General features: G+C 40.9%; 1 protein-coding gene and 1 long non-coding RNA gene across 3 annotated transcripts; one reads left to right on the forward strand and one right to left on the reverse strand.

Moving 5' to 3' along the window:
* Positions 1–3,349: 3,349 nt before the first annotated feature.
* On the reverse strand, positions 3,350–53,322 carry LOC132405362 (uncharacterized). Its single transcript, XR_009515832.1, has 3 exons — positions 53,266–53,322; positions 24,507–24,606; positions 3,350–6,674 (listed from the first exon to the last, which is right to left on the reverse strand). It is a non-coding gene; the product is annotated as an uncharacterized LOC132405362 (long non-coding RNA).
* LOC132405361 (zinc finger matrin-type protein 4-like) lies at positions 53,094–89,225 on the forward strand. Of its 2 annotated transcripts, XM_059990110.1 has the most exons (7): positions 53,094–53,523; positions 59,867–59,970; positions 61,046–61,135; positions 65,889–66,048; positions 68,530–68,745; positions 72,693–72,792; positions 87,540–89,225. In XM_059990110.1, exons 1-7 carry the CDS (start codon positions 53,109–53,111, stop codon positions 87,613–87,615), a joined length of 1,161 nt encoding a protein of 386 aa, XP_059846093.1. In that variant the 5' UTR covers positions 53,094–53,108; the 3' UTR covers positions 87,616–89,225. The 2 variants fall into 2 exon arrangements, with proteins under 2 accessions (XP_059846093.1, XP_059846094.1); XM_059990111.1 differs by lacking the exon at positions 72,693–72,792.
* Positions 89,226–121,742: the final 32,517 nt, after the last annotated feature.

Below are 121,742 nucleotides of genomic sequence, written 5' to 3' on the forward strand. Positions count from 1 at the left end.
TTTTTATGAAGTCCTTAACTTGCTTTGTCAGCCACGATTGGATTGCCTACCCATGCCAATTGACAACTTCTTCCTCTGTGGGACATATCTATTTTGCGTCTTGTGAACTATTCCCAGAAACTTCAGCCATCTCTGCTCTGCCTTCATCCCCACAAGGATCCACCTGGGCAAGCTCCTCTCTCATGCATCTGTAATTCCCTTTATTCTGTTGTGATACTGATACATGTGAGTTATGCTTCTCTCTCAAATTGCAGTATGAATTCAAACATATTATGATCGCTATTTCCTTAGGGCTTTTACGTTAAGCTCCCTAATAAGATCTGGGTTATTATACAACGCCCAATCTAAGATGGCCTTTCCCCAAGTAGGCTCGAGCACAAGCTGCTCTAAAGAACCATCTTGTAGGCATTCCCTTGAAGGGTGAAGTGACATTTGCAACTTTCAGTATTCCAGAACCAATGCAGAATCTAGTGGTTCTTGAAAGATCATTATGAACGCTTCCATGACCTCTTCTGCCACCTCCTTCAGAACTCTGGGGTGTATGCCATCTGGTCTGGCTGACTTATCTACCTTCAGACTTTTCAGTTTTCGAGGAACCTACTCTCTAGTCATGGTAACTTCTCACACTACATGCCCCCTCTCACTTGGAACTTACACCATACTGCTGGTGTCTTACACATTGAAGGCTGATGCAAAATACTTATTCAGTTCATCTGTCATTTCATTTCCCCCATTACTATCTCTTCAGCATCATTTTCCAGTAGTCTGATATCCATGCTCGCCTCTCTTTTACACTTTATATATGAACAAACTTTTGATATCCTCTTTTATTGGCTAGCTTACTTTCATATTCCATCCTGACCTTCTTAATGACTTTTTAGTTGGCTTCTGTTGGTTTTCGAAAGCTTCCTATCTTCTAACCTCCTACTAATTTTTACTCTGTTATGTGCTTTCTCTTTGGCTTTTATGTTGGCTTTGACTTTTCTTGTTAGCTATTGTTGTGTCATCTTTCCTTTAGAATACATCTTCCTCTTTGGGATGTATATTTCTTGTGCCTTCTGAATTGCTTCCAGAAATTCCAGCCATTGCTGCTCTGCCATCATCCCTGCCCGTGTTCTTTTCCAATCAATTCTGGCCAGCTCCTCTCTCGTGGCTCTGTAATTTCCTTTACTCCACTGTAATGCTGATACATCTGACTTCAGCTTCTCCTTCTCAAATTTCAGGGTGAACTTGATCATATTATGATCACTTTCCCTTAGGGTTTTTTTTCTTTAAGGTCTCTCATCAATTCTGGTTCATTGCTCAAAACCCAATCCAGAATAGCTGATCCTCTAGTGGGCTCAATCATGAGCTGCTCTAAAATGCCATCTCATAGGCACTCTAGAAATTCCCCCTTCTGGAATCCAGCTCCAACCTAATTTTCCAAACCTACCTGTACATTGAAGTTGATGCATATTGATCCATGACAATTTTAACATTGCCCTTTTGGCATGCATTTTCTATCTCCTGTTGTAATTTGTAGGCCACCCACATCCTTAGTACAGTTTGGGGGTCAGTATAAAACTCCCATTAGGGTCTTTTTACCCTTGCAATTCCTTTGCTGTATCCACAATGATTCAACACCTTCTGACCCTGTGTCACTTCTTTCTAATGACTTGATTTCATTTTTTACCAACAGAGCAATAACAACGCCCCCTCTGCCTTCATGCCTGTTCTTTCCCAGCTATAATCTTTTCTCAGCCATGATTCAGAAATGCCTACAACATCATACCTGCCAATCTGCAACTGTGCAGGGTGCAAGTTCATCTACCTTATTCCATATACTGTGCACATTCAAATACACCGTTAGTGCTGTATTCATCCTTTTTGATTTTGTTTGCCTTTATGTTGGAACTCATCCTGTTGACTGCAATTTTGCCCCATCAACAGCCTTTCCTCACTACACATTGCCTTTCTTTGTAAACGAGCTACCTCATCTGCAATGAGGTATCCGCCTTTCCAATGATACTTCTTGCGTATACACAGTTCAGGACACTATTTGCACCCTGCTCAACCTTTTCATTCCTAACTTTGTCTGAGGACTTACCAACATCTGCCTCCACAACCTCTCCACAAATGTTTTTGCACTGTTTCCCATCCCCCTGCAACTCTAACTTAAACCCCACTGTGCAGCATTAACAAACCTTTCACTAGGATATTAATCCCCCTCCAGTTCATGTGCAAACTGTCCTTCCTGTGTGGGTCCCACCTTCCCTGAAAGAGAACCCAATGATCCAAAAATCTTATGCCCTCCCTCCTACACCAACTCCTTAGTTATGTATTAAACTGTATAATTTTCCTAGTTCTGGCCTCACTAGCAAGTAGTATGGGTAACAGTCATGAGATCACAATCCTGAAGGTCCTGCCTTTTAACTTAGCACCTAACTCCCTACTCTTCCTATGCAGAACCTCATTACTTATCCTACCCATGTTATTGGTGCCTGCATGGACCACAACTTTTGGCTATTCACCCTCCCACTTAAGAATGCTGAGGTCTCGACCTGAGATATCCTGGACACTGGCACCCTGGAGGCAACATATCATCCTCACCCACAGAACCTCTTGTCCATTCCCCTAACTAATAAAACTACTATCACACAGCATGTCTCTCCTCCCCCTGCCTTCCTTTCTGAGTCACAGAGACCTGACCACTGTGACATTCCTCTGTTTGGTCATCCACCACCCCTCTCCAGACAGTATTCAAAGTGATATACCTGTTGTTGAGGGCACAGGGTACTCTGCATAGGCTCTTTAACCCTTTTCCCCCTTCTTGACTGTCATCCAGTTTCCTGTGTCCTGCAACTTGGGTGTAACTACCTCTCTATATGTCCTATCTATCACTCCCTCAATCTCTCGAATAACCCGGTAACCAAGGGTAGTATTGGAATCAGGCAGTCTGTGGAGTTTAAGAGCTTACAGATAGACACATGAATATGAAAGGAATGAAGGGATATGGATGATGCAGAGGTGGAAGACATTTGGTATAAATTGGTATCGAGGTCCACAAAACATCATGAGCTAAATGGCCTGTCCAGTGATGTACTATTCAACATTCTGTGTTCTATTTTTGTACCATAACTAGACACACTTTTAATTGAACATAGATTCATTTAATACATTTCATGACCTCCAGACGGAACAAAGGTCATAGGTATGATGTAATCCATTCAATTTGCCTTCATAGAATTCACTTTGTTATTTAGCAAGTAATGTTCAAGGAATGGTCTTTAAAGTTCAAAGAACATTTATTATCAAAGTATGTATGCATTATACAACCATGAGATTTGTCTCCTAACAGGGAGCCATGAAACACAAAGAAACCTATTTAAAAAAATCATCAGACTCTCAATGTGTAGAAAAAAAGTCATGCAGACATAAATGCAAGCAAATAACACGTTAGCTTAGATTTCTTTATACAAGAGTTCAGTATTACAGAGTACTTGGAAATGCTTTCATATCTAACTTCAAATAAGAGTGGGGCATATGTGAATTGTAATTGTGGTACCTTATCGACAGCCTTATTCTGGTCACTATATGACCCAACATTCTCTGAGACTTTCCACAAACTACAATAAATTCAGTTTTCCAATTTTACACATCTGCTGAAAGTAAATTTTACTCTATCAAATATGAATTCAAAAGCATAATCTCCACACTATTGATAAGATTATTATCCAGAAAATCTTAAGATTGGTATATACCAGTGCACAAAAGATTCTTTATGGAAGAGCAAAACCTAAGTTCTAAGATGCTCAAAACAAAGTAATCTGTTAAATCAATCATAATTTAATACAGCAATTTTTGCTTAGGATATCTTCTCAAGGGCTTCTGAAGAGAAGAAATACTTTTGAATAGTCCATCATGCTCAAATCTTCCATAAAGGACATTACATATTTTTGTGGCTTTTTTGACTAAACACAAAATGTGGTGGCATAAATTAAATTGAGCTCTGATATTATTTACCAAAAATATTATTGTTCGTATAAAGTAATTATGGTAAAAACGATAACCAGTCCATCTTCACAAAAATTTGAAGTATTTATATGTTTTTAAAGCAGCATTATTGTAATTCCTTTTTCCATTTGCTTGCTGTCCAGCTGAGTTATCATCCACTTAATATATTTTCAGTATCTTACTGTTGTTCAATTCTGAAGCTAGTTGCTCAAATATATGTCAGTGCTTTCATTACAGACATAAATTTCTTCCCCTATACCAGCTCAAGTTCAGTCTGCAGCTAAGTTTCAAGTCTCAGGTTAGTTGTAATAAAACTAACCTACTTTATCATTCTCCTACTCTATCACTGCCTATGTCCTTATCTAGTTTCAATATCTGTCTTTTCAAATGCCCCCTGTAACTTCAAAACATTAAACTGTTCAAAGGAGGACACGGGAGACCAAAATGTGATTCTAACTACAAGTTTTACATGTACATGCCAGCGCATGTATATATCATATGGTACTGTGATAACACATGCAATCAATATAATTTCATAGTTAACCCATAATGAATTATTTAAATAAACAAGAATGTTTCACCAACCAATATATATGTACAAGATTACTCAAATATTATTGAAATATTAAATACACATCACACTCAATTCTTTTAAAATGCCAATACATTCAAAATGCAACTGTCAGTATCCTGCTCCACAAGAAGATCTGTTCTCTCTTTAACCTGATACAGGCTGATCTATAGTTTTGACAAACACAATAAATACAAAATCAAAATCCACGCCTTCTTCAAGTTCTTCTGTGGCCTCATATCATTAACTATTCCTTAGCTCTCAGACACTGCCCTCTTGTGGCTTGTCCTCTATTTTAACCCACCACTACTAAATTGACAGAATCAGAATCAGGTTACTATCATCAGCACGAGTCGAAACTTGTTAACTTTGTGGCAGTAGTAGAATGCAATAAATGATAACACGGAAAAAAACAGTGAATTACATGTAGTATATCAAATAGTTATGCAGTGCCAAAAATGAAATTTAAAAGTAGCAAGGTATTGTTCATGGGTTCAATGTTCATTCAGAATTCAGATGGCAAAGGGAAGGAAGCTGTTTTTGAATTGCTGAGTGGGTGCCTTCAGGCTTCTGTACCTCCTTCCTGATGGTAGCAACGTGAAGAGGGCATGTCCTGGGTGGTGGGGATCCTTAATGATGGAGACTGTATTTTTGAAGATGTCTTAGATACTATGGAGGCTAGTGCCCATGATGGAGCTGACCAATTTTTACAATTCTCTGCAGCTTACTCCTGTGCAGAGGGGTCTATCCCTCCCCACTGCTCCATAGTAGACAGTGATGCAGCCAGTCAGAATGCTCTCCATGGTACATTTGTAGAAATTTTTGAGTGTCTCAGGGTGACATTCCAAGTGTCAAACAAACTCTTAATGAAATATAGCCATTGTCTTGCCTCCTTTATAGCTGCGTCAATATGTTGGGGCCAGATTAGGTCCTCAGAGATATTAATATCCAGGAACTTGAAATTACTCACTCTTTCCACTTCTGATCACTCTAAAACAATTGGTTTGTGTTCCTTCATCTTACCGTTTCTGAAATCTAATATCCATTCTTTGGATTTGCTGATGTTGAGTGCAAGGTTGTTGCTGTGACACCGCTCAACCAGCTGGTATATTTCACTCTTGTATGCCCTCATGTCACCATCTGAGATTCTGCCAGCGATAGTTGTATCGTCAGCAAATTTATATACGGCATTTGAGCTATGCCTAGCCACACATTCATGGGGATAGACAGAATAGATCAGTGGGCTAAGCACACATCCCTGAGGTACACCAGCATTGTTCATCAGCAAGCAGGAGATATTACCAGACCATACAGTTTGTGATCTTCCAGTTAGAAATTGAGGATCCAGCGCAGAGGGTGGGACAGAGGCCCAAGTTTTGTAGATTTTCAATCAGGACTGTAGGAACGATAGTGTTAAATTCTGAGTTATAGTCAATAAACAGAATCCTCACATTGGTATTGTCCAGCAGATCCAAGTCTGCATGAAGAGCAAATAAGATCGCATCTGCCGTAGATCTATTGTGATAGGCAAACTGCAATGGGTCCAGGTCCTTGCAGAGGCAGGAGCTGATTCTAGCCATGACCAACCTCTCAAAGCACTTCATCACCATAGACATGAGTGTTTCAGGATGATAGTCATTAAGGCAGCTCACACTATTCTTCTTGGGCACTGGTGTAATTGTTGTTCTTTTGAAGCACATAGGAACTTCCAAGTGTCTTTGAAAATGTCTTTGAACACTCGTGCCAACTGGTCGGCACAAATTTTCAGAGCCTTATCAAGTACTCCATCAGGACCTGCCACCTTGTGAGGGTTTACCCTCCTGAAAGACAGCTTGATGTTGGCCTCTGAGACAGAGATCACAGGGTCACCAGATACTACAGGGATCCTCCTAGCTGTAGTTTTATTCTCCCTTTGAAAGTGTACATAAATGGTGTTGTGCTTGTCAAAGGGTGAAGCATCACTGCCATTCATGATGGTGGGTTTCACTTTGTAGGAAGTAGTAGCCTGTAAACCCTGCCAGAGTTGATGTGCGTACGATGTCACCTCCAACCTCGCTCTGAATTGTCTCTTCACTCTTGAGATAGGCCTCTGCAAGTCATACCTGGTTTTCTTATACAGACAGGAGAAAATCAGCAGATGCTAGAAATCCGAGCCCGAAATGTTGACTGTGCTTTTTTCTATAGATGCTGTCTGGCCTACTGAGTTCCTCCAGCATTTTGTGTGTGTTTCTCGTACAGACCTGGGTCAGTAGACTTAAATGCCACAGATCTAGCCCTCAGCAGATGACGAACCTTATGGTTCATCCACGGCTTTTGGTTTCAGAATGTACAAGAAGTTTTTATTGACACACACTCATCCTCACAGATTTTAATGAAGTCTATGACAGCTGTGGCATACTCATCCAGATTTGAAGATGAATCAAACCAGTCCAGTAAGATCTCCTATCCCTCCCTTGTCCATACCTTCTTGGTCCTCACGACTGGAACTGCAGTCCTCAGTCTCTGCCTATGCTCAGGGAGTAGGGCTTTCCATTGATTCCACTCCCTGTTATCCTATCAACCTTAAACTTCTCCACATCTTTAAAACTACCTCAATATTCATCTTTTCAGCCAGATTTAGATTGCCTCTCATAAATCATTAAATATGATTTTATTCTTTGCAGCTGCAAATAGGGCTGTTTAACATATTGATATTTTTTGTTGTGATATATATTGGAATTTTTGAGTTTCTGTCTCATTTTTGCTCCCTCATTGAGGGAAAGAACACTGTTAAGTAGTTACTCCATAGAATGAAAATGACAACCTAGTAAAGTGAGAGATAAAATCTGTGTTTGTTGTTATTTTGGTTGTTTAGGTAAGTGTGCAAATATGCACTTCTACACAAGCAGAAAATATTCCATTAGCCATGTGGATTTGGCCAACCAAACTCTATAAAAATACAATTGGCTGTTAGAAATACATCTCAGTCATCATCACATAGCATCCAAAACATCGGAAACAGGGCATCTCCGGAAATAATTCATTTCAAGACATTCAACTAAAGAACTGCCATTTATAAAACCAAACCATATACTATGTGACATTAATTTTATAATCAATAGTTAGTCTATTGTTGGAAGAAGAAAAGTTAATTAAAGACTAGCAACCTACTTTTAAATTACGCTTTAAACAGAGAAAAATCATTATACATTAGAGCTTCTAAATACTTACAGGAGGAACTCAGCTGGTTTGGCAGCATCTGTAAGGGAAAAGGAATTGTAGATGTTCTAAGCCAAAAGCCCTGCATTATTTTTAATCCCTTTTCTTTTCACAGTAAATTGGTGATCCATTTCATTCACTTTTAATGAATCCTTTATTTATTTATCTGGAGTGAACAGGGAAACTACTTTGATTAGATATACAACAGGTCTGGAATTCCCAAACTGGATAAGCACAAAAAGATGACCAGCATGGGCGGTAGAATTAATAAATAATTAATAAAGTACTTATTGGTGATTCTCCTCATGAGTATGTTTGCCAGCTGTGCTGTGTAGCACTCATGGTCAGAGAATATTACATTTGTGAATACAAAATCCCTTATTCCAGATAGCACAGCTGCAGTTATAATTCTCTCATCGCTCCAATGATAAATACACTGAAATAGAATGAAAGATGTTTGGAGCCAAAAAGTAAGCTTTACTTTTAGGAATTTTATTTTTGAAGCAAAAATACTGTATAATCGTCATAGATTAATCTGTTTATCTTACAGTTCTTTCTCAATCAGGAACCTCAAATCCATTTTTTTAAACTTTTGAAGTGTTTTAGTTTTTTATTGTGAACAAGAAAACAGTTGTTTATTTGTTCATTCTTTGCAGACAATGTTTTTCTATTTAACCCTCAGTAGTTGATCGCTCAGTAATGCCTGTTTTTATAATGTCTTCCCCTTTGTTTGGTGGTGGGATGGAGATATGTCACTACCAAAGGAGGTGTAAGGTGCTTCTTCTCTCTGCTTGCCTGCAGGTCACCTTTGGGCAAGGTGTAGTACCTACTTAGTCCCCTGAACAGGGTTATGTGAAATCATGGGAGCAGGTGGTGGATGGTTGTATGAGCAGCTGGTGCATATCACAAGCCCTGGTTATGCGCTCTCTGACACCAGGCAGACAACCTCTGTTATTGATAATAGCTGGCGTTACCATCTTGTAAAGACACTGCCCAGAAGAAGGCAATGGCAAACCACTTCTGTAGAAAAATTTTCCAAAAATAATCATGGTCATACAAGGACAATGATCACCCATGTCACATACGAACAAACTTCCCCTTTCCCCAATGCCTGAGGTACCATTTCAATGTTATTGCTTTTTGGGTAGTTTCTATTACTAATGGTTTCTTATCATATCACAGAAAAATAGTTTTATATAATGTGTGAAGAATGAATGTTTGACTTTTTACTTTACAACATAGAGTAACCCTTGAGAGTATAACAGATGTAAGATAACACCTAAGGAGGAAATCTGCAGAGCAAAATTGAGACATGATTTATCCTTGACAGTTATGGTAGCAGAACTAGGTTCAATATCACTGAGATATGACATGAAATGTGTTGTTTTGTGGCAAAAGTAAAGACCAATACATAAAAAACTACTATAAATCACAATAAGAAATATATATATATTAAAAATAAGTTAAATAACTAGTGCAAGCAGTGAATAGTGAGGTAGTGTTCGCAGATTGGTTCATTGTCCATTCAGAAATCTGATGTGAAGGGAAAGAAGCTGTTCCGAAAACATTGAGTGTGTGTCTTCAGGCTCTTGTACTTCCTCCCTGATGGTAGTAAAAAGAAGAGAACATGTCCTGGGTGATGGGGGTCTTTAATGATGGATGCCACCTTTCTGAGGCATTGCCTTTTAAAGATGTCCTCAATGCTGGGAAGGTTAGTGCCCATGATGGAGCTGGCTAAGCTTGCAACCCTCTGCAGTATTTTTTCCAGTGCTGTGCAGTTGTCTCTCCATACCAGTGATATTAGAATGCTCTCATGGTATGGCAGTAGAAATTTGCTGGAGTTGTTAGTGGTAAAGGAAAATCTTAAGATATTCTATAATTACTTTAAGAGCAAAAAGGTAACTAGAGAGAGAATAGAACCCCTTAAGGATCAGTGTGGCCATTTTCAAAGACATCATTGGTGGGAACATTACTGAGAGAGAGGATTCTGAGAAACAGGATCCATCTGCACTTGGAAAGGTAAGGACTGATTCGGGATAGTCAACATGACATTGTGCATTGGAAATCTTTTCTCATTGATTTTTTTGAGTTTTGATGACTGACAGTGTCTGCAGGAATGTAATAAGCCTTTTGCCAAGGTTTGTATGGTAGGCTGATCCATAAGGTTAGGTCACGTGGATCAGCTGCCCAATGCAGCTTGGTGGAAAGTGACAAAGGGTGGTAGTGGAAGCTTGTTTTTCAGACTGAAGGCTTGTCACTAGTGGTTTTCCAAATGGACCCACAATTGTTTGTTATACGTACTAAAGATTTGGAATGAGAATGTGGGTGCCATGATTAATTAACTTGTAGACAACACCAAGATATGTGGTATAGTGGGCTGAGAAGAAGTTTGTCTAGGGCTGCAGTAGGATGACATTCAATTGGAAAAGTGGGCTAACAAATGCCAAATGGAATTTAGCTCAGGCAAGTATCAAGAGATACATTTTGGGAAGTTAATCCAGAGCAGGGCATACTCAATCAATGACGTGGCCCAGGGGGATGTTGTAGAGCAGAGACACCTAAAATGGCGAGAAAAGGCATATGGAATGCTTGCCTTCATAGGGCATAGAGTTAGGTAATCTTGTTACAGGTGCGCAAGAAGTTGGTAAGACCTCTTCTTGAATATTGTGTGCATTTCTTGTCACCATATTATTAGAAAGAATGTGATTAAACTAGAGAATGTGAAGAAAAGATTCACAAGAATATTGCTGTGACTGGGGGGCTTGAATTGTAAGGAGAGCCTGGATTGGCTAGGACTGTATTCCCTGGAGCTAAGGGATTACTTTATAGAGGCTACTAAGATCATGGGAAGAGGTAAGGTGGATTTTACCAGGCTGAGGACTCTAAAACTAGAGGAGAAAAGGTTAAGGCGATAGAGGAGTGATTTAACAGGGATCCATGCAACAAGTTTTTCATACAGAAACTGATGGGTATATGGAATGATCTGTCAGGGGAAGTGTTAGAGGTGAATACAATCACAATGTTTTAAAAATATTTGGACAGACTAATGGATAGAGAAGGTTGTGATGAATATTGGCCTAATACAGGCAAATGGGCCTAACTCAGGGAGGCATATTGGTTGACATGGATAAAATTGTGCCGCAGTGCCTCTTTCCGTGCAGTAGAACCATATTACTACACGTATAATCATTTCCTTCTAGATCCTTCATATCAGGAGTATGTCTCCAATGCTGCAGTCTAGATTATAACTGAGAACTTTATCAAGTACCTTGATCTCTTTAAAATTAACACATAAATGCCTCTAGAACTAAGGATTATGGGCATGTTAATTGTTTTTTCCAGTTCAAACTGCTTATAACTTCTTCAAACATGGGTAAAGAAACTTTCTGGAGCCCAACCATCAATTGTGTTGTTCAACTTATGAAACATCATCATTCCATTTGCAACAGAACTGGGACTAAGATTAAAGGTCAGGCATGCACCTAAAATTCTATTTTCATTATTTCAACAATCCAAAATCTGTGTTATTTATTCATTCTTGAGGCTATATTTTAGGACATGAGGAACAACAAAATTATAATTTTGCTTTGACAAGGACTCTCCTACCCCCACCAATGACCCCTTCTCCCATCTTCAACCCTCCTCCTCTTCATGGATGCCCCGCTCTGGTCTTCTGCCTGCTCTGGATCTCTTTATTGCTAATTGCCGACGGGACATCAACCGTCTTGACTTCACCACACCCTGTTCCAATTCCAACCTCACTCCTTCTGAACGCTCTGCTCTCCGCTCCCTCCGCACCAATCCCAACCTCACTATAAAACCTGATGATAAGGGGGGAGCTGTCGTTGTCTGGCGTACTGACCTCTACCTGGCCGAGGCACAGCGATACCTCCTCTTATTTACCCCTTGATCATGACCCCACTAAGGAGCACCAGGCCATTGTCTCCTATACCATCACCAACCTTATCAGCTTTGGGGATCTGCCATCCACTGCCACTGACCTCATAGTTCTCACACCCCGCACTTCCCGTTTCTACCTCCTACCCAAGATCCACAAAACTTCCCGTCCAGGTAGACCTGTTGTCTCAGCTTGCTCCTGCACCACTGAAATTTCTGCATACCTTGACACTATCTTATCCCCCCTTGTTCAATCTCTTCCCACCTATGTTCGTGACACTTCTCATGCTTTGAATTTTTTCAATGATTTTAAGTTCCCTGGCCCCCACCGTCTTATTTTCACCATGGACGTCCAGTCCCTATATACCTCCATCCCCCACTGAGATGGTCTTGAAGCTCTTCTCTTTTTTTTTTGGATTCCAGACCTAACCAATTCCCCTCTAGAACCACTCTCCTCCGTCTAGCGGAATTAGTTCTTACTCTCAATAATTTCTCCTTTGGCTCCTCCCACTTCCTCCAAACCAAGGGTGTAGCCATGGGCACCCGTATGGGTCCCAGTTATGCCTGCCTTTTTGTTGGCTTTGTGGAACAGTCCATGCTCCAAGGCTATACCTGTATCCATCCCCCTCTTTTCCTTTGCTACATCGACGACGGCATTGGCGCTGCATCTTGCATGTGTGCTGAACTCGTCGACTTCATTAACTTTGCCTCCAACTTTCACCCTGCCCTCAAATTTACCTGGTCCATTTCTGACACCTCCCTCCCCTTTCTTGATCTTTCTGTCTCCATCTCTGGAGATGGTCTATCTACTGATATCTACTATAAGCCTACAGACTCTCACAGCTACCTGGACTATTCATCTTCCCACCCTGCCTCTTGCAAAAAGGCTATCCCCTTCTCACGATTCCTCCATCTCCGCCGCATCTGCTCTCAGGATGAGGCTTTTCATTCCAGGACGAAGGAGATGTCTTCCTTTTTTAAACAAAGGGACTTCCCTTCGTCCACCATCAACTCTGCTCTTAACACATCTCTCCCATTTCCCGCACATCTGCCCTCACCCCACCAGCCACCCTACTCAGGATAGGGTTCCCCCTGTCCTTACCTACCACCCCACCAGCTTCCAGGTCTAACATATAATTCTCCGTAACTTCCACCACCTCCAACGGGATCCCACTACCAAACACATTTTTCCCTCCCCCCCCCCCCTTCTTTCTGCTTTTCGCAGGGATCGCTCCCTACGCGACTCCCTTGTCCACTTGTCCCCCCCATCCCTTCCCACCGATCTCCCTCCTGGCACTTATCCTTGTAAATGGAACAAGTGTTACACCTGCCCTTACACTTCCTCCCTCACCACCATTCAGGGCCCCAGCCAGTCCTTCCAGGTGAGGTAACACTTCACCTGTGAGTCGGCTGGTGTGGTATACTGCGTCCGGTGCTCCGGGTGTGGTCTTTTATATATCGGCGAGACCCGACGCAGACTGGGAGACCATTTCGCTGAACACCTACGCTCGGTCCGCCAGAAAAAGCAGGATCTCCCAGTGGCCACACATTTTAAGTCCATGTCCCATTCCCATTCTGATATGTCTATCCATGGCCTCCTCTACTGTCAAAATGAATCCAAACTCAGGTTGGAGGAACAACTCCTTATATACCGGCTGGGTAGCCTCCAACCTGATGGCATGAACATTGACTTCTCTAACTTCCATTAATGCTCCTCCTCCCCTTCTTACTCCATCCCTGACATATTTAGTTGTTTGCCTGTTCTCCATCTCCCTCTGGTGCTCCCCCCGCCTGCTTTCCTTCTCCAGAGGCCTCCCGTCCCATGATCCTTTCCCTTCTCCAGCTCTGTATCACTTTCGCCAATCACCTTTCCAGCCCTTAGCTTCATCCCACCCCCTCCGGTCTTCTCCCATCTTTTCGTATTTCCCCCTCCCCCCACTACTTTCAAATCTCTTACTATCTTTCCTTTCGGTTAGTCCTGACGAAGGGTCTCGGCCCGAAACGTCGACAGCGCTTCTCCCTATAGATGCTGCCTGGCCTGCTGTGTTCCACCAGCATTTTTTGTGTGTGTTGTTGTTATAATTTTGCTTATGTCTGACTTTTATCAAGTTCAAAGCGAGAAAAGTATACTTGAATTTTCAGAAGGCCTTTGACAAGGTGCACACATGAGGCTGCTGAACAAGCTACCAGCCCATGGTATTACAGGAAAGATTCTAGCGTGGATAAAGCAGTGGCCGATTGCCAGGAGGTGAAGAGTGGAAATAAAGGGAACCTTTCCTGGTTGCTTGCCGGTGACTAGTGGTGTTCCACAGGAGCCTGTGTTGTGACAGATTCTTTTTACGCTTATATCAATGATTTGGATTATGGAATTGATGGCTTTGTTGCAAAGTTTGCAGACGATATGAACATAGGTGGTAGGGCAGGTAGTTTTGAAGAAGAAGAGAGGCTACAGTAGGACTTAGACAGATTAGGAGAATAAACAAAGAAATGGCAGATGGAATACAGTGTTGGGAAGTGCATGGTCATGCATTTTTATAGAAGAAATAAAAGGGTTGACTAATTTCTAAATGTAGAAAAAATACAAAAAACTGAGATGCAAAAGGTCAAAAGATCTTGGGAGTTTTTGTGCAGGATTCCTGAAAGATTGATGTGCAGGTTGCGTCTGTGGTGAGGAAGGCCAGTGCAATGTTAGCATTCATTTCAACAGGGCTAGAATAAAAAAGCAAGGATGTAATGTTGAAACTTTATAAAGCACAGGTGAGGCCTCACTTGGAGTATTGCGAGCAGCTTTGGGCCCCTTATCTTAGAAAGGATGTGCTGAAACTGGAGAGGGTTCAAAGAAGGTTCACGAAAATGATTCCAGGAATGAATAGCTTGTCATATAAAGAGTGTTTGATGGCTCTAGGCCTGTATTCACTGGAATTCAGATATATGAGGGATGACCTCATTAAAACCTATTGAATAATGAAAGGCATTGATAGAGTAGATGTGGAGAGGATGTCTTCTATGGTAGGGGAGTCTAAGACCAGAGGACACAGCTTCAGAATAGAGAGATGTCCTTTTAGAACAGAGATGAGGAGGAATTTCTTTAGCCAGAGAGTGGTGAATCTATGGAATTCTTTGTCACAGGCAACTGTGTAGGCCTAGTCTTTATGTATATTGAAGGCAGAGGTTGATAGGTTCTTGATTGGTCAGGACATGAAAGGATATGGGGAATTGACAGGAGACTGGGGCTGAGAGGAAAATTGGATCAGCCATGATGAAATAGTGGAGCAGACTTGATGGGCCAAATGGCCTAATTCTACTCCTATATTTTATGGTCTTAGAACTTCATAAATTACTATGAAGAGGTGTGGGTGCCCCATATATACTAAAACTTGAAGATCTCCAGACCTACGAGCACAAAGTTGGCCAACATTTCTCTAATTACAACACCTGCATGGTATATCCATTTCAAAAATACTACTAAGTATGCAAGCCTATTTTTGACAGACAGATGAAGTACTGAGCCTCTCAAGTCTCACACAGCTTTCTGCTTCTAATGTTAATGGAACTAGATCAGTAGCTTGTCAAGTTTATTGTATTTCTACTGTCATATTTTGGTAAAAACATGACAACTTAAATACTGCTGCCACATTATTGGTATTGTTAGAATTGTCTCCGACAAACATTTTGTGAGTGTTGTTGCTGTTTCTAAGGAGAAGGTGCTTGGGAAGCATAAAAGACTGAAGGTAAATAAGTCACCTGGACCAGATGGACTGCATCACAGGGTTCTGAAACAGGTAGCTATAGAGATTGTGGAGGCATTAATAATGATCTTTTCATAATCACTAGGTTCTGGAAGTCTTTTTAGACTTATTCTATTAATTCAGTTCAGGTATGGGGGAGACAGTCAGAGCAGTGGTGTGCTCCGTATGCAGTATGTGGGAAGTTAGGGTCAACACAGTTGTCCCTGATGACCACACCTGCAAGAGGTGCGTCCAGCTGCAGCTCCTATCAGCCCGAGTTAGGGAGTTGGAGCTGTTGCTGGATGAACTACGGATCATTCGGGAGGCAGAGGCAGAGATAGATAGGAGTTATCAGGAGGTAGTCACACCAAAAAACCAAGAAGTAGGCAGATGGGTGACGGTCCTGAGAGGCAGGGGGAGCAGGCAGAGAGAGCAGAGCACCCCTGCGGCCATTCCCATTAACAATAAGTATACCGTACTGGATACTGTTGATGGGGATGACCTACCAGGAATGAGTTGTAGTGGTCCTGCCTCTGGCACAGAGGTTGAACCCTCAACTAGAAAGGGGAGGAGGGAAGAGAAGAGAGCGATAGTTTTAGAGGATTCTATAGTTAGGGGGGCAGATAGGAGATTTTGTGGGGCAGATCAGGAGTCTCGGATGGTATGTTGCCTCCCTGGTGCCAGGGTCCGGGACATCTCAGATCGGGTGCAGGCTATTCTTGAGAACGAGGGCGTGAACCCAGATGTAGTGGTCCATGTAGGGACCAACGATGTAGGTAAGGTGAGTGAGGGGGTCCTGCTTAGAGAGTTCAGGGAGTTAGGAGTGAAGCTGAAAGGCAGGACCTCCAGGGTGACAATCTCGGGATTGCTACCTGTGCCACGTGCGAGTGAGGCGAAGAATAGAATCATTATGCACATTAATACGAGGCTGAGAGCATGGTGCAGGAAGGAAGGGTTCAGGTTTTTGGATAATTGGTCTTTGTTCCAGGGACATTGGGATCTGTTTCGAAGGGTCGGTCTACATCTGAACCGGAGGGGTACTAACATTCTTGCAGGAGTGTTTGCCAGTGCTGCTCGGGGGGGGGTTTAAACTAGATGTGCAGGGGGCAGGGATCCAGATCCAGAGGGTTGGTCAGAAGGAGCATGGGGTTAAATGTGTAGAAGGTTTGGGTGATCTTGAGAAGATCATCAAAATTCGGGGTGCAATTAGCCCGATGGAAGTTCAAGGAGCTGGGTTAGGTACAGTAGACAGTGTTTTAAGCAAAGAGAGGAGGAATGGGCTAAGAATTCTATACTTGAATGCGCGTAGTGTCAGAAATAAGACAGATGAGCTTGAAGCTCAGATGAAAATGGGGAACTACGATATTGTTGGGATAACGGAGACATGGCTGCAAGGGGATCAGGCCTGGGAATTGAGTGTACCAGGGTATACGTGCTATCGTAGAGACAGAAAGATGGGAAGAGGGGGTGGGGTGGCCCTGTTGGTGAGGAATGAGATTCAGTCCTTAGCAAGAGGTGACTTGGGAACAGGGGAAGTAGAGTCTGTGTGGATTGAGCTGAGGAACAGTAAGGGTAAAAAGACCCTAATGGGTGTTGTGTACAGGCCCCCAAACAGTAGCGTGGATATTGGGTACAAGTTGATTAGGGAGTTAACATTGGCGTGTGCTAAAGGTAATGTAGTCGTTATGGGAGATTTCAACATGCAGGTGAACTGGGAGAATCAGGTAGGTGCTGGACCCCAGGATAGGGAGTTTGTGGAGTGTCTAAGGGATGTATTTTTGGAACAGCTTGTGCTTGAGCCAACCAGGAATCAGGCTATTTTGGACTTGGTGATGTGTAATGAACAGGAATTGATAAGTGATCTTGAAGTAAAGGAGCCATTAGGAAGTAGTGATCATAACATGATAAGTTTTTATCTACAATTTGAGAGGGATAAGGGCAGATCAGAGGTGTCAGTGTTGCAATTAAATAAAGGAGACTACGGAGCCATGAGGGAAGAGCTGGCCAAAGTTAAATGGGCGGATGCCCTGGCAGGAAAGACAGTGGATCAGCAGTGGCAGATATTCTTGGGCATAATACAAAAGATGCAAAAGCAGTTCATTCCAATGAGAAGGAAGGATTCAAAGAGGGGGAAGGGGCCACAGTGGTTGACAAAGGAAGTCAGAGATGGTATAGCATTAAAGAAAAAGAAGTATGACAGGGCTAAGATGAGTGGGAATACAGATGATTGGGAAAGTTTTAAGGAACAGCAGATCTTAACTAAAAAAGCAATACGGAGAGAAAAAATCAGGTATGAGCTCAGTCTAGCCAGGAATATAAAAGGGGATAGCAAAAGCTTTTTTAGCTATGTTAAGAGAAAGAAGATAGTTAAGAACAATGTTGGCCCCTTGAAGAATGAATTGGGAGAAATTGTTATGGGAAACAGGGAAATGGCAACAGAATTTAATGCGTACTTTAGATCTGTCTTCACCAGGGAGGACACAAGCAATCTCCCAGATGTATGGATGGGCCAGGGTCATAAGATATCAGAGGAATTGAGACAGATTGACATTAAGAAAGAAACTGTGATGAGTAGACTGGTAGGACTGAAGGCTAATAAATCCCCGGGTCCAGATGGTCTGCATCCGAGGGTTCTAAAAGAGGTGGCTCAGGAAATTGCGGATGCATTGGTAATCATTTTCCAATGTTCCTTAGATTCAGGATCAGTTCCTGAAGATTGGAGAGTGGCTAATGTTATCCCATTTTTCAAGAAGGGAGGGAAGGAGAAAACGGAGAACTATCGCCCTGTTAGCCTAACGTCAGTCGTGGGGAAGATGCTTGAGTCCATTATTAAGGACGAAATAGTGGCACATCTAGATGGCAGAAATAGGATTAGGCCGAGCCAGCATGGATTTACCAAGGGCAAATCATGCTTGACTAATCTGTTGGAGTTTTTTGAGGGTGTAACAAGGATGTTAGACGAGGGTAAGCCAGTGGATGTTGTATACCTAGATTTTCAGAAGGCATTCGATAAGGTGCCACATAGGAGATTGGTGAGTAAAATCAGAGCTCATGGCATTGGGGGCAGGGTTTCAACATGGATAGAAAACTGGTTGGCAGATAGAAAGCAAAGGGTAGCAGTGAATGGGTGTTTCTCCGACTGGCTGGAGGTGACTAGTGGGGTACCACAGGGCTCTGTATTGGGACCACAGCTCTTTACGATTTATGTCAATGATTTAGATGAGGGCATTGAAAACTATATCAGCAAGTTTGCTGATGATACTAAACTGGGTGGCAGTGTGACATGCGAAGAGGACGTTAGGAGAATACAGGGAGACTTGGATAGGCTGGGTGAGTGGGCAGATACTTGGCAGATGTCATTCAATGTGAATAAATGTGAAGTTATCCACTTTGGAAGCAGGAACAAGAGGGCAGAGTATTGTCTCAACGGTGTAGAGTTAGGTAAGGGAGAAATGCAAAGAGACCTAGGAGTCCTAGTTCACCAGTCAATGAAGGTGAATGAGCAAGTGCAACAGGCAGTGAAGGGGGCAAATGGAATGTTGGCCTTTGTTACAAGGGGAATTGAATACAAGAGCAAGGATGTCCTTTTGTATTTGTACAGGGCCCTGGTGAGACCACACCTGGAATATTGTGTACAGTTTTGGTCTCCAGGTTTAAGGAAGGACATTCTGGCAATTGAGGAAGTGCAGCGTAGATTCACTAGGTTGATTCCTGGGATGGCAGGGCTGTCTTACGCAGAGAGATTGGGCTTGTACACGCTGGAATTGAGGAGATTGAGAGGGGATCTGATTGAAACGTTTAAGATAATTAAAGGATTTGATAGGATTGAGGCAGGAAATATGTTCCAGATGTTGGGAGAGTCCAGTACCAGAGGGCATGGATTGAGAATAAGAGGTCAGTTATTTAAAACAGAGTTGAGGAAGAGCTTCTTCTCCCAGAGAGTTGTGGAGGTGTGGAATGCACTGCCTCGGAAGACGGTGGAGGTCAATTCTCTGGATGCTTTCAAGAAGGAGCTAGATAGATATCTGATGGATAGGGGAATCAAGGGATATGGGGACAAGGCAGGGACTGGGTATTGATAGTGAATGATCAGCCATGATCTCAGAATAGCGGTGCAGACACGAGGGGCCGAATGGTCTACTTCTGCACCTATTGTCTATTGTCTATTGACTGGAAAATTACAAATGTGACTCCACTCTTTCAGAAGGGAGGGAGGCAGAAGAATGGAAATTATAGGCTTGTTAGCTTGACTTCAGTAGTTGGGAAGATGTTGGACTGCATTATTAATAATGGGGTTATGGAAGGCACGTGATAAAATAGGTGAAAGTCAGCATGGTTTCCTTATGGGGAAATCTTGCCTGACAAATCTATTGGAATGCTTTGAGGAAGTAACAGGAAAGAGAGACAAATGAGAGTCAGTAGATGTTGTTTATTTGGATTTTCAGAAAGCCTCTGACAAGATGCTGCTCATGCGACTTCTTAATAATAGCCATGGCATTACAGGAAAGATATTGACATGAATAGAAGATTGGCTGACTGGCAAGAGGCAAAGAGTGGGAATAAAGGGAGTCTTTTCTGGTTGACTGCCCATGACTAGAGTTATTCCTCAGGGGTTGGTGCTGGGACCGTTTCTTTTCAAGTTATAGGTCAATGATTTGGATGACGGAACTGATGGCTTTGTGGCCAAGTTTGTGGATGATATGAAGGATCTGCAGAAGGACCTAGGCAGATTAGAAGAATGGGCAAAGAGGTGGCGGATGGAATTTTGTGTCGCGAAATGTATGGTCATGCACTTGCATAGAAGGAATAAAGGCATAGATTATTTTCTAAATGGGGAGAAATTTCAAAAATCCAAGGTGCAATGGGACTTGGCAGTCCTTGTGTTGGATTCCCTGAATGTTAACTTTGCAGGGTGAGTCAGTGGTAAGGAAGGGAAATGCTATGTTAGCATTCATTTCGAGAAGACTAGAATATAAGGGCAAGGATGTAATGCTGCGGCTTTATAAAGCATCAGTTAGATCGCACTTGGGAGTATTGTGAGCAGTTTTGAACCCCTTCTTTTCAAAAAAGATATGCTGGCCTTGAGAAAGGAGAAGAGAGGGTTTCCAAGAATGATTACAGGAATGAAAGGGTTAATGTAGGAAGAGCATTTGATGGCTCTGGACCTGTACTTACTGGAGTTTAGAAGAATGACAGCAGGATCTCATTGAAACCTTTGGATATTGAAAGGACTGGATAGAGAGAATGTGGAGTAGAAATTTCATGTAATGGGTGAGTCTAGGACCAGAGTTCAGGGCCATTTAGAACAGAGATGAGGAGGAAATTCTTTAGCCAGAGGTTGGTGAATCTGTTGAATCTCTTGCCACAGGGGGCTGTGGAGGCCAAGGTAATTGAGCATATTTAATGCAGAGGTTGATAGGCTTTTGATTAGTCAGGGCGTGAAAAGTTACAGGGAAAAGGCAGGAGATTGGGTTGAGAGGGATAATAAATCAGCCACGATCGAATGGTGAAGTAGACTTGATGGTCCAAATGGCCTAGTTCTGCTCCTACGTCTTATGGTCAAACTACTTCTTAAATGAGACTTAACCATTAATGAGATCAATATTAGCACATCAATGATTTTCAAAGTTGGCAAACACTGTGTATGACTAAAAGCAACAAACTGCTGACACTGGAAATCCACTGAAAGTTAAAACAGAACACTGAAATTACTCACTAAATCTGGCAGCATACAGAGAGGATGTTTACATTTCAGATCAGGATTTGTCCATCTACCTTTCCCTTGTACAGATGATAGAACACTGACGTGAAAAGTTAGCTCAATTCCTCTTTTCACAGATGAGTGAGAGAGAGAGATATATATAATGTTATACTTTTGGCCCAATAAAATCGTGTATGTATTTCAAGCAGGAAGAGAAAACTTCCATCAAAAAACTTGAGAAGATTATTATTCAACTGATAGTGTGAAACCAGCAACTTAATTATCAAATAACTATTTATTGTCTTTATAGTGTATTTATCAATAATACTAAAGGTGAGTGTTCCAAATAAATTGCACAAGTTAGCTAAATTGCACAATAAAACATCAAAATTCTTTGTAGTCAATGAAGAGCAGTAATTCCTCAAATTTACAAACATTCCAGTATGAATTTTTGTTGTAATGTTGTTGATTCTTTAGGATGTCACTCTTTGGGATGTATATCTCAGATTTACTTTACTCTCATCCAGCAATGCATTTTGCCATTCATCCCAAATGTAATGATTCATTTGTTTTCTTAACCTATTGCAATTCCTTCTGGACATCCTGAAAGGCACCTTCAAAATGCCTTAGCTGTTCCAAAAAACATACTACCCCTAAGCAACTGCAGCAAGTTAGAAAAATTAACACCAGACTGCATATTGTGCATTCTAGTCATTGGTTAAATCTTGCATATGGACAGTTTGAACAATCCCCTAACGACGTAGAAAAAATAAAACAATGCACTTCCTTTGCAAAGGCACAGATGCTATGAAGGAAAAGTTGAAACAGGGTTAAGCTTGCAATCAAAAAATCTGAGTCAATGGTGTGTTTCTGGAATTTGGTAATTCAGGAAGAAGCCAGGTTATTATGGCAAGACTACGAAGGAATACAAGAAGGCTGACTGATCTTCTGAGAATGCTGTCCTCAGCTGCTTTAAGAAATATGCAAATCTGCATAATATTCAGCCTGTCGAGTTGGAAACAAGTTCAAATGCTGTGGTGGAAAAAAAATTCTTGGAACAAGATGAAATTAATCATTAGGAAAAGTGGCTACTCTCAAGTATTTTACCTGGATTAGACAAGGTTCTTTAGGAAGAGCATGCCTTCATGTACTGTAAGTTCATCATGAGAAGTAAAGAAACTGCTTCATGTAAGCCAAAAATCATCTCACACTTCTTATAAGCAATGCTGTGGGTGACTGTAAATGTAAGCATCACTTAGTGTAATCCCAGGCACTCAAAAACATTAAGATGGTTAATTAATCAGGTTACTTACCATTTAGCATTGTAAGACAATGGAGTTTAAGATGCATTGAACAATAAATTGCGGGAGTGTGGGGATGGGTTCATTGGAGGGATATGACAAAAATGTCTGAAAATGTATAATTTTGGTTAACCACCTTAGATGCAGAGTTTCTTATCCTGGATGAACTGAAATGGGCTGAATGGGAGCTGCCCTCCCAGGGTTTTGCTCAGCAGAAGACAAGCTCTGTTGTGGCCAATTGCAGAATTTTTAGAACTCAATGGACTCAGGCTTCAAGCTGCGAGGTCACTTGCCTTTCAGCTGCCAGAGGAGAGGCCGCTGAGCCACCGAGGGAGGAGGGACTCTTATTACGTGATTGTGGTCTCGTGCGACTGTTAGTAATGTGTCTTTGCAACTTGACCCCGTTGTAACGTTGTCTCGTTTGGCTGTATTCATGAGCATTCATATATGGTTAAATGACAATTAAACTTGAATTGAATGGTATCCTTCCTCTACAATTGTCTGCTAAGTGTTGACACAGAATTAAAAACTTCATTTCCAGTTGTGTAACAGTCAATAACCGTGAGAGAAATGAGTTATTCTCATGTAACATATCCAAATATCATGGTCAACTTTTACTTTTTACATGCTTTTGCATATAGAGTTGGTCTTTTGTCAGAGCTGACATAATATCTTAAAAATCCCTGATTAATGCCTACCATCTCCACTTCCCTCTTTAAATAAAAAGTCATTTATAAGACCATAACACATAGGAGCAGCATCAGGTCATTCGGCCGATCAAGTCTGCTCCACCATTTCATCATGGCTGATCTATTTTCCCTCTCAACCCCATTCTCCTGTCTTCGCACCATAACCATTCATGCCCCAATTAATCAAGAACTTATCAACCTCTGCCTTAAACATACCCAATGACCTGGCCTCAACAGCTGCCTGTGGCAATGAATTCCAAAGATTCACTACCATCTGCTTAAAAAAAGCCTCTTTATCTCCATTCTAAATGAGCGTCCTTCTATTCTGAGGCTGTAACCTCTGGTTTGAGACTCTCCCACCTTGGGAAACATCCTCTTTACCAACTTTCGATAGTTTTCAATAAGATCTCTCCTAATTCTTCTAAATTGCAGCGAGTACAGGCCCAGAGCCATTAAGTGCTCCTCATATGATATCTTTTCATTCCCGGAATTATTCTCATGAACCTCCGCTGAAGCCTCTCCAATGTCAGCATCGCCTTACTCAGATAAGGGGTCCAAAACTGCTCACAGTACTCCAGGTGAGGTCTCACAAGTGCCTTATAAAGCCTCAGCATTACATCCTTCCTTTTATATTCTAGCCTTCCTCACCACCAAGTTAACCTTTTGTGAATCCTGCACAATGCCTTCCAAGTCCCTTTGCAACTTGGGTTTTCGAATTTTCACCCGGTTTAGAAAATATTCTACAGTTTTATTCTTTACCAAAGTGCATGACCATACACTTCCCTACACTATATTCCATCCGCCCATTCTCCTAATCTGTTTAATTCCTTTTGCAGCCTCCTTACTTCCTCAACACTACTTGCTCCTCCACCTATCTTCATATCACCTGAAAATGGCACCTTGTCAAAGGCCTTCTGAAAATCCAAGTACACAATATGCACCTACTCTCCTTTGTATATACTGCTTGTTATTTCCTCAAACAATTCCAACAGACTTGTCAGGCCAGATTTTCCCTTAAGGAACCCATGCTGACTTTGACCTATTTTATCATGTATCTCAAGATACCCTGAGCCCTCATTTTTCCTATCACTGAGGTCAGGCTAACTGGCCTATAATTTTTCTTCTTTCATTCTCCCTTCTTGAAGGGTGGAAAGACATGTGAAATTTGCCAGTCCTCGGGAACCATGCCAGAATCTAGTAATTGTGGAAAGATCATAATAATGCCTCCACAATGTCTTCTGCTATCCCTTTCAGAACCATGCGTTGTAGTCTATCTGCTCTATGTGACACCTACTTTTAGATCTTTCAGCTTCCCAAGCACCTTCTCCCTAATAATGGTAACTGCATTCACTTCTGTCCTCTGACACTCTTGAACTTCTGGTATACTGCTAATATCTTCCACAGTGAAGAGTGATGCAAAATACTTACTCCTTTCGTCCACCATGTCCTTGTCCCCCATTACTACTTCTCCAGCATCATTTTCCAGAGATCCAATATCTTCTCTTGCCGCTCGTTTACAGTTTTATATCTGAAACAAAGATGTTTGGTATCCTCTTTGATATCATTGGCTAGCTTGCCTTCATATTTCATCTTTTGCCTCCTTATGGCTTTGTAGTTGCTTTATGCTGGTTTTTAAAAGCTTTGCAATTGTCTAACTTCCCACTAATTTTTGCTATATTGTGTATCCTCTCTTTTGCTTTAATGTTGTCTTTGACTTCCTTTGTCAACCACGGTTACATCATCCTGTCTTTACAATACAGTACTACCTCTTTTGGATGTATCTATTCTGTACCTTCTGAATTGTTTCCAGAAACTCCAGCCACTGCTGTTCTGCCATCATCTCTGCTAGTGTCCCCTTAAGATAAACTTGGGTCACCTCCTCTCTCATGCCTCTATAATTCCCTTTACTCCATGGTAATACTGAAACATCTGTCTATACTTTCTCCCTCTCAAATTGCAGGGTGAATTCTATCATATTATTGTCACATCCTCCTAAGGGTTCTTTAAGCTTAAGCTTCCTAATCAAATTCCGTTCATTACCAACACCCAATCCAGAATAGCCTTTCCTCAAGTGGGCCCAAGCACAAGCAGCTCCGAAAAGCCATCTTATAGGCATTCTACAAATTCCCTGCCTTGGCATCCAGCAACAACTTGATTTTCCCAATTTGCCTACATATTGAAATCCCCCATGACTATTGTATCATTGCCCTTTTGATATACCTTTTCTATTTGATATCGTAATTTTTACCCCACATCCTGGCTACTGTTCAGACGTCTGTGTGTAACTCCCATCAGGGTCTTTTTACCCTTGCAGTTTCTTAATTCTACCCACAAGAATTTCATATCTTATGATCCTATGTCACCTCTTTCTCAGGATTTGATTTCATTTCTTAGCAACAGAGCCACACCACCCCCTCTACCTACTTGCCTGTCCATTTGATACAATGTCCTTGAATGCTAAACTCCCAACAATAGTCTTCTTTCAGCCACAACTCAGTGATACCCACAATTTTGTACCTGCCAATCCCTAACTGCACTACAAGATCATATACCTTTCTCTATATATTGTGTGCATTCAAATTTAACACCTTCAGTCCTGTTTTCATCAACCTTTCTGATTTTGTCCCCATGTTACACTGCACTTGAGCCCTATCATCTGCCTGTCCTTCCTGACAGTCTGATGACACACTGCATCTGCTAGTATATCAACTGCCCCATCCTCAGCTCTATCATACTGGTTCACATTCTCCTGCCAAATTAGTTTAAACCCTCCCCAACAACTCCAGAAAACCTGCCCACAAGGATATTCATCCCTTTTGAGTTCATGTGTAATTCATTCCTTTTTTACAGGTCAGTACCTTCCCCAGTGGAGGTCCCTATGATCCAGAAATCTGAAGCCCTGTTCCCTGCACCAGTTTCTCAGCCATGCATTCATTGTATTCCCACCCTCATTAGCATGTAGCACAGGCAGCAACACAGAATTTACTACCCTGGAGGTCCTGTGTTTCTCTCTTCAGGACCTCCTCCCTTTTCCTACCTATGTCATTGGTGTCAACATGTACAATATATGCTCACTCTCCCTCTTTAGAATGCTATGGACCTGATCCTAGACATCCTTGGCCCAGGCACCTGGGACACAACAAATCTCCTGGGTGTGTCTATCATGTCCACAGAATCTCATGTCTACCTCTATAACTAGGGAAACCCCTATTGCTATCTGGCAGCCCTCTTCTCCACTTTCCTTTCTGAGCCACAGCGCCAGACTCAGTGCCAGAGACCCAGTCACTGTTGCTTCCCCTTGGTAGGTCATCCCCCTCTACCGTACCCAAAGTGATATACCTCTTATTGAGGGGAACGGCCAGAGGGGTACTCTGCACTGGCTGCCCATTTCCCTTTCCTCTCCTGACAGTCAGTACCTACTTCTTGCAACTTTGGAGTAACTACCTCCCTATGGGTCCCATCTATGACCTCCTCATTTTCCCATTTGAGCCAAAGGTCATTTAGCTGCAGCTCCAGTTCCTTAACATTTTCTCTTAGGAGCTACAGTTCGGTGCACCGAACTCCCAGAAGTCCCACATCTCACACAAAGTACACAACACACCCCCTGGAGCCATCTTCACTGCTCTAACTATGCACTAACAGATGAAGAATGAAGAAGAAAGTTACCTTGCCCAAGCCTGTTCTCATCTAAGCTGGTCCATTCCAACAATGGCTCCTCTGCTTGTCCCTACGTTATTTTTACTTGCCCTGGTTCATGAATCACAATACAATTGGGCTGCCATAAAAATCCAAAAGCCCGTGAATGCTACTTCATGCATGCTGCAGTACATAAGTTATTAAAACATTTAAATTTTCTGAATAATTATTTATCCGTAGTGAGTTTGTGTGGTTATTGTAAATAGTATTTCTCTATAATTTTATAGACTTATGCCTGTCACATTCTTTACAAGCTGACTTATCACTGGTTTGGATAACACTGGGGCCATTAAAGGTTTAAGCTAACATTTGTATATAGTAGAGACAGGATTTATAGTCCAAAGTCAAAGTGCTGCACATGCTTGGAAGTTGAAATGAAGCAGGAGATGTTAGAAAAAAATCAGGTTATTAGACGGCATTTATGAAGGGGGAAACCATTCAATAACAGCTGAAATAATAAACAGTGAAAATACTATGATTTAACTACATCTTTCTCTCCATACATGCTGTCTGACCTATGAGTACTTCCAGAATTTTCTTTTTTGTATTTTATGGTCCCCATGGTCAGTAGGTTCTGAGCAGAATAAGCACTAAAAGAGTCGAAAATTAGCTTGCATTAAAGTGCCTGTAATATATCCTAACCACAGTACAATCTTGCACAGGCCTTTAAGAATGACAGAATTTCTAACTACATTATTAAGCTAAAGTCATCTTGTCAAAATAACTCATACAACTACTTCCATACTAAGATGTCAAGCACAATTGCTATTTTCATGGGATACAATTTCACAATGATTCTTTCATTCATCTGGTGAGGGGCCAATTAAATCTTTACAGCAGCAGAATCCTTAAAATGCCTCAGAATTATTAGTCTTAACTTTACTGTAATTTAGTGTAGCATTTCTTTCACGTTGAAGTAGTGCATAATGTTCACATGAAACATAAAACAGCAGAATATTGAAATGCTGATTTTAAAAATGCCGAAGAAGTCTTCAGTGTCCTGCCTAAATGACTAACGTCCTGTTGCACTTACATCCATCATCATGAAGTGTTTCGAGAGGCTCGTCATGAGGCACATCAAGACCCTGCTGCCCCCCTCACTGGACCCTCTGCAGTTTGCCTACCGTCCCAACCGCTCAATAGATGACACCATTGCCACCACCCTCCACCTGGCCCTAACCCACCTGGACAAAAAAGACACATACGTTCGGATGCTGTTCATAGACTTTAGTTCAGCATTCAACACAATCATCCCTCAGAAACTGATTGGAAAGCTGAGCCTATTGGGGCTGAACACCCCCCTCTGCAACTGGATCCTAGACTTCCTGACTGGGAGATCTCAGTCAGTCTGGATTGGGAGCAGCATCTCCAACACCATTACAACTGAGCACTGGTCTCCCCAGGGCTGTGTGTTCAGTCGACTGCTGTTCACTCTGCTGACCCACGACTGTGCTGCAACATACAGCTCAAACCATATCATCAAGTTCGCCAATGATACAACCGTGGTGGGTCTCATCAGCAAGAACGATGAGTCAGCTTACAGAGAGAAGGTGCAGCAGCTAACGGACTGGTGCAGAGCCAGCAACCTGTCTCTTAATGTGAACAAAACAAAAGAGATGGTTGTTGACTTCAGGAGGGCATGGAGCGACCACTCCCCGCTGAACATCGATGGCTCCTTGGTAGGGATTGTAAAGAGCACCAAATTTCTTGGTGTTCACCTTACGGAGAATCTCACCTGGACCCTCAACACCAGCGCAATAGCAAAGAAGGCCCAGCAACGTCTCTACTTTATACGAAGGCTGAGGAAAGTCCATCTCCCACCCCATATCCTCATCACATTCTACAGGGGTTGTATTGAGAGCATCCTGAGCATCTGCATCACTGCCTGGTTCGGAAATTGCACCATCTCGGATCCCAAGACCCTGCAGCAGATAGTGAGGTCAGCTGAGAAGATCATTGGGGTCTCTCTTCCTGCCATCATGGACATTTACACTACATGCTGCATCCGCAAAGGAAACAGCATTATGAAGGACCCAAATGCACCCCTCATACAATCTCTTCTCCTTCCTGCCATCTGGGAAAAGGCTCTTCCGACCAGACTATGTAACAGTTTCTTCCCCCAAGCTATCAGACTCCTCAGTACCCGAAGCCTGGACTGACACCTTGCCCTACTGTCCTGTTTATTATTTATTGTAATGCCGGTACTGTTTTTGTGCACTTTATGCAGTCCAGTGTAGGTCTGTAGTCTAGTGTAGCTTTCTCTGTGTTTTTTTTATTACGTAGTTCAGTCTGGTTTTTTCTACCTTGTCATGTAAACCACGGTCCTGAAAAACGTTGTCTCATTTTTACTATGCACTGTACCAGTAGTTATGGTCGATATGACAATAAAAGTTGACTTGACTTGACTTGACCTCACTTGACTTGAACTGCATGTCTGACCCCTCCCTGAGGTTGTCTATTCTCTCTCTCCCCTTCTGGACCCAAGCCATGAATGACTATATAGCCAAAGCACTGTACAACTGCTTCATTCAACCATCCTGGTCCCTGGTCGGTGCAGTCTTCTTTATCAAAAAGAAAGATAGGGGTCTATGTCCCTTCATCAACTACTACAGGCTCAGCAAAATCACCGTTAAGAACTGCTACCTCTCTACAGGGCCCAGATCCATACAGCACTTAAAACGTGATCCGCATCTGCTGGGGTGGGGGTTGAATGGAAGACAACTTTCATAAGAGCCACTAGCCACTAAAAATACTTGGTGATGCTTTCAGACTTTCCAACTGTTCAGCCATTTCCTAAGCCTTCATTAATGAGATCCTCCAAGACACTCACACAAGTATGTGTTCGTCTACCTCAACTACATCATCATCTTCTCCAACGACCCCCAAGGCCATGTCTATAACATCCATTCAGGCTTTCAGTATCTCTTCAAAAGCCAACTGTACTGCCCCTTCCACAGCCCAGACATTTCCTTCTTGGGTTACATCCTTTCATCCCAAGGCATAACCATGGATCCAGAGAAAGTGTATACCATCATTGAATGGCCCTGACCACACTCCCCCAAACAGCTACAACACTTCTAGAGGTTCTTCAACATCTACCATCATCTCAACAGGAATTACAGCCAAATTGCCACTCCTCTCACTTCCCTCTCCAAATTATATACCTCATGGATAATCTGGTGTACCAACCCCCCATGGCCGACACTTCTAAGGAGTTCAAGAGATGCTTCAGCATTGCTTCTATTCTCCCTCGTCTGAACACCTCTGTACTTTTTGTGGTAGAAGTGGATGCAACTGTTGCGGGCACCAGCGCCATCCTCTCCCAGCGAGGACCTGACAGGAAGACATATCATTGTGGCTTCTTCTTGCCCAAGTTCAACTCTATACAGCGCCATAATGGAATTGGAGATAGGAAGCTACTCATCATTAAATGGGCCCTGTCAGGCTCACTGGGCCCTCTGCTTCGAGCAATACTATTTCATCATCTTCTACTGACCTGGCTCCAAGGACACTAAGGCGGATACCTCGTCTCAACAGTTTGAAACAGCTGAAAAGGAGTTCAGCACTAAGCCCATCATTCTGTCCTCGCAGATTCTCACCCTGATCACTTGGGGTCTTAAGAACCAGATCTGCCAGGCCCCACAACACGAGCCAGCCCTGGCCAATATATCTGACAACCGTGCATACATGCCAGTCACCATGCACTCTGAGGCACTCCAGTGGGACCACTCCTCGCCCTTCTCCAGCCATCTAGGTGCACAACAGACTCTGGATTTTCTGTGACACAAGTTCTGGTGGCCCACCAAGATCGCAGATGTACATTAGTTCATCATTGCTTGCTTTCGGTGAGCCCAGTCCAATTACTCCTGCAGACTCTATTGGTTCCCCGAATCCCATGGTCCCACATCATCATGGATTTAATCACAAGTTTGCCTCCTGCCAATGGGGTCACGGTGATCATGACAGTTGTGAATGGTTCTCCAAGGTGGCCGACTTCATTACCCTTCCCAAACCTGCTGCTGAGATGGTGGACTTGGTTCTCCAACATATAGTCAAACTGGAACCACAATTCATCTTCTGCTTCTGGTGAGCCTTCTGCTCCCTCTTCCACCAACAGTCAGTCAAAAAGAGCTAGTCAGCAAGTGAAGTTTATGTAATGCTTTACCACCTCTAACCTTCTACATGGAAGAATATTCTGCTCTGGCCCAAACTGTCCAACAACTTACACATCTTGGCCACAGCTATGTCACTCTTTGAAGTGCTTCATGGCTACCAAACCTCGTTGTTACCCGCAGAGGGCCAATGGTGGAAGACCCGTCCACCAGGCACCAGGTCCCAGGTTCGCCACTACTGAAAGGCTTGGAAGAGGGCACAGGGAGCCATTCTAGCTGCCAACCACCAGGTCAATTGCCAGACTACTCCAACATGGGGACTGTGTCTGGCTGTCAACTCAAGATCTGCCCTGAGCACCAACTCCCCTGGTCACGTGTCCCTTCAAGATTACCTATCATATCAATCCAGTCACTGACTGTCTCAAGCTGCTATAGACCCTCAGGATCACAACTACCTTCCACATGTTCTGCCCCAAGCCCATTGTCCATGGATCCCTCAAACCACCTCACCCTGCTCCTCTGGAACCAAGTGTTTTAGAAGGTGGTCCAGGGTACATGGATTGCTAGTTGATGGATTCACGTCATCTTGGACAGGTTGTGCAGTACCTGGTCAACTGAGAATGGTATAGTCCAGAGGAAAGGACTTGGGTGCTGCCAGTTTCATCCTGGATGCATCACGCATTGAGGAGCTCCACCAAACCCATCCAGATCATCCTGGGCTGTGGGAGGGGGTGGATGATATCCTCTCAGGCCTGCACATCCTCCATGCAGCTAACAAGAGTCACCTGCCACTCATTTCCAACTCATCCAGCCTACATGTACCCAGCTTTCATCCACAGTTGAACCAGCCAGCCTCAATTAGCTGCTTCTAGCCTCCAGTTACCTTGTTGCCTGTGGTGTTTAGTATCTGCTCTTACTCACTTTGTGGCTCCTCATGACTTGTTATTTTTGCAGTCTTTGATAAAAGTTATCATTCATTGCTAGATCGTCTCCACTGCTCCAGGTCAAGCCTGCTCTACACCTCCTGACACAAGTAACTAAGCATCATGCAAGCATTTGTGGTTCAGTCTTTGGACATTATGCTGAAGATACTATTGGAAATTATGGTTTGAGATTATGCCTTGGAGAAATAAAGATTTGCATGATAAGCACTACAAACTTTAAGATCCTGGTATAATTACAAGAACTTGTACTACATGTCGCTGAAGAGAGCACGAGAGCACTAGAGACAGCTGGTGTTACTAATCCTCGTAGCGGTCACCTCTGAATGCAACAATTTTGCTAGAAAATACATTCTTGTCCTAACTTCTCATTTGTTATGGCTTCTCTTGGATTTAGTCAGACTTATTTTTTAAAAAAGTTTGGAAAAAGGCAATTAAAATATTTTTAAGCTTTTAGACAATGAAAAAGCAGTCTTTTTTTTCTAAAGTGACTATAGCCCTTTTAATTTTGGCCACTGCACTTTGAGAGCTGTATATTTTTTTCTGCTCCAACTGACAATCCATAAAGAAGTACATCATGAATTTGGTCATGACTTAGAAAATCCACACCGTTTTTTTATATTTAGTAATGTCATCTGAATGAAGTGTTAGTGATGCTCTGTTCCTGGAAATATGAGGCTATTATGACTAATGAAACTGGTTTTAACTCCAACAATGAATTACATATCAAGTATGCTGCTCCAGAAATACTTGTAAAAATAGTACTGTTTCCATATTACTGAGTTATTTCTGGATAATGAGAAAAATCTATTTTATTCTCAAAATAATTACTGATATGTAGTACACTTCTTACTTTATTGGTTATATCTTAAATTGCATCTTGAACCCCAGTAATGATGCCAGTACTAAATAAAAAATTAGTCAGAGGGACTGATAGTATTAAATGTGTTGCAGATCCAGAAGATACCCCAGAGATGAGAATGAATGACACAGTAATATGGAAACAGTACAGTTATAACAGGCATTTCTGGGAGCAGCATACCTGATATGTATGAAGCTCATTTCAATAGATGAAATGTTTTAGGCAATGCAGCTTTAAAGGCAGCTGGCAAACCATTTCCCAGAGTTCACTAACTGAATTAGTCTGTTACTTTGGGAAGGACTTGAAGATCTATTTTTGACTTATGGAGTGAAGTGTTATATATTTTAATATGGCAGCAATATTTGAGTAATCTTATATATATCCACACACATACAGTGCCTATAAGAAGTATTTACCCCCGCCCCCGGGAAGTTTTCATGTTTTTTTTACAACATTGAATCACAATTGGCTTTTTGAACAGAAAAAGACTCGTGCCAAAGTGAAAACAGATCTCTACAAAGTGATCTAAATTAATTACAAATATAAAACACAAAATGATTTATTGCAAGTATTCACCCCCTTTAATATGACACACCAAACCATCACTCGAACAGCCAATTAGTTTTAGAAGTCACATAACTAGTTAAATGGAAATCTACTTTTGGAGACCTGTGTGCAGTCAAGGTGTTTCAATTGATTGTAGTAAAAATACACCTGTATCTGGAACATCCTACTGCTGGTGAGTCAGTATACTGGCAAAAACTACACCACGAAGACAAAAGAACACTCCAAGCAATTCCATGAAAATGTTATTGAAAAGCACAAGTCAGGAGATGGATACAAGAAAATTTCCAAACCACTGAATATCCCGAGGAGGTCAGTTAAGTCAATCATCAAGAAATGGAAAGAAATGACACAGCTGTAAATCTGCCAAAAGCAGGCCATCCTCAAAAATTAAGTGACTGTGCAAGAAGAGGACTAGAGAGGGAGGCTACCAAGAGACTTCTGACAACTCTGGAAGAATTACAAGCTTCAGCAGCTGAGATGAGAAAGACTGCGCAAACAACTGTTGCCCAGATGCTTCACCAGTCGCTGCTTTGTAGAAGAGTGGCAAAGAGAAAGCCACTGATGAAAAAAAACTCATACGAAATCTCAGCTAGAGTTTGTCAGAAAGAAACGTTGAAGTCAGCTGGAAGAATGGTCTGATGAAACCAAAATTGGGCATTTTGGCCTTTAGACCAAACGCTATGTTTGGTGCGTGCCAAACATCACACATCATCAAAAACATACCATCCCTACTGTGAAGCATGGTGGTGGCTGCATCACGCTGTGGAGATGCTTCACTGCAAGAGAGTCTGGAAGGCATATGAAGGTAGAGGGTAAAATGAATGTAGCAAAATCAGGTACATCCTGGAGGAAAACTTGATGCAGCCAGCAGCCTACAACTTGAGAGAAGATTTGTTTTCTAGCAAGACAATGACACCAAGCATAAAGTTTGAAGAAGATAACTCATCTCCTTCTACCTTAGGCCACGAACTTATAAATCAGCCACCCCTCGTATGTGTTTAACGAAACCCATAACACATTTTATTGAACTCTAAAACCTGAACACAAAAGTGTGCTAAAAATCCATCCACAGCAATATCATCATGTCAGACTAGCCTCATAAAGTGAAACCCCAACTCAGTGTCAGTGGTTCTGAATTATGTACATTTCTCCAAATTACATTACCCTGCAATATTACCTATAGCAGCATCAATAAATAGCCAATTAAAGCTGTTATTGCAATAATTGCTTAGGTAAATCAACTCAGTCAAATATTGTGAAGATAGAATTTGGGAACTGTCGGGTTTTTTTAAATGACTGTGAGATGTTCAAAATAATTGCTGAATGTTTTTGGAGGTTGGAGAAACTCAGTTCTATTGTTAAGGACCTCCAACAACCTAATATAAATGAGCGAAAGTCTCTTAAATAACCTTTGTAAATATACAAGATAAATGTTCTGATTGAATCTCCAATTGTACAATATGTTATTAACATCAGCCTAATATAATGAATGTTTTCTTGCTGGCTCAGCATTCTTTAGCTGCTTTTGTTGGGGCCAGAACTCGCAACTTGCCAGGAGGGATAAGAAATCTCGTGTCAGAGAGGATTTATACAATGACATACTGTGCATATTTTAAGATTTGGAGGGCCACTTACAGGGACAAATTTGACAATGCAATGAATAGTACAGACAACAGTCCCCACCACCATTATTACAGAGGATTGCATACTTAGAAAATGGTTTGTATTATGTTTTGCCATAATTGACACCACATTAGATTTAAGAAATAAGTTGATTACTTTTTCCTCACATAAATTTTGTGCAAGCGAATCATATTCTGCATCTTAAATTTTGGGGCTATGATTTCTGAATTTTGTAAAAATGAATTTCCATTACTTAAATGGCCATAACACCATTTGTGATTAGAACCTGACTAATTAGAACTGATATTGAAACAGTGAAATAGAGAATGAATAACAGCACAAACTGATCCTTTCCAACAGGAATAAAGTATTTGCTACTAATGGAAAAAAGATTAAAGTCTATCAGAAGGACAGTCAGAAATGATGAGCATGGCATTATAGGGCAAGAAGCTATAGAGTGAAGGGAAGGAATAAGGTGGCATGATTTTCTAGCTGTGGGAGATTTTATAATTCATATCATTGCAACGGATTCAGTCTCATATGATAGGTTGTCTTATTGAAACCACAATGAGAACCAACAGGAACCAGCTTGAAATTATATCAGAGGGGAGAGAGAATGAAACCTATTGTACTGGTTCATGTTGAAGTTAGAAAAGAGTATAAGGTGAATAATGGGCACAAGAAGTCAAATGAAGTAATAAGACCTCATATGTTGTCATCTCTGGATTATCACAGGAAAAAAGACTTCCATTACTTTATAACACACACAAAATGCTGGTGGAACACAGCAGGCCAGGCAGCATCTATAGGGAGAAGTGCTGTCAACATTTCGGGCCAGGACCCTTCGTCAGGACTAACCAAAAGGAAAGATACTAAGAGATTTGAAAGTAGTGGGGGGAGGGGAAAATGCAAAATGATAGGAGAAGACCGGAGGGGGTGGGATGAAACTAAAAGCTGGAAAGGTGATTGGCGAAAGTGATAACAGAGCTGGAGAGGGGTAAGGATCATGGGACGGGAGGCCTCAGGAGAAAGAAAGGGGGGGGAGCACCAGAGGGAGATGGAGAACAGGCAAACAACTAAATATGTCAGGGATGGGGTAAGAAGGGGAGGAGAGGTATTAACGGAAGTTAGAGAAGTCAATGTTCATGCCATCAGGTTGGAGGCTACCCAGCCGGTATATAAAATGTGTGGCCACTGAGAGATCCTGCTTTCCGTTTCGCTGAACACCTAGGCTCGGTCCACCAGATAAAGCAGGATCTCCCAGTGGCCACACATTTTAATTCCACGTCCCATTCCCATTCTGATATGTCTATCCATGGCCTCCTCTACTGTCAAAATGAATCCAAACTCAGGTTGGAGCAACAACACCTTATATACCGGCTGGGTAGCAAACAAAAATTCCTCAGGTCAGTGCTCACTCCTTACAGAAGGACAATGTTTGTGTGGTTGTTCTCCTCATATGCAGATGAAAAGACATTTCCCATATTCTGAAATTTATGTGATTACTGGACTGCATATTGCTTTCTTTCAGTTTTTCAGTGTTTTCTTTCTTGTGGATGATTGGTGGTTGGGTGGTCTGTTAATTTTTGTGTGTAGTGGGGTATTGGGATTTGGTGCTACTGTCAGTCTTCTTTTCTGCAACTGAAAGGGTCGGCAATTATTATTGTTGCTGTTTTTTTCGGCAAGGGAGGGGAGAATTGGGGGTCTGAGAGTTTTGTTTCTTTTCTTTTTCATACCGGGGGATGTTAGTTGATGTCTTTTCTTTCATTAACACCCATGATCTTTTTGCATTTAATGGCAATCTAGAAAAGATGAATATCATCAGAATGGTATTGTACATGTATACTTCGACAATAAAATGAACATTTGAACCTTTGAGGTGGAGAGGCTAAGCAACTTTATGTTCTTCAGTGTAATTATTTGGAGGACATGTTCTGGGCCCAGCATGTAAGTGCAATTATGAAGAAAGCATGGCAGTGCCTCTACTTCCTTAGGAGTTTATAAAGATTCAGCATGATATCTAAAACTTTGACAAACTTCTATAGACGTGTATTAGAGATAATATTGACTGGATGCACCACAGCTTGGTATGGAAACACCAATACCCTTGAACAGAAAATCCAATAAAAAGTAATGGATATGGTTCAGTCCATCACAGCTAAAACCTTCCCCACCATTGAGCACATCTACATGAAGTGTTGTTGCATAAAGCAGCGTCCATCATCAGGAAACCCCATCACCCAGGACTTGCTCTCTTCTCACTGCTGCCATCAGAAAGAAGATACAAGAGCCTCAGGACTCACACCACCAGGTTCAGGAACATTTATTACCCCTTAACCAGCTCTTGAACTAAAGGGGATAACTCCAGTCAACTTCACTTGCTCTCCTCATTGAAATATTCCTACAAACTATGGACTCATTTTCATGAATTCTTCATCTCATGTTTTTGATATTTATTGCTTATTTATCTTTATTATTCTTTTTTTCTGTATTTACACAGTTTATTGTCTTTTGTACATTGGTTGAGCACCCAAGTTGGTGCAGTCTTTCATTGATTCTATGATGGCTATTGCTCTATTACAGATTTGTTGAGTATGCCCATAAGAAAGTGAATCTCAGGGTTGTATATGGTGACTTTGATAGTAAATTTACTTTGAACTTCAGTGCATCATTTGATATAATCACATCATAGTGAAAGGTCTTTGATGTTAGTGACTGGATTAAGTAAAAATCTCTTAAAACACTACACAGTCTACAAGAAGAGCTCACAAACTGAACTGCTTAATATCTGTAACAGCAGACCATGATCACACTAAGCTACTGGAAAACTGGGTTGTATAAGTTTATTATACAGTTATAAACAGCATTTTCTGGTGTTGGTCAAATAAATTTGATTTGGACAACACATTCAAGCCCAAGTTAGAAGGACTTATTTAATTAGATATAAGGAGAATTCAGAAAGGTATATATACTCAGTGACCACTTTATTAGGTACAGGTGGTACCTAATGAAGTGGCCACAGAGTGTACTTCAGTACATTTGTGATATTCTGGTGTTGTAGCCCATCCACTTCAAGGTTTGATGTGTTTTTCATTTAGAGATGCTCTCCTGCACACCAATTGTTATTCATCTTTGACAGTATTTTGTAGTCTTGCATGGTACTAATGCAGCAAAATAACACATTTGATGACATATATCAGTGATAATAGTAAGGGAAGTGAACAGAACTTGTTGCAAGTTTGGACAACAAAAATAAGGAGTTTGAGTTTATAGGATGTGCAAACTGATAGTCCAGTGGAACAGGCATTGAAATACTTGAGGCCACAAGTAATAGATTGAATTTTGCTTGCAAATTTTAGTAATTATTCAGAGAACTGTCAACATTTGTTTAATTTCAGGGCTTGAACACATGAACATCCAAACGTGCAAGACTTGGCTGACAAATTCAGAGTAATGAATCTATCTGTAAACTCCACTACTAAACCATTGAAAACTCACTGATTTTCCCCTCCATTTAAAAATTGGAAATCCAGTCAGGGAATCTGTGCCAAGTTAGTCTGGTTGCAAGATCTGTGAGCTCATTCACTTCAATGTAAATCCTATAATTGATAGCAGCCTTTTTTTTTCATTACTGGCTTTCACTCTCGTTAAGTTTCACCAGTACTTTTGGTTTAAACATTTGCTAAATTCTTCCATCTCCTCAATCATTTTAGAACTATTATTACTCACTTTTTCTACAAAGACAGATATAAAACTTTTAATTTCTTAACATTCTGTTTAAATAAACACAATGACTTCCTCTTCATAGCCATGCATGGCAATGTATTCCACAGATTCATCATTCTCAAAAACTCCTCCTCTAAAACAATGTTCTATTATTCTGATCCTGTGCCATCTAGTCTTAGATTCTCCCACAATTGGAAATATATCCTCTCAATGTCCACTCCATCAAGGACTTCCAGTGTTCAGTTGCTTTCAATGAGACAACACCCCCTCTCCCCATCATTCTTCGAAACTCCAGCAAATATAGGCCCAGAGCCATCAAACATTCCTCATACGTTAACCCTTTCATTCCTAGGATCATTTACATAAACCTCCCCTGAACACTCTAATACCAGCACATCCTTTCTTATTTATGGGTTTCAGAATTGCTGACAATACTGCAAATGTGGTCTGACCTATGACTTATAAAGTCTCAGCATTACATCCTTGCTTTTATAATCTACTTCACTGGAAATGAACACTAACATTGCATTTGACTTTCCTACTATTGACTCAATCTTTAGGGAACCCTGCACTTGGACTCCCAAGTCCTTTTCCATTTCCAATTTCTGAATTTGCTCCCCGTTTAGAAAATAGTTGATACCTTTATTCTGTCTACCAAAATGCATGACCATACACTTCCCTACACTGTATCCCATCTACCATTTCTTTGCCCATTCTCCTAATCCACCTAGGTCCTTCTGCAGACTCCTGCCCCTCCATCTATCTTCAAATCATCCACAAGCCCTGCTACAAAGCCATCAATTCTGTCATCCAGATCAAGTAGCAGACCCAACACCACTGGTCACCGGAAGCCAAATAGAAAAGACCCCCTTTATTCTCACTCTTTGCCTTCTGCAAGTCAGTTAATCTCCTGACTATGCTAGTATCTTTTCTGTAATACCATGGGCTCCTAACTTGTTAAACAACCTGACGTTCAGCACCTCATCAAAGGGCTTCTGAAAATTCAAAGTAAAGAATATCCACTGACTCTCCTATCTGTTATTCCTCAAAGAATTCCAATATATTTATCAGGCAAAATTTCCCCTTATGGAAACCATGTTGACTTTGGCCTACTTTATGGTGTGACTCCAAGGAGCCCAAAACAAAATCCTTAATCATGAACTTCAACATCTTACCAATTGCTTGAAGGCAGGCTAACTGGCCTATGATTTCATGTTTTTGTCTCCCTCCCTTCATAAGCAGTGGTGACATTTGCAATCACAACTAATGTTTCCACAATCTCTTCAGCTACCTCTTTCAGAACCCTAGGTAAAGTCCATCTGGTCATGCTCTCCTGAGCTCTCCTTTCCCCTTACTTTTCCAGTCTGATGAACCCACCCCCTTTCTATTTAATTTGAAGGCTGAGCCACAGCCCTAGTTATACAATTCACCAGAACCTTGATCCCAGCATGGATCAGGTGGAGCCTGTCCCATCTGAACAGCTCCCTCCTTTTCTAATACTTTACACTTTGTAGGTGTACACAACAGTATAAAATTAACCATGGTATGTTTCACATCACCTGCAAAAAAAATTTCTACTAATATATCAGATCATTGCTACAGCAGCCCTCATTTCATATTTTATTAGTCAGAAGGCTAACAGATAATAGCATCAGAATAGTGAATTATTAAATCAGAATCAGGTTTATTATCACCAGCATGTGACGTGAAATTTGTTAACTTAACAGCAGCAGTTCAATGCAATACATAACATAGATGAGAAAAATAAATAAAATTAAAATAATATTAATAATAAATAAGAATAAATTACTGTATATGTATATTGAATAGATTAAAAAGTGTGCAAAAAACAGAAATACTGTATATTAAAAAAAGTAGTGTCCAAGGGTTCAATGTCCATTTAGGAATTGGATGGCAGAGGGGAAGAAGCTGTTCCTGAATCACTGAGTGCGTGCCTTCAGGCTTCTGTACCTCCTACCTGATAGTAACAGTTAGAAAAGGGCATGCCCTGGGTCCTTAATAATGGACACAGCCGTTCTGAGACACTGCTCCCTGAAGATGTCCTGGGTACTTGGTCAGCTAGTAGCCAAGATGGAGTTGACTAGATTTACAACCCTCTGCAACTTCTTTTGGTCCTGTGCAGTAGAACCGCGCCCCCCCCCCCCACCCATACCAGACAGTGATGCAGCCTGTCAGAATGCTATAGAATCTATAGAAGTTTTTGAGTGTATTTGTAGACATGCCAAATCTCTTCAAACTCCTAATGAAGTATAGCCACTGTCTTGCCTTCTTTATAACTACATCGATATGTTGAGACCAGTTTAGATCCTCAGAGATCATGACACCCAGGAACTTGAAAAAGCTCACTCTCTCCACTTCTGATCCCTCTATGAGGATTGGATTGTGTTCCTTTGTCTTACCCTTTCTAAAGCCCACAATCAGCTCTTTCGTCTTACTGACATTGTGCCAGGTTGGCATATCTCACTCCTATATGCCCTCTCATCACCACCTGAGATTCTACCAACAATGGTTGCATCATCAGCAAATCTATAGATGGTATTTGAGCTATGCCTAGCCACACAGTCATGGGTGTATAGAGAGTAGAGCAGTGGGCTAAGCACACACCCCTGAGGTGCGCCAGCGTTGATTGTCAGCGAGGAGGATATGTTGTCACCAATCCGCACATATTGTGGTCTTCTGGTTAGGAAGTCGAAGATGCAATTGCAGAGGGAGGTATGGAGGCCCGGCTTCTGCAACTTCTCAATCAGGATTGTGAGAATGATGGTATTAAATGCTCAGCTATAGTCGATAAACAGCATCCTGACATAGGTGTTTGTGTTGTTCAGATGATCTAAAGCTGTGTGGAGAGCCATTGAGATTGCGTCTGCTGTTGACCTATTGTGGTCATATGCAATTGCAATGGGTCCAGGTCCTTGCTGAGGCAGGAGTTCAGTCTAGTCATGACCAACCTCTCAAAGCATTTCATCACTGTAGATGTAAGTGCTACCAGGCGATAGTCATTAAGGCAGCTCACATTATTCTTCTTAGGCACTGGTATAATTGTTGCCTTTTTGAAGCATGGGAACTTCTGCCTGTAGCAGTAAGAGGTTGAAAATGTCCTTGAATACTCCCGCTAGTTGGTTGCCACAGGATTTCAGAGCCTTACCAGCTACTTCATCTGGACCTTCCACCTTGTGAGGTTCACTCTTTTTAAAGACAGCCTAATATTGGCCTTTGAGACAGAGATCACAGGGTCATCAGGTACAGTAGGGATTTTCACAGCTGTAAATGTGTTCTCCCTTTCAAAGCGGGCATAGAAGGCATTCAGTTCATCTGGTAGTGAAGCATCACTGCCATTCATGCTGATTACTGATATTTCATCTTTTGTGATACTATAAAGGAGTGGCTGCAAATATGGAAAATTTAAAGTACAAGCTTCATTGCTATTTTTCAAGCAACATGCACAAATCAGGTCCTGATGAAGGGTCTTGGCCCGAAACGTTTGCTGTTTACTCTTTTCCATAGATGCTGCCTGACCTGCAAAGTTCCTTCAATATTTTGTGTGTGTTGCTTAGATTTCCAGCATCTCAGATTTTTTTGCCTTTGTTGCTATTTTTAAACATTGATTCAAAGTAGCTGTGCTGAAAAGTTAACAATTAGCGCCAACATGTGGGCACAATGTGTAAAAACATTAAGCTGTTTTGTCATTGCCAGCTCTCTAATTAATAGAGAGCAACTGTGTATGGAAATACGTGCACTGAAAATAGTCAAGCACAAGAAACTTCTTTATATCTCTTGCAGTTCTTTTTCTTGTTGTAACATTCAGATCTCTGCAGTTTTACATTGAATTGTAAATGTGATAGGAATCTTCCAATGGCAATACCATCAGATAAAATCAGATCACTAACATTGTTATCTAGATATTGGAATGCTATTATATCTATTTTTTGTGGCAACATACTATCCCAAAATCAATTCCTGTCAGCGACCCTATCCAGTTCATTAAAAGAGGTACTTCTAGTAATAATCTATGTCAGTATACGTGACCTTTTCTCAGGTTCAATCACCTGCCTAATGATATCAGCTGTGATATGATGCACTTTCTGGCATGGATTACGCATAACCAGTATATAGCCAGTGAATGGCCAGTATAGAAGTCAGAGGACAATGACTACTTTGATTTTAATTTCAATCTTAAAGAGACAATTCCGACATCAGAACCATTTGTAAGATAACTTCAAAACTGACTTCAGACAACTTGGAAATTTCTGAAGTCCACAGTGCTCTAGCAGCGAATGCTCATTTAGCCACTGAGCTACCCATTTAATGGATGACTCAGTGGTAACACAACTCATAGCACTTCATTAGTCAAGGTGTCAGTATAGGTGTTGGGGGAAATTCAGGGAGGGTTAGAGACCAGGGAATAGGAGGTGAAGAAATACCATCTGTGAAGACCATGTTCACAGTAAGCTTTTAGAGATACAAGTTCTCTACCTAGACCTCTCTAATCATCAACGTGTTCACAGGATCTGATTTTCTAAGGCTGTATTAATTCATTATCTGTGAGATTTTCTGGGATGTTCACTTGCACTGTTCATGTTTGGATCACTTTCATTTGGAGGCCATTTTCCAGGAACACTCATTTTTCTTTTTCTGGATCATTCTATGTGGCTGCCCATGATCTCTGTAATTTTTTTCAGTCTGATGCTTGTCACAGCTTTAGAAGCATACTGGCTCTATAATCATGGAAGAACAATGTTTGATTTCTCAGAGGGGCAAGCAGCTGGGATCTGTCAGCATTGTCATCTTCCCTGAGTTTCAGGTAACCTTCAAATTAACTAATTTTTCAGCAAGAGCTCATTAGAAGACCTAAATCAGTTTATTAATAGAAAAGCTTTCCACTCCTCAAATGTGCAAGTCATTGTGGGATCACAATTAGAGATGTATAATGATCAATACTGTTTTCCCTGACAGCTTCCATGACTCTGTTCTCCATTTGGAAGTCCACACTGGTTGTTAGTCGTGAATACTAGGGAATAAGTTGCTCCCCGCTCGCCCAGTGTAATTTAATGACAGCCATACAAATACAAAGATGGTTGTAAGGAATAACATTGAGTCATTTTAAGATTATCGTCTTCATAATAGTCTGCAGCATGCTACATACCCTGACCAAGAGGTGAAATTAGCTGGAAGAGCAGCTGAAAGACTTGAGGTCCAAGGGCCAAGAAGCACAAACAAGAAACTAACTGGAGCAAGGGGAAGAGAAAGGTCATGGGGAGGAGTTTGTATTCAACATCAGGAACTTTATTACAAACAAGAGAAAATCTGCAGCTGCTGGAAATCCAAGCAACACACACAAGATGCTGAAGGAACTCAGCAGACCAGGCAGCATCTATAAAAAAAAGTACAGTTGACACTTCGGGCCAAGACCCTTCGGGGACTTTATTTTCTTGTTAAATGAAGGTGGGAGATAATGTCTGTACTAACCACAAGGAATTTCCACACGTTGAGGTGGTATTGTTGACGTCTCTGCAATCATGGTCCACATACATATAACATAAAATAGTACAGCACACTACAGACTTTGGGCCATGACATTCTGCTGTCCTTTTAACGTATTCCTTAATCTATCAAATCCTTCCCTCCTACACAGACCATAACTTTTCATTTTTCTATCATCCATGTGCCTATACAAGAGTCTCATGAATGTCCCTAAAGTATCCAGCTTTACCATCACTCATAATATTACCTCCAAGCACTTAAGATGCTCTGGGTAAAAGCCTACCTCTGTCACCTTCCCTATACTTTCCTCCATTTACCTTAGAAGGATGTCTAAGGTAAGGTATTTACCATTGCCACCCTGGGAAAACACTGCTGGCTGTACCCTCTATCTGTGGCTCTTATAATCTCATACATCTCCATCAAGTTGCCTCTCATCCTTCTTTCCTCCAAAGAGAAAAGCCTTTCTTCATAAACCATGCTCTCTCATCCAGGCATCATCCTGGTAAATATCCTCTGCACTCTCACTAAAGCTTCTAAATCCTTCCTATAATGAGGAGATCAAAACTAAGCTCAATATTCCAAGTGAGTCTAAACAGGATTTTATAGAGCTGCAACATTACTTTGCAACTCTTAAACTCTAATGATTGAAGGTAAATGCACCATACACCTTCCCAACAACTCAATGAACTTGAGCAGCAATTTTGAGGGATCTATAGATGTGGACCCCAAGACCCCTCTATTCTTTCACACTGCCAAGAATCCTGCCATTAACCCTGTATCCTGCCTTCAAATTCTAACTTCCAAACAGAATACTTCACACCTTTCCAGGTTGAACTCTGGGAAACCTTGTCAAATGCTTTATTAAAGTCCATATCCACCACTGCACCTTCATCAATTTATTTTGTCAATTTGAAAAAGTCATTCAGGTTCATGAGCCATGACCTGTCCGTCACAAACCCATGCTGATTATCCCTAATCAGACTATGTTTCTCCAATTGTTCATAAATCCTGTTCCTAAGAGTCCTCTCCATTAGTTTGCCCACCACTGGAGTACGACTCACTGGTCTATAATTCCAAAATTATCCCTATTACCCTCCTTGAACAAAGGAGGAATATTTGTCATCCTCCAATCCACAAATAAACACTAACCAAGTAAACCCTCTCCATATTCCATTTATTACAACCACCACAAAATATCAACAGGCATCTGCGAGCCCAGATAATACATAATATCCAAGTATAACTGTTGTGTTTATATCACATTATCACTTTATTCAATTAATCCTTGCTGCAATTACTTGTGTCTTCTTAAATAATCCATTTTCCTAATGAATGGGTCCTCATTTTAAAGCACTGTGACCTCCAGGCTAAATGCACTTGGAGGAAATCCAATATGCAGATGTTAAGAGTCGTGAAAGGCAACAGCAGAAATTTACCAATGCAGCTAAAAATAAACACAACAGTAAGTTAATCAGGTTGTCAAGTTTTTGTTTGTAAATGCATTCAAAGCTATCATTTCAAGCTAATGAAATCCATATTCATTTAACAATGAGAAACCCTTCATGGAAATACAACTGTGATTTATTTTAAGCCATAGAAACAATTGACCATTCTGCGATACACATCAGGGAAGAGATTATGAATTCTCAGTGGTAGAAGCACCACATTTAACTCTCTTCAAAACCATTACATATAATCTCTGTTTTACCATCAAGCTTGAGTAATTACTTCTTCAACCATTATTCCATTTTCATGTTGTTCATGTCAGTTTTCAGCTTACACATAAGCAAGTTCTCCTACTTAATGAATCACATGGTGAATGTTTCATCTTGCCGTGCAAGATTATGTTCTTATTTTTCAGTATCTTGCTGGAGTCCTTCCTTTGGAAGCTGTCATTATAACTATAAGATTATTCCAAGAGTCAAAGTACATTTATTATCGATGTATGCAGTATACAACCCTGAGATTCGTCTTCCCCACAGACAGCCACAAAACAAAAACAAAATGGAACCTGATCAAAGAAAAGCATCAAACTCCGCCATCCATATGCAAAAAATAAACAAATTGTGCCAACAGCAAAAAGAATGAGCAAGAAACACAGAATATAAAATACACAATTGAAAGAGTCCATGTTCATTAAGCTCAGTTCATTGTCTTCAGGCCGCCCCAATCAAAATAGCCCCAAATAACAACGAAAAAGGAGTGACCAGAAAGTAGAAACATGGCATAACATGAAGAAGAAGAAGAACCCTTAATGCAGCAGTGCAGTTTTAAGGCACTGTCATGACAGTGTTTCCGTTGCAAGCTATTCCTGTTTTTACAAGGCCGAGTTGCTAGCTTGATGCTCAACCTGATTTGGATTCGGACTCATGAACCTTTGTTCCGGCGCTGATGTTATTGCGCCACCAAGCGGGGCAGTGTCATAACATGAATAACACTTTTTAACTACAGAGGCCAATCCACCAAGAGCAGACCAAGTGAGACTGAGTTTAAGAAAGGAATGGTGCACTTCAGAAGCCCTGCTCATTTATTGCCATAATTACATGACAGCAATAGCATCAATTCAAGTCACTTTTTATTGTCATTTTGTCCATGACAGTACACAGTAAAAACGAGATGTTTTTCAGGACCATAGTCCTACATGAAACAATACAAAAACTACACTGAACTTGGTAAAATCTACATTAGACTACAGACCTAGCCAGTTACCCATATCAATAATGGTATCTCATTAATTTGCTGCTCAAAACCAAGGCAATTCATTTTACATGGGGAAAAAAAACATCTCCACTGGTTAGTCATAATCAAGATTGACCTCCAGAGCATTGACTTTAAGTGTTAAGTGGCACATCATTAGGCATCAAGGTCAACTGCTTCCAGACAAATATTATTTATCCTTCTACAATGAAAGATGTTTTCTGTGTTGAATGAGAAGACATTTAGACACAGCTTGTATCATAAAAATCATTTATTATGTTAAATACCCAATGTCATTGCTTTCAAATGACATAGTATTGATAGCCTAGAACTATGTTATGGTGTCTTCTGAGTAGTTGTTGTCTAGTGGCTACAAAAGATCTTTTCCTACAAGCCCATGCAAATATCCTTGATAGCTAATAAAAAACTTTTGTTCACCCCCCCCCCTCCAGAGGTTTTCATGTTTTATTGTTTTATAACACTGAACCACAGTGGATTTAATTTGGCTTTTTGACATTGATCAACAGTAGAAGTCTCATTTGTGCCAAAGTGAAAACAAATTTCTACAAAGTGATCTAAATCTATTACAATTATTAAACACAAAGTAATTGATTACACAGTTACTAACCCCCTTCAAGTCAGTATTTACAAACGTAATAGATGCACCCTTGGTAGTAATTACAGCCTTGAGACTGTGTGGGTAGGTCTCTATCAGCTTTGCACATCTGGACACTGCAATTTTCCCCCATTCTTCTTTACAAAACTGCTTAAATTCTGTCAGATTGCATGAGGATCTTGAGTGAACAGCCCTTTTCAAATCCAGTCTGAATTCTCAATTGAATTGAGGTCTGGACTCTGACTTGGCCATTCCAGGACATTAACTGTGCTGTTGTTAAGCTATTCCTGTGTATCTTTGGCTTTATGCTTGAGGTTATTGCCTTGTTAGAAAACAATCTTCCAAGTTGCAGTCCTCTTGCAGACTGCATCAGGTTTTCCTCCAGGATGTCTCTGTTTTTGCTGCATTTACCCTCTACCTTCATAAGCATCCCCATAGCAAGGTGCAGCCACTACCATGCTTCATGGTAGGAATAGTATGTTTTTGATGATGTGCAGTGTTCGGTTTACGTCAAACATAACGTTTAGTCTCTTGGCCAAAAAGTTCAATTTTGGTTTCATCAGACCATAGAACCTTCTTCCAGATGACTTCAGAGAGTCTCCCACAAGCCTTCTGGCAAACTCTAGCTGAGATTTCATATGAGTTGTTTTTTTTCAACTCTCCCATAAAGCTGTGACTGGAGAAGCACCCAGACAACAGTTGTTGTATGCACAGGCTCTCCCATATCAGCCACTGATGCTTACAATTCCTCCAGAATTGTCATAGGGTCTCTTGATAGCCTCCTTTGCTAGTCCCCTTCTTGCACGGTACCTCAGTTTTTGCTCTAGGCAGATTTACTGCTGTGCCATATTCTTTCCATTTCTTGATGATTAACTTAACTATACTCCAAGGGACATTCAGTGACATGGAAATTTACACACAGTGCATTCCAGTTAATTGGGCCCATTGGCTAATTGGGGCAGCTGTTTATTTGACAACTCTTAAAGAACATCCAATCAAGAGAATTGCCAGGATTTTGTACATTTATTTGGGACACTGTGCCTCTTAATTGGGACAGGAGACAGTCGCTGAACAGTTTTTAAATAATGTCACATCATGTGGCCATTAGACACTACATTGTGCTTTCAGTGAACAACTTTTAAATAACGTCACTTGTGTGTGTTTGTTTTCAAAAAGCAGTAATTTTTGTCACTAATTGTTGGCTGTAAGACAATTCAGAACTGCTTTGCTCACTGTGGTTTCAAGCATACCGACTTGGAGATGCCAAAAATAGTAGGGAGCGAAAATGAAATGATTTCACTACTTCGACAAGTTAGAATCTACAAAGAATTTGATGGCAACACACACAAAATGCTGGGGAAATCAGAATCAGGTTTATTATCACTGGCACATGACATGAAATTTGTTAACTTAGCAGCAGCAGTTTGATGCAATACATAATCTAATAGAGAGAGAGAGAGAAAAATAAAACATAATAAACAAGTAAATCAAAATAGATTATTAAAAAATGCGCAAAAACAGAAATACTGTATATTTAAAAAGTGAAGTCGTGTCCAAAACTTCAAAGTCCATTTAGGAATCAGGTGGCAGATGAGAAAAAGCTGTTCCTGAATCGCTGAGTGTGTGCCTTCAGGCTTCTGTATCTCCTGCCTGATGGTAGCAGTAAGAAAAGTGCATGCCCTGGGTGCTGGAGGTCTTTAATAATGGATGCTGTGAGACACCGCTTCCTAAAGATGTCCTGGATACTTTGTAGGCTAGTGCCCAAGATGGAGCTGACTAGATTTACAACCCTTCTGCAGGTTCTTTCAGTCCATGTAGTAGTCCCTCCATACCAGACAGTGCAACTATAGAAGTTTTTGAGCGTATTTGTTGACATGCCAAATCTCTTCAAACTCCTGATAAAGTATAGCTACTGTCTTGCCTTCTTTATGACTAGATCAATATGCTGTGACCAGGTTAAATCCTCAGAGATTTTGACACCCAGGAACTTGAAACTGTTCACTCTCTCTACTTCTGATCCCTCAATGAGGATTGGTACATGATTCTACCAACAATGGTTGTATCGTCAGTAAACTTGTAAATGGCCACTACAAATTCACACTACAGCTCAGCAGGCCAGGCAATGGGAAAAAGTGCAGCCAACATTTCAGGCCGAGACCCTTTGGCAAATTTTAATGGTATTGATAATCATCTCATATGTTCCGATGAAAGTGAATATTTGGAGGATGCAATCATCAAAGGCATTGCATGAAAGCATTATCTGCACAAGATGTCTACGCTAAATTTGTTCATTTGCATTAAATCAAAATATTTGGTTGTCCATTTGTCTGTTATATCAAACGATAATAGTGAAACCTGTGCGGGAAAGTTTTTAAAGTGGGAAAACCATTGCACTTGGACAGTTCCACTTTCTTGACCTTGGGTACGAATAGTAGTCACAACTAGGGTTTTCTTTGGTTGCAGTGGATAACCATGACTTCTTGTGTCTCATCTTCCCTTCTTGGTTGTTGGATCTCACATTAGATCTCATCCACCCAGTCCAGCTGAGTTGATTCCATATGTTAGGATAGGCATGACCTGATTTATGAGGCCTGCCTGAAAGCCTCACCTGGTTAAGCCTGCCTGTTGAAGCAGTGTACTCGGGTGTGGCCACTGTTGCATACAAAGGGCTATTTAAAGCCCACACTTGAGAGCTGAATGTCCGATGGGGCCCAAAAGTGAATGAGCTGCCACAGAATGAACATGACAAGCCCCTTTACCAAAGGTGCTACCCCAACCTGGACTCCCTGTACACAGCAGCAAATACCGAATGAATTCATCTGTCAATCTACCTATTAATACACAGTTTTAGGGTTTCATTGGTTTTGTTGTAATTTGTTCTGAATTTCATTTAACATACAATGGTGTTTTACCTTTTTTTATACCTTTATAACTATTTCCATTCAACTTCGGCTAATTGGGGCAGTTGCTTAATTGGGTCAAAATGTACTTGTCCTGATGTGTTCCAATTAACAGGAACCCATGATATATATTACCTGTTGTATTTTCCTATCAGTTAGTAATGACAGGCAGCAACAGCTTTGCCACGATTATCCTCAACTTTGGTGCCCCACAAAGCTCTGTCCTCAGCCCCCTACTCTATTCACCATACCTTCATAATTATGTAACCAGATTCTGCTCCAACTTTTCAGATGATACCACCGTATTGGGCCGTAATGTCACACTACTGTGAGTTAGGGGTTAAAGTATGGTATAAAGTTCATATAAGAATAGTTTCTTTCATACTTGAGTGAACTTGAAGAATGTAGAATTTCCTCAGTGACGATTGGACTATGAGACTAAATCTTTAAAAAAAACATAAAAAATGCTGGCGGAACTCAGCAGGTCATTCAGCATCTTCGGGGGGAAATGAACAGCTGATGTTTTGGATGAGCCCTGATGAAAAGTCTTGGTCAGAAATGTCGACTGGTCATTCGACTCCATTGATACTGCCTGTCCTGCTGAGTTCTTCCAAGCATTTTGTGTTCCTAAGATTTCCAGCATTTATAGAATGGTGAGCCTGAATCTTCGTAGACAAGTCCCTGGACTGAGAGTTGATCTCAAATGTGAGGGTGGCACCAACTAAGGCACAGTCAGCAGCTGGAATTCTCCCCATTAGTGGAGGAAAGAGGAATGCAATAAGGTGTTTGTAAAATTTGTTTTAAAATCATAAAAATTTCTAAATGTATTAGTTTTATCAGATTGGAGCCTTGTGACTTGAATTACACAAGTAGAAGATCAGATAGATTTCTGGAATTTTTTTCTTAAAACACTGGATCTTTGAACAAAAAGTGGAGATTAAAAGTTCAAAGTTCGAAGTAAATATATTATTTAAAAATACCTACATGACACCATACACAACCGTAAGACTTGTGCTCTTGCGGACATACTCAGTAAATCCAAGAACCATAATAAAATCAATAAGAGACCACACTCTACAGAGTGGACAAACGACCACTGTACAAAAGAAACAAATCGTGCAAATATGAAAGAGAAAATAATAATCATAGTAATTGACAAATGAGCGTGCTTGGCTACGCCCGTACCTCAGGTTTTACCAGCTTGAGCTGAGAAAAAATGATAAGAATAATCCTGATGGATGCTGCTTTCCTCTGACAGCGCTCTGTGTAGATGTGCTCAATGGAGGGCAGGGCTTTACCAGTGAAGGACCAGGCCATATCCATTACTTTTTGTAGGAGTTTGTTAGAGTTATTATCAAGAAATTAAGGCATAAATCAGGGCGTACAAAAAAGTATGTGGGCTGCTCAGTCACAGAACTCATGATTTACTTTGGGTTCCAAATATAGATGCAGAGTCATCCCTCCAGCCTGCTCCGCTCTTTAATAAAATCATGCCTGCAGTAAAAATAACCCATCCGATGAATTATCAAATATCTGCCTTAAAAATATTAATTATACTGTTTCCACCATTCTTTCAGGAGACTCGTAACCCAGACAAGAAAATTAAATCTCCTGATATTGGTTTTGGATGGACAACTTCTTACTTTCAAGCAACAGCCACACCTAGTTCTACATTCTCCAACAAACTGTCACAACGTTCTGCAATAATAATCTTAGGGATGTTTTTGAAACTCAACTAATGTGTGCGACCATGTAGCTTTAAGAAGCCTTTTTGAAGTTGGACCCCAATTGTTCCATCAATGTACGAAGACAGAGAAGTTAATGAGTCTAATTATGATTTTTGCAGTCTATCCAGCCTAATGTCTATAAAGCATCCTCTAAATGTCCATCCCACTGTAGCGGGGGGGGGGATGTTGTGGGAGAGTGATACCAAGGGAGGTGGGGGCATTCGGCATGAGACTGAAGCAAAACTTAAGCTGTCTACCAGGACTCAGTGGAAACCCTTGCTTTATAGCTCCAAAGGCAACACAAGTGAATCTGCAGATGCTGGAAATAAATAAAAACACAAAATGCCGGCAGAACTCAGCAGGCTAGACAGCATCTATGGGAGGAGACAGTGACGACGTTTCGGGCCGAAACCCTTCATCAGGAGCTTATAGTTCCAAACTTGATAATATCGACAACATCTCTACTTCCTTCGGAGTTTGCAGAGATTCAGCATGACACTAGTTTTGATAAACTTCTAAGATGTGTAGTGAACAGTATACTGAATGGCTGCATCACAACCTAGAATAGAAACACCATACCTGTGAATTGTAAATCCTACAAAAAGTAGTGAATACCACAGATGAAGCCCTCCCAACCATTGAGCACCTACATGAAACGCTGCTGCAGGAAAGCAGCATCCATCATCAGGGACCCCCACCACCCAAGACATACTCCCTTCTCACTGTTGCCATCAGGAAGAAGGTAGAACAGAACTCACACCTCCAGGTTCAGGAACAGTCATCAGGCTCTTGAATGAATGGGATAACTCCACTCAACTTCACTTACCCATCATTGAAACGTTCCCACAAGCAACCGAGTCACTTTCATGGACTCTTCATCTCATGTTCTCGGTATTTATTGTTTATTTATTTTATTATTATTCCTTTCTTTTTGCATTTGCAGTTTGTTGTCTTCTGCCTTCTGGTTGAACACCCAAGTTGTGTGGCCTTTCATTGACTCTGTTATGGTTATTATTCTATTCTGGAATTGCTGAGTATGCTCACAACAGAATGAACCCCATATGGTGATACATGTGTACTTCGATAATAAATTTACTTTGGACTTTGAATGTGATTTTATGACCTCTTCTAAACTCCACTGGACTGTCATCGGCGGACAACCCGCTAATCCTGGTCATTATCCCACCGACCCGCATTCAACACGCCGCACGGATTTACCGCACTCGGCCGGCCCCCGAGTCCCCCGCGCCGCTCCGTCACGTGGCAAGCCGTTCCGTTCCCAGGGCAACCACGAACTTTCTGGAAAAGGTCCGCCGGCTCTCGCGCCGGGCGGACGTACTCGCGAGATTTCCCGGCGCCCTACACGCGCGCCCGTTTGTTGGTTGGGAGCAATGGCGGCGGAGAGACCCATTCCTCAGTTGATGGAAAGCTTCAAACCGGCGGGGGCTGCGGACAGTTCTGCAGGCAACGGGGCTGGTAAGCATCCTCGGAAAGGATCATTGGTTTCCGAGGGGCGGGGGGTGGTGGAGGAGTTGTTGTGGGGGAGTGACTGCGCGGGGAGGGGGGGGCGGGGTGATTGGTGTTGTGGAGTGATGGCGGGGAGGGAGGGGGGGGGGGTTCGACGTGAGACTCAAGCGAAACCGAAGTCGGTGGCCACGGCTCAGAAATGCTTGCTTTGTGGTCCAAACTCGATAAAATGGGTATTTGCAATGTAGAACTGTAGAAGCCCACCTTTAATTCTCCTTCGCTCCCCATCCTTCCCTTTCTTCCCCCCCACGCTTAAGGCAAATCTTTTCAATGAAGAGGTGATGATCACCCGGTCTCTGAGTTAAGGAGCAGCTGTTGCTAGTGAGAACAGTCTCCTCACTACACCAGCAAAATACTGGGCATTAAAGTAAAGACTTATTAAAGATTTTCAAACCAACCTGCATCTTTTAGCATGGATACATGAATTGGGCACATGACAGTGATTTTTGTATACTAACACAGAGCGTTTTGTAAACGAACACTTTATAAAGAGAAAAGTAAAGTGTAAGCTTACAACGGGAGTGTCAAGGTTACAGTTATACCCAGTGGGGATGATTGAACACATGGAGTATTTTTCTGTTAAAACAAGAATGCTTGAGAGGGTGACATTTTTTACATAGCCTGTGAATATATCCTTAATTGCCCTTGAGAAGGTCACCCACCTTTTTGACCTGCTGCAGTTTTTGTGGAGAATGCTCCCACAGTGAGATGAGGTGGATGGAGCGTGACCAGATTTCGGAGTATACGTTAGTTTTCAGCGTAGAATGAAATTTGGAATGAGTGCTGTTGCCAAATCTTGCTTTTTGTTCATGGTAAGTCCTGCTGTAACAGTAATGGGGAAAAAGGAATGTTTTTAAGATGGTATAAATGAGTGTTGATCAGTTATGTGAATGCTTTTGGATGTGTTGCAACCAAATGTCTAGTCAAGTGGAACTTACTGAGTCACAATTGTGACTTACCTTGCAGTTAGTGGAAAGGCTGTCACTAATGCATCCTCTAACATGCATTGTAACAAAAGCCACTTATATGAGAGGACCATTTCTGGCTTCTGATTGTTTGTGATCCACGTGAGATGAGGAGCTAATGCCATTGAGTGTCATGAGGACTTGGTTAGACTCACTAGTTGAAGATGGCCCTTGGCTGGCATTAGTGTCAAGAATGCACTTTGCCGCCTTTCAACTGAATTCAGAATATTATCTCCAGCTTGTTGAATATGAGTTCATGATGTAGCAGATAAATTAATGCTAGACAACTCTTGGACATACACTGATTGTTAAAGTCCTTGAGAAACTCATGTCATGTCCATGGGTTGAGATCATTGGCTTTGATCATTTGTAGCAGCTTCCTTTATACTAAATATATGCAAACCTCTGGAGAATTTTTCTTTTGATTTCTACTGATTAGCTTTATTAAAGTAGTTACATATTGGATTTCTTTTTTGTGCATTTTTACAAAAATGTCCTTTTCAAAAAGAATCATGCACAATATGGTTTTGTGGGCATAAACTAAGACCGTCCATATCAAAGTTGAAAGTACATTTATTATCTAAGTATGTGTATATTGTATAACCTTGAGAGTCATCTCCTTTACAGGCAGCCACAAAACAAACCCAAAAGAACCCATTTTTAAAAATGACGGTCAAACTCCCAATGTGCAGAGAGAAAAAAACACATCATGCAAGCAAATAGCTTTCTGTACTGAAATCCACATAGATAGTCCGTTCCCGGACCCTTAGTTCGGCAGAGTCAAGCAGTGAGCTGAAACAGTCTGACACTGATCTTTTCAATCTGGGCCGATACCCAAATTGTTCTTCAAACATCAGTTTCAGTTGCTTCAATGCACTCTGGGACTTGCACCCTGCCACCTCAATTTGGCCTGGCACTTAAATCATCATCTAAACTACTTTTACGTTCACTTAGAATTCAGGAGGTGAATTGGGATAGGAATCTGCATAGGGAAGGATCAGGACCTTTATGATGAGCTTGATGTGTTATGCATTCAGGCCTGTATTTTAGCTAGAAAAGCCCGGGTGTGGAGATTGTCAGTGTGACTAGAAGAAATATGAAAATTATCTTTCAAACAATAACTGAATCAACAGACAAATATGTAAAAAGTTAAAACAATTCTTTGGACACACTTAAAACTTCCACATAAGAACAGTGGGAATGACTACTTTAGAGTTCAACCCTTTCTGTTGAAAATTTCCTTAAAGTCGACATTGTATCACACTTTATTGAATCGTGAGCAAGCTCATTTATGACATTTCTTGCTATTTGCACGGTGTCCTGTGTTATACTTGACTAATCAAACAAACATTGGTTTAAAGTTTTAGTTGGTAAATGAAGGCCTCTAGAGTAAGAATACCGATTCCAGTAAATCAGAACATATGAAGGGGGGAAAAAAATCATTATAAAAGAGATGTGACCAAAGAACCTAATAGCCAGATTTGTATTTTTCAGAATTAGAATCAGGTTTATTATCACTGACAGATGTCATGAAATTTGTTGTTTTGAAGCAGCAATGCAGTGGAATGCAAAACATATACTGTAAATTACAATGAGAAATGTGTATGAAAATAAATAGTCAAAAGAGTGCAAAAAAAGTGAAGCAGGGTTCATTGATGTTCAGAAATCTGATGGTGAAGAAGAACAATTCCTAAAACATTGAGTCTGTCTTCAGGCTGCTGTACCTACACCCTGATGGTAGTAATGAGAAGCGGGCTTGTCCTGGGTAATGGGGTCCTTAATGATGGATGCTGCCTTTCTGAGGCATCACCTTATGAGGATATCATCCATGTTGTGTCCATTCTACATAAAGTCCAATTGCTGGACATTACTTTAGTTGAGAGTGTCTGTAGTTTTCAGTTTTATTTTAATTTGTTTGCTTTATTTTACATTGTAGATCTCTGTTTGATTCCTCTCCAGAAGTGGAGAAGGTCAGCAAATTTAAATTCCTTGGTGGTGGTATTTTGGAGGACTTGTCCTGGACCTAGTATCTAAGTGCAACGACAAAGAAAGCATGGCAGAGCCTCTGCTTCCTTAGAGTTTGTATAGATTTGGCATGACAACTAAAACTTTGACAATCTTCTACAGATGTGTAGTGGATATTGACTGGCTGTATGACGGCCTGGTATGGAAACACCAATACCTGTGAATGGAAAATCCTACAGAGAGTAGCAGATATGGCCTAGTCCATCATAGGTAAAGCACTCCCCACCATTGAGCACATCTACATGAAGTGTTGTCACAGGAAAGCAGCATCCCCCACTACCTAGGACATGCTCTCTTCTTGCTGTTGCCTTCAGCAAGAAGGTACAGGAGCCTAAGGACTTTCACCACCAGGTTCAGGAACAGTTATTACCTCAACCAAAGGGGATAACTTCACTCAACTTTACTTGCCCTGTCATTGAAATGATCCCACAACCTGTGGACTCACTTTCAAGGATATTTCATCTCATGAAATATAGTTTCATCTCATCTCAGTTATTCATTGCTTATTATTATTTTTCTTTTTATCTTCACAGTTTTTGCACACTGGTTGTTTGCCCTGTTGTATGCAGTCTTTCATTAATTTGATTATGGTTATTGGATCTGCTGAGTATGCCCGCAAGAATCTCTGGGTTATATATCGTGACATACATGTACTTTAATAATAAATTTACTTTGAAAAGCTTAATGTCTTAATGTTGAGTTATGATGCGGAAGATTGGCTGCACTATTTCATGTTACACAGTGTCGGCTGTGTTGATGATACTTGATGGTGAATAGATCAGAGTTTTCCTAAAATATGGAACAAGTATTTTTTGAATATTTATTGCATTTGGGTTCAAGAGCTTAAGAAAGATTTTTGACCCAAAACATTGACTGGTTTCTCTTTCCACAGATGCTGCTTGACTGACCCAAATCTTCCAGTATTTCTGTTTTTCTTTCAGATTCCAGCATCTATAGTTGCATTTATTTACAAAATAATTGTCTTGAGCTTGTATTGGCCAGAATTTTGTTATTTTTTAATAAGAATTTGTATATTAAACATTACTGGAATTTTTCTGCTGATGTGCTGATTTATTGCTCTAAGTGTCCTTGATGTGAGAACAGAAGGAGGAGTGATAAGTCCCATAAACACACTCTGCAGATCTATCTGATCTTGACATCAACTTCCACTTTCCTGCATGGAGCCCATAACTTTTGATCACTTAGGTCTAAAAATCATCCTTAGCCTAGGATGTTCTTAGTAATTCAGCCTGTATAGCGCTCTGGGTGGGTGATTCAAATAATTCAGTCTTTGAGAGACATCCCGAGGCCATACCCTTTCATGCCCTTATAAATTTTTTAAGAATCACTTCTTATTTTTCTAAGTTCCAGAGTAAAGGCCTAATCTGCAGGACTTGCCTTCATTTTATTGCTGGAATCAGTCTAGTGAAGCTTCTGTTTTTCTATCTCCAAAGCAGATGTATTCTTTCTTAAATAGACTGAAATTATGTAAACTGTTCCAGATGTGGTCACAACAAAGTCTTCTATGTATGAACAAAACTTCCCTGTATTTGTCCTTCATTCTTCTATTAATGGTCAATGTCCAATTTGCCTTGGTAATTACTGGGTTGTAGCTGAATGTCAAGTTATTTTTTTTTTAAACAGACACCAATAACTTTTTAATTTTATTACTAGTTTTCAAACTTGCACCATTGAAGTAGTATTTTGCTTTTCTATTCTTGCAAACACATACTTGCATTTCTTCACCTTATTTTTGCCATAGTCAAGCCCATTCGGTTAACTTGCTTATGCCCCTCTTCAGGTGTTTTGTATTCTCCTCACAGCTTACTTTCTAATATGATGTACCCTAGATTACTGAGAGAAGTAAAAAGAGAGCTTGCAGGCGCCCTAGCCATTGAAAATCAAGGAGTGATGCTGAGGACTGTAACGTTGCAATGTTTACACTCTTGTTCAATAAATCTAGAAAAGACAGAACAATCGGGTTAATTTGGTTTGTAAAGTTCTAGGAATAGTAATCAGCTACAGAATTGGCAGTCATTTGCAATAATGTGGGTTGATCAGAGAAACCCAGCATGGATCTCTTAAAGGGAGATCATGTCTAAATAGTTTAATTGAGTTCTTTTTTAAATGACAGATGTGTGAGCTATGTTAACGTGGTCTATATGAATCTTCAAAAGGTGTTTGTCAAGCTGCCACATTATAAATTTATCATCAAGACTGCAGGCAGGCCAAAGAATAAAAGGGTTATTTGCAACATAGATATGATATTGGCATGTAACAGAAAACAGAGCTTGGTATTGAAAGGATGTTTCCAAACTGGAGGGATGTACACAGTGGAATTTCCTTAGTTTGCTTAATGATTTGGCTTTCTGCCGCATAAAACTTAGAAGCTGAGCTAATTGTGCAGAGGAAAGTTCTAAACCTTTATCTGTATGGATGAACGGAATGTGCAGATGGCTGACAGATGAAATAAAATGATGTGACATAACATACTTCAATAGGAAGATTGTGAACAACTATTGTAAACTAGAGAGATAGTTCTAGGAGTAGAAGAATAGAAAGTTTCAGGGATATAAATGCACAGTTCATAGAATGAGGTAGGGCAGGTTGAGAAATAAGTTTACGAAAGTATATGGGATATTGTGCTTTTACCAATCACAAGCAAGGAAGTTGGGATGAACTTGTAGGAAATGCTTTCTTGACTGGGATTGGGGTGTTGTGCCTGTATCTGTCTGCCACAGTTCAGGAATAATAAAAAGGCTTGAGAGAAGATGAAAGAAAAAGCTGCTAAAATTATTCCAGGGAATGAAGGATTTAATTATGTGGATAGATTGAAGATGGGAATCCCCTGGTACAGAGGATTTGTAAGAAAATCTGATGACTTTAAAATCAAGAAGGACACAAGATCAGAAGACAGACTGGAGGTACTCCATTGGCAAAGGGATCAAAACTAGAAATTGGTAGAATTAAGTGTTTGGCAGAAGAAAGCTACCATAAAGAAAACCTTATGCAACAAGTAGGGTCTGAAATGTATTATTGGGGTGATAGTTAAGTCAGATTCAAGTTTGGTGTTCCAAATAACTGGTTACGTAAATGAAAGAGAAGAATTGTGGATTATGAAGAGTGGTGGGGAGTAGGGAAACTAGTTAGATTGCTCTTGCATTTAGCTAATGTGGACTTGATGACCTGAATAACCTCCTTTGATACTGTAAACATTAAAGGATGTTTTAAGAAGATAGTAGCTGTGGCTTGATAGTAGCACTCTGCTCTTTCAGTTTAGTTCTTTTGATTTTCTTTCACAGTACAAAAGATCATCGAAGGAAATAGTGAGCTCTTCACAGACAGTCACTGCAAAGTGTGTAATGCTGTGCTGATTTCAGAGTCCCAGAGACTAGCACATTACCAGGTAACGAAATAGCAGACCTATTTAAATTTCCTTTTGACTTAAATGTGAATGATCTGTTTGTTGTAATTCATCTGATTGGTGCATGTTAAGCATGAAACCAAGGGCTGAACAAAATATGTTTAAAATACAGAATAGGTATTTTCTTAGTGAGTAAAAATACTGTACTTCTGATTTTATCCATGATCTGCAGACATAGTTCAGTCTTCCATCTTGTTTACTGAAGCCAGTAATTAGGAACTAGCAGAAGAACTGATCAACCTGATGCATCTTTTCTCCAGAAAATCCCAGTACATCCACGCATTTAATGTAAAAATTTAAAAGTGAAAAGGTCAATTGCTGGACTTTACATGCAGTTTCCTGATGCTCTCCAGTTCTTAACTCTAGGATCCTGTGTTAGACCTAGCCTTATTGATTTCTATTGAAATTATGGAGTATTAGATTAGTAAACAAAGGGTAAGGTATGTTACTTTTGTTTTTCTAAATCTGCTCAATGTAATGCTTTTAATTTTGTGTTTTTTGGTTAACTATCATTTTTAAAAGCATGCCATTGTATTTTATTTTACTAAGTAGATTTCCCATATTGCAATAAATTACTAAAAGATTACTCAGTTTTGTAGCCAGATTGTTGTTGGTTTTCAGGGCAGTGGCTCCTCAGTCAATAGCTGAAGACCTGTGGTTGCTTTGGGCATGCTACTGGGCCTTGTGATACTTTGGCCCAGTAATCTTCATGCTTGGTGTCTTGATTGGTTAGGTACTATTGTGAGAAATGGGCTACCAAGATATGATGGGCATTGTTTATGACAAACTGTCACAGCAACATTTAACACAATAACTTACAATATTGAAATTAATTTACAGTAGAGGATGAAATGGTTTTACATTAAGTTATTTCTGCAATCGTTTCTATTTGTTTCACAACTGCCATATCACATGACTTGCAGTCAAATTTGGATATTAACTTCAGTATGTTTTGTATACTCGTTATTCTACCATTTCAATGTTCATTGACAGCAGGGATGAAAACATCCTTTGTTAAGGCATCAATAACTGAAGTCCACTATAATTATCTCTACAGAGCAAGAAGCATGCCAACAAAGTACGTCGGTATGAAGAGCTTCATCAAGATGGCGAGCCAGTTGCCAAAATAATAATAAAAGATTCTTCTGTAAGTCTTTAATGAATAATTGAATGATGCAACACTGAAGGAGGCATCTAGGCTTGTCATACTTGTTCTGGCCCTTTGTCTTGAAATCCTTAATTGTGATGCTCAGAATTAGATAGTTTTCTAGCTGAGGCATAGCCTGTGATTTTCTTTTTCCCCAGAAGTTATCATAATTCCCTTGCTTTAGAACTTGAAGTGGTTCCCCATCCCCACGTTATGGAGAGGTTCTCTTAGAAAACTATCTTCATTGTGATTTTTCTGTAGTGCAAGCTTCATTTCCCATTGAATCTCATGCTCTAATCAGAGGTGCATTCCTAAAGAATGTTTTTCTCCTAGGACATTTTATCTGCAATGACAAAGTGATCTGCCACTGTAATTTAACAACTGAGCCTAATGTTAAATTCACGATGGATGAGGTTTATGTCAAACAAATAATTGCAGTATTTTCACATTTATTTATTTTGTCTCCCTATGTATTCTGTAAGAACGACTTTATTCAGTATCAGTAAATTGTGAATTCTGTCAGTGCACATTTTTGTAATCTGAATAACCATTATCATGAGGTCAGTTCATAGAGCTCAAGATCCCAAATACTTTTTAAACTTGTTTTACTACATTCAGAGAATTGTATCCATGTCCCAAATTACTTTTTAATGTGTCCTTTTAAAACTCTACCGTTTAGTTTGACATTTATTCTTCCCATTGAAATGAATCTTGAATTCCTTCATTAAATTTTGTCTGCCTAAGTCTGGAATAAGAAAGTGTGGGGTACAAGGTCACAGAATAAAATTTAGGCCATTTAGGATGAAAGGAGAAAGTTCACTCGGGATTGTAAACCTATGCACTTCTATACTTCAAAGGGCCTTACTTTTGGAAATATTCTTCTCCTCAATCATATTTTCCTCCTCTTAACTTCTCTGAGTAACTCAGTAAAAGATGGCAAAAGAAGCTTTTTGTGGGTAGTTCGAGTGTGTAGAGCAATCGTCAGGTGGCAGAATACCCTTCACAACTTGCTCCACCCTCAAGCAATTTCTCTCAGACAGTTGAATGCCCCCTTTGTGGCACAAGCAGTGTAGCAGTTTTCCAATTTGAAAAGGTAGGCAGACTGCTTCTCTCCTTCCTCCTGGAATGTTTGTGTAAACTACTTCATAAGATCAGCTGAACTTACAGGAGTGCCAAAGCATTTTCCAGAGCTTGCATATAGTTAGCTAATCTGGCTAAAGGATTTTCTGCCTTTAGGAACCTCACTGTTGGACTCTTTAAACTCTCTGTTAACTTGTTCTTTTACATTATCTAAGCATATACCTTATCTGAGCTGTCTGCTCAGCCTAAGCCTCATATTCTCAGAATCAGAATCTGGTTTATTATTGTTAATTTAGCAGCAGCAGTTCAATGCAGTACATAATATAGAAGAACTAAAATAATAATAATAAGTAAATCAATTACAGTATATGTATTTTGAATAGATTAAAAATCGTGCAAAAAAACAATGTATATTTAAAAAGTGAGGTAGTGTCCAAGGGTTCAGTGTCCATTTAGGAATCGGATGGCAGAGGGGAAGAAGCTGTTCTTGCAACCCTGAGTGTGTGCCTTCAAGCTTCTGTACCTCCTACCTGATGGTAACAGTGAGAAAAGGGAGGTCCTTAATAATGGATGCTGCCTTTCTGAGACACTGCTCCTTGAAGATGTCCTGAGTACTTTTTAGGCTAGTACCTAAGATGGAGCTGACTAAATGTACAACCTATTGCAGTTTCTTTTGGTCCTGTGCTGTAGTGCCCCCCCCCCCCCCAATACCAAACAGTAAGGCAGCCTGTCAGAATGCTCTCCACAGTACATCTGTAGAAGTTTTTGAGTGTATTTGTTGACATACCAAATCTCTTCAAACTCCTAATGAAGTATAGCCGCTGTCTTTATAACTACATCGATATGTTGGGACCGGGTTAGATCCTCAGACATCTTGACACCCAGGAAGCTGTTCACCCTCTCCACTTCTGATCCCTCTGAGGATTGGTATCTGTTCCTTTGTCTTGCTGTTCCGGAAGTGCACATTCAGCTCTTTCATCTTACTGACGTTGAGTGCCAAGTTGTTGCTGCAACACCACTCCACTAGTTGGGATATCTCACTCCTGTACATCCTGTCATCTCCATCTGAGATTCTACCAATAATGGTTATATCATCAGCAAATTTATAGATGGTATTTGAGCTATGCCTAGCCACACAGTCATGGATATATAGACAATAGAGCAGTGGGCTAAGCACACACCCCTGAGGTGCACCATTGTTGATGATCAGCAAGGAGGAGATGTTATCACCAATCTGCACAGATTGTGATCTTCCAGTTAGGAAGTCAAGGACCCCATTGCAGAGGGAGGTACAGAGGCTAGGTTCTGCAACTTCTGAATCAGGATTGTGGGAATGATGGTACTAAATGCTGAGCTATTCTTCCCCATCAAGTGTAAGCTTGACTCCAGAGACATTCTCAGCCTATGATAACTTTTGTTCTCCTCTGGTACACTTTGGTATTTATCAGCTGGTGAAGTAATAGCCGAAACCAGCTCAGTATTTAAATCAACCGCTGAAGGACCCATTAGACCTTTCACATCAGACAACTCCTTTCCCCATCTCGCAAGATATGATCTGCCCAGGTCCAGCCTCCCCAAGTACCCCAATCCTAACAGGCAGAGTGACTTCAGTCACATCACTGGTTGTAATAACGCATCCGACCTTGATCTCTGGGCATCCATAATAACCTTAATTGTGACACACCTCACTTTCCACAAAAGTGACACAGAATAAGCCGCTTAATCAATCCAGATACAGCATTCCATCTCTGGAATGTAACCCTCTCACCGTGGCTCGTAATAAACCAGGCTTATTTGCTAGCTGTGACTAAGAGCCATGTGACTCAGCATTGCATGGGTAACGGCGAGAAGGCCACCTTCAATAAGCAACATATGTCTAAGGTTGGTATGATTTGGGTTCAACTCAACAGGAAAGTTGGAATGCTCTGATGAGGGAATGGATATTATGGTGACTGCTGTGTAAATGCTGCCCCGTGCAGTGTTATCATTTGCTAGGAAATGAGAGACTTTACACTGCCATAAAATTAAAGTGGAAGTATATTTACAGATATTTCAACTTTAACAAACAGTTAATAGAAAAAAGAAAAAGGGCCAAGTACAGTTAAACCAGTCTAAATGTGCACATAAATGTTGGAGCTCATTTCTGGCACAGTCGGGTGTTTTGCTTTGATTACTCAAGCTAAACCCAAGTTCTGTGCAAAAGACACCAGCCACAGTTCGAGTTTCACTTGAGGACCATTCCAAATGAACTGACAAACTCCATTTGTCTGCATGAAGCACTTCTTACAATGGGGTCTCTCCTTCAAGTGGCATTTTTCCCTTGGGCTCCACTCCACATCTGCCAATGAAGACTGAAAACTAGACAACTGTCTCCTGGAAATCTGATTGTGACCAGCTCTCCTGAATGTTCCATGGCATCCCACTGGGCAGAATGTTAGAGCAGGTTAACAAGACAAACCCAATTGACTGACAACATTCTTAGGCTGAGCAAACAGCTCCTTATCTCAGCTGAAGCCAAAATGCTAGTCTGTGATGCTTAACTAACAGAATATACTGCATTTGCAGAAGAGCTGCTCAAAGCATAATAGCATAGCAGCATAAATACAATCAGGCATTACAAATGCTTGGTGATTCAGACCTAAATAGGTCTTTAGCTAGCAAAGGTTTAGAAATCAAGCAAAAGAATGAGAAAAAAAAAACAAAAAATGTTCAGCATGCCAGGCAACATTCATGGGTGAAAATTATACTTCAAGTCAAATACCTTTTGTCAGAATAGTAACCTTGAATGAAATTGAATTTGATCTTGTTGAATATCAGAACAGGGTTAAAAGGTCTTGTGTCTTAGTCATACTTTAATTTAACTTTAGTTTTATCTCCTTTGATGTAAGTAAATATTTTCTTCATTGCAGGAGGAGTTAAGTGCATAGTTTAAAATGGCTTATTGAAATTATATGGGACCCCATTGAGATTGCAATTGAAATATTTCTTAGTCTGGTCTCCAACCAAATGAAGGAACTACTTGCAATAGAGGGGATGGAGCAAGGATTAACTGAATTGATTCCTGGGGTAGAGTAATTGTCCTCTGGAGCCTAGAAAATTCAGAGATATTAACGGAACTTAACAGGATACATGTCAGTAGAGATGGTACTTTTTTTTCCCTGGGTGGAATTTCTTGAGCAAAGGGACTTAATCTGAAAATAAAGGGTCAAGTAAGAGAGCCATGAAGGCTAGGTCAATATATATTTTTAAGCCAGAGTTAGAGTGTTTAGGGATTCGAGTGGAATGGAGTAAGTGCAGAGAAGTGGTACTGATGTAAGTACAATCTGTGAGCTTATTGGGCAAATGCTAGGGTCTACTGGATTTATATCCTCTTCAAATTAAGTTCATAAACATTCTGATTACAACTAGTAAGCATATTTTCAGCCATCATAATTAACCACAAGATTTAGGACCTATTTGAAGTTTTTTCTTAAGTAAAAAAGCAATGTAAGATTTTAATTTTATAAGAGCACTTTTTCTTTTGCCATCCTTACCAGTGAATTCCTAGTCTGCAGATCCCTCTGCTCTGTTTAGCAGATTTGTCCAACTCTTTAAAACACTGCAATATTGTATTTCTTGCATGAACATTAGAAGTAGAGTTAACATAAACAGTCATTTTTGAACCTTCCCACAGGACAGTAGCAATGGAGAAGTTGATCGGAATAAATATTGTCCACTCTGTAATGTGACCTTTACATCACCAGTTGTTGCCCAGTCTCATTACCAGGGAAAGAACCATGCAAAAACTCTGAAACTCAAGCAAAAGCAAGATGAAACTATCCCAGCATCCTCTGGTAAGTAACCCTGATACATTGTCATGGCCAAAAATTAAGATTATGCTCCTGATTTCTAGGAATCTACTTGTGTAAACTGGTTTTCAGCAGTCTTTCCATTTGCATTCATAAGGTTGGGGAAAAAATAGAGATCGGTCAAGTATAGGTGAAGAATTGCTTTGACAATAGTTTTGAATGTATTCCTTAATAATTTGATTCTGTGAATTTGCTCATCTTTTCAGATTGGGAATTAAATCTGCCATTTCTGAATGACAGCATTCAATGTATTCCCAAAGGAAATTGTGTTTTGTTTCTAAACTATTGTCATTTTGTAGTGAAATGAAAATATATGTGTGGCACAGTGGCCTCACTGTGTCAGGGACTCAGGTTTGTACCTGACTTCTCGTGGTAACTGGGTACTTTGCATGTTCCTCCCATGGCAATGTAGGCTTCTTTCATGTGCTCTGGGTTTCCTTCTCATCCCAAGGATATGCGGGTTGGCAACTTAATTGATCATTGTAAATTGCTCTTTGTATGTAGGTCAGTTGTAGAATCAAGGGAGTTGATAAATGTGGACAGAATAAAATAAGACTAGTGGAGGATTTGTGTAATGTGTGAATGATGGATTTGCTGAGCCAAAGGACCTATTTCTAACAAGAGAAAGTCTGCAGATACTGGAAATGCGTGAGGCGCGCGCGCGCACATACACACACCTACCCACCTGGAGGAACTCAGCAGGCCAGGCAGCATCTATGGAAAAAAGTGCGGTCGATGAACATACTGAGTTCCACCAGCATTTTGTGTGTGTTGCTCGGACCTATTTCTATGTTGTTTGACTCTGTATGTGCTCTGTAGGCAATTATTAAAATATTAAGTGAGCAAGTAACATTCAAAAGTTTACACAATGTGGAGCTCCTAGGATAGTATAGATGTTTAAGGTGATCATTTTTTTATATCTTACTAGAAAATGTATTTACCTCCAAATATTTGTGTACCAATAAGTACAATTAATTGGATACTCTGATTAAAGAATGGAGTTCAATGGAAAGACTAAACTTGTGTTTGCCAAATCACTTGAAAATGCTCTGGGTCAGCATCAAGCACAGGAAGCTCAGGCTGAACAGTTATCAGAGTGTAAAATGAAGTGACCAGGAAAAACACTGACAGATTTTTAAATTGAATTTAGCAACTGAATTGCTGATTTTTGAGAGCATTCAATGCAGGTCTTAATTAACAAGGACCAAAAATCTCCAACCTAGCCCTCCAGGTTTACACTGCCAGATTTGACACTCATTCCAGCAAAAGGAATTAATAGACTCTTTTGTTTTAAAGAAATTTTATGACCTGGACATAAGGAAAATCTATGGTTTGTCTACACTTCTGGCTGCCTTGTAAAAGAGCCAACATGATGAAAGATTCCACCCACCCCTCTAATTGGGCTAAGGATATTAAAAACCTGAAAGTACTCCAAGGACAGTTTCTGTACTACAGTGTTAAGAATATTAAATAATCCCCATGTTTACTATGATGGACTTTTGACCACAGAATCTACCTTGTCATGGCTTTTCACCTTACCGTCAGCCTAAACTGCACTTTCTGTATGACTAGCATTTTATTCTGCAGTTTTTTCCTTGTCCTATACAGAAATATTGATTTGATTAAATTATACTTATGGCATAGAAAAGAAATATGCCATATACTGTGCCTCAGTGTATGTGACAATAACAATTAACCTGTCTGCTGTTATAATTTAATGGAATAAAAACTATTTTGGTGGTCATTTGCAGATTAAAAATAGCAACAAACTAAAAGATTTAAAAATACTTAAAATCTTGCAGTTATTTAATGTGTTGTGCCTCAACTTCACCTGTCTCTTAGCATGTGATATATGGTTGTTTAAAAGACTTGCATTTTTTTGGCAGTTATGTTAGCTGTGTTTGCTACTAAATGTGTCAGCCAAATGACCAATTTGATTAAAGAAGAAGCGTTGGGGAGAATGCCAGGAGAGACTTCCCATTCTTTTTCAAATAGGGCTATTAACAATTAATGTCCTGTTGATTCTGAATCCATTTTCTCCTCGTTGCCTTCTTGTTGATATGTGATGTTTTTTGTAGGCTTGATTATCTTAGCAGTTTTGCAGAATAATTCTGATTGGGGTCCAAAGGAGAATAGAAATAGGGGAGAGCCAAAATGAAAGAGGGACTTGGTGTAACTATCCAATAGGTAGTGAATCATTGCAAAAATATAGACATTTATAAAGCGGACGGTTACTGAATGAGAAATTTAGTTCTTTCTAACCTTTATATTTAAATACAGTAACCAGCTGTAATAACTTGCTGAAAAACCGTGCATCTTCCACAATTTTAGCGATAAGCACTCTATCTTTATGATTAAAATAATTGTCTTTAATTTCGAACTGTTAAAATAAAAATGGTTTAACTCTGTTCATTATTTATGAATGATGTTTTCATTTGATCAGCATATAATAGGAACATTTTTCAGTTGCAGCTGCTCCCAAGGTAAAGAATGAAGATGCTCCAACTTCTGTGCAGTCTAGTGCTGAATCTGGGAACAGTGATCCTGATAAGTACTGTAGTCTATGTCAAGCCTTTTTTAATCATCCAGCTATTGCAAAACAGCACTATGTGGGCAAAAGGCACAAGAAGCGTGAGACAAAAGCTAAGTTGCTGGAGCAACTGGGGCAAGCTGGTAGTAACTGTAAGTATATTACTTGCAAACCACCAACTAATTGATGCATATCTTTTTTAACAATTGGAAATGGATCATAGACTCAACAACATTTTATAAATTAGTTAGCCCCCATGGTAAAACTTGTTCATAGTTCTGCACATCTGCTATTTTCTGTTTTTAATTACATATTATTTATAATTTTTTGTTTGATGTCAAAGATTGGTCATTGTAATGCCTTGTCTCATAATTTGATTCTCTATACAATGACAGAGAACAACTGAGGAAAAATTTAATGTTCTGCTTGGGAAACCATATATGGAAAATCAAGTAAATTGTAAAGAAATGTTTCAGCTCCTTTGTTTCCTTAAATATTTTAATCTGCAGTTTTCTCTGCCTAAAAAACAATAAATAGAAAGTGTTACTTGTGTTATTTTTATATTGTTTGTAGAGGAGAATTCTGTTACTACTGGATAGACTGGAAAAAAACTGTTGTGGAAATGTGGTTGCCAAAAGAACACAAATTTGCCAGCTTTACTGTATTTATTTCCTGAAATTTAGCTAAAATGACTGCATTGTTGATACCTTAGCTCTTTAGTTATGAATCTGAATCTGATTTGCTCATACTGGGTAGCTGAACACCACTGTCATTTGGCGTGAATTTTTGATTATGATTTCATTCCAGTCATCCCCTTTGGGTGTGTACCCTGTTAATTTGAAGCAAATTGTCAAATCCAAAATGCAGACACTTCTATTTGAAAGCAGTCTTTTTAATGACTTTTTATGGTAAGCAGGATTGTGAGATTGCTTAAGATGCTTACTGAAATTTAAACCAAATCCAGAAATTAACATTAAATAGTGCAGTAAAAGTACAAATATGTTCAATCTTGCCCTGTTTGAGACATAACCTCTAGCATTTTTGCTGGGATATAGTTCCACAGATACCTTGTTGTACCCTTACTAATCGATTGGACTGAACACTTTTGTAGCATTTTCCATGAGGGACCCTAACCCTACCTATTTTCTACTCCATCCATAGCCCTAGCGGATCGTGAAGAACACTGACTATAATTGTATCTGAAATCTTACTAGCCTAATTATTAAGGCTCAACTACAGAATAACTGAATCATTAGAGGCCATAAATTCAGAATTCATTTTAAACCATACATGCCTTTTCCATGTTCTGTTATCTTATCAGTATTAACAGGTAGCTATTATAACAGACAGTCATGCAGAATGAGTTCAGGAAAATTGCATGTTGAGGTGAAATAGGCCAATGTTAGAGTTCATCAGCTGCTCATTTTACATTATGCCAGCCTTTTCAATTTAGTGAATGATTTGCAATTTGTTATAAACCTATTTTGTGCTACTTATAGCTAATTTTACTACAAATGAATTGTATTTGTGCACATGAATAATTTTAATTTCACTGAATGAATGCCATTTCTTGCTGCTAGCAAACAACTGAATGGTGAGGTAGCATGAAAAGCCTCAGTTAGGTGATTTCCACCTCTGCTCCATTAACTAGAATGAGGTAGAATGCAGAGCTCACTGAGTGAGCAGAAGGAATTAAATGTAGTGATTGAGAAATGTAAAATACAGTACTGTATATGTTAACTTGGCGAGGAGAGTGAGTTTGTAAATCTGGCAGGAGCAAAGAATGTTCAGAATGATGAGAGTGGAGTGCCATGTGAGACAGATGGCAGAGAAGGAGTGCCAGGGACAGGTGGTGACATGGGTGCAAACACACCTAGCAGTGAGACATCAGACCAGGTCATTTGATTCCAAATAATTGGTTTATTGATCATTACAGAGTGTTTCTCCAGAGCTTCCTACTCCCTCTCCTCCCCCTTCTGATTTTCCCAACCATGATTTCCCCTCCCCCTGTCCCCTTCCCACTCTCAGTCTACAATAGAGACTTGTATCAGAATCTGGTTTGTCATCAATGTGTCATGAAATTGTGGCAGTAGCAGTACAGTGCAATACATAAAATTACTACAGTTCTTGGGAGCTTAGCTTCATGTGGAGCATAGACCATCGATGACCTCCCATCTTGATTATCCTCTGAATCAGTGGTATGATTGGAATTCATGAATGCTTTTGCATTTTATTACATCCACTGAAAAGGGGATTGGCCCATACAGCTTCACCAAAGCCCTGTTAGTTTGGACTTCAAGAGGCAGTACAGTACCGTGCAAAAGTCTTAGGCACCCTAGCTATATATATAGATATAGATATATATGTTCCTAAGACATTTGCACAGTACTGTATCTTTCAGTTTTCACAGCTTAGTTTCTCCTTTCCCAAAACAGTCACACACATTTTAACATAGAGGACAAACTAGTTAAGTAAATATTCAGTAAAGGAAAATGAATTATAGATATTGGATAAAAGTAAGAAATTATAGAAATACACAAAGGCTCAGGCACTATAAAAGAAAAGGTAAACCATGATTTCATGGGTCTGAGCCCTTTATTGGAAGTGAAGCCTGAAAGATGAACGAGAGCTTTATTAAACTTTGAAGAGTTTAGAGGGAAAGCAAATCAACATCAAACTATTTACAAAATATGAGTGGAACTTTGTACTGCAAACTACAAAATAAAACATGGAGAATGTTTGACCAACCTTTCAGGGTTACTATTGAGAGAAGCCCTCTGTTAGTTGGGGTTGACCATAGATGCTGTGTTCCAGCTGTCTATGTGCTAAACAAGCCAGGGTAGTACAATAAGGAGAGCAAGTCTTTGGCCATGTAGCAGGCTTCCCTTCTCCACGCAGCTGAAGAATCCAAGGCAACAGCAGAGACTAACACTGTTTGGCACCTGCAACATCGCAAGAGTTGGCAGTCAGAGTTGAACTCACCGTAGGAACTCCAGCTCCAGATTCTTCCTTGATTTTTTTTACTCCTAAAGCCTTCCACATGAGTGGCTATAGCTGTAAGGCAGTGACATTGTGAGAAGAGTTGCCAGTCCACGGTTGACGAGTTCTATTTGCCCGAAGTGACTGGTTTTAAGGCACCAGTAACCTGCCTTTCTCCTGTCAGTAGAAACTGTTTTGCCAGGCTTGCTAGCTAAGCCACTTGAAGGGCCAGGATTTGGTTGTCAGAGCTATATAAGATGCATGCCATTGGAAAGACTTGATAGGTAGTGGGAGCTTATCTCCCATTGTAATAACTTTAAGGAACCAGGATTACTGATTATTCTAGAAGTATTCCCAATAATTGCTGTAAATTGTATGGATCCAGGTTGGGAACAATAATTTGAGATGATATGCCAGCTATAAACAAACTGACTGGCAAAATAGGCTGAATGGCTTACTCTTGTTATTTCTATAAAACTAATTCAAAACCATTGTGTTTACAATGAGTTCATTTGCTTTATTAAAATCTTAAGTGAAATCTAAAGACAACCCTCTCACCAAATAAATTATTGCCATGCTTCTCTGATCTCTGAATGTAGCCCTGTATTGTCTCATTGTCTTTTTATATGGAATTATTTGTTAATAACATGTAGATTTTACAAAACTTGTCAAATGTGCCATATAAGATATTTTTGCAATAGGATAACTGATACCCCCTGTCCCCCCTTGGCTCCTTTCACTCCACAGATATTAGGGGGTTTGTGCATAAAAGGTAATGGCCTGTTTTTGTAAATTATTATTGATCCTTGTGTTTTCATTATAATAACCATAACATGTAGCCCTTGACATTCCTAGTTGTGTGCTCTTTTTAACTAAAAGTAGTGCAGCATGCACTTTTAAAATCCATGTCCTAAATCATTGGTACACTTTGTTCCATTATTGTCTATGGAGTTTGGGTACGAACTTTCTAGTGGAATGAAATTGGAAAGGAAAATGAATGGCTGACCAGACAAAGGCAAAATTTTATCTTAAAAAATGTTCATCATAAGCAGGGAAAATGCATTATTAAGGTTTCTTTTAAAATATTATTAGTAGGTAACAAAATTATAATCTTTCACAGCTGCTTCTGCTAAAGGCTACCCTTGTAACACCTGTAACATTGTACTGAACTCAATAGAGCAATATCAGGCACACATCCAGGGAACAAAACACCAGAACCAGTAAGTACATTTGCCTGTTTTCTTTAAGCAGACCTATAAAGGTTATTTTGTTACTTCCCTCATATAACATTCAATATGGGTCAGACAAAAATGAGTTATAATTTAAACTTAATTTGGCTTGTGTTAGGTTTGAGATGATTGAATCAGCATCTATTATCTAATTAATTGCAAAAAGTAGTTTTTGTTACATTGGTGATTTGTGTAGGAATTGGTTTTGAAAAGTTCATTTAAAAATGAATGAGATGTATTGAATTTTGTATTTATGTATTACTAATCTGGATAAGTCACCTTTTGAAAGAAAAAGGAAAAGAAATCCTTTTTTATTGGTTGAATCCCCACGTTTTCAACATGTCCACTATGTTGTGAATGACAGTGGCCTTGCTTATAATTGTATGGATGTTTCAGAGGCAGATGTGGAGGTTGACAGTTTGTAAAGGATTGGGAGTTGATGTTGCAAGTTAGGTGGGAAGAAAGAAAGGAAGAGTAACCTGTAGCATGCACATTTGGTGGAGAGGTTTGTAGAAGTAGGATGGGCCAATGAGAGTGCCACCTCATAACATGGTTGGAGACTTAGCAGAAATGCTAAGTTTTGGAAGGCAGCAAACAAATTAGAAGGTGGTATTGCAGTATTAGTGTTGAAGAAGTTCCTCTTTGAAGCCTTATGATTTCCTCATTAAGCTGAAGTATTGAAAGAGCCCTAAATTTATTGAAATAATCCAAAATGCGGGGACAGGCCAAAAGTTTGCTGTGGATTCTTTTTACTTAGCAATGATTACATAATTAAGTACTAGTTTAAAGCTCTTAGATTACAATGCCAGGAACCCCATTGACACAATGATAATATGAACATTCTAAGTTGGAATTAAAGCAGATTCTGGAATGATTGATGGAAGGCGGTTAGACTTCCAGCTCTGTACATGTAGGCCAGACAGGTTAAGGTGGCATTACAGTGTGAACCTGTGAAGTGTTTAATGATCATTAGAATGTTTTCATTGAATTTTGTTTTGATACTAGTTTACGAATCAGTTTCCTAACTTGCCATTGTTACACTTGAGTTCAACCTTATAAGAGCCAAATCGTAATCCTCACTAAAGGTTGGTTTTTAACTGACTGCTGAAAAATCATCTTTACTTTTATTTTTCATGTTGATCTGTGCCAGTAGTGAAATATGTTGTACTATGAATATCTAGGATATTTCCTAAAATGTAATACTATACTGTTGGGAAGGCAGGTGGCTTTCTTTCTTTTACTAAAACTTTAAAAATGGGCCATTTTAATTAGTTCCTATCAAAAGATATGTACTTCAGCTTCATGATCTGACCATGATCTACTAATTTTATTTTTATTAGACATGGAGATGAGATGAAAATGCAGGTAGTCTCCCTGGTTATCTGAGAAGGTTTTCTAAATTTACGCTATTCTTTTGTTATAATGAAGCAAGAATTGGTTCTTGAAAGTAAACTAGTATCATCCTTCTATATGATTTGGATAGACTAGTGGTTAATATATTTGTTTCTAAATGTCATACTGCATGAAGTACCGAGGATCACAGAGTGCCCTGCTTACTGTTTCAATTACTTTTGTTACAACTTTGTTTTTTGTCAGTTTACTGTAATGGTTTATCAGATCAAGTAAAACTCAAAACCTTTGACTAGGAGGTAGAAGCTAAAATCAGATGGATTGCTACAGTGGAGTAAAGAGAAAGAACTACAGAGGCATGACAGAGGAGCTGGCCAAAATTGATTGGAACGTGACACCACCAGGGATGACAGTAGAGCAGCAATGGCTGGAGTTCCTGCAAATAATTCATAATTCATCACAAAAAAGAAAAAGCTTTCTATAGGAAAGATGAGGCAACTGTGACAAGAGCAGTCAAAGACAGCATAAAAGCAGAAGCAATGGTATACAATATAGCAAAAATTAGGGAGAACTGAGGGACAGGGATTCATAATTTGTGGGAGGGGCCCATGTATATGACAAGAGCTCAGGGAGGTGAAAGGAAAAAGGTAAGACAAAATACATCTGTTTCTGGCAGCAATTTGGAAGACATAGGATAGATACCTCCGAAAAAAGAATTCTAAGGGCAGGATGACACAACCGTGGCTGATAAGAGAAATCAAAAACAACATAAAAGTACAAGAGGGAGCATATAGTAGAGCAAAAATTTGTGGGAGGTTAGAGGATTGGCCAGCTTTTAAAATCATCAGAAAGCAACTGAAAAAAAGCCATTAGGAGGAGGAAAAGGTGAAATATGAAGGTAAGCTAGCCAATTATATCAAAAGAATACTGAAAGTATTTTCTATAAAGAGTAAAAAGCGAGAGTAGACAGCAGACTGTTGGAAAATGATGTTGGTAGTAATGGGGATAAGGAAATGGCAGATGAATTTAATAAGTATTTTGCATCAGTCTTCACTGTGGAAGACACCTGCAGTATGCCGGAAGTTTGAGTGTGTCAGGGAGCAGAAGTGAGTACAATTGCTTTCACTATAGAGAAGGTGCTTTGGAAGCTGAAAAGTCTAAAAGTGGATAAGGCACCTGGACCAGACGGAGTACATACCAGGGTTCTGGAAGAGGTGGCTGGGGAGATTGTGGAGGCATAGATAATGATCTTTCAAGAGTCATTCGGTTCTGGCATGGTTCCAGAGGACTGGAAAGTTGCAAATGGTATTCTGTTCTTCATGAGGGGGGGGAGGCAAAAGAAAAGAAATTGTAGGCCAGTTAGCCTCTCCTCAGTGACTGGGGAGATGTTAGAGTCGATTGTTAAGGATTTGGTCTTGGGGTACTTGGGATATGATAAAATAGGCCAAAGTCAGCATGGTTTCCTTAAAGGAAGATCTTGCCTGATAAATCTGTTAGAATTATTTGAAGAAATGACGAACAGGACAGTCAAAGAGTTGATGGATATTGTGTACTTGGATTTTCTGAGGGTCACTGACAAGGTGTTGCACATGAGTCTGCTGAACAAGGTAAGAGCCCATTATATTACAGGAAAGATACTAGCATGGATAGTGCATTTGTTGATTGGCAAGAAGCAGAGTGGGAATAAAGGGAGCCTTTTATGCTTGGCTGCCAGTGACTAATGACATTTTGTAGCAATCAGTGTTGGGACTGTTTTTATCGTTATATGTCAGTGATTTGGATGACAGAATTGATGCCTTTGTAGCCAAGTTTGCAGATAATACAAAGATAGATGGAGGGGCAAGTGGTATTGAGGAAGTAGGGAGGCTACAAGAAGGACTTGGATTAAAAGAATGTGCAAAGAAGTGGCAGATGGATTACACTGCAGGGAAATGTATGCTACACTTTGGTAGAAGGAACAAAAGCATAGTCTAATTTCTAAATGGGTAGAAAATTCAAAAATCCCAGGTGCAAAAGGACTTGGGAGTCCTTGTGCAGGGCTCCCTAAAGGTTAATTTGCAGCCTGAATTGATGGTGAGGAAGGCATATGCAATGTTGGCATTCATTTTGAGAGGACTGGGATGTAATGCTGAAGCTTTATAAGGCATTTGTGGGGCCTCACTTGGAGTATTGTGAGTGGTTTCAGGCCCCCTAATCTTAAAAAAAGGATAGATTGATATTGAAGAGGGTTCAGAGAAGGTTCATGAGAATGATTCAGTAATTTGTTACTGTATGAAGAGCTTTTGATGGCTCTGGGCCTGTACATACTGGAAATGAGAAGAATGAGGGGGATCTCATTGAAACCTATTGGATGTTGAAAGCCATAGGTAGAATGGATGTGAAAAGCATGTTCCTTATATTGGGGAATGTAGGATCAGAGGGCACAGCTCAGACTAGAGGAACAAGTATTTAGAACAGAGATGAAGAGGAATTTCTTTAGCCAGAGGGTGGTGAATCTATGGTATTCATTACTTCAGTCATCTGTGGTGGACACGTCATTGGGTGTATTTAAGGCCAAGGTTGATAAATTCTTGATTAGGATGAGAAAGAGTGCAGGAAAAGGTGGGAGAATGGGGTTGAGAGGGAAAATGCATCAGGCATGATGAAATGGCAGAAGAGACTCCAAGGACCGAATGATCTAATTCTGCTCCTATCTCTTATGGTTCAAAAAAAAGCAATAAGGATAGAGAAGATGAAATATGATGGTAAACTAGCCAATAATATAAAAGGAAACCAAAAGTTTTTTTCTGATATGTAAAGAATAAAAGGGAAGCAAGACTGGTCATTGAACTGCAAAAAAATGGCACTGAGGAGGTAGTAATAGGAAACAGAAGTGGCGGAAGAACTGAATAAGTGTTTTGTGTTGTTCTTCATTGTGGAAGATACCAGTAGCACGCCAGAACTTTGAATGTTGGGGGCAGAAGTGGATGTAGTTACTCTTACCAAAGGAGAAGCTACTTGGGAAACTAAAATGGCTGAAGGTAGATAAGTCACCTGGACCTAATGAACTACATCCCAGGGTTATGAAAGATAATGAAGGCATTAATAGTGATCTTTCCAGAATCACTGGTTTCAGAGGATTGGAAAATTGTAAATGTCACTCTTGCCTCCCTTTTTTCTTAAAAAGGCAGTAAATTATAGGCCAGTTAGCCTGAGTTAAGTGGTTGGCAAGATGTTTGAGTGCAATATTAAGGATGAGGTTTAGGGGTACTTGGAGGCACATGATAAAATAGGCTAAAGTCAGCATTGTTTCTTTAGGGGGTAATCCTGCCTAACAAATTTGTTGGAATTCTTTGAGGAAATAACAGGCAGAATAGACAAAGGAGAGTCCATGGATGTTATTTACTTAGAATTTCAGAAGGCCTTTGACAAGGTGCAGCACATGAGACTGCTAAACAAGGTAAGAGCTTGTGGTATGTGAAGAGAATAGTATGGCTGTGCACTTTGAAGGAATAACAGTGTAGATTTTTCTCAACAACGAGCAAATTTATAAATGGGAGATACAAAGTGACTGGGCGTCGTCGTACTGGATACCCTAAAGGTTAACTTGCAGGTGGCATTGGAGTCTGGCCAGAGGTGGTTTACAAGAATAATCTCTGAAATGAGAGGATTACTTATGAGATGCATTTGATGGTTCTGAGCTCGTATTCTCTGAAGTTTAGAACTATAAGAGGGATCTTATTGAAATCTATAAATGTTAAAAGGCTTGGATAAGTGTGGAACTGGAGAGTCTAGGAACAGGGGGCATAGCCTCAGAATAGGAGGCCAGTCATTTAGAAAGATGAGGAATTTCTTTAGCCAGAGGGTGTTGAATCTGTAGAATTTGTGGCAAAGTTATCGGGTATACTTAAAGCTGAGGTTTGTTGGTTCTTGATTAGTCAGGGTGTCAACGGTTACAGGGAGAAGGCAGGAGAATGGGAAAGGAAAAATAAATGAGGCATGTTTAAATGGCAGGGCAGTCTTGATGGGCAAATGGCCTAATTCTGCTCCTATGTCTCATGGTTGTGCGGTCTAAAACCAGTAATAGAAAACTTAATTGTATATTGGTGTGCTTCACTTAAGAGAATTAAGATAATGCGAGGCTTATTGAGAAAGTAATGAGGCATGGGATCCAAGGGGACATTGCTTAGTGGATCCAGAACTGGTTTGCCCACAGAAGGCAAAGAGTGGTTGGAGAAGGGTCATGTTCTGCATGGAGGTCAGTGACCAGTGGTGTGCCTCAGGGATCTCTTCTGGGACCCTTCATGATTTTTATAAATGACGAGGAAGTGGAGGGATGGGTTAGTAAGTTTGCTGATGACACAAAAGTTGGAGGTGTTGTGGATAGTGTGGAGGGCTGTCAGAGGTTACAGTGGGACATTAATAGGATGCAAAACTGGGCTGAGAGTGGCAGATGGAGTTCAACCCAGATTAGTGTGAAGTAGTTCATTTTGGTAGGTCAAATATGATGGCAGAATATAGTATTAATGATAAGACTCTTGGCAGTGTGGAGGACCAGAGGGATCTTGGGGTCCAAGTCCACAGGGTGCTCAAAGCAGCTGCAGCTGCGCAGGTTGACTCTGTGGTTAAGAAGGTATACGGTGTATTGGCCTTCATTAATTGTGGAATTGAATTTAGGAACCGAATGTTAATGTTGCAGCTATATAGGACCCTGGTCAGACCCCACTTGGAGTACTGTGCTCCATTCTGGTTGCCTCGTTACAGGAAGGATGTGGAAACCACAGAAAGGGTGCAGAAGCGATTTGCAAGGATGTTGCCTGGATTGGGGAGCATGCCTTATGAAAGCAGGTTGAGTGAACTCGGCCTTTTCTCCTTGGAGTGACGGAGAATGAGAAGTGACCTGATAGTGGTGTATAAGATGATGAGAGGCATTGATCATGTGGATAGTCAGAGTCTTTTTCCCAGGGCTGAAATGGTTGCCACAAGAGGACACAGGTTTAAGGTGCTGGGGAGAAGGTACAGAAGAGATGTTGGGTAAGTTTTTTACTCAGAATGGTGAGTGCGTGGAATGGGCTGCCGGCAACTGTGGTGGAGGCAGATACAATAGGGTCTTTTAATAGACTTTTAGATAGGTACGTGGAACTTAGAAAAATAACCTAGTAATTTCTGAGGTAGGGACATGTTTGGCACAACTTCAAAGGGCCTGTATTGTGCTGTAAGTTTTCTATGTTTCTGTGTAAGATGAAATAAAAACAAATTTTATGTATGAAATCCAAAATAGAAACAGAAATGATGAAACTAGTTAGCAGGTTAGGCAGCGTCTATGAAGGTAAAGTGTGTTAATGTTCCTTCTCAAGTAGGAAATTAGCATTTAAAATGACACAGCAATGGTGATGGCATGTGTATGGTGAACAACAAAATGTCTGTGATAAGGTGAAGCCAAGAAAAATAAATGATTAGACAGCATAGATGCTGGCTGAGTATTATGTTGATAATTACAGCTGATCTCAGTAGAGGTATGTGAATGAAAACAGTGGGTAGGGGTGTTGGAACTCAGAGAACAGAGCATGGAAATTGCTAATAATAGAATACTGAAACACTCAGATGATTATATCATAAGACGATAGCAGAATTAGATCATTAGGCACATCATGGCTGATTTATCTTACTTAACCCTATTCTCCTGCATTCTGCTTATAAGGTACCACACGGTAGGCTTATTCAGAAAGTCAGAAGGCATGGGATCCAGGGAAGTTTGGCCAGGTGGATTCAGAATTGGCTTGCCTGCAGAAAGCAGAGGGTCGTGGTGGAGGGAGTACATTCAGATTGGAGTGCTGTGACTAGTGGTGTCCCACAAGGGTCTTCTGGGACCTCTACTTTTTGTGATTTTTATTAACAACCTGGATGTTGGGGTAGAAGGGTGGGTTGGCAAGTTTGCAGACAACACAGAGGTTGGTGGTGTTGTGGGTAGTGTTGAGGATTGTCGAAGATTGCAGAGAGACATTCATAGGATGCAGAAATGGGCTGAGAAGTGGCAGATGGAGTTCAACCTGGAGAAGTGTGAGGTAGTATACTTTGGAAGGACATACTCCAAGGCAGAGTACAAAGTAAATGGCAGGATACTTGGGAGTATGGAAGAGCAGAGGGATCTGGGGGTACATACCCACAGATCCCTGTAAGTTGCCTCACAGGTAGATAGGGTAGTTAAGAAAGCTTATAGAGTGTTAGCGTTCATAAGTCGAGGGATAGAGTTTAAGAGTTGCCGGGTAATGATGCAGCTCTATAAAACTCTGGTAAGGCCACACTTGGAGTACTGTGTCCAGTTCTGGTCGCCTCACTATAGGAAGGATATGGAAGCATTGGAAAGGGTACAGAGGAGATTTACCAGGATGCTGCCTGGTTTTGAGAGTATGCGTTATGATCAGAGTTTAAGGGAGCTGGGGCTTTAACTGTCTGGAGAGGAAGAGGATGAGAGGAGACATGATAGAGGTATACAAGATATTAAGAGGAATAGATAGAGTGGATAGCCAGCGCCTCTTCCCCAGAGCACCACTGCTCAATACAAGAGAACATGGCTTTAAGGTAAGGGGAGGAAAGTTCAAGGGGGATATTAGAGGAAGGTTTTTTACTCAAGAGAATGGTTGGTGTGTGGAATGCACTGCCTGAGTCAGTGGTGGAGGCAGATACACTAGTGAAATTTAAGAGACAACCAGACAGGTATATGGAGGAAATTAAGATGGGGGTTATGTAGGAGGCAGGGTTTAAGGGTCAGCATAACACTGGGCCGAATGGCCTGTACTGTGCTATATAGTTCTTTGTTCTTTAACCTTTGATGCCCTTTCTAATCAAGAAGTTATCAACCTCTTCTGTAAATATGCCCAATGACTTGGCTTCCACATACATTTTTGGTAATGAATTCCATTGACTCACCACCTTCTGGCTAAAGAAATTCCTCCATTCTAAAGGGATGTCCTTTTATTCTGAAGCTGTGCCATCTGGTCCTAGATCCTCAGACTAATGAAAATATCCTTTCCATGTCTACTCTATGTAGGCCTTTCAATGTTCAGTGTATTCCATCTGCTTCTTCTTTGCCCATTCTCCTAACCTGCATAACTGCTTTTGCAGACTCGCTGCTTCCTCACCACTATCTGCCCCTCCACTTATCTTTATATTGTCCACAAAACGTGGCCACTAAGCCATCACTTCTGTCAGCCAGATCATTGAATATATATAGTATTAACAGAAGTGGTCCCAACACCAACCCCTGTAGAACACCACAAGTCACTGACAGTCAACCAGAGAAGACCCCCCCCCCCCCCCCACTCTTTGTCTCCTGCCAGTCAGTTGATCTTCTATCCATGCAGGTATCTTACCTGTAATACCATGGGCTCTTACCTTGTTTAGCAGACTCATGTATGGCACCTTGTCAAATGACTTCTGAAAATCCAAGTACACAACATCCATTGACTTGTCTTTGTCTATCCTACCTGTTATTTCCTCAAAGAATGCCAACAGATTTGTTAAGCAAGGTTTCCCTTTAGACATCGCGGACATCACCAACAATGTCTTCACAGAGCAATTGAAATTAATACCCTAATGAGTTTACCTCTGCTCTTGGGACTGAGTGGGGTGGGGCCATGCATGTTCTGGCTGTCAATGAGTTGTTGAATTTCCTGTTTCTTTTCATCCCACATCTGATCCTTCTGATCTAATCCTGATCAGATCACATCTGATCTGATTGGACCTTGGACTTCAGATGCCTTAAAGCTGTTTTTACTTAGTAAGGTGAAGATTTCTATCCAGGATGCTTAGCTTTTACAATTAATTGCCTAATAGAAGAGCTATTGTTATCAAAATAGTCCTTTTCTTTCTGGGAGGCAAGACAAATGTTCTTAAAGTGTTTTTTTAAAAAAATATAAGATGCTTTAGGAACTCTGGGTCACGCAGCAGATGGGGAGAGAAAAGGAAAGTTAGCAAGTTTGGTTGAGACTCCACCGCCTTCATCTCCTCCATGTGCTCATCTCCCTGTCACTTTGCTAGTCTCTGCCTTACCCCTCCCACTCACCTGTTTACACTTGTTTTCTTCGTGCTACAGTCAATTCCACAATGCAGGGTCTTGACCCAAAATGTCAACTATCCCTCTACATTTCATGGATGCTGCCTTGAAACCCTGAGTTCTTTCATTAGTTTGTTTTGACAACATTGTCTGCAGTCTCTTGTGCCTCTGTTACTGAAGTATTTGTCTTTGCTTCTGGTGTCTTGCAGCTACAGTGTATTACACATTGGCTTTTAATTCTTCAAACAAAGCTTTAGTTTAATTATCAAACACGAGGAAATCTGCAGATGCTGGAAATTCAAGCAAACACACACAAAGTGCTGGTGGAACGCAGCAGGCCAGGCAGCATCTATAGGAAGAAGCACTGTCGATGTTTTGGGCCGAGACCCTTCGTCAGGACTAACTGAAAGGAAAGATAGTAAGAGATTTGAAAGTAGGAGGGGGAGGGGGAAATGCGAAATGATAGGAGAAGACCGGAGGGGGTGGGGTGAAGCTGAGCGCTGGAAAGGTGAAATGTGAATACCTGGGATAATTTCTTCAGCCCTTCAACTTTTCGATCATATTTTGACCCAGACCCACTATTACAGCCATATATCCTTCCTTGGAACGTGTCTCCGCCGCCAACTGACTCCAGTTGGCTTCAGGATTCATTTTCGAGCTTCTCAATTTGAACCTTCTGTGGATCCCAGGTACTCACATTTCACCTTTCCAGCTCTCAGCTTAACCCCACCCCCTCCAGTCTTCTCCTATTATTTCGTATTTCCCCCTCACCCTCCTACTTTCAAATCTCTTACTATCTTTCCTTTCAGTTAGTCCTGACGAAGGGTCTCGGCCCAAAACGTCGACAGTGCTTCTTCCTATAGATGCTGCCTGGCCTGCTGTGTTCCACGAGCATGTTGTGTGTGTGTTGCTTTAGTTTAATTATGACACTTTGTACTCGGTGCCAAAAGGTACCAAATGCTGTTTTAACTGTCTTTTCAATTTTCCCTCTTGTCATGAAGAACTTATAAATGTCTTATTAATTTAATTCTGTGGTATTTATGAATTATCCTCTTTCAGTGTATGGTTAGCCAAATCCTCTTATCTAATAAACCTGAGGCAAAGTACTAACTTTAGAATTTTAGATGGGAGCTATCCTGAGAAAAATTTTTTAATGGTCTTTAGTTAATCATATCTTTGTTGCCCTTTTCACTTTTGTTCCATTTTATTTTCCTTACTAAGTTTGCTATTTTTTTCCATGATTCACTGCTTTCTTGTTTAATTTTCATTTGTTTTTTTTTGTATCCAGCTGCATACTCAATTGATTTATGGAGCTGGCACTCTTCATTCCTTTGGTCTTCCAGGGAGTGCGAGTTTTGTATGCCCTTTCCCCCCTCATTTAGATGCCTGTCTGAATTAAAGTGTCTCACCTTTGCAGTATCTTTATTGTTCATGTACTACTTTTGCTGATGGATTTTGTTTCCAAGCCACCTTCTCCAGATTACCTTTTAACTTTATGAAACTGGTCCTCTGAGTTTGTTTATCTTTGAATGCACCTGAACATTTCTACACCGAATGCTGGTTGTGTTCAATTTTTCCAAATCTAACCCCACTAAATATATGCATCATTTAATTTATTATCTTTTACTAGAAAGAGCAAGCAAGATCTCTTGTACACACTTAAGACCATTAGAGCAGAATTAGGCTATTTGGCCCATCAAGCCTGCTCTGCCATTTCTTCGTGGTTTATCTACTTTCCCTCTCAGCCCCAATCTCCTGCCTTCTCCCTGTATCCCTTAATGCCCTGAGGAATCAAGAATCTGTATCAAACTCTGCCTTAAATATAAGCAATGACTTGTCCTCCATTGCCGCCGAATTCCACAGATTCAGCACTCTGGCTAAAGACATTCCTCCTTATCTCCATTCTCAAAGGATGCCCTTCTATTCCGAGGCTGTAAACATCCTCTCCACAGCCACACTATCAAGGCCTTTCACCAATCAATAGGTTTCAATGAGGTCACCCTCATTCTTCTAAATTCCAGTGAGTACAGGCCCAGAGTCATCAAACACTCATTCATAAGACATGTCTTTCAATCCCGGAATCGTTTTCAATAACCTCTTTTGAAGTCTATTCAACGTCAAGACATCTTAGATAAGGGGCCCAAAACTGTACACAATACTCCAAGTGAAGCCTCACCCGTGCTTTGTAATCCTTCAACATTACATCCTTGCTTTTCTATTCTAGTCTTCTTGAAATGAATGTTAACATCGCATTTGCTGCCTTCGCCACCCACTCAACCTGCAAATTAACCTTTAGGGAATCCTGCACAAGGACTCTCTTTGCACCTCAGAGTTTTGAAATTTGTCTCTGTTTAGAAAATAGTTAACACTTTCATTTCTACCAAAGTGCATGACCATACACTTCCCAACCCTGTATTCCATCTGCCACTTCTTCGCCCATTCTCCTAATCTGTCCAAGTCCTTCTGTAGTCTTGACCACAAAACTATTAATTCTGTCATCCAAGTCACTTACATATTATGTTTAAAGCGATCCCAACACAGACCCGTGTGGAACACCACTAGACATTGTCAGCCAACCAGAGAAGGCTCCCTTTATTCCCGCTCTTTGCTTCTGCCAATCAGCCTCTGCTTTATCCATGTAAAACCATGGGCTCTGAACTTGTTAAGCAGCCTCATGTGTGGCACCTTGTCAGAGGCCTTCTGAAAATCCAAGTACACATCTCCTGCTTGAATTTCAGCAGATTTGTCAGGCAAGATTTTCCCTCGAGGAAACCATACTGACTACAGCTTATTTTATCATGTGCTTCCAAGTGCCCCAAAACCACATCCTTAACAGTAGATTCCAACAGCTTTCCAACCACTGTCAGACTAACTGGCCTATTATTTCCTTTCTTCTGCCTCTCTCCCTCCTTGAAGAGTGGAGTGACATTTGCAATTTTCCAGTTTTCCTGAACCATGCCAAAATCAATTGATTCTTGAAAGATCACTATTAATTTCTCCACAATCTCTTCAGCCACCTCTTTCAGAACCCTGATGTGTATACTATCTGGTCCAGGTGATTTACCTATCTTCAGACCTTTAAGTTTCCCATGAATCATCTTATTTATGGCAACTTCACACTTTCTGCCCTGACACTCTCAAACTTCCGGCATACTGCTAGTGTCTTCTACAGTGAAGACTGATGCGGAATAGTTATTCCATTTGTCTGCCATTTCTTTGTCCCCCATTACTACCTCTCCAGCATTGTTTTCCGGTGGTCCGATATCCACTCTTGCCTCTCTTTTACACTTTATGCATCTAAAGAATGTTTTGGTATCATCTGTAATATTGGCTGGTCTATCTTCGTATTCCATTTTTTCTTTCTTAATGACTTTTTTTAAGTTGCCTTCTGTTGTTTTTATTTAAACTTCCTATTAATTTTGCTCTATCATATGCTCCCTCTTTGCACTTTTATGTTGGATTTGACTTCTCTTGTCAGCTGAAGTTGTGTCATCTTGCCTTTAGAATACTAGTTTGTCTTTGGGATGTATGTATCCTGCACCTTCTGAATTGCTTCCAGAAATTCCAGCCATTGCTTCTCTGCCGTCATCCCTGCCGGTGTTCTTTTCCAATCAACTTTGGCCAGTTCCCCTGTCATGCCTCTGTATTTCCCTTTACCCCATTGTAATACTGATACATGTCTTTACCTTCTCCTTCTCAAATTGCTGAAGGATTTCCTTTGCCTCTCTATTACATTTCCCACCTCCAGTCTATATTAAATGATATGTTCCCCTATTATCACTAATCTATTGGTTTGATCCTTGCGCGTTAATTTATTTCTTTTAAGTTGTATTTAACCAGGGAATTTTTCTGCTTTTTAATGCAGATAGATTTTGACATTACCTTATATAAAGCTGCAAGTTTACCAACATCTTTTGAGCATCTTGCCAATATAGTTGAAGTAATTTTATTTAGTTTTCTTCGGATACAAAATTAACTTTCATTTCACTTTTTTTTTGTATAGGGAGTAGTGGAGGTAATGCATATTGCTGTCTAAATATTTTACATGTGGATGCTAATTTATCAATAGGACATAAGAGCAGAATTAGGCCATTCAGCCTATCAAGTCTGCTCTGCCATTTGATCATGATCATGGCTGATTTACTTCACCCCTCAAACACCATTCTCCTTCCTTGCCCTCATAAACTATAATGCCCTTACTAATCAAGAGCCAATCAAGAATTTATTACCTTAATAAAGTTAATATAATCTGGATTAAGGATTAGAATACAAAAACAAGGATGGTAATACTGAGGTTTTATAAGCATTAGTCAGACCACATTTGAAGTATTGAGAGAAGTTTTGGACTCCTTTTCTAAGAAAGGATATGTTGACATTGGAGAGGATCCAGAGGAGATTTACGCGGAATGAAAGGGTTATCATTTGGAGAGTGTGTGATGACTCTGGGTTTCTACTTGCTGGAGTTTAGGGGAATTGGGGGTGGGAGATATATTGAAAGTTCTGGATAGAATGGATTTAGGGAGGAAAATTCTTATGGTGGGAGAGTCTCAGATTGGAGGGCACAACTTCAGAATAGAGGGACGTCCATTTAGAACAGAGAAGAGGAAAAATTTTCTTTAGCCAGAGGGTGGTGAATTTGTGGAATTCTTTGCCATGGATGGCTGTGGAAGGCCAAGTCATTGGGTATATTTAAGGCAGAGGTTGATAGCTTCTTGACCAAGGTGTCAAAAGTTATGGGGAAAAGGCAGGATAATTAGGTTGAGGGGTAATATATCAGCCATGATGGAGTGACATAGAAGACTCCATGGGTCAAATAGCCTAATTCTGCTCCAAGATCTTGTATCTAAGGTGAATGTTGATAGGTTCTTGATTATTAAGGGTATCAAGTTATGGGGAGAAGGCAAGAACATGGGATTGGGAGAGATAATAAATCAACTATCGTGGAATGGAGGAGCAGATTTGATGGTTCAAGTAGCCGAGTTCTCCTATGTCTTATGGTCTTGTAGATTGAAGAGATTTTCATTAACTTCTAATATTCACATATTTATATATATTACTCTATACAAGTATATTTAAATGAATGTAATAATATTTAAAATTTCATAAGTGCGCTATAATATGGATAAGAACTGTTCTGTTGTTTTGTATGCATTCCATTATGCAATAACAAGATAAGTTCCCAAAATACGTAATTTGGTCTTTTCTAACAAGACCACAGTATTTGTATTTAGACGTGCGCAGTGTTTTGACAAGAGCTTAGATTAGTCTATTGCCTCAAAGGAAATGTGTGATAATACTTTGCAAGAATGATCAAAAAGCTATTTTTCTCTGTTTACTTTGTGCTTTCTTTTAGCTTGAAACCTAATGAATTTACTGCTGCAGAAGATAATGAAGAAGGCCTTGAGTTATTTAAAGAAGATGTCATCTAATAGTGTTGGCATGCTCATCTCTGGGTCAGTGAATGTTACTCAGAATGGAGGCCAGTTTGCCTATGTTCATGTTTGGATCTGCATAATTTTAAGCAAGACATTTTTATTGAAACAGTCAATAATTCTGAGCTCTAGAATGCAATGTATTTTGTTCTCAGATTTTGTCCGTTAAAGTGACTGAAGGTTTCAGACTAAGAGAACTAGGTTTAGAATAGTAAGTGGTGCTGTGGTCATGCTTTATTGGCTCGGTCTCTTAATAACTGAGAAACTTGTACCCCTACCTCTTGCACAGTTTTGTTTCTTAAATCTCACCTGTTAAGTTGGTGAGTTGGGAATGATATGTGAACTAGCGCTATAGAAGTGCTGTTGCAGATGATTGCAACGTAACTAATTTGGTTGCCCTTGAATTGCAGCCTAGGTGAGATGACAATCTCTGACTTGTAATTATAAATTATTACAAATATGCTCAACAATGGAATGCAGTTTTGTCACTACCATAATTAATGAACGTAATTCTGACACTTTTGTCCTGGGTGTCTCTAACACGCATTTCTCTGATCCTTGAATATTTGAGGAGCCATTTGATGGCAGTTGAAATGCAGATTCTTCTATTGCACGTTACTGAGCCCACAAACCAATTTGGAAATTGCTGATATAGATGCTGTGCATATGATTGCAACATAAATTCTACTCTGGAAATATCTGATTGTGTCCATATCTGTCTCATTGCTGTGTTTGATTTCTGAATGGCCACTCTGGTCTGGGTGTGACTGATCAATATATCATATAGAACTAATTATTGTAAATAATATTAATGTGATCTTTTCAAACTGATGAAACAACACGTGAAAATGCATTCATTAGTAACTACATTTACGCAAATAGATCAGTGAAGGATCTTGTAAAAAAACAGCATTCGTGATTTAATTTTACATTTAACAAAAATAGTTTTAATGTTTTAATCGTCTTATTGATTTGAGTTTGTACCTTAAATTTGGCAATTTAGTTGTAGAGAAAACCAAGGCTGCAGTTCAAAACTTTCTTTTACCCTGTTTGTCAATAAATTTTGTCCACTTTGTAGCACCTGCAAGGCTACCCTGAACTCAGAAATCCTTCTAATTGAAACATGTCTCAAAATTCAATATTCATACATTTCCAGACTTGAACATTTTTTCCAGAGTGCATGACCTTTATTGGGGAAATGTGGAGAAGACTAGAAGTTAATACAGGTGTACTGAATGTTAAATGTTTAGAATGGCATAAAATGTTTGTCTTCTGATGCTATATTTTATTGTGTATGCATTTGCTTTTTTAAAAAAATGAATTTGGCTGAAACTGGGCAGAAGAAGAGAAGCTGCTTTAATTGTCATTGTAATTGAAAACAACTGAATTGTGTAGAGATCTCCTGCAAGGACGGAACCGGGAACTCAGTTTATTCTATTGTATCTGTAATTTGAGCTTTTTAAACACTTAGTCTTGCTTTTTGTTTTCTTTGCTTCATCTCTATAATTAGTTGGACCTCAAGAGATTTGTTGAAAAATCTGTGACCCTTGACAATTTTGTATCTTTACTCTTCTCATATATAATAAATGTCAAATTTCACTTTCAAAGACTTGGTCTGTTTTTTTTTATCCTGAATATCTGTTCTTCTGTTTGAAATCTTTAACCGTCAGCAATGCTCTAAATTTTTTGTATTCTACATATGAAAAAGCCTTTTATAATATATTTTTTAAATTACCATTACTTCAAAGTTAAGTTACCCCTGAGGGTGTGCAAGCTGCAAATTGCTTGACATAATTTTTGTAATCCATTATAAGATGTACCATATCATGGATACAAAATCTTCAATCATAGCACTTACAGAAACATAGAAAACCTACAGCACAATACAGGCCCTTCGGCCCACGAAGTTGTGCCGAACATGTCCCTACCTTAAAATTACTAGACTTACCCATAGCCCTCTATTTTTCTAAGCTCCATGTACCTATCCACAAGTCTCTTAAAAGACCCTATCATATCCGCCTCCACCACCGTTGCCGGCAGCCATTCCACACACTCGCCACTCTCTGAGTAAAAAAAAACTCGTAACCCGGACATCTCCTCTGTACCTACTCCCCAGCACCTTAAACCTGTGTCCTCTTGTGGCAACTATTTCAGCCCTGGGGAAAAAGCCTCTGGCTATCCACATGATCAATGCCTCACTTGCTATTCATTGTTAGCAGTGTTGCATCTGAGTTAAAGTTGTGGGTTGAATTTCTATTCCAGGGTTTATGTATGAATTTAGTAGTATACAATAGTGTCAGCTGGCATCTTCAATAACCTAACCATTAAAGTCAAGGCCCCATTGGATGGATGTAACTGATCCAACAGATCTGTTTTTCAAAGAATGACAAGAGCTCTTCCTGATATCATGCACAATTTAGCCCAGAAGCATTATCACTGAAATAGTTATGTAGTTATTGTGGTATTTTCTACTAATTGTTTGATGCATTTCTATCATTGCACTTAAAAATGAATTGCTAGACGTAAAGTACTTTGGAAATCCTGAAATAAAAGGCACTTCAGAGAACCGTCAGGATAATCCATTTTTTGGTGACACTGTCAAGTTACAATGCTAGAGCCTAAGAAATCTTCATAATTAATCAAAGTCACAGCTTCAACAGCTATTAACATTGTTTTCAACAACTGATCAATTTTAGCTAGAGAACTTCCAAACAGCTTCAGCAATCCAGTTCTGAGGTATTGCAGCACAATTAAATTGTTGTATGATGGGAAGCTGTGCTTTGACTCAGTCTGGGAACTCCATGAGGGGAGAGGATATAAGAAGTGGGAGAGGTGGGTCTAAGTGAATTTGACAATAATTACCTGCCTTTGTAATTCTTTGATAATGCAGAAATGTTTGGGGCAAACAGTTAAAAATTGGCATTAATATTTTTCAAATTTTTTTTCAAACTCCTGTTTCCTCATAAATAATGAAAGCATTAGTCAGAATCCTCAATCCTCCTTTTCCCCCACATTCCATCCTGAAACAGCACCGCCAAAAAAACACAAAAAAACTTTACATGCCAGGCATCTGAAAGGAAGAAAATAATGTCATCAGCACATGTAGGTGCTGGCTATACAAATGGTCCAAAAAGTTGTAAGGACTACATGGAGCGCTGTTGCAGGAATGCAGCATCCATCATCAGAGACCACCCACTATCCAGACCATGCTCTCTTGCAGCCAGTAGGAAAGAGGAATAGAAGCTCAGGACCCACACCACAAGGTTAAAGAACAGTTATTACCCCTCAACCTTCAGGCTCTTCAACCAGAGTGGATGATTTAATTCACCCCAAAACTGAACTGTTCCCACAATCTATGGATTTACTTTCAAGGACTCTTCATCTTATGTTCTCGATATTTATTGTTTATTTATTATTATTTTGCTTCTTGTTTTGTTTCTTTGTACTTACTATAAATGCTCACAAGTAAATCGATCTAAGGGTTGTATATGGTGACATATATGTAATTTAATAATGTTTACTTTGAGGTGTACCTGTATTGATTGTCAGCGAGGAGGAAATGTTATTACCAATTCATACTGACTGTAGTCTCCTGATGAAGATGTCAGGGATGCAGTTACATCCTCAAAAGTTGCCAGCGGAAGGTATGAAGGCCCAGATTTGGAAGTTTGTTGGTTAATGATGATGTTGAACACTCATTTGTAATTGATAAACAGCAGCCTCATACGTTATACTGTTTTCTAGGTGCTCTAAAGCCGAGTGGAGGGCCAATAGACCTGCTATGGTAGTACACCAAATTGCAGCAGATCCAAGTTTTTGCTCAAGCAGGAGTTGAATCATGACCAACCTCCCAAAGAGCTTCATCCCAGTAGATGCAAGTGCTTCTGGGCAGTAGTCATTGAGAAAGCTTACCCTGCCCTTCTTGGGCAGTGGTATAATTGATGCCCTTTTGAACCAGGTGGAACTTCTGACTAGCAGCAAAAGGTTGAAGATGTACTTGAGCACCTTAGCCAGATGGTTGACACAGATTTTCACTACCCTGCCAAGTTCACCTTTGGGCCTGATTCCTTGTGAGAGTTCACCCTCTTGAAAGATGTTTTGAACTTGGCCTCCAAGACAGGGATCACAAGCTGGAGATAGTTTAGAGATTGTAGTCTTCACCCCATGTTAATCTGCTTTCTATCTCCCAATCGTTTGAGAACTGGCCTGATATGGTGATGTCATCTGCAAATGTGTAAATGGAGTTAGAGAAGAACTTGGTTGTGATTGTATGGGGAGAAAAGTAAGGGACTGAGTATGAAGGCTTGTGGGACACGGAAGTTAATGATATTCGTGGAGGATGTCTTGCTGGTTGCACTTTGTTGGTCAGGAAGTGAAAAATCCATTTGCAAAGTGGGATGTTTATTCATAGGTCTAGGAATTTGGACATGAGTTTGTTTGGAATTATGGTAATTGAAAATAGTCTGTAAGTTGGAGCTTGACATGGATGTCCTTGTTATCCAAATATTCCAGAGATGAATATAGGACTGGGGAGATTGTATCCACCATTATCTGATGGTGGGCAAATTGCAATGGGTTGAGGTTGTCTGGGATGTTGGAGTTGATGTGAGCCATGACCAGGCTCTGTAAGCACTTCATGATGATGAATATCACAATAGCAGACTGTAGTCATTAAGGTACGCTATTTATTAGCACTTTGGTGATAGTGGTCTTAAAGCAGTTGGAAACCTCAGAAATGAGTAGGGACAGATTAAAAAGCTGATCTGCGCAGTATGGGAGGACAGTCTGAAACTCCATCCATTTGGAAGAAGGGCCTGTTTCTGTGCTGTATTAATCTAGGATTGTCAGTGTACATTGAGACTACACTACAAAGAGAGTTGTGGCTGAAAGTTGAGTCAACAAATCGGGCATTACCGCTGGTGGATAACGTACAGTTGAAGACATACACCTTAGCCAAATACATTTAAACTCAGTTTTTCACAGTTCCTGACATTTAATCCGAGAAAACATTCACTGTCTTAGGTCAGTTAGGTTCACAACTTTATTTTAAGAATGTAAAATGTCAGTAGACTTAATAGAGAGAATGATTTATTTCAGCTTTTGTTTCTTTCATCACATTCTCAGTGGGTTAGAAGTTTACATACACATTGTTAGTATTTGGTAGCATTGCCTTTAAATTGTTTAACTTGGGTCAAACATTTTGGGTAGCCTTCCCATAATAAGTTGCTGGAATTTTGTTCCATTCCTCCGGACAGAACTGGTGTAACTGAGTCAGGTTTGTAGGCCTCCTTGCTCGCACACACTTTTTCAGTTCTGCCCACAAATTTTCTATTGGATTGAGGTCAGGGCTTTGTGATGGTCACTCCAATACCTTGACTTTGTTGTCCTTAAGCAATTTTGCCACAACTTTGGAGGTATGCTTGGGGTCATTGTCCATTTGGAAGACCCATTCGCAACTGAGCTTAACTTTCTAGCTGATGTCTTAAGATATTGCTTCAATATATCCACATAATTTTCCTTCCACATGTTGCTGCCACCCCCATGTTTCACGGTTGGGATGGTGTTCTGCAGCTTGCAAGCCTCACCCTTTTTCCTCCAAACATAATGATGGTCATTATGGTCAAACAGTTCAATTTTTGTTTCATCAAACCAGAGGACGTTTCTCCAAAAAGTAAGATCTTTGTCCCCATGAGAACTTGCAAACTAGTCTGGTTTTTTTAATGGCGGTTTTGGAGCAGCGGCTTCTTCCTTGTTGAGCAGCCTTTCAGGTTATGTCAATATAGGACTCGTTTTACTGTGGATATAGATACTTGTCTACCTGTTTCCTCCAGCATCTTCACAAGGTCCTATGCTGTTGTTCTGGGATTGATTTGCACTTTTCACACCAAAATACGTTCATCTCTAGGAGACAGAATACATCTCCTTCCTGAGCGGTATGACGGCTGCATGGTCCCATGATGTTTATGGTTGTGTACTTTTGTTTGTACAGATGAATGTGGTACCTTCAGGCATTTGTATATTGTTCCCAAGGATGAACCAGACTTGTGGAGGTTCACAATTTTTTTTTCTGAGGCCTTGGCTGATTTCTTTTGAATTTGTTTGTAAGCTTCTGACCCACTGGAATTGTGATATAGTCAATTAAAAGTGAAATAATCTGTCTGTAAACAATTGTTGGAAAAATTACTCATGTCATGCACAAAGTAGATGGCCTTAATGGCCAAAACTAGTTTGCTAATATGAAATCTGTGGAGTGGTTAAACAATGAGATTTAATGACTTCAAACTAAGTGTATGTAAACTTTTGACTTCAACTGTAAGTATGGATCAATTAAAATGAGCACCAGTCTTCAGGAAATATGTACAGCGGTCTAATGGAGTGAATATTCTTAAGAGTAGCACCACATGCTTAGATCTGTTCAGGTCAATGACCACAGAATCACGAGGTATTAAAGAATCCAGCAGGGTGCCGAACTGGTAGCTATAAAAATGGTGTGTGTGTAAAGGCCCAGCTATTGGACAGTATTGGATAGTTTGGTCAGATAGGGCCACCAGTGTAAATGGTGGTTACTGACTGTTGGGGATGCCAGAGGGATGCGTGTATGCTTGTTTGTGATTGTGTTTGAATGTTTTAAGAATAATTTTGAAAATATAGGTTAACAGAGTTTATATGAAAGGGAGTACAAAAGCCATCATGAGTTCAGTGGCAAAGAAGTGGGAAATCGTAGAGTATATGTTTTAGTTTTATTTCCACTTCCCAAAAAATGGAAATTAGTATGGATATATTTGAGAGAGAAATAATACCCAGGCTTTCATGCCAGGATGGCACCTATTGAGATCAGACAAAGTCAGGTCCAGAAACCTGAGAGCCCCAGCCGACCCTTAACACTGATTACAAATGTTCACAAACCCTTCAGAGTCAAAATGTAGAGAAAGAGTTTACAAAAGCCAATTTGGTAAAATTATATGGAGATGTGAAGGACCATTGCAACCAGTTAAAGTGTTGAGGGATTGCGCAAACAGGAATCAGAGCCAGAGGGAGAGAAGACAGTCCTCCCGCAGCCAGCTGACCAAGTCACGGTAAGGGAGCTTCCTTTAAAGGCATGGTTCACTCCCAGGTGGGCAGGACCACAGGTTGTGTTCCTGACAAATGACATTTGTGTCTGTGTGCAGGCCCGGAGAAGCTGCCGTTGGAAACTGGTGGTTATTCATCATATCCAACAATGACAGGGGACCTGTCAGGGAGAGTTTTAAACTGGAAAATCATTGCACTGGGGCAGTTCCACTTTTTCAACCTCAGAAGTCCTTGTCTATTGGTTGTCACAAGCTGGGGTCTGCCTTAGTTGCAGTGGATAGCCATGACTTGACAGACAGACATACTTTATTGATCCCGAGGGAAATTGGGTTTCGTTACAGATGCACCAACCAAGAATAGTGTAGAAATATAGCAATGTAAAGCCATAAATAATTAAATAATAATAGGTAAATTATGCCAAGTGGAAATAAGTCCAGGACCAGCCTATTGGCTCAGGGTGTCTGACACTCTGAGGGAGGAGTTGTAAAGTTTGATGGCCACAGGCAGGAATGACTTCCTATGACACTCAGTGTTGCATCTCGGTGGAATGAGTCTCTGGCTGAACGTACTCCTATGCCTAACCAGTGCATTAGGAAGTAGATGGGAGACATTGTCCAAGATGGCATGCAACTTGGACAGCGTCCTCTTTTCAGACACCACGGTCAGAGAGTCCAGTTCCACCCCCATAACATCACTGGCCTTACGAATGAGTTTGTTGATTCTGTTGGTGTCTGCTGCCCCAGCACACAGCAGCAAACGTGATAGCACTGGCCACCACAGACTCATAGAGCATCGTCCGGCAGATGTTAAAGGACCTCAGTTTCTTCGGACTTCTGTCTGCCTCATCATGCCCTTCGCTTCCTACAAAGCATTGCAATATTACCTTGGATCTCACTGTTGATCTCAAACCCTACCCCTCCCCCCCCCCCCCCCCCCAAGTCTGCTGGAGCTGACTTAACATGTTAGGACAGTCATGTCCCTATCTCACCAGGGTATGAGACCCATAGGCTATCCTCATCTGGTTTAGCCTACCTGTTGAAGTAGTGTACTGGGGTGTGCCCACTGTCACATGCAAACAGCTGCTTGGAACCACAGGTGAGAGCTGAGTGTCCGGTGGGCTCAAAGGTGAGTGAGCTGTCTCAGAATAGACACAATTAACCCTTCACCCAGTGAAAATACTGGACTCAGGTTAAACAGTTGGAATCCTGGTTAACCCCTTCCATACCGGATGCAGCGATTCAGGTTTATGCCTCATGCCTTCTTGGTTCACAAATAGATCAGTGCTGTCCCAATTCTGCTCACCAGATCTGGCAGTTAAGAGTGAGCAGAGTGTACAGCAATGGGCTCAGCACACAGCCCTGGGGAGCACCATGTTGAAGATGATGGTGAGGGAGGAGTGGTTGTGCATTCTAACTATCTGATGTCTGTTGATTAGGAGGTCCAACACCCTGTTGCACAGTGGTGTATCTAGACCGAAGAGCAGAAGTTTTTTTATCAAGGTCTTTGGAACAATAGTTCTCTGCCAAACTGAAATCTAGAAACCGCATTCTGACATGCAAATAGCCTTGTTTTCTAGGTGTGGCAGGGCCAAGTGCATGATAAATGCTGTGGCATCTGTCATAGAGTTGTTCTGGCAGTAAGCATATTGGTGAGTGTCCAGTCTGGCAGGTATAGAGTTTTTGATATGTGCCATTACCAGCAAATCAAAGCATTTAATGATTGGTATCAGTAGTCGTTTATTTCTGGTGCGGACTTCTTTGGTACAGGGATGATGATGGCTAATTTGAAGCATGTGGAACGGAGATGTTTGTGAAGACACTCCCTGAGTATTAAACCTGTGATGTTGTCTTGCCTGGCTGCCTTGTGGGGATTGATTCTCTGCAGAGTCCTTCTCACATCTGCTGCTGCTACAGACAGTGGCTGCTCGCCTGGGAGGGGTACAACTTTTCTGGCTGGCATTGTGTTGCATGCCTCATAGCATACATGAAAGTTACTTAGTGCGTTATGGAGAGAGCCATCAATGGTGCAGTCGACGCAGTTTTTCTTTGCATAGTCAGTAATGCCCTTGAATCCCAGACACATATGCCAGGGATCATTATCGGACAGATGTTCTTGAATGTTTTGTGTGTAGTTTTGCCCTCTTGATGCCTAAGATGAGGTTTCTCCTGGCTGCCCTGAGAGCAGTACTGTGTCCAGACTTGAAGACAATGCGCTAGGCTTTTAGTAGGGAGTTTATCTCTGTATTCAACCAGGGCTTCTGACTGTTCTTGAGCTGTCAATGTCATCTACACATTTAGTGATGTAGCTGGTGACTGATAAGACATATTCCTCAAGGTCTGTGTCTTCTCAGATTGTGGCAGCCTCTTTGAACTTCTGCCTGTTAATCTATTCAAAAGGTTCATGAAGCATAGGGATTGCCTCATTAGGCCATACAGTGATGGTCCTCTGAATAGTTTCTCCACTTTCAGCAACAGTTTATATTATGGAGATATGGTCAGAGATGAGTGGAAGCGGACCTACAAAAGAATGGAATAGGAATGTGAATGCAGAAGACACAGAGAGCACATCAGCAAGTTGTGTATAAAGTGTTAGGTATGGCAGTAACAGTACTTCATAATAGAGGCTGGTTCTTGGAGAGTAGATGATTATAGATCAGAATAGAAAGATATTGGGAAAATAGATGGGAAAGGATCCGAGTTATGGCAGAGACATCAAATCCCACAAACTAGAAGGCAAGACAGAGGGGGAAAAAATGCACAGAGCATTTGAAGGAGTCACTCCAGACTGAATGGAAGTGAACACAAATGAGTTGGGCTCTTTCAGTGGCTGGGCCAGGAAACAAAAAAAGTACTCGGGAGGGGAATCTATTGGGGTGAAATCCTTGCAGCCATTCAGAGACCACCCTTCCTGTAGATCAATCAAAGATCATTTAATCTTCTGTCATGGCATGGAATGTGAACAATTGCCTATGACCCTGAAACAAAGTTACCATGCTGGTGCCCCTTGCCCACAGAGTAACTACTGGCACCCATGTTTTAGGTTCAGTTATCAGATATTCAATGAGTACAAACAAGAGAAAGTCTGCAGATGCGGGAAATACAAAGCAACACATACAAAATGCTGGAGGACCTCCAAGTCAGGCAGCAACAAGTGAAATGAATAAGCAGTTGACCTTTTGTGCTGAGACCCTTCCTCAAGACTGGAACGGTAGGGGGAAGATGCCAGAATAAAAGGATGGGGGAGGGGTAGGAAGATGGCTCGAAAGTGATAGGTGAAGCCAGGTGGGTGGGAAAGGTAAATGGCTGGAGAAGAGGAATCTGATAGGAGAGGAGAGTAGACCACAGTAGAAGGGGAAGGAGAGGGGACCCAGGGGGAGGTGAGAAGAGGTAAGAGGCCAAAGTGCAGAAGAGGGGAAGAGGGAAAGATTTTGTTACTGGAAGAAAAAAATCAACATTCATGCCATCATGCTGAAGGTTACCCAAGTGGAATACAAGTTGTTTCTCCTCCACCCTGAGGATGGTCTAGTCTTGGCACAATGGGAACCGGAATCGGAATTAAAATGTTTCACTGCTGAAGTGTTCGGTTTTTAGCAGGTGGAGTGGAGGCACTCATCGGTGTTTCTCCAATTTATGGTGGGTCTCACCAATGTAGAAGAGGCTACATTTGGAGCACTGGGTACAATAGACAACCCCAGCAGATCGTCAGATGAACTGTTTCCTCACCTGGGAGGACTGTTTGGGCTGCTGAATGGAGGTGAATGTGCAGGTGTAGCTCTGTGGCTGCTTTGAAGGATAAGTCCTGGGAGGGACGAATGGACAAGGAAATAAAGGGAGGGAGCAATCCCTGTGGAAAGTGGAGAGAAGGAAAATGTAAAGCTAAGTTTGTGGTAAGATCCCTTTGGAGCTGACGGAAATTGCAGAGGATGATGTGTTGGATGCAGAGGCTCATGGGGCGGTATGTAAGGACAAGAGGGACCCTATTACTGTTAAGACGGCAGGAAAATGGGGTGAATGCAGATGTTTGGGAAACGGAGGAGATGGAGGTGAGAGCAGCATCTATAAAACCCAATCCTTTGAAAGAGGAATCTCTGATGTTCTGGAAAGGAAAGCCACTTCCTGGGAACAGATGCAGTGGAGACGAATGAACGAGAAAAGGGAATTGCAGTTTTACAAGGGACAGGGTAGGCAGAGGTATCGTCAAGATAACTAGGAAATGGTAGGTTTACAAAAGATATTGCTTGACATTTTGTCTCCAGAGAGGAGTAAGGAGGGATTGAGAAAGGGCAGGCCGGTGTCAGAAACAGACTGAGTGAATTTAAGGGTAGGGTGGAAGTTAGAGGCAGCTGATGAAATTGACAACTCAGCGTTAGTGTCTGAAGCATCGCCAATGCAGTTGTCAATGTAGCAGAGGAAGAGTTGGGGAGTGTTGTTGGGGAAGGCTTGGAACATGGTCTGTCTTCATTACCAATGAAGAGGCAAGCATAGCTGGGGCCTATGTAGAGTGCCCATGGCTACCCTTCGAGTCTGGAGAAAGTGGGAGGAGCTGAAGGAAAGAATGTTGAGGGTGAGGACCAGTTCTGCCAGATGGAGGAGGGTGGTGGTGGAGGGAAGCTGGTTTGTTCTTTTATTAAGAAATGGAGAGCTTTAAAGCCTTCTTGATGAGGGATGGGGGACTGGATTTCTATGGTGAAAATGAGGCAGTCAGGGCTAGGGAAATGAAGGTTACTGAGGAGAATGAGAAGTTTATCAAGGATGTAGATGGGCAAGGACTGAACCAAGGGGAATAGACTGGAGTCAAGGTATGAGGACTCGTGCATAAGGGCAGGAGCAGGCAGAGACATACAGGCCTACCCAGACAGTTGGTTTTGTGGATCTTGGGTAGGAGGTAGACGCGAGCAGTGTGGGGTAAGGGAGTTATGAGTTTGGTGGCAGTGGATGGGAGTTCCTCAGAGTTGCTGAGATCAATGATGTTGTCAGGGACAGTTTTTCGATGATTTGGAGAGAGGTCCATTTTAAGGTTAGGTATGAGGAGATGTCAGAGTTGCAGCCTGGCCTCAGCAAGGTAGACGTCAGTCAGCCACACTATAACAGCATCTCCTTTGAGGGCTTGTTGGTTTGGTTGGGATTGGTGCAGTGTGTTCAGAGGGGGTAAGGTTTCAAGGCAGAGAGAGGAGTGCTGAAACTGAGACGTTTGCTGTCTCACTGGCAATTCGAGATGAAAAGATCCAGAGTAGACAAGAGAACCAGAGTGGGGTATCCAAAAAGAGGAGGAGGGTTGGCAGCAATTGTATCACTGGTCCAGAGGTGTCCCATACAAGAGAAATGAGATCCAAGCGAGGCAGCAGGGACTGGGATGTGGGGGCATCTAGGACTGTTGGAACCAGAGTTGGCGATGGTAGGACCCACAGCTTGGACACCGGGCAATAGTACAATCATTACTGGATGTGATGAAGGTAAAGAGCTGCCAGCTGAATGCAAAGGTCTGGTGGAGGATGAAATGTTGGAGTGGGCCATGAGAGGCGGAGGAGAGAGCGTCCCGGAGCTGTGGCAGGTATCTCCACATAGCAGAGAGGGTTGTGTACAGAATTTGGAGGGAGACACTGTGGGAGAAGCAGTCAGTCAAATGTTAGTCCCTGGGATCCTAGGTGACCTGAAAACACATCTGGAAGATATGTGGAACAAGATGGCAGCAAAGGCAAGTTCTCAGGAAGGATCTGTGACTGTGGTAGCGAGTCTGGGTGAGCATACGGTCAAAGAGTCAGCGGGCGACTGAGATCACAGAGTGGGAGCAGTGAGAGAGGGTCTTACTGAACTCCCATTAGGGTAGACATTCCTCAAAGAGACTTCGCAGTGGAGCAGCAAATCATAAACACGAGATTCTGCAGATGCTGAAGGATGGTATGGGATGTCCACCACAGTGAGCCCACAGGGAAGGAAGCAACTAGCAAAGTATCATGAACGACAAAGCTGCATTTATGACTGGCTGAAATCAAGAGTACTAATGTATCCAAGAGCCGAATATGATCAAGTGCCTGGATTGTTTTCTTGTTGCCTCTGCTAGACCTAGACTTACTCTACTTGTCTCTGCCAGTTAGGGATAAAAGGTGATGTAGGTCCTTAAAGTTTGACCATTATCCAGGGGCCAAGAGGAGGGTATGTTAGGGATCATTCAGGAGTTATGACATTATGGAGAGCATAATTATGGATTAGATAAAATGAGAACCAGTCTTCAGGGAATAAACCTGTACACAATTTAACTTCCAACTGATAGCGCCTAGTAAGACCAATCATTGTGTGTGAGATATTCTCTGTCACATTGAAACTATATGAGGAAAGACATTCGATAAATGTTTCTGCTCATGTTAAGCCATGTGTGAGCCATGCCACCCCAGCAAACCCTGTCAATTTAAAACTAACCTAATCATGGGACAATTTACAACGAGCAATTAGCCTACCTGGTACTTCTTTGGACTGTGGGAGGATATCTGAGTATCTGGGGAAAATCCATGCAATCTACAGGAAGGACATACAGTGACTCCTTACAGACAGCACTGGAATTGAACACTGTACTTTGACAACCCAAGCTATACTACTGTGGCACCCGGTAGGTGTATGGTTTTTGGAACAGACGTCATTATTGAGTATTCAAAGAGGTTCTGGTAGTTGAGTTGTGCTACCATTGTAAATTTGCAATTCTGTAAATTTACCTGACTATATTCCAAATGGTAAAGTTAAGTAGGTGATTATAGCAATTGAAACTGCAGTTAATCATTATTGTTATCTTTGTGTTGAAGAAGTATAAAACAGTGTCAGGAGAGTGAGATTCTCTCTGATTTTCCAGGACACTCTGTCACACTCTTGGAGGCTTGCTGTGTGAATAAAGGTTTTTATATTTCCCAGTAACAGCTTCCATGAGGTCACAAGAAAGGTAGGGCCTGCTTCTGTGCTGTATGAATCCAGGATTGCCAGTGCACATTTGAGGCTACATTTCAAAGTAAGTTGTGGTTGAAAGTTGGGTCAGCAAATCGGACTATTAAATCTAATGAAATATTAGTGAGGTTTCTGCAAATGACGTCAGTGTCCTTCACGGAGTAAGTCTGGGTCTATTAGATGTTACAGTATTAGGATATCTAGTGAGTTTGGTGCCTCTATATCACAAGTGCCTAGAACTTAATGCTTCAGCAAATACATGGCTACCTCCTTGGAGCATGATTCAAATTATACAGCATCACAAGAAGGAAGTTCATAATGTGTTACATGAATTGTTTGGTGATGTAAGTTTGCCTATATAAGATAACATTTTAATTTTGCTGCACTTTTGTAATGACTAGGTTTTTTTAGGATTTCCCAGGCAACTCACTAACTACTACTAGTGTGGTTTTGTTTTAATTTCACGGTTAAATTTTGCCCTGGCTTTATCTGTCACTGGATTTTATTTTGGTTATAACTTCACTGTGTTAGGTCAATATTGGTTAATATATAATAAGTTGAAAATTTGAACATGTTATTTCATATACATAAGAGATTCTGCAGATGCTGGAGGAACTGAGCAGATCAGGCAGCATCTGTGGAAAGAAATAAACAAGTAAACATTTTGGGTCAAGATCCTTTATCAGAATACTGAGGCTGTTTACAAGAAGGGGATGAGCAGATGCTATTTTCTAAGGAAGCTGAGATCTTCAATGTGTGCGGCAGGATGTTGGAGATCTTATACCAGTCTGTTATAGTGAGTGCAGTCTTCTTTGTGGCTTTATGTTGGGGGAGCAGCATCGTTGCTGGAGGTGCAAAAAGACTAAATAAACGCATCAAAAAGACTGGATCCATCCTTGGCTACAACCTGGACTCTCTTGAATTAGTGGTTATCCGTTGTGGACAATCTGGCACATCCTCTCCATGACCTACTGAATAAGCATGGGAGCCCCCTTACGAGCAGACTCATTCAACTCAAGGATGTCACAAGGATCATTACAGAAAATTTTTCCTACCAAATGTAATAAGAGATGAACAACAGTTCATCTCCGTGCAACAGGAGAACGCACATCATAGTCTGTTTTATTATTTTGTACATTATTATTGCACACTGATACATTATTTTTGTGTATGTTATTATTCTGAACTTTATTATTAGTTAAGACTGCACACTGCTAGGTGTATTATTAAATGTTGCTGCTGTAATGAAAGAATTTCCTACTTGGGATCAATAAAGTATATTATATACTTCTGTCAATATTGTACCAAAGGATTCATTAAAGCTTTCTCCAAATCCTCTGAGTAGCAGTTTGGATCGTGTTACTTCCCTGCCACCAATCTCCCACTTTTGGGTAAATTTGATTAAACAATTGCTGGACTTTTTCCAGTACTTTTAATCTAGTAGATCAAATCATGGTGCTTCTTGAATGCAATTAGAGAAAAGGGACACACAGCTTAAAAAAATGTATCATAATGTGATATTAATGGATGTTCGGCACTAAAAGACGGGAAAAAGTGAAGAATTAATCTAAGAAGTCTGGAGATGCCAGAAGATGTGACTACCAGTGAACACATCATTGATGGGTACCTCCTGTGCTATCAACCATCCATGGAACACCAAAGCTCTCAGTGTCTTATTCAATACTTATCATTAAACCAATGTTGCTAAAATAGATTACCATTATTGCGTTTTTTACTTGTGAGACTATTAACTTTGAATTAGCTGAATAATTAACTAATTAGCTAAATTCTTCCTAAGAATGATGTGTTGGATGTGAAGGCTCACGGGATATATGTGAGGACAAGGGGAACTCTATCCCTGTTAAGGCAATGAAATGATCTGAAATAGGAATCAGAAGAATACAGGCTACCGAAAAAGGAAGTCATTTGGAATGCAATTTAAAAATATAGCCAGCAAATTAATGAAATTAGTTATTGAAGTTGTGTATGGCATAATAAAAAATGACTTGTTTATAAAAATCAAAGGCAAATGCCATTTTCAGAGTTCTTTTTATCACAAGGCAGACTGGGATAAAAACAACCATTTCTGCCTATTTAATCCCATTTATTGAATAATGGTTTTACTGAGTTCGCAGACAAGCTTCAGCCATTCTTACTAGATGCAGTGCCATCTACTGATTCCTCAGCGAACAAGCACCTTCTGAAGTCTGTCCTAAATTGTATCCCTCACATCTATTATGTATTTTTTCCTCCCATTGCATTTGAAAGAAGCTGCCACCAGGAATTCAGTGTATTTTCTGTTTTGCAGCTTGTGAGACATTTAAACTTGAGACAGAAGAATCAAATTTTATTAATTTGCAGGCTATAGTGTTAAATTCCATTCCAGATGACATCCTTTTTCAGTATCCTGTATTTTTTTGATTTCTATTTCGGACAATTTTGCCGCCTTAACAGGGATAGAGTTCCTTTTGTCCTCACCTATCACTCCATGAGCCTTCACATCCAACGCATAATTCTCTACAACTTTCACCATCTTCAACAGGATCCTATCACCAAATTAATCTTTACTAACCCCCCCCACTCTCTACTTTCTGCAGGGATCGCTTCCTCCACGATTCTCTTGCCCATTCGTCCTTCTCCTCTAATATCTCCCCTAGCACATATCCCTACAAGTGAGAGAAGTGCTACACTTGCCCATTCTCCTCCTCCCTCGTCTCCATTAAGGGCCGCAGACAGTCCTTCCACGTGAGGCATTACTTTATCTGAGAATCTATTGGCGTCGTCTATCCTGTGCTCCTGATGTGGCCTCCTCTACTTTGATGAGACTAGGCATAAATTGAAGAACTGCTTTGGTCGGGCACCTCTGCTCCATCTGTCAGAAGTAGAATTTCCTGGTGGCCAACCATTTTAATATCTATCTCTTGGTCCACGGCTCCTGTTCTGCCACGATGAAGTCACTCTCGGGTGGAGGAGCAACACCTTATAGTCCAGCTAGGTCACCTCCAACCTGATGGAGCATCGATTTCTCCTTCTGGTTTGTTTGTCCTCTTTTGCTTCTGTTCCTCCCTTCCTCTTCCCCTTTCTCCCATAGTCCAGTCTTTTATTCTGGCATCCACCCTCTTCCTTCCCAGTCCTGATGAAAGTTCTTGGCCTAAAACATCAACTGTTTATTCATTTTCATAGATGCTGCCTGCTGTGCTGACTTCCTCCAGCATTTTGTGTGTGTTGCTCTGAAATTCCAGCAACTGCAGAACTACTTGCGTTTTAATTTTTGACAGTTATTACACTGCTTGTGAAATATCTCGAAGTGCTACACGCAATTGCTTCTTATGTCGATACTTGTTTTCCTGACAAAAATGACACCTTTATTCACTGAACTCCCATTGCAGCAATAATTACATTATCTTTTGTGTATTATAGACAAAAAATATGAATTATCTATTCTCATTTAAGAAAAATTGAAGATCTAACATAGAACATTAGGTCCAAGAGCCATACAGAGTCTATGTAATGTAAATTCTGTTTTCCAAATGTTTTGTTACTAATACTTTATTTTCTGTTAGAATTGATGGCCTTGAATGTGTTTCATACCTGTCTTAGAGGGTAAATCAACCTAGTGCAATAATAAGAAAAAACAGAGAAATTATCAGCATTTGACTACCTACCAATGTGTTGGTTTTGACAGCTAATTATTAATATTAGTTTCCTAAATTTCAATACCCCTTTAACTGCATGCTTTCTATGTATTAAGTAGTTCTATATCTGAGTATGTACACAATATAAAACCTGAAATTATTGCTCTTTGCAGACCTCCATGAAAACAGAAGGGTACCCTAAAGAATGAGTGCCAGTAAAAATGCTGGAACCCCAAAGCCCCCCCTTTTCCCTACCCCCACTGGCACAAGCAGCAGCAAGCATCAACCCTCCCTTTCCTCTCCCCACTTACTACAGCAAAAAGCATCAGCACCCACCCACCAAGCAATAGTAAAGCCCCCAAGAAAAACCAAAAACGAATCATTCAAAATAATATTTCAATATGTTTCAAGCTCTTTCTTTCTACCTAATTAAGTGGCAATGTTATAATTTTTTGGCACATTGCATTCTAAGTTCCCACCATGCCTCTTTTGAAGGTGCTCTTCCTACATTTGCTTATGAGAAATAACATGATCCTTTCAGACTTTAAGATTAAATACCCTTATTTTGAATCTTTTAATCATCCCAATTAAATCAGTTTTTTTTTGTAGCTACAGGAAGCATTATGTGTAGTATCTGTACGCTCTTCTGTGTTATAGCTTGAGGTAAATCTACGTACTGTAAGGAAAAAGTTGACTGTGATTCCTCCTTGGTATATAGTAAAATAAACTGGAAGTCTGTAAGACAAAGCTTAGAGAGGGCTTCTCTTGAAAAAGTTAAGGGAGTACAAGTCTGTAGCCATAATAGTGGAAGACAGTGAAAAGCATGTTTTTTTTACAGGAAGGCATTGTGCAGAGGCAAGTACCAAAACTCAGTGTAAGGGCTTTTGAAGGGTATAAAAGGGGCACCTTCTTGGTGCAGGGAAGAGAGTTTTGCCCTAGGCTAGATCATGGCTGCTGGCTTATGTGGAGACAGGGAACAGTATGGCCAGAGAGTCAGCGTATGTCAACTCGGAGTTGGACAGAGAGAGAGAGGAGGGGCTGCATGTCAGCCCATTTAGAGGATGGTAAGTATTATTTTGATTTCTGTATTGCCACTACTTACCGCAATAGAGATATGGTTTTACTTCTGTATTGCATTTGTGCTCATTCTAATAAAGTGTTTTCATGTGGCCTTGAACATGAGCTGCGTCTCCTTTTGTGTGCAAACACATTTGTGAAAACCCTGATAGGAATCAGGAAAGAACACATGCAAATTTTAAAATCACTTTTTGTTTACTCCAACAAAACAAAGGGAAACCAGGAATTCTACACACCCGTATCCAATACACGAGTGCCGTGACTGTGTAGCTGTTAGCACAACGCTATTACAACTCAGGGTGTTCTGGAGTTCAGAGTTTAATTCCAGCACTATCTGTAAGGAGTTTGTACGTTCTTCTCGTGAACCCAGTGTGTTTCCTTCCACGATCCAAAGACATACTGTGGAGGTAATTGTAAATTGTCCTGTGGTTAGGTTGGTGTTAAACAGGTTGGTTGCTGGGTGGCGTGGCTCATTGGGCAAGAAGGGCCTGTTCCATACTGTATCTTTAAATAAATTAAAAACAGTTGTGTATCAAAGTGATACCACATGCTACTCTTTGTTCTTGCATTCATATTCAGTACACTATTTCACCCTTTAAAAATGGAGAGAAAATATGCAAACTCTAATTATACAATCTGTTATTTATCAATATGCCTTGTAAATTCAACCAATTGTCAAGTAACTTGTCATCTTTGTCATGTTCACTGAACTGACCACTGTATATTGATATAAACTTGCCATCTCTGATGTATCCACAGCAGGCACTAGAAATTCCAGTGGAACATTTCATTGGATCAGCTTATACAGACTAAATCATGCATTTGTCCTTATAACAAGGAATATATTTTGATGACTATTTCTCATCACCAGCTTTGTACCAACTCTTCTCATTTACCATAGGAACTAAAATTATACATTGCAGTTGCCATACAGTAGTTGCAATGATCTCTAGTTTGGTGTTTCTTAACATGCTCCATATTTGTGTCTCTTGTTATATTGTTATGTATTATGATTAAAACTGGCTCTTTGGAGATACCAGATCTTTCTCCATTCCCACTGCTCTTCCCTTCTACATCGTCACCAGACTTGCAACTTTGACTTCACCGTGGTCAGTCTGTTGTTGCACTCTGACTACGCAGTATTGGTCTTGTGGACTCGTAGAGCAACACAGCTCTGGGAACCTGTGGAAACTGGCTTTCCCATATTTAACAAATTATGGGCTCTTTCTCTGAACAGGATTTGTATATAAGTCTGGTCTAAAGTGGCCTAATCACTATTCAGCAAATTGTACTCGCCCAAACTAAGAATGTCCTTTCTCTCTGGGAGACATTGCCCTAGTCTGATTCTTTGGCACCTGTTGCTTTGCAATCCTATGTTTGCTGATCCTGTGCTTATCTCTATAATTGAAGCCTCATGCCTTCACATTTCACTACCATCAGGATCTTTTACTTTCTACCCTTATCGATCTATGGCAAAGTAGTTAGTTACTGCCTGTTACACCACCAGCACTTAGAACAGCAAAGAGGGGCCTCCATCTATGTCAGTCCTTGGTCATCTTCTCTATTGTGCAGCAGTTGTTGTTCAGGGTCAGTCATGCAAATCCTGGGTGGAGACTCAAGAATATCGTCACATGCAGATATAAAAGGGTTCTTCATTGCTATTTCTATAACAAGCTTTTTTTGACCACTCAGGGTTGTTAGCCCTGAGCTGAATTCCTGAACCATAGAGGACCGTGGACCACTCTTAGTTTGGCCTCTGCCCTTTGACTTGTTTGGCATTGGGTGACCCTACCATCAGTCAAAGCACAAGGCCCTGACTCCAGCCAACAGAGCTCTCCAGGTCATTGAGGCATGCAAGCCTCCAAACCCTTCAACAAGGTTGTAGGCATTAAGCCAATGTATGCAGTTTGACTCCCAGATAGTAAGCACTTCAAAGACATTATTTTAGAATAGCCTTAATAAATGATAGATATCTTTGATGTGGTGTGCTATTGGTTAACATTATTCGCTCATTGCAGGTTCACCCATATTTCCATTCCCTACCTACAGCTTCACCACAGCTTTTATTAAATGTTGAATGACTCTACATTGGTTTTCTTAGAATGCAACATCAGCATGCTTTGGTGAATCCACAATTGCACCTCCTTCCGAGAAGGTCCAGCATTCAATTACTTAGTTTTCAATTCAGACCAAACTTCATATTCTCCACCAGATGGACTGTGGTCAAATTTTATCTGTAATGGTTGTGGTGCATCACCACAAAGGCCTTGTTGAAGTACCTGCCCTTGTGGCAGGAACTACTTGTATTTGCCACATGCACATTCCAGGTACTACTTTCTCTTTCTGACTAAGGTATTTGCATAGTAACCCTTGAAGTATTATTTTCTAAAACACCATTGGAGCCTCAGCCTGTAAGTTTGGTCTGCCAGTATCTTAGCTGAATACTTTCTTGGTATCTTCTGATCCCACCTGACCAGAACCTATGTTATAACTTTGAATATCGTTGGACCACACTTGTTTCCGCTTACTTATTACCTGAGTGCACCTTGTGTTTGCAGGATAATTACATCACCTTATTTATCTTCTTCAAGGGCATCCTCAGGCAATATTCAGATAGTGAAACACTTTTAACAAGCATTTTATGATTACATGTTAACATGAAATCCGAGGTAAAGCCTCGTGACTTGAAGCCTTCTGTCATTTACATTTGTACGACCTCCTGGTTATAACCTACATGCGATAGTGCTACAAAGGAAAACTTCAGAGTCATGCCTCACATTTTTAAGTATTCTCTCCAGATTACTAGCTATCTGCATGTTCCCTCAAACATTGTCCAGCGTGTTAGATATTTTTGCCTGAATTCTCTCATACATCCAACTGCACACTGAATAATCCAACAAATCAGTCTAAAATCACTTAAAATTATACTTTCTTTGCTGGTGCTTTCTGTCTGACCATATTTATCAATTATTTCCCTGGTCCATGGTTGCATATCAGCTCAGTTCAGTTTTGGTTTATTGTCATTTAGAAACCACAAATGCAATGCAGTTAAAAAATGAGACCACGTTCCTCCAGGATGATATCACAAAAGCACATGACAAAACAGACTACACCAGAAAATCCACATAAAGTTTGGCAATCCCCAATCTAGAGTCCGGAGAGGCTGCTGAGTATTAATATCACGCTACCATTTTAGTGTATTCCCTGGAAAGGAGCTCCAAATCCACCAGACAAAACAAGACCAAAAACTAAAGCTACAAGACCTGCACAAAACCACATAGTTACAACATATAATTACAACAGTGCAAACAATAGCATAATTGATTTTAAAAAAAAGACCATGGGCACAGTAAAAATAGTCCAAAGATGTTAAAAGACTATAAGTTTGAAAGAAACCACCACACAGTTTCCACAAGTCCTCAGGGCCCCGATAGACTTGTCATCCCACGCAGGCGGCAGAAGGGAATACGCCCCGCTATGGACTTCCACGGCGCCGCCGGACTCAGCCTTGCAGACACAGCGCACAGTGAAAGCTCCGTTGAACCCAGCCTCGCAGACATAGCACACACTGAAAGCGCCCCGACCGCAGTGGACTCCGAGTTCATCGAACCTCCGAGCCTCCGACCATCCCCTCCAGCACAGCGAGGACCATCCTCTGCCAAGCATATTGTCAAAGCAAATCTCCAACAGCATTGGTTTAAAATGTTCTTTATAGATTTTCACAATATACTCTTTTGAGATTATTTCTGTAGTGAATGGTACAGGTAGTCTCATCAATGTCTCATACCTCTGGCCAAAGTGTCTTCATCCTCTTCCTGTTTATGGGTTTATGGATGCTTTTCTTTCTTCTGTATTCTTCCCTATGACCTCAATAATATTGTTTGCCCTTGTAACATTTTCACTCTTTCAAAATATGAGACACTTGGTTAAATCTACTTGCATCTCAGGCTCCCTTGTACTCACTGCCTGCCATCATCAGTGCTCCTCTTGAAGAGCTCCATTTTCTGCTTATTTAGCACTAGATCATCGCTCTTCTTCTCCTTCAAGCAGCATTATCCAAAATTAAGACATTAATATCTAAGAATTTTATATTTCTACTTACATTCGCAACATAAACAAAAGCAAAGCAATTTATGAAGTATCTTTCACTGAAGCCAGTAACCCTTAGTTAAAACAGTAGTGTGCAGTACGACAACACTCAAATTTAGAATGCAAGGACTCCTGAAGCTGTCTTTCGTATCAAGGGTGATCTAATTCCACTCTGATTTTGTAATAATGAGGCATCTGATGAGGGTGTCTGAAGAGGACCCTCATGGGGTGTGTGTGTGTGTAGTTTATACTCATTTCTTTAGACATATTTACACTTATGCACCTGACATAACACAAATTCCTCTGTCACCTGTACGACCTGGTCCCTTCCTTGCAGATATATTAATCAGATCCTCTCAAGTCAATGGCTTGTAAATCAATCTGTGCCGTTAAAAGCTCCCTATAAGATGATCTGCAACATAAGACAACAGCTAAAATCAATGAATTTACATTCTCTCTGAAGTGGCCAAGAAAGCCATTCACTTCAAGAGCAATTAGAAATGGGCAGTAGGGATTGGCTTTACCAACACTAAAATCCCAAAATATGAATGCATAATATTTAAAAAGTCACTGAATTTTTTAAAGTATGAGTCCAACCCTACAAAATCCATTGAACAATTGCCAACTCATACTGGCTTTTTTGGTTTAAGAGGGCTAAAGGAAAAGGAGCACCTGCAGGGTTCATGGGAAGGAAGAGGGGTGAGCTTTAGATCTCAACTGGACCTTGGAAGAGAGAATTCCTAGAGTTTGGAACCTTGAAAGATAGCTGGGAGTTGGAATGTGAGTGGGTGAGGGTCATGGAATTAAGGCACAAGACTCGTCAAGAAAGGTTGAGGTGGTGGTGATGAGCTTGGGGAAATGCTGCAAAAAAAAATGAAACCCTATCTGGATCAGAGTCCCAGCATCACTTTGAGACTTGGACAAGTAAATCCCTTTGAATGACACTAGTAGCAGTGCAATGAATGAATGATTGTTCATTAATGGCCTTGATGGCTCCCCAAAACAAACACCAGGCAACAAATTATCTTTGAAGTGATGAAACCATGTTGTGACTAACGTAGAAATTGCGCCTGATGCTCACAATGAATCTTGACTTTAGAAGCCTGTTTGAATTTTCAAAGTGACACAATTAGCATGGAAACATTCTTAAATTTGCTCCTTTGCAGCAAAATAGGTTTTCAGATGCTTGTAGAAGTGGGTTGGGAGCCAGAGTCACGGGGCTGAGGATAGGGCAGTTGGTATAAAAGTAGATGCAGTGTGTAGTGAGACTGTCAGGAATGACAAACAGATAATAAGGCAAAATGCAGTCAGTGGGACGAGTTGAAGTGTAACATGGGAGCAAAATAAAAATGGGTGATGAAAGCAGGACTGAAGGTGTTTTATTTGAATACGCATAGTATATAGAACAGGGTAAATGATGTGGTAGCATAGTTAGAGATTGGCAGGTATGATGTGGGTTTCACTGAGCTGTGGCTGAAAGAAGATCATAGTTGGAGCTTAACATCCAAGGATACACATAGCATCGATAGTTCAGAAGGGAAGTTAGATGGGCTGGGTTGGCTCTGTTGGTAAAAAATGAAATCAAATCCTGAGAAAGAAGTGACACAAGATCAGAAGATAAGGAATCCTTGTGGGTAGAGTTAAGAAACAACAAGGGTAAAAAGACCCTGATGGGAGTTATGTACAGGCCTCCAAACAACAGCCCAGATAACATACACAAGTTACTGGAAGAACTCAGCAGGTCAGGCAGCTACTGTGGAAATGAATAAATAGTTGACATTTCAGGCTGAGATACTTCTTCACCTGGAAGAATTGTTTGGGGTCCTAAATGGAGGTAAGGGAGGAGGAGTATAGGCAACATATCATCCTCCAAACTTCGGCCATCTCCAAAGAGATCACACCACTAGACATCTCTTTAAACTTCCACCCCCCCCCCCCCCACTTTCCAGAGGGATCGCTCCCTCTGCGATTCCCTTGTCCATTCATTTCTCCCTCCCTGCAAGTGGCCTAAGCACTACACCTGCCCATTCAGTTCCTCCCCCCCCCCCCCCCCTCATGGGGTGTCAGGGCCCAAAACAGTCCTCTTCGATGAGGCAGTACTTCATCTGCAAATCTGCTGGGATTTTCTATTGTGCCTGGTGCTCCCAATGCAGCCTCCTCTAAATTAGGGGACCACTTTGTGGTCCACCCCTGCTCCATCCACCACAAAAGGAAATTCCAGGTGGCCTGACATTTTAATTCTGATTCCCATTCCAGTCTATGGCCTCCTTCTATGCCAAGATGAAGCCACCCTCAGGGTTGAGTAGCAACACCTTATATTCCATCTGGGTAACCTCCAACCTCAAGGCATGAATATCAATTTCTCCTTCTGGTAAACAAATTCACAATACCACCCCCCTTTATTCCCTACTCTGACCTTTTACTTCTCACTTGCCTATCACTTCCTTCTGTGTCCCCTCCTCCTTCCTTTTCTCCTATAGTCCACTCTCTTCTCCTATCAGATTCCTTCTTCTCCAGCTGTTGACCTTCCCACCTACCCAGCTTCATCTATCATCACCTAGCTAGCCTCCTTCCTCTCCCCCCATCTTTTTATTCTGGCATCTACACCCCTTCCTTCTCAGTCCTGAAGAAGGGTCTCAGCCCAAAACGTCGACTGTTCGTTTCCATAGATGCTACTTAGCCTGTTGAGTTCATCCAACATTTTGTGCATTTCCAGCACCCGCAGACTTTCTTCTGTTTAAGAGGTGCAAGGATGTGGAGTACAAATTACAATGGGAGATAGGAAAAGCATGTAAAAAAGGCAATGTTACAATAGTCCTGGGGGATTTTAATATGCGGGTAGACTGGGAAAATCAGATTGGTGTTGGATCCCAATAGATGGAATTTGTAAAATAGCTATGAGATTTTTTTTTAGAGCATATTGTGGTTGAGCCCACAAGAGGAAAGACAATTCTGCATCGGGTGTTAAGTGATGAACCAAATTTGATTAGAGAGCTTAACGTAAATGAACTCTTAGGAGACAGAGATCGTATGATACCATGCACCCTGCAGTTTGAAAGGAAAAAGCTAAATTCAAATGTATCAGTATTACAGTGGAGTAAAAGGAATAACAGAGGTATGAGAGAGCACCTGGCCAAAGTTGATTGGAAAGGGACACTAGCAAGAATGATGACACAGCAACAATAGCTTGAGTTTCTGGGAGCAATTTGGAAGGCACAGGATAGATACATCCCAAAGATTAAGAAGTATTCTAAGGAGAGAAGGATGTAACTGTGACTGACAAGATAAGTCAAAGACAGGATAAAAACAAAAGAGAATGTATGCAATAATCAAAAATTAGTGGGAATGGGTACCTTTTAAAAACCAACAGAAGGCAATTTAAAAAAAAACCTTAAAGAGAGAAAATATGAAATATAAACTTAATAGACAATAGACAGTAGGTGCAGGAGTAGGCCCTTCGTCCCTTCTAGCTAGCACCGCCATTCACTGTGATCATGGCTGATCATACACAATCAGTACCCCATTCCTGCCCTCTCCCCATATCCCTTGACCCTGCTATCTATAAGAGCTCTATCTAACTCTCTCTTGAATGCATCCAGAGACTTGGCCTCCACTGCCTTCTGGGGCAGAGCATTCCACATATCCACCACTCTCTGGGTGAAAAATTTTTTCCGCATCTCTGTTCTAAATGGCCTACCCCTTATTCTTAAACTGTGGCGTCTAGTTCTGGACTCACCCATCAGTGGGAACATGCTTCCTGCCTCCAGTGTGTCCAATCCCTTAATAATCTTATATGTTTCAATCAGATCCCCTCTCCTCCTTCTAAATTCCAGTATATACAAGCTCAGTCGCTCCAATCTTTCAACATATGACAGTCCTGCCATTATGGGAATTAACCTTGTGAACCTATGCTGCACTCCCTCAATAGCAAGAATGTCCTTACTCAAATTTGGAGACCAAAACTGCACACAATACTCCAGGTGGGGTCTCACCAGGGCCCTGTACAGCTGCAGAAGGACCTCTTTACTCCTATACTTAATTCCTCTTGTTATAAAAGCCAGCATGCCATTAGCTTTCTTCACTGCCTGCTGTACCTGCATGCTTGCTTTCATTGACTGAAGTACAAGAACACCTAGATCTCGTTGTACTTCCCCTTTTCCTAACTTGACTCCATTTAGATAGTAATCTGCCTTCCTGTTCTTGCCACCAAAGTGGATAACCTCACATTTATCCACAGTAAACTGCATCTGCCATACATTTGCCCACTCACCCAACCTGTCCAAGTCACCCTGCATTCTCATAACATCCTCCTGACATTTCACACTGCCACCTAGCTTTGTGTCATCAGCAAATTTGCTAATGTTACTTTTAATCCCTTCATCTAAATCATTAATGTATATTGTAAACAGCTGCGGTCCCAGCACTGAACCTTGCGGTACCCCACTGGTCACAGCCTGCCATTCTGAAAGGGACCCGTTAATCACTACACTTTGTTTCCTGTCAGCCAGCCAATTTTCAATCCATGTCAGTACTCTGCCCCCAATACCATGTGCCCTAATTTTGCTCACTAATCTCCTATGTGGGACTTTATCAAAAGCTTTCTGGAAGTCCAGGTACACTACATCCACTGGCTCTCCCTTGTCCATTTTCATAGTTACATCCTCAAAAAACTCCAGAAGATTAGTCAAGCATGATTTTCCCTTCATAAGTCCATGCTGACTCGGACTGATCCTTCTACTGCTATCCAAATGTGTCGTAATTTCCTCTTTTATAATTGACTCCAGCATTTTTCCCACCACTGATGTCAGGCTAACCGGTCTATAGTTCCCTGTTTTCTCTCTCTCTCCTTTCTTGAAAAGTGGGACAACATTAGCCACCCTCCAATCAGCAGGAACTGTTCCTGAATCTATAGAACATTGGAAAATGATTACCAATGTGTCCACGATTTCTAGAGCCACCTCTTTAAGTACCCTGGGATGCAGACCATCAGGTCCTGGGGACTTATCAGGCTTCAGACTCAACAGTCTATCCAACACCGTTCCTTGCCTAATATAACTTTTCTTCAGTTCATCCTTTACCCTAGTTCCTTTGGCCACTATTACATCTGGGAGATTGTGTCTTCCCTAGTGAAGACAGATCCAAAGTACCTGTTCAAGCTAGCCAATTATATAAAAGAGGATACCAAAGTATTTTTTCAGGTATATAAAGAATAAAAGAGAGGCAAGGTGGATATCAGACTGCTAGAAAATGAAACTGAAGAGGTAGTAATGGGAGACAAAGAAATGATGGATGAATTTAATAGGTTGTGGTGGCCTGTACACGTGGGACTCAAACTGCCATTGGGAGCCGTGGGCAGACACGCGGTAGCGCGTTTGGAACTACCTGCTTGGGGTGGACCTTCCGGAGACAGTCTGACGTCACGTCCCCCCTGTGGGTCGCAGGGGCCCATGGGAGGGGAGATTTAAGCACGCGATTTTGAATCAGTAAAGGCATTCTGAGTTCAGCTCTCTTTGCCTCCGTGTGTTTCTTTAGTAGCACGTTGCATGCAACTACAAGGTATTTTGCATCAGTCTTCTCTGTGCAAGACACTACCAGTATGCCAGAAAATCAAGAACGTCAGTGGTCAGAAATGAGTGTATTTGCTAAAAAGGTGCTTGGGAAGCTGAAAGTTCTGAACGTAGATAAATGACCTGGGTGAGGTGGACTACAATCCGGGATTCTGAAAGAGGTAGCTGTAGAATTTGTGGGGGCATTAGTAATGACCTTTCAAGAATTATTTGATTCTGGAACGTTTCCAGAGGACAGGAAAATTGCAAATATCACTCCACTCTTTAAAAAGGCTGGGGGTGTGGGGGGAGGTAGAAGAAAGGAAACTATAGGCCAGTTAGCATGACTTCAGTGGTTGGGAAGATGTTGGAGTCCATGGTTAAGGATGAGGTTTCAGATTATTTGGAGGTGCATTATAAAGTAGGCCAAAGTCAGCATGGTTTCCTTTAAGGGGAAATCTTGCCTGACAAATCTGTCAGAATTCTTTGAGGAAATAACAGGTAGGATAGGCAAAAGAGAGTCAATGGATGGTGTATACTTGGATTTTCAGCAAACATTTGACAAGATGTTGCACATGAGGCTGCTTAACAAGGTAAGAGTATTACAGAAAAGATACTAGCATGGATAGAAGATTGGCTGACTGGCAGAAGGCAAAGCATGGGTATAAATGGGGCCTTTTCTAGTTGGCTGCTAGTGGTGACTAGTGGTGTTCCACAGGACTCCGTGTTGGGACTGCTTTTTTCACGTCAAATGTCAATGATTTGGATGACAGAGTTGATGGTTTGTGAATGATATGATGTTATTTGGAGAGGCAGTGTTGATAAGGGAATTAAATGCAGCATCTCCAAGTTTGCGGATGACACGAAGCTGGGCGGCGGTGTTAACTGTGATGAGGATGCTAAGAGGATGCAGGTGACTTGGATAGGTTAGGTGAGTGGGCAACTTCATGGCAGATGCAATTTAATGTGGATAAATGTGGGGTTATCCACTTTCGTAGCAAGAACAGGAAAACAGATTATTATCTCAATGGTGGCCGATTAGGAAAAGAGGAGGTGCAACGAGACCTGGGTGTCATTGTACACCAGTCATTGAAAGTGGGCATGCAGGTACAGCAGGCCGTGAAAAAGGCGAATGGTATGTTGGCATTCATAGCAAGAGGATTCGAGTACAGGAGCAGGAAAGTTCTACTGCAGTTGTACAAGGCCTTGGTGAGACCATACCTGGAGTATTGTGTGCAGTTTTGGTCTCCTAATCTGAGGAAAGACATTCTTGCCATAGAGGGAGTACAAAGAAGGTTCACCAGATTGATTCCTGGGATGGCAGGATTTTCATATGAAGGAAGATTGGATCGACTAGGCTTATACTCACTGGAATTTAGAAGATTGAGGGGGGATCTTATTAAAAAGTAAAAAATTCTAAAGGGATTGGACAGGCTAGATGCAGAAAGATTGTTCCCAATGTTGGGGAAGTCCAGAATGAGGGGTCACAGTTTAAGGATAAAGGGGAAGCCTTTTAGGACCAAGATGAGGAAAAACTTCTTCACACAGAGAGTGGTGAATCTGTGGAATTCTCTGCCACATGAAACAGTTGAGGCCAGTTCATTGACCATATTTACGAGGGAGTTAGATATGGCCCTTGTGGCTAAAGGGATCAGGGGGTATGGAGAGAAAGCAGGTACAGGGTTCTGAGTTGGATGATCAGCCATGATCATACTGAATGGTGGTGCAAGCTCGAAGGGCCGAATGGCCTACTCCTGCACCTATTTTCTATGTTGAGGGTAAAGGGACACTGCAGAAGGAATTAGATACATTGGGAAAATGGGCAAAAAAGTGGCAGATGGAATATAGCTTAGGGAAGTGTGTGGTCATGCACTTTGGTAGAAGGAATAAAGGCATGGAGCATTTTCTAGATGGGGAGAAAATTTTAAAATTAGAGGTGCAGACAGACTTGGATTCCATAAAGGCTAACCTGCAGGTTGAGTAGTGGTAAGGAAGGCAAATGCAATGTTAGCATTCATTTTGGGAGAACTAGAATATAAAACAACATTGAATTGTAAGCTATTTAAGGGATTGGTCAGACCACACGGAGTATTGTGAGCAGTTTGGGGCCCCTTCTTTAGTAAAAGAAGTGCTGGCACTGGGGAGTGTCCAGAGGTGGTTTATGAGAATGATTCTGGGAATGAAAGCGTTATCGTATGAGGAGTGTTTGATGGCTCCGGGCCTGCACTCGATGGAGTGTAGAAGAATGAGGAGGACCTCATTGAGACCCATCGAATGTTGAAAGGCCTAAATGGAGTGGATACGGAGAGGACGTTTCCTATATTACCATTATCATTATACTTTATTGTCACCAAACAATTGATACTAGAGCATACAATCATCACAGTGATATTTGTTTCCGCGCTTTGCGCTCCCTGAAGTACAAATTGAAGTAAATATAATAAAAATTTAAATTATAAATCATAATTAGAAAAATAGAAAAGGGAAAGTAAGGTAGTGCAAGTCAGGTCCGGATATTTGGAAGGTACGACCCAGATCCGGGTCAGGATCTGTTCCGCAGTCTTATCACAGTGGGAAGGAAGCTGTTCCCAAATCTGGTCGTACGATTCTTCAAGCTCCTGAACCTTCTCCCGGAGGGAAGTGGACTAAAAGTGTGTTGGCTGGGTTGGTCTTGTCCTTAATTATCCTGGCAGCACTGTTCTGACAGCATGTGGTGTAAAGTGAGTCCAAGGATGGTTTGTGTGATGTGCTGGGCTAGGTTCACGATCTTCTGCAACTTCTTCCAGTCTTGGACAGAACAACTTCCATACCAGTTTGTGATGCACCCTAGAAGAATGCTTTCTACGGTGCACCTATAAAAATTAGTGAGTGTTTTAGGGGACAGGCCAAATTTCTTCAGCTTTCTCAGAAAGTAAAGGCACTGGTGGGCCTTCTTGGCAGTGGACTCTGCTTGGTTAGACCAATTCAGGTCAGTTGTGATATTCACCCTGAGGAACTTAAAGCTTTTGACCTGTTCCACTATGATTATATAGTGGTGGAGTTTAAAACCACAGAATAGAGGGACATCCATTTGCAATAGAGCAGAGGCGGGATTTCCCTTTAGCCAGAGAGTAGGGACTCTGTGGAATTCATTGCCAGATAGTTGTGGAGGCCAAATAATTGAGTATAATTAAAGTGGAGGTTGATAGCTTCTAGGTTTGTCCGGATGTTGAAGGTTGTGGGGAGAAGGCAGATTGAGGTTGAAGAGACTTCAAACCACCTCGTACTGCGCCCCCTTCCAGCTCTGCTTCCCTCCCCAATGAGCTCAATTACCTCTACGCTTGCTTTGACCGAGGGAACAAGGTCACCCTCAAAGCGGATCTCCCACCTGGTGAACTGCCTCTCTCAATTTCCACCTCCGATGTTTGTGAGCAGGGTGAATGTACGGAAGGCCGCTGGTCTGGATGGAACACCTGGCCGTGTGCTCACAGTCTGTGCAGGGCAGTTGGCCGGGGTCTTCACCCTGAGCAGGGTGAATGTACGGAAGGCCGCTGGTCCGGATGGAACACCTGGCCGTGTGCTCACAGTCTGTGCAGGGCAGTTGGCCGGGGTCTTCACCCTGAGCAGGGTGAATGTACGGAAGGCCGCTGGTCCGGATGGAACACCTGGCCGTGTGCTCACAGTCTGTGCAGGGCAGTTGGCCGGGGTCTTCACCCTGAGCAGGGTGAATGTACGGAGGGCCGCTGGTCCGGATGGAACACCTGGCCGTGTGCTCACAGTCTGTGCAGGGCAGTTGGCTTTATCAGAGGGGATGACGAGACGGCCTACAGGGACAAGGTCCAGCACCTGGCCCTGTGGTGTGCCGACAACAACCTGGCCCTTAACACCGAGAAGACCAAGGAGATCATTGTGGACTTCAGGCATGCTAGGAGACACAGTCACATCCCCATCTACATCAACGGAGCTGTAGTAGAGCCTGTATCAAGCTTCAGATTCCTGGGTGTCCATATTTCCGATGGTCTCACCTGGTCTCTGAACTCCTCCATCCTGATCAAAAAGGCGCAACAGCACCTTTATTTCCTATGGAGTATCAAGGAATCTCACCTCTGTCCCAGGATACTGACGGACTTTGACCACTGTACCATTGAGAGCATACTCACCAACTGCATCTCAGTGTGGGATGGCAATTGTCCTGTATCGGACCGCAAAGCACTCCAGCGTGTGGTGAAAACTGACCAGTGGATTATCGGCACCCAATTGCCCACCATTGAGTACATCTACCATAAATGCTGCCTGGGCAGGGCAAAAAGCATTATCAAGGATGCATCTCACCCTAACCTTGGACTTTTGGCTCTCCTCCCATCCAGTAGGCACTACAGGAGCCTCCGCTCCCACACCAGCAGGTACAGGAAGAGCTTCTTCCCTGAGGCTGTGACCCTGCTGAACCTCACATCACAAAGCTAAGCAGTATTTCTCCCATATTGTACTGTGTTAGTACTTTCATATTTGTATGCTGTAGAACTTACTTTTTATTCACAGTTATTTTGTAATTAACACTATTCTTTTGCACTTCTGGTTAGATGCTAATGGCATTTCATTGGCTTTGTATCTGTACTCGCCACAATGACAATAAAGTTGAATCTGATCTAATCTAATAATAAATCAGCTATGCTGGAATGGCAGAGCAGACTTGATGAGCTGAATGACCAAATTCTGCTCCTATATCTGTGGTCTTATGGTCTAATTTCTAAACCAATATCTTATTTGGAATAGTTGAAATTGATTTCTCAGCTGTATTTTTGTAAACACGGAATGATCTTGGTTTTATATTCAATTCTTTTTGGGATGAAACCCACCATTCTGTTAATTATCAATTGCTTTCTACTCCCATGCAGTACATCCATTTTGTCGAGCAAATTTCTTGGGAAAGGACAGTATACAACGTCCTCCCTGTTCTTCATCTCAGTTATATTTATGTAAATTAATTATGACCTCACCATCATAATAGGTTGCCCCACTCTCCATTAACATTTCTTTCATTTTCCCAGTGCTCACTCTGAACCAAATGGGGAATTCTAGTAATTCCAGGATTTATTATTATTAAATGTATGATGTTGAAATTATTTATGAACAAGCTGATTAACTCCAGACTCAAAATTTCAATCAGATTATTATGTTACTTAAATTGTTTGACTTTTATCTGGATTGCTACACATTCTTTCCTTTGACACACACTCAATGGTATCCTAACGGTGCTCACTCCTGCTAACTGATGTGTTACTCTGAATATAACTTAATTTGTGCTAAAGCAGTTCATGGCATCGTTGATCCTTTCATGGTTTCTATAAAGGTTACCCTCCCTGTAGTTGGACTAAATCAGGACCTCACCATGTGAAATCATAGCAGATATCAGTTGTTACAAGTTGAATTTTTCCTGATGTTAAAATTATTTTCTTAAGGTAAAAAATGTTTAAGCTGTTATAACTCTGCCAGACGAGGGAGCTCTAACACAACATCATTCGGTTTAACACAAGCAATTCTGCAGATACTGGAAATCCAAAGCAAAGCACACAAAATGCTGGGTGAACTCAGCAGGTCAGGAAGCATCTGTGGAAGTGAACAAAAGGTCGATATTTCGGGCTTAAACCCTTCTTCAGGACTGGAAAAGAATGGGAAAGGATGCCAGTATAAAAAGTGGGAGGAGGGGAAGGAGGAGAAACTGGAAAGTGAAGCCAGGCATGTGGGAACAGTAAAGGGCTGGAGAGGAAGTAATCTGAGAGGAGAGGGGAGTGGACCAT

Source organism: Hypanus sabinus, chromosome 15 (genome assembly GCF_030144855.1).
Source record: "Hypanus sabinus isolate sHypSab1 chromosome 15, sHypSab1.hap1, whole genome shotgun sequence".
Taxonomy (NCBI): domain Eukaryota; kingdom Metazoa; phylum Chordata; class Chondrichthyes; order Myliobatiformes; family Dasyatidae; genus Hypanus; species Hypanus sabinus.

What these genes read in the sequence shown, in the direction of transcription:
- LOC132405361 (XM_059990110.1), top strand. Translation starts at nt 53,109, where the DNA reads ATGGTGATACATGTGTACTTCGATAATAAATTTACTTTGGACTTTGAA. An exon ending in TAATAATAAAAGATTCTTCT is followed by an intron (nt 61,136 to 65,888) that starts GTAAGTCTTTAA and finishes ACCTTCCCACAG; the next exon opens with GACAGTAGCAATGGAGAAGT. An exon ending in GGAACAAAACACCAGAACCA is followed by an intron (nt 72,793 to 87,539) that starts GTAAGTACATTT and finishes GCTTTCTTTTAG; the next exon opens with CTTGAAACCTAATGAATTTA.